General features: G+C 35.4%; 3 protein-coding genes and 1 long non-coding RNA gene across 12 annotated transcripts; all 4 read right to left on the bottom strand.

Moving 5' to 3' along the window:
* Positions 1-8,546: 8,546 nt before the first annotated feature.
* On the bottom strand, positions 8,547-47,914 carry LOC18446704 (putative DUF21 domain-containing protein At3g13070, chloroplastic). Of its 9 annotated transcripts, none has more exons than XM_020675064.2 (15): positions 46,785-47,776; positions 31,082-31,179; positions 29,162-29,197; positions 27,044-27,137; positions 24,645-24,722; positions 24,359-24,462; positions 24,118-24,199; positions 22,642-22,781; positions 22,475-22,550; positions 22,289-22,352; positions 21,885-21,976; positions 21,300-21,365; positions 19,239-19,355; positions 17,622-17,801; positions 8,547-10,010 (listed from the first exon to the last, which is right to left on the bottom strand). In XM_020675064.2, exons 1-15 carry the CDS (start codon positions 47,355-47,357, stop codon positions 9,753-9,755), a joined length of 2,058 nt encoding a protein of 685 aa, XP_020530723.1. In that variant the 5' UTR covers positions 47,358-47,776; the 3' UTR covers positions 8,547-9,752. The 9 variants fall into 9 exon arrangements, 3 of the variants coding, with proteins under 3 accessions (XP_020530723.1, XP_006856876.1, XP_088705872.1); XR_016042797.1 differs by having other exon boundaries at positions 9,590-10,010; positions 21,885-22,018; XM_006856814.4 differs by lacking the exon at positions 29,162-29,197 and having other exon boundaries at positions 46,785-47,914.
* Positions 47,915-59,996: 12,082 nt separating this feature from the next.
* LOC18446702 (uncharacterized) lies at positions 59,997-67,215 on the bottom strand. Its single transcript, XM_088850558.1, has 4 exons — positions 65,183-67,215; positions 63,377-65,088; positions 62,329-62,581; positions 59,997-60,590 (listed from the first exon to the last, which is right to left on the bottom strand). The coding sequence occupies exons 1-2, from the start codon at positions 67,076-67,078 to the stop codon at positions 64,519-64,521; spliced, it is 2,466 nt and encodes an 821-aa protein (XP_088706684.1). The 5' UTR covers positions 67,079-67,215; the 3' UTR covers positions 59,997-60,590; positions 62,329-62,581; positions 63,377-64,518.
* Positions 67,216-79,828: 12,613 nt separating this feature from the next.
* On the bottom strand, positions 79,829-81,888 carry LOC148780156 (uncharacterized). Its single transcript, XR_016042803.1, has 2 exons — positions 81,551-81,888; positions 79,829-80,286 (listed from the first exon to the last, which is right to left on the bottom strand). It is a non-coding gene; the product is annotated as an uncharacterized LOC148780156 (long non-coding RNA).
* Positions 81,889-92,050: 10,162 nt separating this feature from the next.
* On the bottom strand, positions 92,051-110,079 carry LOC18446701 (uncharacterized). Its single transcript, XM_006856811.4, has 9 exons — positions 109,712-110,079; positions 107,801-108,045; positions 106,087-106,171; positions 105,775-105,960; positions 105,136-105,306; positions 104,716-104,931; positions 93,298-93,469; positions 93,036-93,207; positions 92,051-92,558 (listed from the first exon to the last, which is right to left on the bottom strand). The coding sequence occupies exons 1-9, from the start codon at positions 110,000-110,002 to the stop codon at positions 92,462-92,464; spliced, it is 1,635 nt and encodes a 544-aa protein (XP_006856873.1). The 5' UTR covers positions 110,003-110,079; the 3' UTR covers positions 92,051-92,461.
* Between the last annotated feature and the right edge of the window lie 27,671 nt (positions 110,080-137,750).

Raw genomic sequence — 137,750 nt, forward strand, 5'->3', positions numbered from 1 at the left:
AAAAAGTTTATATATCTAGATATAATTGTATGATTATTATTTGAAAGTAAAATACAATATACTCTAGTATATATATGATATAATCTTGGATTCTATTTGGTGGTGGTAGGGTAGAGGACTCTTAACCCAAAATTCTTGGAATGAAAATCCTGCAATGAGTCAGCTTTATGATATCTTATTATTTATAATAAAACTTAAAGTGTCTTCAAGTGTCAACATGCAACATCGGGCCAAGGCTGAAATGTCTAGTTACCAGTGGTTGTACAACTGGAGGTGGGGAGTTTCTGTACTAATTGTCTGGGCTGCTATGGGACCTGCAGCATCAAAATTTTCAAACTTGTAATCAAAGATTTCTCCTCACATAATTACAAAAGTCCAAAGATTGGACAGAGCCTTCCAGTGAGCTGGAAATATTTCAAACACGAAAAGAAAAAAAAAAAACCATCAAATCCCTCCTATTTATTTTCTCTGCCTCAGCTCTAGCAGTAAGAAACCATCCACAGTAGCCCCCCATTACCATTTTACTGCATGGTTTTGAGGAACAGTTCATCGTTGGTAATAGGGGTGGAACTGTCTTAGAATGTATGTAGTTGAAAACTGTTTAGTTATGGTTAACTAGTCCTTTTGGCTAATGCGACTTTAGTTTTTGGATTTGCGACTTTATTTTTTGGATTTGAGTATCATTGACTTTCTTTTATGGAAGTTAAGTGTAGGGAAATATATACGATAAGATTATTATCTTTATCTTTTGTATAAAGAGATCACAATTATTTCTTGTTTTTGGATGTGAAATCAGAAAGCTAAGAATGTGTCATTGATCAAGCTCAAAGTTCAAATTTTTTTTTTGAACTTTGTAATATACTCTTAGCTATCCGATTTGATATTTGATAGTTAGGGTTAGTTGTGATCTCCTTATTTCAAAGATAAATGATCTTATAATATACAATCTCTATGACCATAGAATTGTAGGAGTCGATCACTTTGCAATGAATAAATCCATGGTGATGTAGTGCTATCACATGATGTAGATCGTGTTGTGGTGGGTCCCACTCTCCATTGCTGTCTATCTGTTTTTCACGAAAGACTAGGTTCGTATGTGTGACTAAGGATATGGGTTTGTGTATGCACCACAATATTTAGTTTGGTACATGTATCATCAGCTGTCTATGGCAATGACACATGTACCAAGCTGAAATCGTGGACTTACTCCAAAATTCGTGTGGAGTATTTATCAAATTCAAAAAAAATATTTGAAACAGTTTTATCACTATTAAAAGAGGACCTATTGAGAGGGATGGAGGTAGAGAGAGACAGGGTTTGGGAATGATTTTAGAAACTATCCAAAAGATGAGAGAGAGAAGGCCCTTTGGAGATATCCAATAAATTGGAATTGTTACAGATAAGATTAGTTTTTATTGATGAGACTTGAAAGGGTGTCAACATAAAGTTAGAACTTTAAAAAGATGCTCTAAAATCTAAATGTTTTAAAATTAACTGCACTAAGATCAAGTATGTGGAATACAAATTTAGTGATAATAAAAATAGAGATGAGGAAGTTGTTAAGATTGACGGTGAGAAAATATAAAAAAGAGTACACTTCCGATATCTTGGGTCGATAATCCATGAAAATAAAGAGATGGAGGAAGATGTCACACATAGAATTAGAATTACCTGGACAAAGTGGAAATGTGCAATTGGAATTTTATGTGCTTGCTACATAACAATGAAATTGAAGGGCAAGTTCTTTGGGGCGAAATGTTGGGCAGTAAAAAAACAATATACCCATAGAATGAGTAGTGGAGATGAGGATGTTGAAATGGATAAGTGGCAAAACAAAAAAGGATGAATTTTAAGATGAATACATTTGAAAAATTTTAGGTGTGATACCAATAAGATGAGAGAGAGTAGATTTAGGTGGGTTGGTTATGTATGGCGCAGATCTAAAACAACACCTGTTAGGAGATACAAGTTAACTCAAGTGGCAGGCTAAACAAGGATAAAAGGTAGGACCAAAATGACATGGTTGGACATATTGAGAAAATATATGGGGACTGAATGACCCTTAATAGAGCAGAATGACATACCAAAATTCGTGTAACTCACCCCCAATGATACAGAGAAGATTAGTATGCGTAAGGATGACAATAAATGATCTAAATATTTTAAATTAAATTATGTAATTTTGTCAGAGAGAGAGAGAGAGAGAGAGAGAGAGAGAGAGAGAGAGAGAGAGACTGGAATAATTTTAAAAGGACCCGGTTTTTATGCGGCCAAGCTTGTATTTGTAGAAATGTAAGCCTCTTATTAAATCTATTTTTGAGATGGATTTTAAGATTTAATTTTTAAAGACATGTAATATCTAATATGGAGATCATGAATATGAATACATAAATAAATTTTAAAAACTATAAATAATAATTCTAGCAAGAAAAAATTTGGCTCATTATTTTCATTGTTTTTTAGATGGAATATCTACTTGCATCAAAATAGATGCTTTATACTTTATGGACTGCATAAGTAGAAATGAGGTCCACCGCACATGAAACAATTTTCCATCTAAAGAATTATCCAGAGTATAAAAGAGATTGAAAAAATCTCCCCTCAAATGCAAAAAAGGGGGTCCACTTGAATATTGCGGTGGAACTCCAGCTCTTACAGCCCTAGGATGTGCACGAATGACATTTGACAAGAAAGCGTGTCTGAGCCTATGATTTCCTCTTCTTGGGGCGCAATGCCCTAATGGACCCTACATGCTCTACCCCCCTTTAATCAACAAGAGAGGCCCCTACAAGTCCAAAATATTCTGAACATGCACTTCAAATAAAGGGATCTTAATTGACATTGAACCATCAAATCAGAAAAACCAGAGCTTGAGAAGAGTTTATATAGAAAAGCCCCTTAAAATCACTACAAAAGAATGCTTCTAATCCAAAATCCTTTTGCTCCCTCACTTTGTTTCACTACTGTGTGTTGCTTTTAGCCTTTGGTGGTTGTATTGTTCTGCCTGTTTGCATGCAACTGGACCATTGAATGTCTTGGAATGTGAGAGAGAGAGCACCTCAAGTTAAGGTCAAGGAGAAGAGGGTGGGATCAGGAGCCTCATGCCACTACCAACTACCACCTGATGGCAATCTTGGTTTACTTGATTTATAAGAAATCCCCACATGATCAGAAATGTCTGAACCCCATTGTAACATCTTTAATGTGCAATCCATACTCACCAGTAAAATTACATGCTCCCCCTCAAATGAAAATTACATTTTCTCCCGACCTAGCGAGAAGTATTTTTAGGTTCCTAAATTTTGGAGATGTAGTCTATTAAACGTAATGATCCAAAATAGGAAAGAGGATACCAACACCGTTTTGGATGATCAAATCTTGGCACTTGAGAACCTCCTCTCCTTTGTTCTTGTTTTTTTCTTTTTTTCTACTGAACTACTTATCTGATGATTCTAAAGTGGATCTCAAAATTCCCAATTAAGATAAAAAGTTTCCTGAAGAGATCTTTTGCCTGAGCGAGCAAGTTTACAATTTGGTCCTACATAAGCATACTTGTTTATGTTTCTAGAATTAACAAAGTGAAAAATAAGAAGCCAAATGCTACAATCTTAGCGCACAAGTACTCAAATAGTAAACCATCTGTAAAGGAAAAGTGTACATTGAGATCATTTATCTTTGATACAAAGTGGTCACAATTAATCTTGATTATTGGATGATTGCATTTATTCTGTTGACCAAGCTTAAACTTCAAAATTTTTTTTCTCGAGACACATCTAAGTTATCAAAATTCATATCGAATGGTTATAAGTAATTGTGACCTCAGTGTATTGAAGGTAAACGGTCTCGTTGTATACAATCCCCTCTATAATGGGATAAGTATATACCATCCACAAACTTTATGTGTGGTGTATGGTACATAAATGGATAGTAGATCCTACAATCACCACCCTTGTGCGGGCACACATAAAATGAGGTTCATTAAATAATTCATCTCTTATATGTATTATGCTAAATTTCCTGTTGTTGTTGTTGTTATTACATTGTGCTCCTACAACACATTCTACATTCTCTCCCTTGGCCAAAGGAAAAGAACAAAAAAAAAAAAAATCTTGATATGAGATTTCGTCTTCCACTTTAGAATCACTATATGAGTAATTTCACAAAAAAAAGAAATAAAACGACTATGTATATACCTTGATCTCACCTTTAAAAAATCGGTCAGTGTGATCAATTGTAAGGCTCTATTTTAGGCACTTCTTGAGTCTGCAGTTATTTATTTATTTATTTTATTATTATTCTTATTGTAATTATCATAGTTGGTCTCTTGATAGCTAAAAATACTCATAGGGAAGATTTTATGGTACCTATATATATTTTGGGATTGTCTACAAATAGACTACTTATCTTTTGTACATAGAGGTCATAGTCATTCTCACTCATTATATATCAAAATGGATGGCTTGAGTAAGTCATGAACTTCTGAGAAAATAATTTTTGGAGCTTTATGTCTATTCAATAACACTCTTACAACAACCCATTTTGAAATTGAAGGGACAAGAAAGATTGTGACCGCCACGTACAAAAGATAAACTGACTCTTTGTTGACAATCCTATATATTTTACTCCCCTGTAAGCATAGAATAATATTTTACTCCGCTGTGAGCATAGACTATTTTTAGTTTATTCTTTACCAAAAGAAAAAGTGTTTTATTCCTTATCACTAACTTCATTCCTTCAATAATGTCAAAAGATTCTGATACTGAATGAGCTCCCAGACAATAATTGATGGAGAACACATGTCATCATGAGAGCACAAACATTGGTTTTTCTGCACAATAAGCATCCATCACAACAAATTTCTTTCATTTTTGCAGTGCCTGCTAACCCCCACCAGGATTCCAGCAGTCCCTACTCACCATCTTCCTGAAAATCTCATGATTCCCCCACTTAATTATTCTCATGTTCTTAATTTGGGAAAGGTTGGTGTCTTCTCTGGAGAGGTGCTTTTGGTTCAGAATTTCGTATAAAAACATCTGTTTGGTTTGATGGAATTCAAAATGATCAATGTTATATATATATATATATATATATATATAAAGAGATGATTTATATTTAGTACAAAGAGGTCATAATCACTCTTGTCCATAAGATTTTGGACCGGATAGTTGCAAGCACGTCATTGACTAGACTAAAAGAAAAATTTTCGAACTTCATGACATACCCCAAGCCATCAAATTTAACATCTTATGGCTGAGAGTGATTGTTGCCTTGCTATTCTATAGTACTTCACGTTAATATTGAACATAAAATTTACTACACTAAAACTTAAAAAGATTAAGTTGACTTTTTGAATGGTAAGTGGATCTTTAAAATAATCTAAAATTATAAATATAATCTTCTCAAAAGTTTTAAATAAGTTATTGTTAAAAAACAATTGCCGTAAAAAAAATTGGAGTTGGAAATCTTAAGTTCACCGTTAGTATGTTGTTTGTATATAAATAGAGAGAGAACAATAATCTCCTATTTGAAACATGTAAAAAAATTGAATCACATTGTAGAGCTGTGTACTGGACTCGGTCGAGTTAATCAGTTCGTCCTATCGGTGAAGTTGAGTCCCATAAAAAATTCAAAAATTAGAAAAAATTGTAAAAAATGAAGTTATAGTATACAAATTTTCTTACATAATTTATATATATTTGGAAATGATTGAAGTATGTTTTTTGTTATAAATCTCTATTGTTACTTTCGCCTTTTTTTTAAAAAAAATTGTTAAAATTCCCCAACTATGAATATGTTTTTTCTAAATCCATTTTTCTAGTACTTTTTTAATTTTATTTGATCTAAGGAGGGTGAGCACCTTAAACTTTTCCTTAACCCATCCCATGCCCAAGTAAAGGGGCATGATGGTTGTTAGGTAGGCAGCCAATGTAAAATTTTATCCAATCTCATCATGAATCATGATGAATTATAATATATGTTTATGATAGGGTGTTCCCCAGAAGAGATGTGCTATACCAGACCCCGGGTACAGTGATAAATGAGCAAGGGTTAGCTAGTGCGTTCCCCAGAAGTGACGTGCTGCAGCACCGCCCGGTTGCGATGAAAAATAGACAAGGGTTCCCGTGACACCCTGGACAAAAGCGGGTAAAGAAGCTAGTCCAAGATAATAGAATTCGTTTAACCACATGGAACGTAGGAATGCTTACAGTCTGAAAAGATATGGGGACTTATGACCTCATTGAGGACATGACATCTAATAGAACAGAATGGAGAACCGGGATTTATTTAGCCTACCTCAATTAATTGGAAAAAAACTAAAATGATGATGATGTTGATCTCATTTTTTTTCAATTTATTTAGAGTTTTTAGCCTTGAGGACTCGGCCAAAAAACTCACCTTCGCCAAAGGTGAGTTTTGTTTTGTGGCTCTACTACAGGGGAAAAATATAGTCTACCTACAATCAACATCCAAAAGGTTAAAAAAGCCTTGCAGTGGCACCCAAGAGTACTTTGGTTAAGACTACCTTCCCTCGTTCTAGCTCAATGTTGACAGGCTTAGGCTAAGGCTATCTCCTAGACCTTACTTCCCAAACAATGATTAAAAAAATCATCGGGCTGACTAGGGACTTGCCTGTCAGCCGGGATTGGAACCCTAGGAACTCCGGAGAAAGACCTCAGAATCACCCTGATTGTCCCTCGGCCGGGCAGCCAAGAGAACCATGCACAACTTTAACTATTGTCCCAAAACTGCATTCTAAAAGCCTCAGCTCCAATATCCAAATCAGAGAGATTTACTCGGGCGAGTCAACGTACAATCGGGCCGAGTTACTCAGCCGAGTCCGAGGGACCTCAGCCGAGTTTGAGAACCATGCTATAAGCTAATGGACTCCAGAAATGAAAACATAATACCTTTGGTCATCTCTGTCCAAAAGTAAGGGGCAGTGATTAAGAAAAATTGTAATGGACTGTTTTGGAGATCCAACAGGATGGATCATTGGGAGCCATGTCCCTCCAAGTCCTGCATACTCTCGGTCACCATCCATCACTTCAATGGTGTGCAATGCCCACATGGAGTAGTAGTGCTTTTTCTGGATCCATCAGATAACCGCAGTACTTATAAAAAGCGGCAAGTTGACTAGGACCTGGTAGAGTATTGAGACAGTTTTCGGCCCGACCCTTTTTCACATTAAAAAAAATGCAAACAAAAGATTTTTTTTTTAACCATTTTTTTGTTCTTTTTTCAATCAATAATCCATTTCCAACCCTTGTTTTAATCAATCTGGGCACAAATCAAATCTTCTTAGCTTCAAAGAATCATTATTTTGATCACAAATTGTAATTGCAAGATTTTTTTTTTTTCCCATAAGAACCCCTAATCTTTAGCCCTAAAATCCAATCTGCATTCTTTGCAAATATCTCATATTTTTCACCTAAATAAACTAAAATTTGATTCAAAATACCAGTATCGGAGCTCTCAAACAGAACCCCATAACAAGTTTTTAGATTATAGCCAAAATAGAAGATATCGAGGGCCCAAATTTAAGAGATATTTCAAACTCAAGATCCAAAGTACTTAATTTCTTTCTCATTGTTTCACAAAATACATTCAAATTTGCCCCTGCCCCGAAATGTTTCTATTCGCAAAAGGCTTGACAAATTTTTTGGATCAAAACCAAAAATCTCTTGGGATCAATTTTTGGTTTTTTTGTTATTTTAATTTCCTAATATGTTTTTTCGTTTTAATTTCTTGATTTTGCTTTCGATTTGTACCTTCTATTAGATGATTTGTCCCAAAATATTTTTATCTGCAAAAGCATTAACAAATTTTTTGAATCAGCATTATCATTGCCTTTTTTTAATTATTTGGGATCCACAGCACGACTCTTAATCCATCATTCTGCTCTATTAAAAGACATACCCTTAATGAAGCCGTAATCCTCTTTATCTTTTCGAACTACTTCCAACCAAGCATCTTTTGAAATCAATTTTTGGTTTTTCGATTATTTTTCTTCCAAATGTGCTTTTTTTCAGTTTAATTTCTTAATTTTGATTTATGATTTATCTCCTATTAGATGATTTGTCCCAAAATGTTTCTATTTGCAAAAGCATTAACAGATTTTTTGGACCATCATCACCATTATCATAACCTTTTCCCAGTTAATTGAAATTGGCTGTCATGGTATGTCATTATGCTCTATTAAAAGCTATACCTCAGTGAGATTGTAAATCCCCACATCTTTTCGGACTACTTCTAACCAAAAATCATTTGAGATTGATTTTTGATTTTTTGGTAATTTTTCTTCCCAATGTATTTTTGCGTTTTTATTTGTTGATTTTGATTTCGATTTGTATCTCATATTAGATGAAATCCAATATTTGATTCTCTTTTTTTTTCTTTCAGACTTTTTTTGTCTTTCTTCTTGTTTTTTTTCCATTCTCTTTTTAAGATGCCTGAGTTGGGTTCAGCTGGCTCGGACCAGGCAAATACCCAATTCAGCTACCTAAGCAGGTTTCCAACACTTTGCTTTATAGCATATGCCAAACTGGTTTAAGAGGAAGCGCCAAATTGATATTTTTATCAAAATTCAATTCGAAATCTTCTTTAACTGATTCGCAAGGCACCCAAATGGAAGTAATCTTACAGGAAGCTATAAGCAGTTAACAGGCAGAATTGGGCAGGCTTCAAGAAAGAATAGTGCATAGGACATATGACCATCTACCCACGAAAAAAGCGGGTGCAGCAAAAGAAGCATCTGCAGCTTTGTTGGGGAGAGGCCATGTGAGAACAAGAGCTTAAAGACAAAATAAGAGGATGGTGGGGGCCATAAATTAGTTCACTTGAAGCTCCAAACCCCCAAAATCATTCCCCCCCCCCCCCCCCCTTCCAACTCTTTGTCCACCTTCAAAATTATATTATTCCTCACCACAACCCAACAAAAAGCACATCAACCCAACAGAAGAGCCAACAATTATTCCCATCCAAATGCAACCCTCCAACCCTTTCTCTCTCTAAATTCTCTCTCCCCCAAAAGCCGGATTTTCCTCCCGTGCATCCAACAACCCAACTCCTTGGATAACCCCAAAACCCACACTTTTTCTCCTTGGATTTTGTATCAGCAAAGCGGATTCTCCTTGCCCTATTGCATGTATATATATATCCATCTGCATATATACATGCGGACACATATGCACAAAAGCCTCAAAGAAGACCACGCCTATTAACCCCCTCACAGAATTCAGGAAAATTTCCTCAATGGGTCGGCACACTGAACCGACAGAGGTGCAATCTTCTATAGCTCTCCTGCAAGAAAGATTCAGACAGTTGCAGAGGATCAAAGAGATGAGAGAGGAGAGAGAGTTTCGACGACTCTTAATTGGGGCAAAGATTGGAGGCATTCCTGATCAGTGCAATGACTTTCTTGGCCATATTTGTTCAGAACCAACTTCCCCATGTAGACCTCGAGGTCCTCTTGTTCATTCAGGTTTTCCTCCCGAATTGGAGAGGCAATCCCCAGAATTCCGAACAGTGGAGATACCTTTTTTTACAACATCTTGGACGAATAAAGCAAATGGACGCTTCAGACTCGAACTTGAAGTGAACAAATGGGAGGATACAGAGGTTGATACTTCGCTTCATCTGTAGAATACATAAATTTGTCTTTTTTTCTTTCATGTTTTTCTCCTTTTTTCTTTTCTTTTTTTTAATTTTTTTGGTTTTGTTAATTTAGTGGGGGTAAAAATGCAGGAAGTGCGCTACTGTTTAATGTAATTATCATGGTCATCAGTGTCCCTGGCAATAAGATTGTGATCATCGGTGTAGCCATCTTCAGCCTTATTTTGATATAAACTTTCTGGAGCATCAGTCTTGTCCACGTCCTGGTTACCTCTCCATTTTCTCTTCATGATTCTTGGAACTACTCGAGTCACTGACTCAGCATCCAGTTTGACATCTTCCTCGTTTATACGTTCAAATCTAACTGCACCCACCTTTCTCGCATTTCCCTCCAATATCTGTGTGGCATGTGCAGAATCAGCATAGTGAGAGAGAGAGAGAGAGAGGCATGCATGGATTAGCAAAAATGCTAAGCTAGTAACTGAAATAATTGTGATACGCTTAAGACTTAAGAGGCAGAAAGTAATGGCAGAGGCCCTTTGCTGGTATTTTCTTGCTAAACATGAAATTTCTCTTGCAAGATAAAATAATAGATTTGCACATAAAGAAAGGGATTAAAATATAGCAGCACATGTTGCCTCACTTGTGCTGCAACCGTAACTCTCAAAAAGCATAAGGTATGAATTGAAAATTAAAATATATATATATATATATATATATATATATATATATATATATATATAGCAAAATGCTGAGATTAACCCACTAGCTCATATGAACATATGAGCCCAACGGTCCAGATTGAATCTAGGCCGATCTGACTGTCATGACCTCATTTCGTATTTGAATTTTAATTTTTTTTATACAAATCCAAATAACTTGAAATTTTAGGTGTCCATTCTTCTCATCAAGGAACACCTAATAAAAATATTTAAAAAATAATTCGTAATAAATAAATTGACCAAAATACCCCCAAAACATTTCAGGGGTATTTTGGTCAATTTATTTATTGTAAATTATTTTTTTGATATTTTTATTAGATTATCATATTTTTGAAGAACACACGTCTAAAATTTCAAGTTATTTGGATTTGTAGAAAAATAAATTAAAATTCAAATACAAAATGAGGTGGTGACCGTCAGATCGCCCCAAATTCAATCTGGGCCATTGGGCTCATATGTTCATATAAGTTAGTAGGCTAATCTCAGCATTTTTCATATATATATATATATATATATATATATATATATATATATATATATATATATATATATATATATATATATATATATATATATATATATAAGAAAACCCTTAAAAACGCCATGGGGCGAAAGTGAACAATGATTTCACCCTGAAAAGTCGCAATGGCTCTTGTAGTACGTCTAGTGCGGTCGATTTTTCCATGCCATCCAAAAAAATCACACGGCACCAAGCCTATAGCCGAAACACTGTTCATTTTCGCACATAGGTGTTGCATAGTGGCTTCCATATATATATATATATATATATACCAGTTAGGGAGCAAGATGCAGTAAGACTTCTTTTTATTATATATTAATGTACATTATGTGACACCACTCCCCCCCCCCCCCCTTCCCCCGGTTTGCCAGAAAAGTGTTATAAATTGGGCATTCTTTTTAAGGTCTCATAAAAAAAAATGGACCTTCTGTAACACCCAAAGAAAATGGAAAAATATAGACATTCCATTGTTCTCAAAACATTTTAACTGTCAAGATTCACATCTATAAAAAAAAGAAGTGAATATTTACACATGCATGAGAATTATATAATCCAATTCAAGACACAATAAACATCACATGTTACACCTTTGGCCAATGTAATGCACCGGTTAACTTTCCCAACCAAATATCTACAAGGCATGCATATAATTATTTCTTTTTATGTTTGACACAAGACCAAAGATTTTGGACACGAACTCTAAAACACTACACAAAATTAGCTTCTTTGGTTTCATTAAACCTGAAGTTTGAGAATCAGTACAGTTTTCACTGCACAACCCACATCAAAGAAATCAGATCTACCAGTCTTTTGACCTTCCCAAGCACAGAGTTTGCATGGTGCTAAACATTGAACTCCCAACCATCGGCACCATATCATCCTACCGCCTGTCCCGTTTTACCATCTCTAGGTCCTCCCTGTAGCTGCTCCCTGTACCAGCTGCTATCAAACTCAATTTTGGAGGCAGTTCCTTAGAGCCCTGGTCTGGCCAATGTAGGATGCTTCTCTACAAATCATGCAGGAGAGACCCTCCTCGTTCCTTAACTTCTCTGGCTCCACAGGAAATGGGGTGACCCACTGCATCCCCATGGAGGTTTGAAATCATTTTCGAACAATTCTTCCACCTATGTCGTGATATCATGGTCAAAATTTCAGGAAAGATTGGTGTGAAGGAAACTCCACTTCCGATGCCTTGGAAAGGGAAATTGCGACACTAACTTCTCTCCTAGTGACCCAACACCCAATTCCCCCTTTCCCTAATCAGCATATTTTTCGTGCAGGCTCAGCCGCAATTTTCATAAATCACTGTATTACACTTCCATGCCTTCGGTTTTTATGTACCTTATAGCAACTTGTAAAAATTCTTAATGAACTCAATACAGTAGTTACTCATCCCCCCAAAAAAAAGGAATCAGTACCATCCATGGCAACCTCAGCCAGCAGCCCAGGCCCCAACAACTGGATCCGATAAGTCTGCTGGTCATTTGATGCACTTGTCAGGGCAGGTTGGCACCTATTTCTAAAGGATGGAGCCCTATGATGCTCTTTCAGATATCAAGCCTTACATAGTGTTTGGCATGCTAATATATTGCTTTATACTGCACCCTAAGTGAAATATTGATACAGGCCCCACACTCTACTGTTGCTAAGTCCCAATTTCTAGTCGTTAGCTTTTCTGGGTTGCTCTCATGATATATAAGCCTGCATTTATGGGCCCCAGCAAGCCAATTTTAGAGCGCCATCTAGATGTGTAGCATGTGCAGACCTCCATCTAGATGTGTAGCATATATAGATAAACTAGTAGATGAAGAGGTGTGTATAAACAAATATTCTAATAAATATTTCTAAAAGAAAAAGTAAAAAATTGTGTAAACAACCTGTATTAGACAAAAAATTTAAAATAACAAAAATATAAACATACATTGTCATAAATGTTAAATATTGTAAACGTGTATATGTCCCAATAAATTTATACAAAAAGTCTACATGTATTTGTATGATATACAAGATAATCAACCATATATACATACATATGTATATAGGGTTACTCTAGAATACACCACACTAATGGTAAACTTAGAATTTACTGCTCCAAAATATTTGACCATAAAATGCTCTTATGTGTTAAAAAAATGACCTTTAATTATGAAGAGCTCATGCATGTTTAGGAAGGATACTTTTGTCTTTTTAAAATTCCTCCAAAACTCAATTTTGGAATGAATGATGAGTGGATCTAAGCAATTTAATATTACAAATATGCTCTTCTCAAAATTTTCAAAGAAGCTATTGTTAAATCGCATTTTTATATTTGTAAGAGAATTTTGCTGTCAAAAATTTTGGAGTAGGAAATTCTAAGTTCACCATAATCTATACACACACAAATGCCAAGGACTAGTAAAGAAAGGTTATTAGATAAAGAGGGTCCGATGAGCTATGCAACTTGATGCAGGAGACTCATTTTCGATGCAGACAATAAATATATTTTATTTTTAAAAAATACAATTTATAATAATACGAAGTCTAACATGAAAAAGTGACTTCTTAATATTAGGCACTTTAATTTAGTATTTGTCCCTAATATATATGTTGTTGATAGAGAGTAACAAATTAGGGAAGCCCCTCAATAAAACATTTGGCAATGCTTGATCATGAAACCCCTTCATGTCAATCTTGGCAAATACAACATGAGAAATTGGTAAGGGAAAGTATGGTTTCCAACAAGAAGCTTCATTCTGCCATGGTACATAATTTACTGCTTTGCCTTACCTCTATCAAGCACATAGTTCTTTGTCCAAATAAGGGAAGCCCATTCTAGTGCACGATACCATTCAAGAGATAACTCATCTTGTCCATACATTTCCACTGGTTCTAATCCTGATGTACAAGGCCATGTGTGATAGGAGCTATAAGCAGACTGATTTGCATCTCAACAATATGAACAATACTTAACTGCCATCAACAATAGCGGCTAGATTCTCATGTCTATCATCAATGAGGAATATACTATTTTTCCCAATTTTGACGAGACCCAATTCAATAAAACAAGAGAGAAATGTGTTCCAAATTACTGCATCTCTCATGGAAACTTTATCCATCACGTTCATGTTTTGTCCACAAGAAAAGTTGTAATATTTGTAGCACATATGCATTGTATTCTTGTCCATGAACATACCTGAGGTAGCTCGTTTACAAACTTTAAAATGGGTTAAGATGAATGCATTGCAGCCACGAGCTCTTTCCATTAGGATTTAGTGAGATTTTGTTGGGGTTCTCCACTCAAAACAAAGCAATAGCCCAGTGTAATCACCCCCATCTTCACCATCAGAAACACCGTCACCAACATTATCTTCCTGGCCAATAGCATGTTCTTCATTGAAAATAGGACCAGCTTCTTTCTTTTCAACAAAGGTAGAGTCACCAACTTCTTCATCATAAATAGATTCTTCTACCATACTCGAATCCTCATCAAGGTACAGATTAAAGATTGGTAGTAAGTCCCCATGATCACTATAGGTGACTTCTAGGTCCTCTTCCTAACTGTAATCATCAAAACAGGATCGCAAAATGCTTGCTATCCTCATCATAAAACTTCGCGATCTCAACCTTGAGACCGGTTTCCCATCTCTTGCTATCACTATCCATATGATTAGCTACATCTCTCCTTGGAGCTTGATCATGGAAAGGATTTATGGATTCCTCGTCTACCTCTATCTCATACTCTTGAGGTAGGGCTTCCATTTGTGCCAAATGCAGAGCTAAGGTTTCGACCAATCTCCTCAGATCAACAATCCCTTCTTACGAACTAGCATTAGAGGCTTTTATAGTTCCTCCTTTTCCTCTACATGGAGGTATGACTGTTGATCTATGGCACAAAATCGATGCTAGAGTATCATGCTACAATAACTTGCTACCATGCTATAGTACGTTGCCATAGTACCGTCCTTACTTATAGTCAGGCTCTGATACCAACCAGGTGCAGACCTAGTAGCTTGAGCTTGGGCTTAGTGAAGTAGGAGATAGGGAAGATCCAGAAATAGAGAGATTCAAAAACTAGATGTAACAAAAGGAGCATTTGCTGCTCTAGGGTTTTGAATAAAAGTCCACGACATCATCCATTATGCTTGAGTACATCCCTTATATAATAAAACCCTAAATAAGACTTAATCTTGGCCATCCATCAAATATATTACGACTCTTTATTCTAAAAAACTTTAAGCGAGTAAAAAGACATAAAAGGCTCTATAAATTTCTACTTATGCCCCTAAGTGAATAAAAAGACATAAGAAATAAATAAAAGACAGAAAAGGATAGACTTAATGACTAATTTGCCCTTATGTGGTTCCACCTGTAAACTTTAAGCTTATCTCTCTTGTCGACAATGTTTCAAAAAGCGTTAGGCGGCACGCAGTCGGCCATGGGGGTCCAGACCGCCCAGCGCCTAGGCGGGCGCCCAGAACCTGGGTGGCCCAGGTTCTGACCCTTGATAGAGGGACTCATGGTACGACTGAGGGTATGGCCATGATCCCAGTTTTAAAAAAAAAAAAAAAGACAGAAGTTGAGAAGAAAATTTTGATAATCCATAAGACCATAATCCATATTTTCATGCAATGCTAAAACAGTAAAACCATACAAGCATACACTAATAGTCTGATACATTGTAGCTAGTAGAACTAGAAACTGGGAAGTAGAAATAGAAACTAAAAATAAGAAAAAGAAAATATACATAAATTCAGAAAATATACATAAATTCAGAAAATATACAGTCTAGGACACAATAGGCAACACTCAACAGTCAACACAACAATCAACACTCAACACCAAGAGTCTTCATTCTTCAGTCATCATCATCATCAGAAGGAATATGATAAGCTTCATCATATGCATCAGAATCGAGGCCATCATCATCAGAATCATCTCCCTCTTCAATATAACGCTCGTCCTCCTCTGTTTCTTCTGAATTTGCCTCTTCCTCCTCCTCTTCTACCTCCCTCTTACTAGTATGTGCAGATGAGGCCCTAAGAGTCTTGGCTGCTCTACACTTTTCTATCCTTTTGTGCTTCCCTGAACTCAAATATTGTATAATTTCCTCCCTGGTAGTCTCAAGAACATTTTTACACAGGGCAACATCCCACTTAATACCGGTAAGGTGTTTTTTTAAACCGATAAATGCCCCATTAGTATCATTTTCACAATAATTACATTTAATAGGATTTTTGTCATTTGGGTTCGGGTTACAACCATACTTCCAACCCAGATCACCACTTCTAGAAGAACCTTGAAAAGATATTTCTACAGAACAATGATCATTTTCATCATTTTCTAGTTCTTTTAAATATAGAAGTTGTCTAATCTCATCGCGAATAGCTTCAGGAACCTTTTTACAAGAAGCAACATTCGCTTTAATACCGGCAAGATGTTTCTTGAATTGGTTAATACCCCTATTGGTATCTTTTCACAAAAATTATATCTTATATATTTTTTATCGTTTGGTTTTGGGTTATAACCATACTTCCAACTTGGATCACTTCTTCTAGAAGCAGCAGAAATAGACTTATTCAAATGACAATGATTTTGTTCTTGTTTTTGTTTTACAGAACTCATATATTGCTTAATCTCTTCTCTGATAGCTTCAAGAATATTTTTACAAGGGGCAACATCCCCCTTAATACCGCCAAGATGTTTCTTAAACTGGTTTATGCCCCTTTCGTATCTTTTTTACAAAATTGCATCTAATGCAATTTTTGTCATTTGGATTCGGGTTATATCCATATTTCCAACCCAGATCTCCACTTCGACTAGATCCTGAAGAAGACATCTCAAAATAAAACAAGCATTCTAAAAAATAAATTTTTGCATTTACTTTGATTGCCTGAACTCCAAACTCTCACCTCTCAGATGTTTTTTGGTGCTAAAATAATAAAAAACACCCTCTAATAGGATTATAAAACTCCAAAACTATATCAAATCTACTTGGGTGATGTTTGGATCTATTTTCTGTAACTTTGAGAAACACTTCCATCCAATGAAAGTCACAAAATTTAGTTTTCTTGAGGTTTGTTTCTCTCTATAATGGGTTCTTGTGGGTTTAGGTTTGAAATGAACATAAACAGATCCTTCAAACCCTTTATATTTCAAAAAAATCAATACAACGAAAAATAAATAAAAAATTCCCCCCGTAGGCAGGGCGCAGGCCCTAGGCAGCCGCCCAGGGACTACCGCCCAGTTTGGTAGCCTAGGCTTGGGTGATACGCCCAGGCCTTCTGGACCGCCTAGGCACTAGGTGGTCCGCTTTTTTGAACACTGCTTGTCGAGATACTTGAGAGCAATATTCCGTGCTGCATCAAATACAAACCAGTATCTAATACATACAGATATACAAACACACACAGGTTTCCCACATATTCATGCTTAAGTCTACTACAATAAAATACAAATTTCTTAACCTAATAAGATTTTAAAAAACTAAAAATTTCCTATTCTGACCCTAATAAGAAACAACTTCCAAGACCCTTAAAGATTCCAGAAGGTGCCCTACCAAAGAGCATCGCCAATTCTAGGCATCAGTAAGTGTTGCTTGTGAATCATAGGTAAGATAATCAATGGAGCCATCATATTTCAAGTATAGATATGTTTACTTTCCAAATGCAAAACATAGGCTAACTCCGAGTTTTACAGGTTCATTAGCTTAAGTGCCAACATGAAATAACAAGTCATAAGAATCACTAAAATTGATATTAAATCCAAAAGTTCTTTATCATAAGACATACCTCAAGCTTAAAAGTCTGATTCTTCTCTTGGTGCCCTTGGCGATCATTTTCCTGATCTGGATACTCGTTGTTCTCTTTTGTGTCTGCTTTCTCAAGTATCAATTTGATAGTCTCACCGGTCCTAGGAATACATCCAAATGCCTCACAAATAAAACCAGAAACTGTCTCATATTGATGTCCCTAGTGACCAAAAACAAAAGGTGATAAGGATGTATATTTCCAAAAGGAAGTGAGTGAAGTACAGTGTGACCACTGAATGTCTATAGCTAATAAACTAGCGTACATTTCATCATAAATAAAAAATAAAAAAAATGATAAGTATCATTAAAAATTATGAATCTAAGTTCCAAATGTTCCTAACTCCTACTGTCCCAAAAACAATAAGTAAATGTTTTCCATTAATAAGATGCTTAGTTTCTAATTAACCAGTTTCCTTGGTCATGCAACTAGGTCCAATTTGAATGGACCACTAAACATGACTTCTACTATTTTTTGACATATACTGGTGGGGGAACACTCCTACAACACATTCCATCCTTTCCATATTTTTAACATACTTTTGTAAAAAGCGCCGCAAATTGTCCCAAAACCCTAAATTTGAGAAAACAATTGAATGTCGTTAAAATGCATCAATTATAAGAAGAAAGGCCTGTTTCTCAGAAACCTCATTGGCATTAGTATGATTTGATGCATTGAAGCCCCTTGAGGATAAAAAGGCAAACATGGACATATGCAGACAAATAAAGTATGAGACTTTCTCTTAACATCAATCACAACTGAAATGGCCAAGCAGTGATAGAGCAAACTCGATTAAAACCAAAAAACCACTCAAGGACACCCATGCAAACCAGGAAGCTGAAAGCCCAAAGAATAGAACAGACAGACCCGGCCAACTAAAACCTGAAGAGTGGACCCCAAAGTATACAAGGTGCAAAAAAGGCATTTTGAAAACTATCTTAAACCAGCCCATGGACTTGAAACCCCAATCTAATCACTCCCCAAATGAATTATCTCAATAATATTGACAATAAAAGTCCCTCACCATGAACTCCAGCTCAAATCCATGCAGGGTAGCCATCCAACTGGAAATGACCAAAAATAGATGACAGATGAAATGACACAATAGCTACACATATGACCAAAAACAGCCTAAAGCAATGGCGAACAAAAACTCAGTTTGGACAACATACAATTCATGAATGTGTTTTCATCACATCAGCCCTCAAGTTTATTTGGAACTGAATGCCATAAAGAATATACAAAGGAAATATAAAGAGGCCATTTACCAGAATGATCCTTGGGCATAATCTTGAAAAACAGAAAATATTCCTAATTGTCTGGGGCAATGCAATGTGAAACTGATTTTGGAAAAGCCACAAAAAACTCATCAATATTTTTTCATGACATCAAGTGTGTGCTGATCTATAAAGTTTACTATAGACTGAATATCACAAACATTATTTCATTAATGGCAACACCACAAACATTCTAACTTAGGATTGGCATTTTAAAAACATCCTGATCAATGATCACTCCATAATCCTTGTGTGCCGCGTGCATTATCTTAAAGTAAAGAAAACATCTCATCGTGATTAATAGTTCTCTATAAGTTCCAACCTCAGGAAGTTTGATTGTTAGCTCTTCTGATAGCTGGTCAATGGATGTATTTGCATCAACATCATATACACCATCTGCTCGCATCACAATGTAGCCAGTTTTCCTTTGTATCTCTTCCTGTTACAGACCAAAACATAGTAAGCATATGCTTAATCATGACAGAAAATTTTGGATATCGTAATTTTATTTACAGGGAAGACCATCATTTCATTATCTTGATAAGTAAGAAACAACATACATTATTTCAAAGATGAGAAACATGCAAATAAAACAGACTATTCTTATAAGACATGACACATACATATGAATGCATAACACATTTTATGGAAAAATCAAAAGATCATATGGAAGCTTCAATAAATTGTCAAAGATATGACTAGTTGTGCGCATGCTTTAACCTTAATGTGCTTTCAGGCATAGCATGCATGTGCAGACACACAGACCCACAAGAGAGAAGTTTTAAGGGATTTCACCCAGTGGAAAGGAGGATATCAAATCCATCAACTGAAAGAAACGTAGCTTCGAAGTTTGAATAGTACTAGATGGATAGACAGGAGAAAAGGGTAAGTAGAATCAAAGTTCTCAAAACATTCCAAAGCACATACAGTCCTACTTACGGGCAAAAGCAGTGAAGAACAAAAGCGTGATAATGAAACATTCCAAAGCACAAGCAACATTATATTTAAGGGTAAAATGTGAAGCAAAAGCGTGCTAAGGAAAGTAGAAATATTGTGCTTCTTCTCTGAGGGAACTATGAAAAGGATTTTTGAAATCCTATGGGTTGTTTAATGTTCCTAAATTCTTCGATAGCTAATGGAAAAATCAAGAAGGCAGAAGATATTATAAGAACATAATAATTCCAGCTAAACTCTAAAATGTATGAATCATTTTCGTAAACCACATGGGTAACCGTAAATCAGAAAGAAATGCAACTTTTTAGTGGACATCTAGGGGCTCATGGAAGACCTGAGACGCGCTCCCATAGCAAACATAATTGCATTCAGTGACATGAGCGTAAAAAAATAAGAACTCCTGGTCATTCTCTCCAACAATGAGAATACTACTGGTAGATTAGACACTTGCTGTCACATTACATCTTGCTTATGCATAAAATGTATATGACGTTATGAACATCTTTCAAAATGGCATAGATTAGATTAAATGTGACTCTATTAAGTAATGACAGTCATTATTCTCTTGACCTATGTTTTGCACAAATCAGATCACCATACATCATACTATTTGAAGTTAGGCTATCATTGCATCCATTCAAATTTCCATGAACATTATTGAGAGAATCATGCGGAGTTCTTCTACGATGGCCTGTCTTGACTTCAATCTCATCACTGCTTTTGTTTCATGCACATCAGTAATGCAAGTGAGACTAAATTATCGTGTTACTTTAGGAAAGATTAATTAAAATCTAAACTATCAAGGGAAGCGCAAATTCATAGGAAATCAAGATGTACCAGTTGTGATCTAAAAAAAAAATCCAACAGGATACTAATCCATCCATAAAATGGCCAGCATCCTTTCAAATCCAATTTTTTGCAAGTCTAAATATAGCAGGCCTAAATGTAATAAATATGTTTTTTTTTTTTCTTGGAAAGTTGAGAATTCAAAATAAATATCTCAGCTCACATGTTGATCCTAGATTTCAAGATTGCAATTTGGATGTCGGTGTTTCTATAATTAGAGTCACTCTCACTATTAATCGTGTGATAGCTCATTAATCCTAACTTGAAGTAGATATAAACTAGAAATAACATGAATGCCCATGTTAAGTCATCATGAAGTATCACACATGAGGAGGCATAAAAAAGAAAACAGTTTCCATTAAAAACAACTATAGCATCCGTAACAGATTTGCTCGTACAAAGATGTCTAATCATAGATGTACAAGAGTAGAAACCAAGGCAATCTAGAGGAAAAGAGCACTGCAAAAAAATAAATAACTTCCATAGACCATGCAAGTAGGAAGAAAAACATAAGCATTTCATTTGTCACCTTTGAATCGGTCTATGAAAGTAGGAAGAAAAACATAAGCATTTCATTTGTCACCTTTGAATCATTTTCATCAAATATTTCCCCAACAATTTCTTCCACAACATCCTCCAGTGTTACAATCTGTTTCATACACAACCAATATGGAATAAATATAACCACCGCGCTCATACATGTATATCAAAGGTAATGGTGCCTTAATGAAGTTATCAATCAAGTCTGAATTTAGTGTATTAATATAAATAACAAAATTGCCCAGCACATAGTTTCTGGGATCTCCAAACCTAACTGGCAATGCCACTCCAGAATCTCGCTCTGGCGCTCTGGAAAAGGGATCTTCAAAGGATCCTAAAAGGTTGGGATCAAGGTCCCTAGCATTTAGGGATCTCGATCCCAAAAATGGCCATCCAACAGGACTATTTCCAATAATGCTTTGCTAATTTGGTCCCTTCCATCATAACTATCTCCAATATTATTGTCAAAAGAATTATGGTGGAAAAATATAGTTGCCACTGTTCCTAAAAAAATCCTTTTACTAAAAAATCAAAAGGAAAATTAAATAGATAAAAGAAAAAAATTAAATATCCAAGAACATCAAAGTGCTACAATATCAAAAGAAAAAAATACGTAAGGGAAACATACCCCTATAGTTCCACCGTATTCATTTAAAACAACAGCCATGTGAACCTTCCTGATGCGGAACTCTCTCAGCAAATTCCAGACAGACATCGAATCTGGATTACCAACACAAAGTCATCTCTCATCTTGAAATATACCTGATATAAAATATATTTAATGTAAACCTCTCTATAGCTTGAAAACATATAAGGCACGCATCACGAACAGTTACATCTTGCAACAATTTTATGAGTAGAAACAGGCGTCCATCTAAATGAGGAAACTCTTAATATATATCCGAAATCATGGATTATCCTGGCAAAATAGAGTTTTTTTAATGGTACAAAAAGATTTGAACGTCATAACATTGCAATCATGGATATCAAGAAAATATCACAAAAATAGAGAGGTTTTTGAATCTCAACTACCAGGAACAAAATAGGCAGGCTTGTGAGCAATGTCTCCAACCTTTGCAGAGTCAAGAAGCTCAACCTTTAATGCAGCCAGCAAAAATTATCAGCTAACAGTATAAACTACAGTAAAATCATTAATATGCCACACTTGGAATGACATCAGAAAGCATGCAAGCTTCAATAATCTATGTGGAACCTGACCTTATCGACATCCAACATGTCCATTGCATAAGCTATACCCACAATATTGTCAACGCGTTCCTCAAAAACAGGCGTCCTAAAAGTTTGTCCAGAATGCAAAAACCCGTTAGCAAAACTGCTTATGAATAATAAGCCTCAGTTATGCTTATGCAACACAGGTGAGGTACCTCGTATACTGATGGGTCAACCATAAGTTCCGAAAATCAATAAGGGTAGCACTAGCATCAATTGCAACTACATCAACAAGGGGAGTCATCACCTCACGAACATGTGTATCTTTTATCTCTAAGACATTTTCAATCATGTCCTGAAGAAAAACCCATAAAAGATACCAATGAGTAACGTTTCTAGGGAACTGTCCAAAGCCACATCTAGACAATCTTGAAAGCAATTCATTTGCGTCCACGAATAAAGTAGTATGGGAGTATTAATAAAAGAGGTCCAAGAATTCACAACATAGCATTGAAGGACATGATTTTACTAAAACATGCTGGCCCAAATAACAACAACAACAAATCTAGAGTGCGTAAGTTGAAAGTGGAGATAGTTCATAGTATGAAGGTGCCAAAAAGAATCATTATAGAAAAGGATGGCTAGAATATAAGCTCTAAGAGGTAGATGAAGAGATGTATAGGGAACTTGAGTATCTGTGGAAGATGAGGGCTGCTTCAGCAGTGGAAAGGGAAGAAAGATGTCAAAGTAAAGCAACAAAGGAAGTGGAAGAGTACAAGAGCGTATTTGAGTATCTCTAGTACAAGGGACAAGGGAGGGAGACAAAGATGCATGTCACAAAGACAAGGAAGACCTATATGACGATTGACAAATAAGAAAAAGAAAGACAATGCGGGGAAAACCAAGGCCAGTGAGAATGAGGTGCACAAGATGCCAAGGAAAAACCCCTAAAACCTTCGTAAAACATTCAGATAAAACATTAGAAGCTGACTAAAGTTCCAGTGACTTCCATAAATCAACAGCAGCAAAATGTTTGCATGAGGTAAAATAGGGAAATGGTGCAATATCATTTCAAGCAATCAGAAAACCTAAATACTGTTGGTGTCTAAAGCATGAGCACAACCCTAGCAGGTCTCCGTGAGAAAGGATAAAATTGATTCGTCAGGAGGATCTTTAATGTGCACCTCGGAACCTTAATGACCTAGAAGACCACTACAACAAGACAACTCCATCCAATAAACTATTTAATCTTAGAACCAATGTTTCCACAAGTCTCAGTAAAATGCAGCAGAGAAGAAGTATGACAAACCTGCCACCGAAGTGATTTACTTAAAATTTTATCACAAATCATGATCCGGTTATCAGAGGAAATATGTTATGAAAACAAGTACGACAATCCTGCCAGCACAAAGTGGTTTAATTTTAAATTTTATCACAAATCACACTTTGATTATCATGGAAAAGATGAGCTGAAAACAAACAAACCGGCCACAGTAATTGGTTTCTCTAAACTTTAGCACAAATCATGATTTGCTATCATAGAAGAGATGAACTGAAAATGCAATTAGCTCTCATATCAACAAATAAAGAGATCATATAATAAATCAAGGACCATGAAGAGCAGGCACCAGAAAATAACCAGAGAAAAAAGAAAGAGAAAATCAGGTGCATAACATGAAGCAATGACAAACCTGTTCTTCTTCTTCTATTGCCCCACTTAACTCTGCACCTCGTAGCATCAACTTCAGCTCATCTTCAGTAACATATGGCTCACTGAATTCAAAATTGATCTATGCTCTAAGTAACTAAAGAGACACAACTGGCTACAGAATAGATTGGAAATATGTAAACTTATATTTCGGACTTTCACCAAAATGATTCGAAAGAAAATTGATTACTAGAGATCAAAATAGTCAGGCAATTAATCCATACCTTCTACCCTTCAGACCCAAAATCTTCAGAATCCCCATTGACAAAAAGGTGACGACTCTACCCACAGGATAAAGGATCCAGGAGAGCCACGCAACTGGCCTCACCTGAAATGGTCATATGCAATAGTTTGTCAAACGTAGTTTATCAAAACCTCTACTCAAAGGTATAGGATAGTGTTGTGTTATATGAAAAAGGAAAATAAAAATAAAAATAAAAATTCAACCAAAAAATGTATGACATATTCATAAATCTCACTCGGATTATGAGAAGCTAAGTTCCACCTTACCACAAATCTCGCAACTTCAGTGGCATTATGAACAGCTATACTTTTAGGAGTGATTTCTGTAAGTAGCAAAATGGCAACCTGCAATAGTTCAAAAACAAAAAGTCAGACTACTCTTGCATAACAGCATACAAGTTTGATGACTGTAAACAAATATTTTGAGCTGAACAGAAATTCTGTTCTAGAGTTTGAAAATTACACCACTTGGTTTCACTCATCATAAGAATTGTTTTTTGAAGAAAGTTAACTTTCACTCATCATAAGAATTTTAAATCCACTGTTCAAAAGTAAGAAGCTTTCTACATGAGATGAAAATGCTTTCAAGGAAGGTTCCAATGATGAGATTCTGGTGGTTGGGCTCATCGAATGCATCAAGTATCAAGAATTTCAAGCTACGCCTTGAACAAGCATAACTGGTGGTCATTAACACCAGAATTTCAATAATATAATCTGCACAAATTTCCAGATGTCAAGACTAGATGTCATACTAATAATTCACAATTATTCTGTTACCATTAAAATAACCCAATAGTGCATATGGCATATCGATAGAATACGTGTGGCTGAAATGAGGATGTTGAGATGAACGAGTGGCAAGACAGAAAATATAGGATTTGGAAGAATACATCCAAAGGAACTTACATGTAGCTTCAATAGCGATAAGATGAGGAAAAGTAGACCTAAGTGGTCAGGCCATGTATGGCATCAACCTAGAACAACACCCATTAGGAGGGGGTAATTTGGCTCAAGTGGAAGGCTATAGGGGACAAGGGGGAAGCCCAAAAGGACATAGATGGAAGAGATGTAGTGATTTATGAACTGACTGAAAGTATGACCCTTGATAGAGCAGAATGACAGAACAAGATTTGAGTAACCGATCCCAAATAGTAAAGATAAGGTTTGGAGGATGATGATGAGTGCATAGGACATACTCTCCTCCCAGGGCACGCTCTATAGTTACTCCCTCGAGTAAAAAGCCTAATTAGGAGCATTGTTTTGATACGAAATTCCAGGTATCCAATTTATATTCACCTGATGAGCAGTTTAAAGAAAAATTTTGGTTTTTGAATCTCTAAATTCTTAGATCTGGTCCTCCAAAATCGGATGGTCTCTATTCACTCTGAGACACTATTTTTCTCAGGCACTTATATAGTGCATATTTCAATAAAAATAAAATAAATAGAGGTTGGTCTCTAGGTCAAGGGGGTTGCCATTTCCAAAATTTGGCGTCCTAAAGATACTCATTGACAGGGTCGTTCCTAAGGGAGTGAAGACACAATTTGCTCCTATGGGATCATATAATCTTTTGGCATAACTCAATGCTCTATCTTTCACTAGAATTAGCAAGTATCAGTGAAGAAATCTGAAGTTAATTAGTCCATAGCAATTATTAGTCACTTGCTAGTTTGGTGCTGCTAATAGTTCAGAGAATTCAAAGATAAATACATTATGAGATTCACCCTCATGACTTAATAGTAAAGGCACAAGGGACGCAACTTGGTTCTGGGTTTCAATCCCAGCTTACCCACCCAAAAGAACACAATTAATTTATATTTCTTGGAATGAGGTTCATGAAAAGCTCAAACTAAGTTATAATAAACTATGTATAGGTGCATGCAATTTAATTATTAGATCTAACTGCAATGGCCTGAGTAAAAACCAAAAATCTATCTCCAGCATTTGCATCGAAACATTGGGCAGCCATAGATTACTGGTATCATTTGGTAGTTTAGTACAGGAAAAAAGATCAATTCTCAAAAGAGACAAAAGACTTGAGGGCATAATTTGCCAAAGAACATGTCCAAATTTCATCAAACAGAAAGAGAAAATCTAGGTATTTGGGTCATTGAATGTCGCTACATGGAAGAACAAATTTAAGGTGCCTCACTTTCCTGCAAGAATATAAGACTTTTATAACCATGATAACTGTAGCATGTACGATGACAAGTCTGAAGTTTAATCAAAAGGACTATAAAGTTGAACCATAACTGCTTCAGCATTTTTTAGCATCACTGAAATATATAACAAAAAAGACATTAATAAACTTCACATAGCCATATTATCAAGTTCATCAAATATAGAAGTTCAAACAAATAAACTGTCCATACCTGATGAAAACAGAGGATTTTAAAGATAAATGTGTAATCCTTTAGTTATCACATATGAATAATTTAAACACCACTTTATAAATCCAGCATGATGTGCATTACGATGAACTGTTTCATGTTTACATATCCCAGATGATCTATATCCAACAAGGCAGATGCAAATTCTTCAATTTCACTATTGAGAGCACAGCATGGTATCAGTAACATATGCGAGCCAAATCTTAGCATCTTCTACGTACAATACAAGAATATAGGGTCACAGAAAAAAAATTCATCAATGGATTCAAAACCTACAGTCATAACTCCTGTTGCAGCACTAATTCCAGCTTCACCAAAAATTGTTGTGGCAGCTTCAGTGACCAGTGCAGTTGCTCCAATGTTGACCACACTGAGCATTCATGGAAAAGGAGACCAAATGAGGGTGCGAACTTTAAAAGTACAGTGATTTCAGGAAGCAACTAATTATCATAGTAAGAAACTTCTTTTTTTCATTTTTGTACTTTAATGTAAAAAAGAGGTCCGGTTTGCACCTAGGCAGTCGTATCAAGGCTGGGCAGAATCCAAGCAGCCTGGGCCGATGTGGCCCTCCTAGGCAATCTCGACCCTAGGTGTCAGAGGTGGCACCTAGTCACGCCTCAGCCAAGGTGCCCACCTAAGCGCCTATGGCTATTTTTTAGCCTATTTGAGAGTGAAAACAATCATATTTTGAAAAAAAAACTGAGATCAGAAAATTTTAAGAAATTTGAGATATCATCTCAATATATATATACACACACATATGGAAAGTATAGAATGAGACCATTTACCTTTGGTACAAGGTGGTCACATTAATCTTGACCATTGGATGTGAAATAAGGTGGCTGCAATTATTCTATTGACCAAGCTCAAACTTCAATAGAAATTTTTTTAAAACTTTGTGACACATTCAAGCTATCAAATTTCATATCGAATAGTTGTAAGTAATTGTGACCACCTTGTATCAAAAGTAAGCGGTCTCATTTTATACAATCCCTATATATATATATATATATATATATATATATATATATATATATATATATATATATATATATATATATATATATATATATATATATATATATATATATATACATGGGTTAAGTTAGGGTGCTTACACTATAGAGCATTTTATAATTGTATTCAACAAATTTTGGATACTGATATACCATTGTTTTGTACATGGGGCATTTTTTTAATAAGGGTATGTTTAGTCAATAAAAGAGGTGTGACATCACCTACATGGAACATTAAATACAAAACTGCTTTTAATGTTTCATTTGGACAATTTGAATGGAATGTTATGCTTTTCGGATTAAAAAATGCACCATCAAAATTTCAAAATATCATGAACGAAATTTTTAATGCTTATACCAAATTCATGATTGTTTATATCGATGATGTACTTGTCTTCTCTGAATCAATTGATCAGCATTGGAAGTATTTAAGTACATTTATAAAAGCAATAGAAAATGCTGGCTTCATAGTCTTTGCGAGAAAAATAAATCCATGCCAGACAAAAATAAGGTTTTTAGGACATAATATTTTCCAAGGAAGAATTATTCCCATTGATAGAGCAATAGAATTAGCATCCAAATTTCCGGATATGATTAAAAGAAAAACTGAATTACAAAGATTCTTTGGTTGTTTAAATTATATTTCGGATTTCTATAAAGATTTGGCTTTAGATGCAAAACCTTTATTCTAGAGGTTGAAAAAGAATCATCCAGAATGGACCGAAGAACATACCAAGGCAGTCAAAAAAATCAAAACAAAAGTCCCACAGCGTTTAAAATAGTAGAGACAGATGCCTCAGAACAAGGACTTGGTGTTGTTTTAAAACAAAAGATGAATAATCAAGAGCAATTGGTCTAGTTTACCTCTAGAACCTGAAACCCAGCTCAATAAAGCATTGGGGATATCAACACATATTGTTTTTTCCATATCTCTTAAAAAGAGCTTTAATTTTGTTTTGAATCTCAGGAAGAGATAATTTTTCTTCCATATTTTTGTATTTTGTTTCTTCTTTCAGATAATAAAGAAATTTTTCTTTAGAAGAAATTTTATCTTTCATGTTGTTGATTTCATGAATTCTAGGTTTATCAATAAAGGTGAATTTAACCTTATGCCCTTCATTACTAGCTTTTATTCCTGTATCATCAATTTTAATTGGATAAAGCATGTTTAAGAAGGGAGCCCCTAGAATAACAGGTTGACTTAAACCTTTTATTTTAAGTCCTTACACTTTTACAGTAAAAGAACCAAATGGCTACGAGTACTACTGGATATACAACAGAGAGGGGACTGTAGAGAGGAGAGCAAAGAGAAGACCGTAGAGAAGAGAGCAGAGAGAAGACTGTAGAGAAGAGAGCAGAGAGAGGACTTCAAACTCACCTACAGTATCTCCATGTAGGTGATGTCACACCCCTCCTAATGACAAAAAATACCCTTACTAAAATTGCTATATGTACAAAACAAGGGTATATAAATATCCAAAATTTGTTGAGTATAAATATAAAATACTCTATAGTGTGAGCACCCTCACATAACCCTATATATATATATATATATATATAATCTTATAGGACCCTCTCCCACCCATGTGTGTATGACCCCAAAGGATCACCATTAAATTTGACATGGATCTATAGAAAAGTCAAATCTCACACCCTTGTAATAACTTTTCTAGAGATCCATACCAACTTTAATGGTGATCCTTTGAGGTCCTACACACATGGGTGGGAGAGGGTCCTATAGGATCATTACTCATATATATATATATATATATATGGAAAACTCTTCCCAACACCCTTGGGCAAAAATGAACAGTGATTTTGTCTACCCTCATAGCAAGATCACAGTTGTCCGGTAGTGTTTCAATCTTCATTTTTTTTTCTACAAATCCAAATTACTTGAAATTTGAAACGTGTGTACATCTTAATGAGGAGCATCAAATAAAAATATGAAAAAATAATTGACCAAAATACCCCAAAAAATTTATGGGGGTATTTTGGTCAATTTCTAGTTTACGAATTATTTTTTTCATATTTTTATTAGGTGCGCCTCACTAAGATGTACACACGCTCTAAATTTTAGATCATTTCGATTAGTTAAAAAAAATGAAAATTGAAACACTACCGGACAATCGTGACCGTGCGATGAAGTTTGAATGATGATAAGGGTAGGCGAAATCACTGTTCACTTTCGCCTATAGGGGTTGGGGACTTTTTTCGATATATATATATATATATATATATATATATATAGGAAGATACTACAAAACACCTATGGGCAAAAATGAATAGTGTTATTGTCTACCCTCATCATCTTTCAAAATTCATCGCACGGTCACAGTTGTCCAGTAGTGTTTCATTTTTTTTTTACAAATTGAAATGATCTGAAATTTGGAGCGTGTGTATATCTTAGTGAAGCGCACTTAATAAAAATATTAAAAAAAATTCGTAAATTTTTTTTTTGCCAAAATACCTTTGAAACTTTCAGGGGTATTTTTGTCAATTTATTTCATATAAAATATTTTTTGGACATTTTTCGTAGATTCGCCTATTTTTGATGAACACATCTTTAAATTTCAGATCATTCCGATTTGTAGAAAAAAATGAAAAATAAAACACTACAGGACAATCGTGACCGTTCGAAGAACTTTGGACGGTGATGAGGGTAAGCGAAATCACTGTTCATTTTCGCCTATAGGCATTTTATAGTATCTTCCATATATATATATATATATATATTCACGAATTATTATTTTTATACTTTTATTAAGTGCGCCGCACTAAGATGTATACACGCTCCAAATTTTAGATCATTTCGATTCGTATAGAAAAAAATGAAAAATAAAACACTACCAGAGAACTGTGACCGTGCGATGAATTTTGGACGGTAATGAAAGTAGGCGAAATCACTGTTCATTTTCGCCTATAGGAGTTGGGAAGACTTTTCCATATATATATATATATAATATTCATGATGAACTATCACGAGAGGGTATAGAATTTATGGTATTGGACATGGAGCTACGAGCTTATATACGAGCCTTTTGGAATTGATATCTGCTAGTGTCTTTTATTCTTTGTGGTTACACACACACACGGGCACCCCACACACACACACACATGCACGCATGCACGCACGCACACACAAAATTATACATATACATGTGTGTGTCGAGGTGCCCACATCACACCTAGACTGCCAGCTCCCCTGGCTGCCTAGTCAGCACCCTCACACTTTTTTAATGTTGCAGTTACTGTCATGGTAAGAAAGTAGTAACCAGAATTATATGTAAAATAATACGTTGTGCCAATAAGAATTGTTGTCAAGAATCGTGTAACATCGCTACGAAGCATTCGGAAGACACCATTCTCTGACTCTTTCTCAGCCAACTCACGAACCTGATGCAACAAGAAAATAACAATTTTGTAATCTCACACCATCAGCACAGATATTAATTCTTATAGACCCTAAAAAGCAATCACAAACTTCTTAAAGTTAGTAATGATGCAAAAATAAACTGAGCACCAATTCCAACGCAAATAAGAATTTCAAGCACAATTTCTTTTGGTAAATAATTTCAAGCACAGTTGCCAAACTATACTTACATTTTTGACAGAAAATTCCTCACTACTTATTCTTTAATTGAGTTGCCAAACTACAGTCACTATAACTTAGACAAACAAAATAGGAACTGATTTACCAGATTTGATACAATTATGTTTTTTGAATCTTTTCTCTCTTTTCAGTGGAAATCTTAGCACTCCAAAAGTATGGATAAATAAGTAGATACCTCTGCTCCAAGGCCCAAAATACTACACCTTTAAACCCAATGAGCAACTTCAGCAACGTAAAAGCCTATCCATGAAAAATGACACTCCACGCATTAATCATTTGTACCAACCCATTGCCATATCCATGGATCCTAATTACAATAAAAGAATATCCTTATGTCTTCACATCCTTTGACACATACGAGCCTCTGTCCCCCTTTAACCATTGTCTAGCTTGTCTTCAGCACCCCAACAACCAATACATAGAAAACAGACAATCCACAAACTAAGAGAATATCCTTAAGTACTCACCCTTGATACCTAGGAGCCCATCCCTCTTCTACCCATTATTCCACTTGTTTTCAGCTTTGACCTTATTCTTTATTGATTATTTGAAAACTCCCATTCCTCCAGTGAGCAAATTTTCTCTGACATGACACATGATTATAGATAAAGGGCTATAGCTAACCTCATCCCATGAGCCCCAATTTCAAATTGCTTCAGATTTCCACTCTCATAGTTGTGGGGTCATTTGACTTCACTGTCTTCTAACATAATCTTTGTTCTGTGCGCATCTCTTCCTACTTTATTTGTGATTCAATGACACGAAGGTTGATTCAAGGCTCGGGAATATTTCATTGCTTACACTCTCCAACTGAACATATAATCATGTCAAAACAAGCTGAGGTTGTGATGATGGTGTCAAGGTTGTTGAACCATATCTGAGACCATATTTGTTGGGATGGGGATCAAAACTAGGATCAGGAGATGAGAAGTGAGGGATCTTGATAAGCTAGATGATCCCTAGGGTGGGATCACCATCCCTGTACACTTATATAATATTTAAAAGCAAGGAAAAACATAGTTATTACTTAGCCACACAATGGCACCATCCTTCCTTTGTTGAATGGAACATCAATCTCACCCTCATGTTGATAGAATATCGATCCAACTTACCTATGAACCCTAGGATACGGTGGTATTGAATCTAGATCTCAGGTAACTAAGGATCAAGATCACAACGAAATGGATCAAGCTTCCAAATTTACAAATCGTGATCCCCTAGAGATCCCTTTCATGGAGGGCTAGAGCGATATCTTGGAGCAAATCCCCACCTTAGTTGGGTGATCCTATCAACTATGTCTTGGACCAAGGGGCACACATAACCAAGAAAACATAAAATAGATTTAAGAACCAATCTCAAATCACACATGTGTATGGGCACTGTGTATGGGCACTTTTATAAGCCCTATCTTTGGCATTTGCTTGTAAAATTTTGTAAAGGGGTAATCTTATAACCCAATTTTTTGTACAAGGTCTGCTGACCTAATTTTTACCGAAATCCCGCCTAGAGGGAACTCTTGGATAAACACAATTTTGTACTCCTCTCTATAGCAATACAAATGTCAACATTCCTAAAAAAAAACCAATCTCAAATCACACATGAAATGGAGCAAGTGAGAGGGGGCCTGTTGGGTTTTGTGGCCTTGAAAGGCCTAGTGAGCATGTAAATAAAACTAATTGTAGTGGATCCTGCACTTCAGTGGGAGTTGTATGCATTTAACTTGACCTAGGGTTGGCAATTTATGGCCCAAGTCATGTCCAAAACCATTGCACTTGGGCATAGGCATTACCATTGAGGGTTTATTGTGGGTCATCTATTGTTGAGGTCAGAGAGAATGCCCAGGGACATTGTTTGTAGGCCAGGAGGGTTGTGTGGTCTCTTGTTGCAGAGGAGAGGCCTGTGAGAGCAAGGGCCAAATCCCCTATAAAACTTTTGCATGGCATGTACATATGATAGCCACATATTGGGAAGCAACCCTATATAGAAGGATACTTGTACACGTGCTTAGAGAGAAGCCCCAACGCTAATGTTATATGTGCATTTTGAAAAGCCACTTATGAGCCCCTACTTTTGAGTACAGGTCATGTATCATGTTGGGTTGGTTTGACGAGACGATAAAGGATCATGGATCCTAGCACAAGGGGAGTTGCCTATCATTTACTTGTTTTTGACCTACAAGGTACCAATCCACTTTTATTATGTATTTCTAAGTGTTTTAAATTTTAAGGACTTCAGAAATCATCATAATCATCATTTTAACCTTTTTTCAATTAATTGGGATCAGCTGCATGAATCATGATTCTCCATTTTTCTCTATTAAAGGTCATATCCTCAGTGAGGTCATAAGTCCCCATATCTTTTCGGACTACTTCCATCCACGTCCTTTTAGGCGTACCTCTTGCCCTTTTTAGTCATTCCACTTGAACTAACTCGCATCTCCTAACAGGTGTTGTATTTGCTCGACGCCACACATGACCAGCCCACTTAAATCTATTCTCTCTCATTTTATCGCCTATTGGTGCCATGCCTAAATTCTCTCGAATAGATTCATTTTGAATTCTATCCCTTCTTATCTTGCCACTCATCCATCTCAACATCCTCATCTCCACTACACTAATTCTATGGGTATATTGTTTTTTGTCCACCCAACATTCTGCCCCATGGAGCAAAGTTGATCTCACAGGTGCCCTACAGAACTTGCACTTCAGCCTCATTGGTATGCAGCAGCGATCACATAAAATTCCAATTACACATCTCCACTTTGCCCACCCAGCTCTAATTTTGTGTGCGACATCTTCCTCGATCTCTCCATTTTCTTGGATTATCGACCCAAGATATCGAAAATGTGATATTTTTTGTGCTTCCTGACCGTCAATCTTTACTACTTCCTTGTCTCTTCTCCTATTATTACTAAACTTACACTTCATATACTTTGTCTTAGTCCGACTAATTTCTAAACCTTTGGAATTCTAAAGCATCCCTCCAAAGTTCTAACTTTGTGTTGACGTTGTTTCGAGTCTTATCAATCAAAACTATGTCATCTGCGAACAACATGCAGCACAGTACCTCATCTTGTCGGTGCCTAGTTAAGTCGTCCATAACTAAGACAAAGGTACGGGCTCACTGCTAACCCTTGATGTAGACCTATTGTCACTGAAAACTCGTCTTTCCACTAGTTGTTCATACACTAGTTAGCGCTCCATCGTACATATCTCTCACCAAGTCGATATAGTGTTTAGAGACGCCTTTTGTTTCCAACACACTCTATCATAAGCTTTCTCTAGATCAATAAAGACCATGTGGAGGTCTTTTCCCGTCGCCCTAAACTTCTCAATCAGTTGCCTAAGTAGGAAAATAGCCTTCGTTGTTGACCTTCCTGGGTATCTCATCTTGTAAGTGCCTAATTAAGTCGTCCATAACTAAGAGAAAGAGGTACGGGCTCAATGCTGACCCTTGATGTAGACCTATTGTCACTGAAAACTCACTCGTCTCTCCACTAAGTGTTTGTACACTAGTTAGCGCTCCATCATACATATCTCTCACCAAGTTGATGAAGTGTCTAGAGACGCCTTTCTTTTTCAATACCCGCCAAATGAAACCTCGAGGTACTCTATCATAAACTTTCTTTAGATCAATAAAGACCATGTGGAGGTCTTTTCCCCTCGCACTAAACTTCTTAATAAGTTGCTTAAGTAGGAAAATAGCCTTTGTTGTTGACTTTCCTGGCATAAATCAAATTGATTTTCAGATACACATGTTTCATGCCTTAGTTGTTGCTCAAAGACTCTCTCCTAGAGCTTCATAGTATGGCTCATAAGCTTGAACCCTCAATGGTTTGCACAATTCTGTATGTCTCATTTGTTCTTGTAAATAGGTACCACAATACTTTTCCTCCATTCGTCTGATATTTTCTTTGTTCTCAACACCTTGTTGAACAGCTTCGTCAACCAGTCAATGCTAATCTCCCCCATACACTTCCAAACCTCTCTATCGGGATACCATCAAGTCCTAAAGCCTTTCCTATCTTCATTCTTTCCAAAGCTTCTGTCACTTCCGACATCCTAATCCTACAAATGTTTTATGATATTGTTTTCAATTAAAATTGTGTGTCAACGATTTTTGGGGATTTTTTATAATTTTAAAATGTTTTTTATTTGGTTAAAAGCCCCAAAAGGGTATTTCAAAAATTTTCTAAATGAGAGTATCTTAGAAATATTGTTTTAATAGTGTCCAAACCCCACACATGTGGGGCCTATAGGGGGTGTCATGTGCCACATGGGCTACACGCCCCATTAAGTGGGACACCCCCTTATTTGGGGAGTTTTTTAATCGTGTTCTTTGTTTAAAATTTAATTCTTGTTATTATCCTAAAATATTTCTTAGAGAAAATTCTTTGGATAAGTTTGATCTAAATAATCTTTGACCAATTTAAATTAATGTGAATTCTTAATTATCTCTTTGTGTTAGAAGAGGAATTATAGATTATCCTAAATTATTCCAGATTGTTGTAGAAGATAAGTTTAATTGGTCATAGGTCTAGATAAAGATAGAAGTGGATAATGAATCAAATCTTAGGGGATAAGGTTCCTAAATATGCACTCCAAATCATGATAGCTAATCTTAGAATTGAATGGCTTAGATTAATTCTCTCTCAGCACACAAACTTCTAAATACTTTGGATATTGCTAAACCCATATCTGATGACATCACCCTAGGGCCCTTGAGGCCTATACAAAGGAAGGTCATCCCCTCATTCTCTATACATCTCAGACTTCTCTCTCCTCTCTCTCCACGCCTCGTATCTCTAAGCTCCTCTCTCTCTCTCTCTCCTCTCTCAGGTGGCACACCACCCCCCATAAGTGTTGGGGTGGCACACACCTACCAAGAAGAGAGAAAAGAAAGGGGCACGCCCAGCCTTAGGCTAAGGCCGGGGGAGGAGCCATTATTTTGACATGACCCAAGGTTTAAAAGGGTTCTTTGTGAAGCCCTAATGTTGTCCCATGCTCTCAACCCCATTAGTTTTCAGTATAGTGTAATGCAGAGGTGCTTCCCAGTTTCGGAGTAGTGGATTCAGCAATCTCCAAAATTCAGTGATCCATTGGTCAAGTGATATGGTGTGGGGTGTGCTAAACCCTAAGGGTTAACCGTAGGAAAAACTCAATATGTCTTCACTCAGTTGTTTAGTTTTATCTTCTGTTGTTCCTGTCCTATTTATGCTTCCTGTTGTTCGTGTCTAATTTATGCCTCCCTAAAATTATCAGTTTGCATTCAGTTTGAATAAAGTTTATTTGCTAGTAAGTAATTAAGATCCTAGATTGTAGTAGGCTTATTTTATTGTATTTGTGGCACCCGCAAGTAGAATTTCCATCAACTAATAAAAGAAAATCTCTTTAATTTATAACTTGGAATTCTACATAGCCAATTCTTTCAAGGCCCATAATCTCTCTAGCTTGCCAACGCATGATATGTACTAGGAGGTTACAACCAAAGCATTTGAAGGAAATCTGCAACAAGGATTATCAAGCGGCCAACCAACCAAACATGTGAAATTGAGGCAAGGCTTGAATGCCCCCATATTAAGAATCCTAAGCACAAGATTCCTATTGGGGAAAAGGCTTTCGTATTTCAAAGCCTTTTTCATAAAATAACCAAATTAGAGTTGTTTGATACCATAAAAAAGTGACGAAAAGCTTTTACTGAGAGACTTCAAAGAGTTAGTTACCTCAAATGCTTTCACTAAAACATTTTTTTAGTTTTTACCTCAAATGTTTTCCACAAAAACCTTTTTTTTTTTTCGTTCCACTAAAACATTTTTTTTTCTATCTCTAAAATTCCCTAAACTTGAAAACCTAGATCTCCCTCTAAAATTCCCTATACTTGAAAACCTGGCTCTCCCCCTCTAAACCCTAGCTCCAAAACATCTAACCCATCTCTCTCTCTCTCTCTCTCTCTCTCTCTCTCTCTCAAAAAGACCTAGCTTAGCTTTGCAACAATGGGCAGTTTCAAACCAAGACTCTGAAGAAATCATCTCATGTTGTGATCGAGTGATACTACTATTGCACACCCCTTGACAATCACCAACAAGAAGATCCTTTAGGAGGTCGTTGTTATTCCTTCAAAGCATCTTCACAATATTCTCTCAGCTTTATCATTCTCTTCATCATCATCAGAGCCTTTTCCCAACTAAATGAGTACGGCTACACTTATCCTGGTTTGTCATTCTGCTCTATCAAAGGCTATACCCTCAGTGAGGTTAGTTTGGTTTCGGACCCTAGGAATTTCAGAGGCAAAATTTAGGAATCACTCTAAGACCTGCCCCTTTTCTTTGCATTCTTTGTTGATTTTTCAACAAACTCAGCCAAGTTGGAACTTCTTTCCTGATTTTTTTTAACAAGAGTTTGGCCAGTCTTATTCCAACTTGACTGTATTGGGTAATGAGCCATTTAAAGACCCTAGCTTTTGTTTTTCGATGATTGAGCGCTGAAGTGATCTTTTGAAATATCGCACAACCTGATCTTGAGTGAGAGTTCGAATCATTCTCGCAAGGACCAATGGGCTTTATGAGAACCAGAACTGTTTGGCATGACATTTGTAGTTGATATCTTAGGAGTGAGCTCTATGAGACTTAAAGAGGGCTCGAGCAAGCTTTGTGTGAGCATTCTAGGAGACACATACATTGATTTGTGGACTAGGTATTGGTCAGACTGAGTCAAAACTCTCGCACATTGGGCTCGAGGCTCCGTGTCTGGATGCATCCATCAGAGAGGGTTTTACGGGCATCTTGTCGAGGCCAGGTTTACAACAATGGTGGATTATTGTTTGAAACAGGGAATGAAAGAAGCCTTCATATAAAGGATGGAGGCTTGTATGGGCGAGGACCTAAACTACTCAACATTTTCATCCTTCACAGAATGCACACATCGATAGTTGCATTGACCAAGGATTAATCAGGGACCAAGGATTGATCGGAGACTAGGAATTGAGGTCAATGCGTGCATGTGGCAAGAGAGAACTCCCACAACCGTGAATGGTACCTATAAATGGTAGGTAGTGAGGCATCAGATCTTGACTTGACGTGACTTGCCGTTGGGGTTCCACCTATAATCTATGGCATGAAGTGGCTCCTCTTTGCCTTGGCTAGCTTGAATAGGCCAATCATGAGCCCCTTGCAAAGGTATATCTGTCTCATGGGTAGGTTGGATTGGTTGGAGATTTCGGGTATAATTATAGGATAGTCATGGAGTGCCCAGTTGCCCAGTCAAGTTTTTATCCCATTGCATGCACCCTCTTTGAATAGTACTATCCAATGTTCAAGAAGGCAGGTGCCCAGACACAAAAGCAGCCTACATTGGGGGGAGGGGCAGATCATTGGACCCCAATACCTTCCCCCCCCAAAATGCCCCTTTATTGCATATATAATTGGCATTTTTTTATTTAATAAGTAAGTTTTGTATATAATATATTGTTTACAGGTCAGAAGTACAGAAATCAAAGAATAACATCATAAGACATTGTCAACAACAACAAAAAACACATAACCTAATAAAAAAGATTGAAGTATACCACCAGCCTTCTCGAAATGGAATCGATATCGGCCCAAACCAGAAAGTTTTGGTTTCCAAATCTTCTATTTTACAACCACTATAAGCCTCTAAAAGATTGGGGATGACTATCCTATAATTTCTTGAGCATTTGAGGAGGTTGAAAAAAATTTCGATCTCTCTACAAATCTCCAAATCTATGTTTTCCTCACTCTAAACCTCACTAAAACATTTTGAGGGACAAGAATGGCCCCCAAAACCCTTTTCCCCACTTTTTAGGGGGAAAATAACGAAATTACCCAATTGCCGAGGGGCATTTTCCACCCTCGGTCTCGATTGTTAGATGAGATGCCTAGGAGCCCGCTTGTCATGCCGCCTAGGCGGGCGACTTGATGCACCCGCCTGAGTGTTTTCCAACCTCGGTCTCGATTGTTCGACGAGGTTCCTAGGAGCCCGCCTTTATGCCGCCTAGGCGGCACCTTGATGCATCCGCCTGGAGCATACCACCAAGTCCACGTCTAGGCGGCTTGAGAAAATGGCCGCCTAGGCAGCAGGGCGGCCGAATTTTCCTTCATTGGTACTATGCAAAGGCTTTTCAAGAATTTTTGAGAAAATAAAAATTTTTGTTTTCTCATATTAGTCACCTTAATTTTGTGCAGTAGAATTATTTTTAGAACGAGGGTATTTATGGAAACAATTTGTCATTTAAAATAGGGAATTCTTTTAACTTAAATTCAATAAAGGCGAATGTAAAATTTTGTTTTATATAAGACAATTTCAAGGGGTTTTTTAGGTAAAATCACACGGAGCACAATTGAGCCCATATTTGTGGGCTATTTGTGGCCACATGAAGGGCAAAGAAAGCCCAAATGGCCCCAATGTCCATGATGTCTATGTGTCAAGCAAATCTTCACCAATTTGGATTTGGGGGAAAGGACAAGTTTGCCCTAAGTGGTGCATGGCCGCATGCCCCTATGGATTGGGCTCATAGTTGTATTCTGATTCCAAAAGATTCTCTAAAGTGACTAAGTTTGAAAAAGTCAAATTTTGTTAAGATTTCAATTCTTGAAAGATTTCTGAATGAATTTGGAAATTTCTGGCAAGGTTGTTATGGGATTTGTTATGCAAATACGGAGGGAGTTTGATTGGTCCTATTAGGACTCGAAGAGCATGGGATGAGTCCTGCTAAGGATTAAGGTGATTTTTCACCCTAGATTCATGATGGCTAACCAAGACTAGGATTAACCACTCTCACCCCACAAATCTCCTATTACAGGTAGAAGTCCAAGTTCAACTCAAAACATAACTCAAGGGAGGCCTATATAAGGGGATTAATTCTACTCCTAAGTAGAAAGGGGGAAAAGCTAAGGAAATAGATGGGTATAAACTTTGCTATATAGGAACTAGTAATAGATATACGAAAAGATAATAATAGAAATGATGTAATAAAGATTTAAAAGATAAAGTAGTTAATGTCAAGAGAGAATGTCAAGAGAGTAGGTGATAGGCTCTTATTAATTAAACTTGGATTAGGGGACGGGATAATTAATTACACAAGTAGGACTAGAGAATAGAATTATGAGTTTTGGGAGGACTTGGATGGATTAGTCCAAGACCTACCAAATGAAAAGACGACCTTTTCAGGAGGGGACTTAAATGATCATGTAAGGATATAGAGGATATGAAGGGATACATGGGGATATAGATTTGGTGAAAAAAATGAGATGGTGAGGCGATTCTAGATTTTGCTATGGCCTATGACTTAGCAATAGCAAACACTTACTTTAAAAAGTGAGATAAACATTTACTAATACATGGATCAAATAAAAGCTAGATAGACTTCTTCCTAATTAAGAACGTAGATCGACCGTCACATAAGGACTGCAAAATTATCCTAGGAGAGAGTTTGACTGCGCAACATAGACTCGTGAGTATGGACGTCTGCATAAAGAGATGAAAAAGGAGTGAAATTAACTAATTTAACATCAGTGAGTTTTCAGCAATAAGTCTACATCAGGGGTTAGAGTTAAGCTCATACTTCTTATGGACGACTTAACTAGGCACCTACAAGATGAGGTACCTTGGGGTTTGTTGTTCGTGAATGATATAGTTTTGATTGATGAGACCTGAAGAGCATCAACACAAAGTTGGAGGGATCTCTAGAATCTAAAGGTTTTAAATTAGCCGGACCAAGATAGATTATATCGAATGTAAGTTCAGTAATAATAGGAGTAGAGATGAGGAAGTAGTTAAAATTGAATGCTAAGAAATACTAAAAAGAGTGCACTTTTGATATCTTGGGTAAAATAAAGAGATTGAGGACGATTTCACACAGATTTAGAGCTGGGTAGGCGAAGTGAAGATTTTTTTTATTTATTGTTTTGAGTGAAGTTAACGAGGGCGAAGTGAAGATATGAAACTAGAGTTTTATGTAATCGCCGCATACCTATGAAGCCGACGTGCAAGTTCTATAAGATAGCTGTGAGACTAGCTTTGCTTTATGGGGCGAAATATTGGGAAGTTAATAAACAACATACCCGTAGGATGAGTATAGCTGAGATGAAGATGTTGAGATGGATGAGTGGCAAGACAAGAAGGGATAGCTTCAAAACGAATAAATTCGGAAGAACTTACGTGTGGCTCCAAAGGGGATAAGATGAGAGAAAGTAGACTTCGGTGGACTGACCATGTGCAATGCAGACCCAGTACAGCACCTGTTAGGAGGTGCGAGCTAGTTCAAGTGAAAGGCTCAAAAAGGGTAAGGGGTAGGCCCAAAAGCACATGGTTGGAAGTAGTGAGAAAATATATGGGGACTTATGGCCTCAGCGAGGGTATGGTCCTTAAAAGAGCAAAATGGCAGACCAAGATTCGTGTAGCAGACCCCAAATAGTTAGGAAACGGCTCTGATGATGATGACTGCATAGATACATTATATGATAAGAAAATGCTTGAAGGGCTATTACGTATAAGAAAAGAGTTGGCTTTAAGGTTTCATATGGATGTCAAGATGGGAGTTAGTTGTTATCCCATGGTGACACATGATTGTGGCTTGATAGAAGAAAGATGGTTCTTTAATCAACATGCACATTGAGGATTTTGGGGTTTCATAATACAACAAAATCAAATATTAATATTCTAAGTGCATAAATATACGACTTATAAATTAGCTGAATTATTTATGGATTTGATTTGAGTTATTTGGAAACTGAAACTAGAGATGATTATCTCCCATAGATCATGTGTGCTCTGAACAATAATCCAATGAATGTATTGCCGGAGTTTTTGTTCTATAAATCAACATTCAATTACGAAAGTTTAGAGTTAAGTTCTTAACAGGTTCCTTTCCAATGTCTTTCGCAAGTAACAATGGCAAGCATAACTTCTTTTGCAAGGCCTTGGAGTATTAAAATAAGATAACTTGCCCTTGCAACATTAAAAATTGAATACTCCACGCCTTCACCCCTAGAATCAAAGGCACATATCCCTCAATATTTATTGAAATTCTAGCACTTCGTCTTCTTCTTTTCTTTTCTTTTTTTTTTATTTCTTTTTTCTGAGAAATGATCTTTAGAAGCTTTCAACGCATCAAACTACTCGATCTAGACACTCAATCTCAAACTACAAGGTGTAGTCATCTTTCTTGGCATGAAATAACCAATAGAAACCAAGTGGTGGTCCACATTCTACTTAATTCTTTAAGTATGCATTGTAATTATCCAATATGTAATCTTCTACTAACTTCTAAATCTGTCATTATCTATCCATGTGTTTGCTTGATGCTTGATTATAAGGTGGTTACAAATGTCGATAACCAGATGGGTCAAAACTCGAATCCAAACTGCTATGAATCTCGATTCCAATCTAGGTCGAATCGAGATTCTGAATCTCGATTCCAAACTAGAATGAATCTCGATTCAAATAGCTTAGGAATCAAAATTCCAAAGATGTCGGAATCTCGATTCAAATTGCCTAGGAATCAAAATTCCAAAGATGTCGGAATCTCGATTCCATAAATGAAGGAATCTTGATTCTATATTGGTTGATTCCAAATCGGTTGGAAACTTAATTCCATGTATGTCGGGATCGCGATTCCATTTTGGTCAAATTTCGATCCCTATAAAATAAAAATCTCGTTTCCAATTATTTCTATTGTACGGACGTCGATGCTGAAAACATGAATCTTCTAGTCGACCGCAATTCCTAAAACGATTCGAATTCAAAATTGTTTCCAGCAACTATGAGAGTCCCTCGATGTGCTATTGCACGTGCTTGATAGAGGAAGGTGTCCTCTTGGATCAAGGGCAAATATTTTTAAAGGCTATCACCCGAGATGAAGAGGGGCGAATTATTCAATAGCTTGTGCATGTGCAATAAAAAAAAAACCTTACAGAGTTGAAGAGAAATCCTAGAGAGGAGGGTAAACCCTATGAGTTGTGTCCCTAAATATTCTTGAGTTAGTTTGAGTTGAGTGTATGAATTTCCTTGATTTGGTACACCATTGGACAATGGAGATCCAACCTGTGGCACAGCAAGTCCTGGTGGACCCATGGCAACTCACACTAATATATTGTTTTTGTTGTTATGTATTGTGTTTAGTTAACCCCAAATAGTAGGGATAAGGCTCAGATGATGATGACGATGTACTGTTTTTGCAACTATTCATGAGAACATGGCACCAGTGACGTCTTAGGGCAATATGTTTATTTTTGCTTTGTGCATTTGATGGTGAAAGACATGTATGAAAGTATATGATAGCACGTGTAAAATGGGCTTCTCGGTACTACCAACAAAAGTTACTGGTATTTTTAAAATTTGATACATGGCAAGCACCACTATAGCTACTCACAGGTAATGTTGGACCAAGTGACTTAGGATCGAGAGCCAAACAAGTCCTAACCCGAGTACCAATCTCTAAGCATTCTTTGGAATTATGTTATCACATTGTTGACCAACTTCGAATTTTCTTCTTTTGGGGGAAGTGGCTTGTTCATTATTATTTGATTCTCGCCAACGATGAGAAGAGTTTTAGAGTTGGCAATTCAATATAAGAACCCATTAAAACTAGTTAGTAAATTGGAATAAGCTTGGTTTGGACAAACATTGAACTCTACACCCTTATTGTTTGTAATTTAATGAATGACAAGATGCAACACTCTCCCACCCCTTTACGTTGATCCATGCAATATTTCCATGGAGTTTATTGATCTTCGAGAGGTTTAGAGTGCAAATGACCAAAGAGTCAAGCTTAATTAATCTTGGTATGTTGATGGAGATAAATCGAGTGTTAGATCAAGTTGTATATTAATAGAATAGCCCAACTAATTAACCAAAACATGAAAATATATTAAAATTAAACTTGTGATAGTAATAATAAATCCAGAACTTTAGATCCAAAATGTTCGTCCTACTATGAATAGGCTATCACAAAAAAATTTCCATTGGACAAACATCAATCCCTAATCAAATGAAAGGTTAAAAGAAGCTAAGTCACATATTCCCACATTCAGTTTCCTAGGAAAACAATCGACACTAAAATCATCAAGGAATCTAGACAGGTTACCAAAAAGGGAGAACAAATTCCAGGTTTCTAGTTTCCCATATTTTCAATTTCTTACGGGAAATCTAGATCTCTAATACCAAATTGTGCCAAATGCCTCCCCCCATCTTATCCTTGAGAAGCTGTAACAAAAAATAAACCCACAATAGCAGTCTCTTTGTATGGCTTCCATCTGGAATGCAATATTCTTAAAGGCGCTAGCTCTGCCCTATTTCCTCTCTCTCTACAATCTCAAGCCTCTTCTACCAAATAAATAACATTTCTTAACAAGAAACGGGAATTCAATGCATCATCACCACACCAAAAGTCAAACCAAAGAATGAATTTGCTTGATGAATATCTTAGTACTAAAAGAAACCATAATAGTCATAGGACTGAAAGGAGAACCACATTCCCGATAAAAGAGTCATCCACCAAATTAACTTTTCTAGTCAGCTCATATACTAATTTGTCTGGGGGACAGACAGGCCTAGGCCAGCCCTGAACCTTAGAGACCTAGCCCGGCCACGCCCAAGCTTGACACGCTCAAGGGGCCATGCCCATGGCCCCAGCCCTATCATAAATTGATAAAAGTATTTCTACAGCCCAGGCCATCCTGGCAGAGACCTGTTTGCTTAGACTGGGTGCCCAGCCCTGTGTCAGCCCCTGCCTGTTAAAACTCATGATAAAAGACATTCTTTTAAAAAAACTATTAACTCATATCATTCTTAGTTCACCATTGAGCATAAAGTCACATCAACAATAAACACAAACATCATTCATTCATGACACAAACATCATTCATTAAAGCTTTTGGGACCGGTTTCCAGTCTAAATTAAAGGTCCTCTAACTACAAGAAATGCATGTGTACCTCTATGTTAAATACAGATATAAAAGAAGAACAATAAGAACCAACATAGCAAATTTCATCAAGCTTCTCATCAAACCATTCACTCTCGATGAGCGGGATAGGAGTAACAGTCAATGTGTTGCTCTTACAGACTAGCGGGGTCAAGCCTACCTGATTGGCCAAACATCAAGGTCCGGGCTATGCTGGGCCTACAGGGGCGGCCCAGCCATATTGGCCCAGGCCAAACACAGCCTGATCAGGCCTAGGACTGGGCCTAGTTCTCTGAGTGGGGATTTGCAATTGACGTGTATGTCTGATATGTGCAATAATGTAACAATGTAGGCTTGATTCAATAAGCAACACTTAAGGAGCCACCTCATCCATCTCTGGCCCTTCAAAAGCCATTCACACCCCACAATCCCATCATTCAATTTTCAGCCAGCATTGAGTCATCCATTCTAAAATCCAGCATAACATGTCAAAATCTTGTTTCCTTGTCCCAAATGCAGCCATGAAGTTCCCACGCCTTACTAGAGAATTTAAGAAGTCATTAACCAATATTTCAAGGTTTTCAGGTTTATGAATCTCTTGGATAGGGTTATTCATCCAAACATAAGTTCCTTTCCTTTGTTCTTATTGGTTTATCCAAACCTACCATTACTCAAGTTTCCAAGACATAAGAGCAACATTTATCACTTTGGTGGCTCTTGCATTTCATGAAGGGTGTCTAACACTTGGCTTGACTGGCTAATTGATTAGAAATGAGAATAAGTGAATGGCACCACTCAACGTCAACTCAGATTCATAAAAAAATCCATATAAATGATTCCCACCGTACCATCAGATTTTTCGCACTGGCAGCCAAAGAAACAAATCCACGAGCGAAAAAGAATTTCAGATTTAAGTGAATCGGTACTAACATGTTCGCATATGCTTTAGCTGCTTATGCCTTCTTCAAATCCAAATAACAATCTGAGGCATGGTGGCATTCCTCCACCATAATGAATAACAATCTGAGCAAAGGACTGCCTTTTTCATTAACAATCTGAGCAAAGGACTGCCTTTTTCATAAACAATCTGAGCAAAGGACTGCCTTTTTCATAAACAATTCTAAATTCTCTACCAAAGAAGATGCGCAACCATGTTATATTTCTTCAGGAATATAGGTCGATATCCATGAAAGAATCACAGGTTTTACGTACCCGAATTGCTTTCATTTTCTAGCTATTCTCATATGAGTTGCGGAGTAGATCGATGTAAGTTTTTAAACAGATTTATGTATATATTTGTTGGGCAGAGAAGAAAATGCTTTGAACTAATAGTTAAGGTAGAAACCCCACTCAATAAAGCTATATATAAAATAAAGACCACCCCGAATTCCATTCAATAAGGCTCTATATTTGAAAATATATAGGCAAAATATATGTAATCTTAATAATTGTCTCTGTACATAAACATACCTTCCATGGCCACAAGGTTGTGATCGAGGTCTCAGCCATTGAAAAAAAGGCAGATAAACCCAACAAAATAGCCAAAAGCAACCCTTGTTTTTGGAACACACTGAGAACCTGCATCAATTTTGGCCCAAATCCACTTCTAAAAGACCCCTGGATGCCCCCAAATACTGGAAATCCCATCTCTGAAACAACTTCTGCCGCAAAAACCCTTCTGAAATGACCCACGAAAAGGGTACAAACTATTGCCACCAAAGCAACAATAGCACTCTTCTTGTAAGCAATCCAAAACCCTAGAGTTCCATGCTCTCTCAATTTAATATTTGATGCTGAACCATCTCCATCACCATTAGAACCCAAACAAAACCCTGATTTGGAGTTGTAAGTGCATTGATGAGTTCTACGAGGTTTCCACTTATTAAAGCTGTATCTTAAACTCAACAAAGGAGGATTATGAAATGGGGTAAAACTAGGGCTCCGGCGAAAGAATACTGCTCTGTGATTCCTTTCTAGTATTATGGAGAATTTGCAACTAGTTATAAGTGAAGTTCTTCCGAGGATTACAGAATCAACAGCCATGACAATGAATAGGTGCTTGATGCTTTGTAGCAGAGCTTCGGTTATAAAATAACTCCAAAATTCTGGAGAGAGGGCTTTCTAGCTCACTTCTGCTTCAATGCAGAGCTTCAGGAAACAAATGAATAAAAAAATATAAAACAAAAAAACAAAAAAAAACTGAAATTTACAGCTTTTGGGAGAATTCAGAGCTCATTTAAAATGAAGAGGTCAAATAATTATAGAAACTATCGAAAGAATTGGCTGAAAGTACGTGATAGAGTTTCAGAGCTCATTTTGGAGGTTGAGATTTGGCTTGAGTGACAAGGAGAGAGATATCTGAGTAGGGTGATGAGAGGGGTGAGAGAGAGAGAGTGCGTGAGATGCTCATCCAAAAGTAAATGCCAAAAGCTATTCTTTTACACTCCATGGTCGACTGTTGCAGAATGGACGGTTAAGATCTCTTCTTGTAAAGACTACGTTTCTGATGGAGCTGAATCGGGACCGTCGTCCTTGCAAGTTGCAATCACACTGTATTTACCTCGGAGAAGTAAAACAGCGAGGGCCCCTCTTTCATTCCTGAAAAATTTATTAGGAAAAAGTTTATATAAGGTTGCAACCTTAAAAATGTAGCGTCTCAAAAATCCATGGGAAAATATTATTTTAATATTAAAAATCTTTTAATTGATCATTTCGACATCCAGATTAATAAATACGAAAAAAAAAATTATATAAGTTTTAAAAATAGTGAATCTTGCAACACATTGTCTACAGCGTTCATTTTCAAGCTTTTCATATGTTCATAGATATACTTGATTTTAACCATTTTTAGAGTTTAAAATTTTATAATTAGATATGGAAATAGATTTTCAAATAATCCTAATAATTTTTACATTAGAATTATGTGTTATGATAAAATTTGGAAGTGCGCCTTAATTGGATTGTTTAAGGTTGCAACCTTTTAGAAACCACGCCCAATTTATTAAGATATTTTGGAGAGATGTATAATTTAAGGAACTTTAAGGAAGGGTATGGTTTGTATTATTGTATAAGGCTGAGGCCCGAATCAATCAAAGTAAGGCGCACCTTCACATGGTATTGAAAAGTGTTGTTGTAGGTTAAAAAATCTTTGTGATGGTCTAGAAATTTACTTTCATCTCTAGTTATAAAATTTTAAAATTCAAAAATAGTGTAAATCGAACAGATCTATGAGAGCTTGAAAGTTTTGAAAATTGACGGTCTATATAATACATTACAAGATGTATATAATACATTACATAATGCAATATTACAAAAGCTTGAAATCTATTTTTTTTCATATCCATACATCTTGAGATCGAGATGATTTAATTGAGGACTTTTCAACATTAAAACAACTTATTCTGGTGTATTTTTGAGGCGCGCCTTATTTAACATTTCATAAAATAGTGTCTTTTACAGATTAATCGAGTACTTCTTCTTTTGGATACTTACCAAATAGGTCTCTGTGATTCTGATCTTTTATCACTATAACTTGTCTCATTAGAACTGATATTCATATATAGTTAGGAAATTTGTTTACTTGTCTCATTTGAAGATCTAGGATTTGAGTTGATGTCCTTTCATTGATTCCTCCTAAAGATTTCATTTCAATTGAAGTCTGCTTATTCGTGATGATATTTATTTATGATGATCCTTGTGAAATTAAGCATCCATGCCTGAATGGTTAAAGCGCCCAACTCATAATTGGCAAATTCGTAGGTTCAATTCCTATATATCTTTGCAAATGAGTTGATTAAGTCCAAATTCTGGAAATATGAATGAATAGACTCATATAAAAGACTGGCTATGAATATTCCAAAAAAGGCTATACTGACTGAATAAATTGTATTTTGTCTAAACTCATACTGGGCGACCCCATTGTCTCTACCCCGTAGGAACTACGAGATCATCACAATGACGCCTTCAGTATCTAGGGGTCATAGACCGACCATATACCCTGTTCAATAAGTGAAACACATTAGTTGTCCACTCTCTAGTTGGGCAGTAAGGGTCGGAGAAGGTTAATCACTCATTCTTAAAACCAGCATTCTTAAGACCAAATAGTCAGGCAGAAAAGGCGGAGAGCTCTCTGTTCTCTATTCCAACAGCTTATGGAAAATAGTGAATAGCTGGGATTCTTTTTTGAGTGAAAAAAAAAAAAAAAGTAATTGACAATCCACTCACAGGAGAATCTTTTCCCGCACCATGTACTAAGCCATTTTTAACATCTAATTAGATCAGGTACTCATTCGAATTAAGAGCGGAAGTTCGTTACTTTTTGTTTTCCTATAACTATAGGGCCTCACCCATATATAAAAATTTTCTTTTAACGAATTACGTACTATGAGACTAACTATTTTTAGTACAAGGGGGTCACAATCATTCTTAGTTGTTAGATGTGATAATTAATGAAATGAAGTGTGCTACAATATTCGAGAAATTTTGTTTTGGATATTGTGTCTAGTCCATGATACATTCCCAACCACCCAATTCCATATCTAAAGGTCAATAGTAGTTGTGATCTCCTTATATTAAATAAATGGTCTCATGGTATATATTTTTATAATTTAATAATATGCCCATTGGCATCCCCAACTCATGATTATATGTATGGCAAAAGTTTATATACGGTTGATACCTTAAATTATAGAATGAATATCCCAAAAGGCTACTTTGATTTTAGAAAACTATCTAATTGATCATATTGACATCAAGAAGTATGAATACAAAAAAAAAGAAAAAAGAAAAAAAAGAAGGTAATTTAAGTCCCAAAAATAGCACATCTTGCAATACATTATCAAGACCTTCTATTTTCAAGATTTTGGTAAAGATCACTTACAAGTAGTCTTATTACAATAACTCTTGCTTCAAAGAAAATAAAACTAGCAAATCCAAGATTTTAAAACCTTGATGCCATTAAACCAATTTTCTTTAAACAAATAAAATATTCACAATTCTTTTGCTTGGGAATATAAAGATAATAGAATTAAATATGACAAGAAACAAAAAGAGAGTACCGAAGATTACCTCAACCCGGCTTAGTACACCCTACACCGAGTCTCCTCCTTCCGATGGTGCTCGGGATTTATGACCGGTCTCTTGATTCTCCTTGAAACTCTCTCAATAGCATATGGATCTCGATCTAAAACCAACTACCTAAAGCCTCAATGCTTTAGTCTTGCTCAAGCCCCTTTAGCTTGATCTTTTGAGAGATAAGAGATGAGAGATAGATCAAAAAGAGAGGGAGAGATCTACGGATCCTCCCCTTTGCTACCTAAAAATCAAACCACCACAAGCTATCCTTAGCTTGGATGTGCCATCTAGAAATGAGAGAGAGAGATGACTTGGGTGTGTCCTTAGAAAAACTAGGGAGAGATACATGATAAAACTTCGGGCGTGGCTTACCTTTGGTAATCCAGAGAGAGAACTAAATTTGGGTAGGAAAAAGAGAATTCTTAAAGAGATAAGAGAGAATACGTACGTAATTTTATGAAAGGGAAAACCTCTTTTTATAGATTTTCTATGCATTGGGGTTTGTCTCAATTCGTAGGGTTAAATCTTGAGGAAACTTGTGGGGTGAGAGATTTGAATCATCAATCACTTTGATACACCATCAAGATTCAAAGAGATGAGCTAAAACCTTATTCTTCTATTTCCTAAATCTATTCTCACTAAATCTTTAAATAAAGAAATTATATATCTTGTTTTCTATTTTAGTATATCTAATCTTTATTTATTGGATCAAGCAATTTTTATTCAAAGGTTTGCTAAATATTTTAAATATTCAACCTTATCATGTAAGTTGGCTATCCCTAAAAGATAAGCCAACAAACAAACGATAAACATTCTTCCCGAGAAGAATACGCGATTGGGTAGGGTGTGCCACCCTTTTGGTGGCCACGTGTGGGCCCCACCTAATTCACACGTTTTTAAATTTTGGCCCCATATTTTATGGAGGTCCAATATATTTTTAGAATATATTTTATTTCATATTTAGAATTTTTAAATATTATCTTTTATTTAAAACATTGAAAATTAATTTATCTTAATTTAAAATTTTTAAATATTATATTTTATTTAAAACATTGAAAAATAAATTTTTCTTAATTTATAAATCCAAATGACAAAAATAAAATATCATAAGATTTACAGAAATTCAAATAAACATTTCTAAAAATCATATATCAAAAAATTAATTAAAACTAATTAATTTTGATGAGAATCGGATCCGTTAGATCTAAGAATTATCAATACATGGGAGCATACCACTTTCAACTGCGAATCACGATCTGCCTAGCATTTTCAAACTGACCCAGCAGTTTCCATGACCTACAGTCCACTACAGGGGCTCATGATTGGACTACCAAAATCAGCTAATAGACTAGGGGACGCATTCCCAGTTTATGGATTTCATATTCTCCCCTAGAGACAAAAAACTCATAGTCCTCCAGACCATGATGCAATCATGACTCTATGGTGCATAGGTGTAATTTCTCGCACGTGCACACGCTTCACCTTCATTGGTGAATCTTAAATGATTATCTATGTACATGCCGTGTGATGATATAATGATGAGGTTTTAACCTTGTCTCTAAAGGCTATTCATCACATGCAAGAGCTACACAGTCCCTTGACGCTCATCTGGACATACTCTGATATCATCAAGGGTTAACCCATTAAACCCTTCTTGGTAGATCTTTATGCCCAAGTACATTGGATTTTTCCAAACTTGGCTGACCTAGCATGTCGAGCCTAATCCGAGTATCGGTAAATCGCATTTACCTAGTATGGTACACAAGAGGACCACACTCCCACTGAATTTATGTTTCACTATATAAAATTTTCATACAAGCTAGGCCTTTAAAAGCCACATAAACCCAGCATCTCCTACTTGGCCTTTGGAGGCCTTACAATATCTCTTTCTCACATTTTCATCCCGCCAATTACAATCTCTCTCCCAAGCATTTTTCACTTATTCTCTCTTATTACAGTAATCATAACTTTTGTTATCAATCCTTTCACAAAGGATTTATGGAGGTAACACCTCTTTCTCTTTGATGCTCGAATCTCATTCCAAACGTGGTTATAGTCCATCTTTTATGTCGCATCGTGAATCATGGACATGTTGTCGTAGAAAATTATCACGTACCGTCATCGCATGAGGTCGTATCTTCATTGGCTTAAAGCAGTTCTTCAATTAAGCTTCTCCCTTCTGTAGCCATACAACTATCGCCATGCATCCGCGTTCCATGGGTGAACTACGATATGCCATTCCAACTGGCCGATCAAACACAAGCTAGTGCTTCCACTGGAATATTGAGTTTATCTCGATCTTTTCATAACAGGATACTTGTATTACTGAATATCCAAGCAGCTAAAAATTAATAATGGGATTGTTAATAGCTCTCACTCAAACATAACACATAAGATATTCCCAAAAAAAAAAACATAACACATAAGAAATATTATCTCAGCGTTCTTACGCATGTTTCATGAGATAGTATAGCAAGTCTCATACTAAACAATAACTCAATGCCCATTTGGTTTCGTAAAACCATTTTTCGAACCACAAAGGTTCAACCACACTAGTCTCTTGATTATAAACCTATACAAACCAAGTTGTTTAATCCACACCGCACGTGTCAAGGAGACCTAGCAAGATGACATTCATACAATATTTCCTATGGTTCAAGAACTTAGGTAATTGACGATTTTAAATAACTAAAAACATGGGTTAAGGCATATGGGTATTTGAAAACCAGTGCATGACAGTTTTTTTCCAACTTTTATAAATGCCTTCAAGACACAATGTTTTTCTCTTTAATAAAAAAAAGCTATTGACTATGTGTGTGTGTGTGTATATATATATATATATACACACACACACATTCATAAACAATAGTTAGATAATAGCATAATGGTTTAAAATGCTTTTTCATAAAGACTTAATGGACCTTGCAATACTATGTGGTTTTCTCAAAACCATATTCATAGACTTAGGTTTTTATTAAATCATCCAATTTAATTTTAAAATACATGCTTAGCCTTCATAAATCATTTTACCATATTTACCTTTAATTTCCTACCTAGTCAAGTTCATGGCCATAAAAACAAATCATTAATACCATCTTATAATTTTATCCAAAATAAAGCATGACTAAAAAATAGTTATTAAAGCCTTGACAGAATACTTTATTTTAGCATATATAGAGACTTCATCAAGAGATCATCATCACATGCTACACATCATATTATAGATATTATTGGGAGGATGGTCACTAAGACCAAGTTCCATCAAAACACTCCATTCGTACTTACAGATTTGAATGAGCCACACCCATCTCTCGTGTTTCATCTTTGGGACTCAAAGCCCCTGATCAAATCACATATTCATGTGTATTACTATTTTAAGTAGTTCATATTTAAGTACAAGGAGGCACTAAAACACAAGGTATTTATAAATCGGCTCTTTTAACTTTGTTACCACCCATCACTTAATGTCCATACACTCCATACATATTTATAAAATAATTAGCCAAAATATAGTCAAAGCATATTAAACATAAAATAATAAGTTATTGAATGATCTTCCCTATATGACCTTACCATATAATGTGTGATAGATTTCATACCTCAAAACCATATAGTGTAGTACCTGGTTTTTCTTAATTCATTGCTTTATTTGTTTATTTGACAAGTTTTTGTGATCTTGGAAGAGCACTCAACTGATGGAGAATATATTGGTCATCAGTTTCAAATGTCATGAAATTTCCATCCTTTTGGCACTTTGATTCTCCCTATCTCACACCGTAAAAAAATAATCTTCTTATCATAATTTCGATTCTCCCACTGATATTTAGTTTTTCTATACTACTACTAAATCTTTCTATATATCTTTTCATTTCGAAAAAACCAATATGCTTTTATAGGTATTGTGTTTCTTCTTCTTTCTGCTATTCGCAGATAGAATATTCTTTACATAGAGCATCATATCTTGCCAACTTTGTATTACTTCTCTATGAAGTTTTTATTATAATAAAAATACTCATAGCATACTATAAAACTTTTAAAATGAGCCTTAAAAAGGTCTTCATTATGATGAATCAAAAGATGTGCCTTAACATGTCACATATTTTATTTACTGCAGAATTGAACATGAGCATCCCATGATTAAAATATGATATCTCTCAACTCATAAAGAGTTTATCTCCGAATCCTTTTGAGTGTTGAAATAGACTAAAAAAATATAAAATAGTGATCAGTTCCATATCTACATCATACCATTTAGTGAGTCTTCATTTTAGTGACGTTTACGTCACAATGCAATATTTTTAGCAGAAAATCAAGTTGAGCACCTCTCAATACAAAATTTGTTTTCTCTCAATCCTCAAAGAATTTTTTCTTGAGATATTTTGTATTGAAAACTAGACTCAAAACCAAATCATAACATCACAGTGTGAATCCCAAATAATACTTTTTTTCAGGGAAATAAATAAATGACATAAATAAATGATACTGTAAAATGCTATGATAAACACTATCTAGTAAAATTGTTTTTTCTCTCTACCCTCACGGAGTTTCCCTTTCAAACCAATTTTGTTTGAAAGTAGACACATAATGGTAACACATAAGTTTCCACAAGCCTCATATCACTCTGTTAAGTAGGCTTGATAAATATAGTTATTCATGTATTAATGAAGAACATACCAAATTGTAGGAAAAATCAGGATGACCCCTATTGAATCCAAAAATTTTATTCCTCTTTTCCCATAAATATTTATTTCTCAAATAAATTTTATTAGAAAATAGACTCAGAATGGAAGTCTACAAATTAGGTGTGGGCCATAAAACATTCTGTTAAGAATGATAATAAAATCATGACTTCCAAGTCATTAAAATAATTATAAAAAACAGCACTTGTGCACTCTTCAATAAATAGACCATATCTTTCAAACCACAAAGAATTTCTTGATGAGACTATTTTTGTTTGAAAGTAAACTCAATTTTATGAGTTTAGTCAAATTTTAATTAGAAATAAAATTATATGATTGGTGGGAAAAATCATGGAACTCAATGGACAATTCCTGGATTTTTTAGGGTCAGAACTGACACCTTTCATTGATTAATCCATAACTCTCAATTGCCTTAAGATCTCCCACCGAAATTTTGCAGGTAGATTCTACTCTTAAAGATACACAATATCACTAAGTATGTAATGGAAAAATACGTCATTATCGTCTTCATATCATGCTCTAAAATAACCCATAATACTCATACTACAGAGTGCCTTTTACGGTGTTTGAACGTTTCAATAATTTTTAACTGTAGGTGTACTACGTGACCACAAAAGTCATTAACTTTCTTATATCTCATTCTCAAACTTGATCTAGACTCAATAAAGAGAAAAAATAATTAACGGCATCAAGTATCAATAGCTCTGATACCAATGAAAGAAAGACTAATGTGATCTTACCGGAGAGTACATATTTTTTTATTTTTCTTCTTTTCACTTTTTTTCTTTTCTTTTGGCAAAGATTACTTACAAGTAGTCTTATTACAAATAACTCTTGCTTCAAAGAAAATAAAACTAACAAATCCAAGATCTTAAAACCTTGATGCCATTAAACCAAGTTTCTTTAAACAACGAAAATATCTACAATTCTTTTACTTGGTAATATAAAGATAATATAATTAAATATAACAAGAAACAAAAAGAGATTGCCGGAGATTACTTCAACCAGGCTTAGAACACCCCACACCGAGTCTCCTCCTTTTGATGGTGTTTGGGATCTATGATCGGTCTCTTAATTCTTCTACATATGGCAAAACCCTCTCAATGGCATATGGATCTCGATCTAAAACCAACTACCTAAGGCCTCAATGCATTGGTCTTGCTCAAGTCCCATTTGGCTTGATCTTTTGAGAGATGTGAGATAGAACAAAAAGAGATGGAGAGATCTATGGATCCTCCCTTTTGCTACTCAAAAATCAAACCACCACAAGCTAGATGACTTAGGCGTACCCCCTTAGAGCCCCTTAGAAAAAACTTGGGAGAGATAGATGATAAAACTTGAGGCTTACCTGAAAATTGGAGTGTGTCTCCCCCATAGAGAACTAAATGTGGGTTGGGAGAGAATTCTTAAAGAGAGAGGAGAGAATACGTGCCCCTTAGAAAAACTTGGGAGAGATAGATGATAAAACTTGGGGCGTGCCTCAAAATTGGGGCGGCATGCCTCCCCCAGAGAGAACTAAATTAGGGTAGGGAGAGAGAGAATTCTTAAACAGAGATGAGATAATATGTATATAATTTTATGAAGGAGAGACATTCTTTTATAGATTTTCTATGTCTTGGGGTTTGCTTCAATTCGTAAGGTTACATCTTGACCGTCGATCTAAAGAGACTGGTGGGGTAAGAGATTTGAGCCATCCATCTTTTTGATCCACCCATCTCTTTGATCCACTATCAAGATTCAAAGAGATGCTAGAGCTTCATCCTCCAGATCTACTCCCATCAAATCTTTAAATAAAGAAAGTATATATCTTATTTTCTATTTTAGTATATCTCATCTTTAGTTATTGGATCAAGCAATCTTGATTCAAAGATCTACTAAATATTTTAAATATTCAACGTTATTATGTAAGTTGGCTATTATCAAAAGATAAGCCAACAAATAAGGGATAAACATTTTTCCTACAAAGAATACGTGAATAATAAGGGATAAACATTCTTCCTACGAAGAATACGTGAATGAGTGGCGTGCCACCCTTTTGGTGGCCACGTGTGGGCCCTACTTAATTCACATGTTGTTAAATTTTGGGCCTCATATTTTATGGAGGTCCCATATATTTTTAAAAAATATTTTATTTCATATTTAGAAATTTAAAATATTATATTTTATTTAAAACATTGAAAATTTAATTTCTCTTAATTTATAAATCCAAATGACAAAAATAAAATATAATAAGATTCACAAAAATTCAAGTAAACATTCTAAAAATCATATGTCATAAAATTAATTAAAACTAATTAATTTTGATGGGAGTCAGATCCGTTAGATCTAGGAATTATGAATACATGGGAGCACTCCACCTTCAACTGCGAATCACGATCTGCATAGCTTTCTCAAACTGACCCAGCAGTTCCTATGACACACAGTCTACTACATGGGCTCATGCGTAGACCATTTCAAGTTCTCCCCTAGAGACAAAAAAATCATGGTCATCCAGACCGTGATGCAACCGTAACTCTATGATGCATAGGGGTAATCTCTCACACATATACACGCTTCACCCTCATTGATAAATCTTAAAATAACTATCTATGTACATGTCGTGTGATGAAATAACGATGAGGTTTTAGCCCTGTCTCTAAAAGCTATTCACCACACGCAAGGGCCACACAGTCCTTTGGCTATCATCTGGACATACTTTAATATCATCAAGGGCTAAACCACCAAACCCTTCTTGGTAGATCCCTATGCCCAGGTATATTGAGTTTTTCCAAACTCGATTGGCCTAGCACGTCGAGCATAGTCCGAGTATCGACAAATCGTATTTGCCTAGTATGGTCCACAAGAGGACCACACTCCCACTGAATTTATGTTATACTATATAAAATTATTATACAAGTATTCATAAGGCTTTTAAAGACTACATAAACCCAACAATACAAACCACACCCCATATGTATATTGATTGGTATTTTGAAATTGAATTAGACAATATGGGTAAATTGCTAAATAGTTCTCTCTCAAAGACATTTTTATAATTTTCCCTACTTTCTTTTTGGTGGTTTTTGTATTTGCTGAATGGGAGCATATTATAGCATACTCTTTTGGTCCATGTGAATGTTATACATTATCTTAACAAAGGGAAAATATGAATTTACGGGTTGAAACCCCTTACAACATACTAAAGGTGTCAAATAATCACAAATTACATTTGAGAGCATTCTTTAAAATTTTTATTTCAATTAGGTATATTAAAAAAATTAAGAAGTTCCCAAATTCCCCATGTTTTGTGTTGAGAAGCTTGAATAATTCGAAGCACCTTAGTAATTTTACCTCAAAGAGGCCTTAACAAATTGACAAAAGTACCCCTACGTGTTTAGTACTAGAAATAACAAACACTTTATTTGGAATTTGAAATGAAGAATAATAAAGGTATTTATTTCATTTTACATAGGCAAGGCAAATGCCCTTACTGTTCCTCGTTTCATATTCTAAACAAGTTCTTCGGTATTTCTAACATTGAACATGCGGGGGTACTTCTATCATTCTGTTCAAGGGTTCTTTTATTGAGGCTTCCCAACATTGAATATAGGCAATTTTCTTCCTCTAGTGGTAAATCCAAAGTACACATCAACACTCTATGTGCCGACCCTTATCTAAGCGTGAGTTGATTTGGTATTTGGAGTGTTGACCCTTACTCTATAGCTTAGTGACAAATCCAGAGTGCAGGTTGGCACTTGGTGAGTTGACCCACACTTTGAAGCCATGTGGCAAATACAAGCTTTCAATGCTTCCCCTACTGCATAAAACTGGTATACTTTCCCCCTATCCAACCGTCCATTTTGAATGGACGGCTGAGATGAGCGCAATCACAATGTCACGTTTCATTATTTTATTTTTAATTTTTTCTACAAAATATTTTGATACCAAATTTTGAGTGTCCACTCCTTTTTTAAACTCGCACTTGTAAAAATATATATATATATATATAAAATATTCTCAATAAAATAAAATGACCACAATACTCCTAAAATTTTCAAAGGGTATTTTGATCATTATATTTATCAAAACATTATTTTCAATATTTTTTTTAGGTTCATCCCATTGAGAATATGACACATACTAAATTTCATATTCAAACAATTTGTAGAACAAGAATTAAAAAGAAAATACTTTGAGGCATCATATCTAGATCAACGGTTAGTGGCTCACTTGATCTTAAATTGGACGACTGGATGAGGGGAAGTATATATCTTCTACATGGTAGAGGAAGCATAGATCCTTAAAATATAGTTAGCAAGTCTGCAATTGAAACACGCTTTTTTTTCAAAAGATCTTAATTTTTTAAAAATCCACTCGAATTGCGAAATTTTCATAAGTATCTTCAAAAAATCATTTTTTTCTCTAGTGGAACCAATTTGAATCCGTAGTATTTTCTTAAAAAACTTCTAAAAGGAACTTCTTCCCTGTAATTTTATTGAAACCTCCATTCTCGTCATTAATTTGATATATTTAAAATTTAGTTTTTGAGATAAGAATATCAAAATTGTGATTAAATTAAGAATCTTAATTTAACAAATAATTCCGTGAAAATTTTTACTAGCAAATTCCTTTAAAAAATTGTATTGAAGAAAACACAAGGAATATATTCTTAGGAAAAACTAATATTTCATAACAACAATATCGCTTAAAATAATAAGTCTAGTTAGAAGTATTAATCATTAAAATATTTTTCTCTAAACCAATAGCACCATATAAATATTTTTTTTTTTTCTTTTTTTTTTTCTTTTTTTTTGAGAATGTTAACATTGTATTACTATAAATTGTTGTTCCATATTGTGGCCTTTGAGAAGGGGAATTGTTTATACATGTTGTTTGGTACAAGTATGCATTTTATTGCTCTCTTTCTATATACAGAAATTTGGTGTCGTTTCATTATTCATTCTCAATTAATCCATCATCATCAGAAACATCCATATCCCTACAAATGTGTGCAATTACATAAAAAATGTGAGCAAGTGACCAAGGGCGTGGAGAAAAGCTGGAGGCCCATCGCAGAAACATTCTTAGAGTCCCCATCTACCACTAACAAAAGGCTTCACTGGGGGCTAAACAATCTGATGATCTCAAGGCGAGCAACGGCTTCTACTGAATGGAAGTCCGAGTGTCACAATGCTTTTGGAGGAAGAGGCGAGTCTATGGCCTCCAAAGTCTCTAAGTAAGCCACCAATTCTTGAGGGGCCACAATTGCCCATGGAGTAATGTCAAAGTTCAGTTTGGTCTACCCTGGATTTGGTGGTCTCCAAAAGGAGGCCTGGGGAATGAGGACTTGTCTTGAAAAGAGTAAGGGTTGCCAATCTTGAAAGAAAGTTCCCTCTTCAGCTCCCTCCCCCCTTTTCCCTGGTCCAAAGCTGTTATCCTTTTGTGGGAGGCATTGGTGGCAGCGGTCATATGGACTGAGAGAAACAATAGGATTTTATGTGGAGAAAGGTCTTCGCCAGCTTCCCTGTTTGACAAGATTAGGTCCCTGGTTAGTTTCTGGCGACCAACCACAAACATTTCAAAGGACTCCCCTACAAACTAATATCTCTTGAAAAGGATAAGGCTTTCCAATTTTGAAAGTTTGCTACTGAGTTTCCAACTGTACCTCCTATCTAAAATTTCTTGTTGGGTTGACTTAAAATCTTTTAAAAAGCTGAATTACAAATAACAAAGAAGTTTTGAAAAGCTGATACACCACGGTTTTGCATGTTTTCATCTTGTGGACCCCATTCATGCACACATTTATAGAGACAGAGGGCAAATAAATCTTAATTATATCAACAGAAACTATATTTGAAATCATAACAATTCATATATAGACCAAGAGAAGAGAAGCAGCTTTCAGCCAAATTCGTAACCCACAAACAATCCATAGCAATTCATTCATGCTAACAAATAGCACCTGTCAGCCATGTTTGAACAGTTTCTCCTATTTGGGATGCAATTTCTGGAGTTTACTTAATAAATCATTGCATGAGAAATTAGTTTTCCTCTGGCTAAAGAAAATTTTGAAAGTGAGATATTAGTTTTCCTGGAACCCATTCATTCCCCCTAGAATCAAGTTCTTTTCTTGGCTGGCTTTGTGAGGAAGAATCCTCACAGTAGACCAACTGCAAAGAAGAGGCCTCAATATCCCCAACAGATGTGTGATGTACCTTTCTGTGGAGAATATCGATCACCACTTCATCCATTGTCCTCTGGTTGGAAACATTTGGAGTGACACCCTTTGCCGTTTCGGTTGGCAATGGGTCACCCCTGAATCTGTCCCCAATCTTTTCCAACTTTCAGCCTTCCTCTTCCAACTTTCAACCTTCCTCCCCTGGCCAAAATCCAGAGCTCTACTCTGACCAGCCACTGTTCGGGCAACCATTTGGACAATCTGGAAGGAGCACAATAACAGGATCCTCCAAGGCCCCCACGCAAGGACTCTATTAAGGGTCTGGTTATCTTCTGCGCCACAAACTACATGCACTTCAAATGCCTGCCTGCCCACGCTTTTCATCTCAACTGGGCCAACGTTCTCTCCTTCAGGCCCAGGAAGCCATCCCGGTCAGATCTTTGGAGACCCCCCGACAGGGGGAGCATTAAACTGAACTTCGACAGGTCATCATTGGGAAATCCTGGCACAGCAGGAATTAGTGGCATTTTTGGAAACCACGAGGGCATCTCCCTCCTCTCCTACTCTTCCTCTATTGGCCAAGGCCCATGCTCTGCTCGAAGGCCTGAGGCTGCTCAACCCTTCCTAGGGCTCTTACCTCATCATTGTAGGGGATTCTAAGAATGTCATTCATTGGGCAGCTAACTTAGCCCAACTCCCCTGGAGACTATGGCACATCTGTGATGCAGGCATATACAGGTATCCTGGATTCATACTTGGAGAGAGGCCAACCAGATAACCGACTATCTAGCTAAACTTGGAGCTTCTATGGAGTAACCGCATCTTTCAGTTCGTGTGACCCGTGTGCCTTTGTTTTTTCTGTTTTAGATTTTGCAGTGACAGTTTTTTTGGCTGTTTCTCTTTCTTGTTTTAGGTGGTCACATTGCTCTGTGACTTTTATTTGCCCCCTGGGCTGTTTTGTACCTTTATAATTCTCGTTTCCTTCAATAAAATGTTAACATGAATAAAAAACAAGAAAATTTTGAAAGTGATTGATTCTCTACACTTTGTAAACATACCATCACAAATAAAACAATACAATTACCTCGCCCTTACATGCTATTTGATGGAGCAATGCCATGAACTCTGCCGCCTTAGTTAGATGGCTTCGGCCAAGGACTTTTTATCGCTGTGCTGCAGTTCTCCATGTAGTAATCTCTCGTTGGATTGGTAGGACTAGTCCCCCCTATCACCATTTGCAAATGAGTGCTTCAATAATGATGCATATATCATAGCATCTGGTGAATAACACTTTGCAATCATGCCCTCGAGCAATCCCTAAGCTTCATCCATTAACCCTGTCTTGAAAAACATATTTATTACTACAGAATAGGTTGTCATATTAGGAATGATACCTCTTTGGATCATATCCTTAAGCAATTCCTTTGCTACTTGATGGTTACCGCTTACATGACTGATCAATCAGGATATTGAAGGTCAACACATTAGGTTTGCAAGAACCTTCATTCATCACTTGAAACAAATGTTTTTTCACTCGGCTTGGCCGGGGAACTCAGCCTCTGACCTGGCTGAGTTAATAATGTCAGTTGAAGCTGACTCATCCGAGTCTGAGCCGTGAAAAAAATAGCAAAAAAAAAAAAAAAGAATATTTAAAAAACCTTAAAATTTGTTAAAATCAGAAAAAAAGAAAAGGAAAAATAAACAATAGAAAACGTACGTAAAAGACGAGAACAAGTTTTCAAAAGTAAAAAAGAAAACTGATTAAAGACCATTTTCTAGAAAAATGAGAAAGTGTAGAAAAAATAAGCCAAAAAATAAAAAAGTACAAAAAAAGTATAAAGAAAGCCAATACAAGTCATTTATAACTGATTTAATCAAAGATTAAATTTGACTAAATCAATTATAAAATAATTATAATATACAAATATATAATTTCTTTTTTATTACATACCCCCAAATTTGGGGGTTACTACATCCAGGCAACCAGCCAAGAGTAACACAGTCAAGTTCGAGTCAACTTGCCTAAGTTGTAAAACATTGCTCGAAATAAACTCATAGCATTCTTTGAATCACCATTTTTACGAAATGAATCCAGCAATTTATATAAGCAGCCTGAGGGGAACCAACCTAACCTTTTGAATTTCATATAGACGTCTTTTAGCAGCCTCAGCCTCACAAGTTTTGCTCAGCCCCGTGATCAAGATACCATAAATAATGGAATCAGGCTCAAACTCCAAATGGATCATGTCATGGTAGACACTCATTGTTACATCCACCTTACACATCTTGCAGAACCCATCTATGAGCGTGTTATACATGATAATAACAGGATAGCACCATCTCTTTTGCAGTTCCTTGAAAAAGATCAAGGCTTGTTACGCATTTTTGGATTTGCATGGACATATATCAGAGAGCTATACATGGAAATCACCCTTTCAAAGGCTACCCATGGACACGCTGGACCATCTGGGACGGGTAGAGGCTCGAATAATCCGATTTTGCTCACTCAATCTTGTCTTGTTGGCACGCAAGACACATCGTTACAGTATGGAGGAAACAGATTTTTTGCCTCTCCTACTTTCATACAATGTTGCTTGTGTCCCTCTTGATAGTGTTGTAAAATGTTCTCCATTGTATGATATTTATTCTTTTCTAATAAAACAGGTAGGGGCCCAAATCCACACTGCTTCACCAAAAAAAAAGAACCATATGTGGAAATATTTGGGTTTAAACCATTAGAGTTCATCTTCTCCAAAAAAGACACCGCTTCCTCTATTTGTCCTTGCAAAGATCATCCATGAGAGAGTTATACGTGATAATAATAGGCCGACAACCTCACTTTCTCAGTTCTTGCATAATCTCAAGGCTTCTTCAACACCATTGGTTTTTATATAGCATGCTTATAAGAGAGGTATATGTGCATTCAGGTTGAGTACACTGGTAAATCTATTGCCAGTGTCTCTTCTATTCTCCCATCCTCACAAAGATAATTTCATGGAAGTAAATGTGACATCTGGTAGACACCTATCTTCCCCATTTCTTTGTGCAATGCCAAGGCATCTTCTCATATGTTGGTATTTCAAAGCCATTTACCAAGTCCGAAAATGTAATGACATTTCTGTTTAAGCCATTCTGATACATCTCTTCTAACAAAGAAATTGCCTCCTCAGTTCTCCCACCTTGCAAAGACCATCTATCAGGATATTATACATGACAGACTCAGGTGATACCCTATCTTCCTAATTGACATGTCCAGAGCCAGGGCATCTTGCACCTAGTTTCTTTTGCATAGCACATTTATAGGAGTGTCATACGTTACAACATCAGGCTTCAAGCCATTGTGATACATATCCCCCATTAAAGACACTGCTTCCTCAATTCTTCCACCATCGTAAAGACCATTGATGAGTGTGTTATAAGTGACAACATCTGGTTGACATCCTCTCTTACCCATTTCTTTGTGCAAAGCCAAGGATTCTTCCACCATATTTCTTTGAAATAATGTATTCATAAGAGTGCTATATGTGACAACATTTGGGTTTAGGCCATTGTGGTACACCTCCCCTAACAATGCCCTTGCCTCTTTTATTCTCCCATCCTTGCAAAGACCATCTATCAGAGTATTATACGTGACGACACTTGGTTGACACCCTATCTTCCCCATTTTTTGGTGCAAAGTGACTGCTTCTTCCACCTTATTTCTTTTGCATAGCAGATTCATAAGAGTGCCATACGTAACAACATTTGGGTTCAAGCCATTATCATACATCTCCTCTAACAAAGACATTGCCTCCTCAAAGGCCATCAATGAGTACGCTATATGTGACAACATTTGGTTGATATCCTATCTTCCCCATTTCTTTATGGAAAGCCAAGGTTTCTTCTACCTTATTTCCTTTGCATAGTGCATCTATATGTGACAACATCTGGGTTTAGGCCATTGTGGCGCGCATCTCTTCTAACAATGCCATTGTCTCTTTTGTTCTCCCATCCTTGCGAAGACCACCTATTAAGGTTCTATATGTGACGATATTTGGTTGACAACCCATCTGCCCCATTTCTTTGTGCAAAGCCAAGGCTTCTTGCACTTTATTTGGGTTCAAGCCATTGGGACAGATCTCCTCCAACAAAGACATTGCATCCTTTGTTCTCCCACCCTTGCAAAGACCATCGATGAGTGTGTTATACATGACAACATCTGGTTGACATCCTTTATTCTCCATTTCTTTGTGCAAAGCCAAGGCTTCTTCCACCTTATTTCTATTACATAGCACACTTATAAGAGTGCTATATGTGACAACATTTGGGTTTTGGCCATTGTGGCCCATCTCTTCTAACAATGCCATTGTCTCTTTTGTTCTCCCATCCTTGCAAAGACCATCGATGAGTGCATTATATGTTACAATATTTGGTTGACAGCCATTATTCTTCATTTCTTTGTGCAAAGCCAAGGCTTCTTCCACCTTATTTCTTTTACATAGCACACTTATAAGAGTGCTATATGTGACAACATTTGGGTTTAGGCCATTGTGGCCCATCTCTTCTGACAATGCCATTGCCTCTTTTGTTCTCCCATCCTTGCAAAGACCATCGATGAGTGTGTTATATGTTACAATATTTGGTTGACAGCCATTATTCTTCATTTCTTTGTGCAAAGCCAAGGCTTCTTCCACTTGATTTTTTTTACATAGCGCACTTATAAGAGTGCTATATGTGACAACATTTGGGTTTAGGCCATTGTGGTGCATCTCTTCTAACAATGCCATTGTCTCTTTTGTTCTCCCGTCCTTGCAAAGACCATCTATCAGAGTAGTATATGTGACAACATTTGGTTGACTCCCTATCTTCGCCATTTCTTTGTGCAAAGCCAGGGCTTCTTCCACCTTATTTCTTTTGCACAAAAAATTCATAAGAGTGTTGTAAGTGAACACATTTGGGGTCAAGCCACTGTGATGCATCTCCTCCAACAAAGACATTGCTTCCTCTGCTATCCCACCCTTGCAAATGCCATCAATGAGTGTGTTATACGTGACGACATTTGGTTGACACCCTCTCTTCTCCATTTCTTTGTGCAAAACCAGGGCTTCTTCCACCTTATCAGCTTTGCAGAGCCCATTGATCAAAGTGTTAAATGTAAAGACATCCGGCTTCAAGCCATTGCTATACATCTCCTCTAACAAAGGCATTGCCTCTTCTGTCCTTCCCCCTTTGCAAAGACCATCCATGAGTACTGTATACGTCACGACATTTGGTTGACATCCTTTCTTCCCCACCGCTTTGAGTATAGCCATGGCCTCTTCCACCTTATGGGCTTTGCAGAGCCCATTGATCAGAGTGGTAAATGTAAAGACATTGATTGAAAGCTTGTGGTTTTCCATACCATCGAAGTGCTCCATAGCCCTCCCCACTCGCCCCTCCTTGCAAAGTCCTCCCATTACCATATTCAAGAGGAAGACAGAGAGAGGGTAACCAAGCTTCTGAGTGAGACCAATAACCCCAAACGCAAAATGGGTCATCTGGAATTGGCAAAAATACCTCAACAATGTATGCAAGATTTGAATATCAGGTGAAATTCCAGCTGTCACCATGGTTTTATACAGAGAGGAAGCCTGGTCCGGTCTCTCGAAGGACCCCAACAATAGATTGCAAGTTGAGAGAGAAGGTTTGTGTGAGGATTTGAGCATACCTTCAAAGAGAGAGAGCGCCTCTTCCAACCCACCATCCGTTTTCATTTGGCAGCAACATTGAATGCGCCTCTCTATCTCTCTCTTCGCTCGAATTGGATCTGAATCTCTTCTTCTCTGAACAACATAGGAAGAAGCAGTGCTGAGCATTTGAAGAGAGAGAAAATAGCAGAGTTTTTGAAGAGAGAGAATACAGAGAGGTTGGTGACAAGGAGTTCCAGGAAACAGTGAGCGTGGCCATGCCTTTGCAAGCCTGGGTAGGGATGGGTCAATTCTCCAGACTCGCACTTCATCCCAGAAGATTAATCATCACAAGGAAAAACAGTCGAGAAGAGAGAGAGAAGAGAGAAGAGAAGAGAGGAGAGGAGAGGAGAGGAGAGGAGAGAGAGAGATGTAATGGAGTTTGATCCTATCGATTCATTCTCTGTTTTGGGTCTTTAGATTTTCACGAGAAAGGGGGAGCAATGGATCCATTTTAGAGAGAGCGACAGAGGTGGGTCACATGGTGCTGCTCAGTACAAGGACGGAGAGTAAATGGAATTTAATATTAAATTTTAGGGAATATTTAATCTTTAACTTGTGCATTACTAAGAGTAATGATCCTAAATAAATAAATTTTAAAAAGTAGAAATGATATGTTTCGGAGAAAATATTTGAACAATTGATTATACATTTTCTTTGAAATACTATTATTTATGGTGTAGATCTACGCGTGCTGTCGTGAATGGTGTAGATCTCCAAGCCCGCATAGTAGCTGGTGAAGCCTTGGACACACCAAGTAATTCTTCAAAAGCAGCACAAATCTTGTAAATTAGTGCAAATTTATTTTTAGGGCAAAATACAAGGGCTAGATAACGATATGATATACATTATTTTTAGACTTGAAATCTTCATTTATTTTTTCCAACCATCGCGGTCAAGGCCGAAATAATTGATCTAAAGGTTTCAATTGTTGACATTTTAACTTTGATATGATAAAGCTCCCAACTCTAAATACAAATTATTTTGCAACGTTCAATATTGTGGAATAAAGAAGCAAATAGCGTAATTATTTTATAATTATATTGTATTAAGTTTCATTTATTAGTTATCATCCTTATAATTGAGGATAATAACTAATTAATGCGTGGTACAGTACATAGTATTTATTAGGAGATACAAGTTAATTCAAGTTGAAGACTCAAAAGGGCCTGGGGTAGGCCAAAAAGGATAAGAAGGGAAATAATGAGAAAAGATATTGAGATTTATGTCCTCGCTAAGAACGTATTTGATACTTAGTGCATATAAACAAGTTAATTAAATTTTTAAAGAAAAATACTTTGAGAGGGCACCAACCCTTCAAATAAGTAAAGTTTTAAATTCTTGTGTCGGAACACCTTCAAATCGATCATCTTGGCCTTGAAAATTCTGGCTGAAAAAAAATTTGGACTTGAAACCTTGAAAATGATATATATTATAACCAATTATCTAGGCCACCCTTTTCACGCTAAAAATAAATGTTCACGGATCCGAGTGCTGGTGGAGGATGGCATCTCCTGCAAAGATCAACTGAGAAGAAGACCAAACCATTGCTTTGGGAAAAGGTAAAGCGTTTGTTCAATGGTTCTTAGGGTTTTAAGGAATGTTTGTACTTGAAAGCTCCATAATTTATATAGAGCTCACTTTTCCTTAAGGAAAATGGTTTAATAGGGCTGCATCCCTACCAAAATAAAGATCCTCACTTTATAAATAGTCTAAAGTTGTAATTCAAGTATTAGAAAACATTTAATCGATAATCTCACATTGAACATTATAGTTGTGACAAAATATTAGGATTTTAAATTCTAAAAATAGTGCATATTGTAACAAATCATCTAGACCATCTCCACAAGTCTTGTACCATTTTAAAGATTTAAATTTTTACCTTCGGTATTAAAAATTGATTTTAGAACTATCGTGGAGATTTTCGATACAGAAAGTGCTTTGAGGATGAGGATTTGAGGTGAGTCTTTATTTTATTTTCATAAAGCCTAGACCCTATACAAACTTCATCCTTCCGCTAATGGAAAAAGTTTGTATAAGGTTGCAACCTTAAAATGTAGAGTTAAAGATGCACCTAAAAAATCAATAGGGAAAGGTTGTTTTAATGTTGAAAAACCCTCTAATTGATCATCTCGACATTGAGATGTATGAATACGAAAAAAAATAAAGATTTTTAGTCCTAGAAGCAATACATTATCTAGAACGTCCATTTTCAATATTTTCATATGTTTATAAATCTACTTGATTTTAACCATTTTTGGAGTTTACAATTTTATAATCGAATATGAGAACAATATTTTAGATAATCCTAACTCCTAAGAATTTTTTACACTAAAATTACATGTCATGATAAAATTTGGAGGTGTGCCGTAATTGGATTGTTTAAGGTTGCAACCTTATAGAACGCACACCCTTCTCTAATATAGTGGATATTGAGTCGCCCTCTTTTTTCTGGAGCCATTTTTCAAGTCTCTAGAAAGGGTACTAGAGATAACATTGAAGTTAAACAATGTAATTTTTTTACTAGTTTTAGTGACGTCCAATTTGGGTTCATGCCATTTGCTTCACAATCTTCACAGGATGAAGTTTTTGAAACAGAGCAGGGTCTAGAGAAGAGGACCCTAGATGAAATAGTTATAAAGTCGCAAAAGGTGTTAAAGAGTTAACAAAACAAAGCACGATTCTGCTATTATGGCTAAAAAGCTTTAATTCCTTTTCTCTCATCATCCTCTATGGTACTTTCTCTCTCTTCACATTTTTTTTTCTCTCTCATCATCTTCTATGGTACTTTCTCTCTCTTCACATTTTCTTTCTCTCTCTCATCTTTTTATTTATCTCTATGATACTTCCTCTGACATGATATGTATTTCACTTTATCTCATCATCCTCTATGGTACTTTCTCTCTCTTCACATTCTCTCTCTCACATCTTTTTATTTATCTCTATGATACTTCCTCTCACCTTATATGTATCACTTTATCTCTTATACTGTCTCTCAACGTTTCTTTGCTTCTGTTGCTTTTTGTCTCATGTCCTTACTCTCTGGTAATTTCCTTTCTCTCTCCTTCCTTCTCTATCCTCTCTCTACTCTACTTGTCTATACTTTGCATCGATTCTTGGTTTTTCTTGCACGTCTCTTTTCTCCCTATCCATATAAAACATATCATCTTTATGCACCTCTTTCTCGCTCTCTCAAAAACAATCCCTTCACTTTTCTCCCCTATGCTGCTTCTTCGGTCCATAATGTGCTCTCTCTCTCTCTTATTCTTTTCCATGATTCTTCTCTTTAAATTGAACAAGGAAGATTATGCTTGAATAGTTTCAAAAATTTCTCTTTTTAATTGTGTTGAAACTTGAGGACAAAGTACTAGTAAAATTAAGGATAATAGCTTCCAAAATACAAATAAAACTTCTCAATTTGTTGTAGGGCATTAAATAAGTAGTGAATGATCTCTTTATGTTAAAAAGGGAACATGAGTTGCATATCATTCCGTAAAAGAAAATGTTTGTACGTGACCCCAACAACATATAAATTATATGTAATCCCACTTCTTATATCTCTATTCCATTACTAAACCACTCTATTTTATAAATAAACCATTGTTTAGGAAGGGAACAACTTTGAGAGCAAATGATACTTTATCTCACTATAACGGGAACCAACTGAAAATCTCCATGAGAACTGCTTCTCTATAAGAAATCAACTTCTCACTCTATAGGTGTCTTTAGGAAGCACCATCAATGTTTCTCTTCATAAGAAGCTCTATTCTCTAAAAGGAAATTGGATCTTGTGCACAAGAGGTTCTGCCTCCCTATCTCTTTAAAAAAACCATCATTCCCATATGGTGACCCAAATAGGACACACAAATTCTCTGTACTTTCATCCCATATATATAAAGTTTGGAATCCATACTAAATATGAAACTTTTTATTGATGTTACATATATCTTAAAAGACCAAGAGATTTATCCAAGAGTCCTAATCCCTTCTGATTTCTATTTCTTTTAGTAAATATATCAAATATCAATATCAATATCACATAATAAAGAAATATCCCAATCCCATATAATATGAGAATATTTTAATCCCATATAATATGGGTTTTTCTTATGTGGGTGATTTTGGATAGCATTAAATCCAACAATCACCACCTTGATATCAAAATCACCTGCTTACCATGCTAACATCTATTAGATAGCGTCATAAATTCTTCATCTTTTACCACATAAATTTATTCTTTATTCTTATTGAAAAATAGTGTTTGCCATCAAATTTATGTACCTCGAACTTTGCATTCGAAATCTTTATCGCCATACCGACAATCCCAAACCCGGGCTTTGATGCCACTTGTTGTACGCTGAAGCTCTAAACCCAATGGGTTGATTTTTTGGTAAATAACGTATAAGAAATAAAGCTTGAAACACATATCAGAAAAACATAAAGATTTATGTGGTTCACCCTAGTAGGACACATCCACGGGCACGGCAAACAGAAATCCACTATACCAATGAAAGTTGCATTAAAGATTTTGGAACAAACCTCGACAAAAAAATACTCGAGCAAACCCTTTAAACCTACTCTCCCAAATGACACCATTTTAAACATACTCTCCCAAATGACACCATGCAAAATCTCTCATCTCCATTCCATAATGGCACCATGCTGATCTCTCATCTCTATTCCATAACAGCACCATGTTGATCTTTCATCTCTATTCCATAACTAAACCGCTGTTTAGGAAGCGAATAACTTTGAGATAAAACAAGACTTCATCTCAAGGGAACAACTTTAAGAGAAAACGAGATTTTATCTCATTAAAAGGAGAAACAATTCAAAATCTCCAAGAGAACCGCTTCTCTACAAAAAACAAACCGTGGAGAACCGCTTCTTTACAATAAACCAACCTCTCACTCTATAGTAGTCTTCAAGGGGCACCATCAACGTTTCTCTTCATAGGAAGCTCTCTGCTCTAAGAGAAAATTGCATCATATGCACATGAGGCTTTGTCTCCCTCTCTCTCTAGAGGAACTACCATTCTCATATGGTGACCCAAATAAGGTACACAAATTTTTTATGCTTTCATCCCATATATATAAGGATAGGAATCCATACTAAATATAAAACGTCTATTAATATTACATATATCTCAAAAGACTAAGAGGTATATCTAATAGTCCTAATCCCTTTTCGATTTCTATTTCTTTTAAGAAACTTATCAAATATCAATATCAATATCATGCAATAAAAAAATATCTCAATCTCACATAATATGAGAATATCTCAATCCCACATAATATGAGAATATCTCAATCCTATATAATATGGGATTTCCTTATGTGGGTGATTTTAGATAGCACTAAATCCAGCAATATCAAACAATGTTTTATTTTTTATTTCTTTTCTACAAAACATTTTTGGATGAAATTTTGGGAGTCCCATTAGAGCAAACTTGGAAAAGTAAAAATAAAAATTTTATGTAAAACTAAATGACCAAAATATCCCAACAATTTTTCAGGGTATTATAGTAATTTTTCATCACCAGAAATATTTTTAATATTTTTATCATGTATGCCCCTGTCAGATCTATGCATGCCCCAAATTTTGCTATAAAATTATTTATAGAATAAAATAAAAAATAAAATACTATGAATCATCTGATCAAGATTTGACGGTTAAGTGCTATCTTGTGATACTGTGACTCAAGCCATCTCATCCATCTATTCAGATACGATGACTAGTCTCATATACCATGGTTTGGGTCACATAGAAAGCCCTCCCATATGTAAACCATTCAACGGACTATTAAAGTTATAGTACTCTTCAACCTAGAAATCAATTGGAGCAAAATTTTTTAACAGGTTTTTTTGTAGATCATTGTTCGAAGAGGGGGAGAAGACAAATATGGTGGTAGGGTCATCCATTAGTCGTTGTTATCCCAAATTATTGCCAACTACATAGAGATAGGAATTTCAAAGTCATAATTTAATATTTAAAATTTGAGTTTAGCATCATATATATTTCTCCCAAGGGTTAGGCTTTTATAGGGTGCCCACCTTCTACTACACAAGTAAGGTACACCTCTAAATTTTGTAGGAAGATGTAGTTCTAGTATCGGAAACTAGGGGTAGCAATAGGTTGGGTCCGACTGGACTCGGATGCATACTTGAATAGTATTTGGGTCCAAATTTGGACCCGAACCCAACCCGTTGGGTCCAAAAGTTGGACCTATACCCATACACATCAGGCCCAACAGTTGGACCCAAACCCATACCCATCGGGTCCTAGGTCTATCCCGTCATTTGTGGGTCTCGTCGGGTCCATGGCCACCCTCACTATGAGTTTTTTTTTCTTTTCTTTTTACCCTTTTTTTCTCATCATATACCCATATTATTGCCAACAAGGTCACAATCACCCACCATTAGATTTCAAGTCGTCAGATTTGTCGTTTATTAGCTAAAGATGACTACGAGTTCTTATTGTATACGATCCTTAATACAACAAATAAATAGGCTTGAAGTATTTTATCTCTAACAGTTTTCGAGTACGAGTCGGGTCCAACAGACCTAGACCCTGATTCGAATAGTGGTTTGGTACAAGTTTTGAACCCAAACCCAACCCACGGGGTCCAAATGTTGGACCCATACGCGGACCCGTATTAGGTATACTAGACAAGTCCAGGTCTATTGCCACCCATATCGGAAACTTTACGGTGGCATGAAAAATCCTTTTTCAACCCTAATTATGAAATTTAAAACTTCAAAAGATGGTGCAAATTGAACAAATCTATAAACAATTGAAAATCTTGAAAATAGACGGTCCAAATAACTTGTTATAAGATGTATTATTTTTAAGATTTGAAATTCTTTTGATTCTTTATATATATACATCTTCAAGTCGAGATGATCAATTAGAAGGCTTTTCGACTTCGAAAAACTCTTTTCTACAAGACTTTTAAGGTGCACCTTACTTCTATAGTTGAAGGTTTCAACCTTATAAATTTTTTTTCCTTCACTTAAAAGTTCATATTTTATGTTATACATTGGTATAAAACTATACTTGGACGTCTTTTTTTAAAACAAACATCCATATATGAATTTTGTCTAACTTTAACAAAGGTTCCTCTGGCTAAAATATGTGAAGAAAAGGTTGTAAGATTATTATCGCAATTACTTGAAAGTGGTATGGATGAATATTTTATAATTATGTAATAAAGTATTGAACTTAAAATTCACAATTTTCAAAGTAAAAAATGCAACTTTGAAAATTGTGCTAATTTTGATTCCAAATATTAATAATAGAAAGCGTAAAATTTTTGGAACTATTTCAATATAAAAAGTTCAAACCATAATATTTTTGGTAATTTTTAATTAATCTTTAGAGGCATTTTTAAAGACATAATTAAATATGGAATAAGTTCTTTAAATTAGAAATAAAATTTATGTAAAAAACAAATTATGTAAGGTGTTAGCCTTGTACTATAGAAATAAACATTAAGAAAAGGGCCGTAAGCCGGTGCTAGTCCTGCCTAACCAGAGTCCCGATAACCCGATGCTGGTCCCACCTAACCAGGGCCTTAGGAAGAGTGGACTAAAAACGGTCCTAGCCTTTGGCTGATGCACAAAGTGGCTGCTCTTAGGACTCGAACCCATGCATGCTCTTGACGCTGGCTACTTGAGCCGTTTAATGTCACACCAAGTGATGGCCCCTTATAAAAATAATAAAAATAAACATTATACTATAGAAATAAACCACACCTCAATAGACCAAAACATCCCCCTCACATAAATATCTCATTTTTTTATCTACTCTAATTAGCTCAAACTAGAAATGATCCCTCAATGAGAGTCCTCTTATTTTAATGTCATAGAAAACCCTCCACTCATGTGACAACAAAACAATCTACAATGTGGACCAAACAAGCTCCAGCCACCAATAGGATTGTGTGAACCAACAAAATTTCAACCAACCCATATTCAATTATGAAGTTGATAATCGAAATATACTAAATCGCATTTTTCTCAAGAAAACATTCACATGTCCAAGTACCCCAGAAATGATGATTTGTAATATACTTGAGATTCCTCCCTCTGATAACCTCTAGCCCTAAATCGAAATAAACCTTGCGGATCTCCTATGGAAGTTCTCTTCCCCCGACCCCAAAAAAAAAAGTGATAGGCAACCCTTTCATCTTAGAGATAAATCTCTCGATAGACACCTGATTTCCAAGCAGATTTCCAAACAATACCCACTTGCACATAGCAGAGTAAGCAATATCAGAATATTTGTGCTCAGTGCAAAAGCTTCTCTTTTACTGATTGCTTGGACCTTTTATGGTTAATATTGGTGCAAAACCTCTTTTTTTCTAGATTTCTAGATAGAGTTTATCCTGACCCAAAGTTGAACAAGCTAGAATTAAATGGATTACATATTAATGAACCTAGTTCCTAAGGCCCAGACCATATAATTGAGACACTCCATATTTCTGCCTGACTAATTGAAAACAGTGCAAACGGGATGTTTGATATGCTTCAGCTTATTAGAAGCAAGACCTAATTCACTTCTCAAATTACTCAAAAAGGGTCACTATATCTGCCCTGGCCAGATTGGGAAAAAAGCTATTTTACCAACTCTTTGTTAGGCATAGAAATGGAAATACATCAAATAGTCTTATCCCAACTGGTCTTGATTTTAACCCCTTCAAAAAGTTCATTGCTATTCATTTTTACCCAAAAGAGAAGAACGATTCATTAAAAATGATGCGCAACTAGGTCCTAACTTCATTTCCCCATGCTCTACCAAAAGGGTATAGCTAATGGAAAATGCAATAGCTATGAGAAAATTCAATTTGATCAAAAGACTCGAAGAGAAAAAACACCAATGTGATAGACAAGCCTAAGCTTAACCGCTTCAAATCAGAATCCAGGAAATGATACAAATCAAACGAGATGCAATAAACCCTTTGCAAGAATAAATCTAGTCAAAGTTGTTTTATTGAGAAATGTTGAAGTAAATCTAGTCAAAGTTGTTTTAATGGGAAATGTTGAAGTACTGAAGTATGAAGGTTGCTTGCATACCAGTTTATGTTTGTGTTTGTACAGAACTTCAGCCAAAAAGCCTATGGGCTTACAATGATGTGTCAATAGCAGGGAAATGAGGCGAAAGTTGAGGGGAAATAAAGCAGAAGCTAGCCAATAGCGAAAATCTGAAAATAAAGAACTTCATAACAACTGTCAAATATCAAAATACGAAAAAGCTGCAAAAGAGCATAAGATGTAAGAGTGGCATAAACACCATGACTAGCCTGTAGTGATCAGGTGGATCGCAAGCCATAGATTGTACACATATTCATAAATAATAGTCCTTTGGAATACATAGAGAAGATAAGACATATATGCTAACATGCCTTCTCAAATAGTGTTAGATCTCTATTAATTCCATTCATTTTCTCCTTACCAAAATCATATGGTATAGGTAGATAGATCAACAGATATGATCCATAGATAGTTTACATATCTGCATCAGACATATCTTCACCGTTCGTTACTCTTGCACTTTCAGAGAAGATCATCTCCACATGCAAAGATGCCTTCTCGACTAATATCAGATCTCTTTTAATACTCTCCTTTTCTTTTTTATTAAAATCATATGCATCAAATATGAGTCTCATCTCTCTCACAACATGAGCATTGATCAGTAGAAACTTCACAAACTTGATATCATAAGATTTATAACACACTTCGAACAAGCTACGAAAAGTTGTAAGGTGATGCAATAGGCAGTTGAAAGGCTCTTGTTTATCCCAGTAGTCATCATCATTATAATCTTCAATGATTGCCTTCAGTTCATTCTACAATAGTAATGCTAATCAATGAAAAGGGAAAAGGAAAACAACAGAAAGAGAGGAAGGGTTTAAATTGTCTCTGCTTGTGGACTTAAGATATGTGCATATTTGTGTCTGTGCATAAGAAAGAAAAGAAAAAGGAAAGAGAAGAAAAAAAAACAATCAACATATCCTAACACCCTCTGAAGGCGCTTACACATGCCACACATGCATCATTGCCACAAGGCGGATATGCCACACAGGCATCATCGCCACAAAGGTGGATATGCCACACATGTGTCATCGCCACAAAGGCGGATATGTCACACAGGTGTCATCGCCACAATGGCGGATATGCCACACAGGCGAAGGGTAATCACATAACATTCCACATGCTCAATAGCTGCACCACTTAGGCTCATCATAAGTGTATCATAAGAAACCAGTGGATCTCAATCTCATAGCCCTTACACATTTTTCATGTGTTGACACTTTTAGTCAACGGGTCAGCTATCATGGAATCTATGTGGAGATACATTACCTCTATATCATTTCGTCCCACAAACTCTCTCACGGAATGATACTTTCTATCAATGTGTTTTGCAATATTGTGGTACATAGGATATTTAGAAATGACTATGGCAGCTTGGTTGTCACAAATAAATAACTATTGGAGTGCTCTCAAATGTAGCCAATAGTATCTCACTGAGCAATTTTCTTAAATATATTGCTTCATTGGCCGCCTCATATAAAGCAACATACTCTGCCTCCATTGTTGATTGTGACATACTCTTTTGTATATGGCTGCCCCATGATATAAATGTTCCACCATAAGTAAAAAGACATCCAGATGTAGATCTGAATTCATCCTCTCTATCAGCCCAGTTAGCATCATTGTAGCCTCGTAATTCTAATTTATCATTTCCATAGCATAGGCTATAACTGGTGGTCTATTTTAGATATCTAAATATTCTCTTTTCAAGTTTCCAATAATCTATGCCTAGGTTACTCATATATCGGCTAGCAACCCCCACTGCATATGCTATGTCAGGGCATGTGCAATTCATCAAATAGTTTAATGATCCTAATGCTTATGCATAAGGGATCTTTTCCATAATTTTTTTTTTTTTTATCAGTCTTAAGACACATGTCATTGGACAATTTACACCCTTTCTCAGGAACCATTGGTTTAGATTCATCCATTCTAAACTTTTTCAGTATCTTTACAGTATATAATTCTTGGCTTTAGTAGAGTAATCTTCTCTTCTTATCTCTTGTAATTTACATGCTAAGAACCTACTCTAGTTCTCCTAAGTCTTTCATCTCAAATTGTACAGATAATCACTCTTTGGCATCTTTAATAATTTTAGGATCACTGCATGTAATGATAATGCCATCTACATATAATACTAAAATGAGATGACTACCCCTAATACTTCGGATGTATACACAATATCAGCACTAGTATTAACAAAGCCATAGTTCTTTAGTGCCTAAGCAAACTTTAAATACCATTGTCTTGAGGACTATTTAAGTCTATAAAGATATTTATATAGCTTGCACACTTTGCATTCTTGTTCTTTAGACTCGGAACCGTCGGGTTGCCTCATAAATATCTCTTCCTCTAATTCACTATTGAGGAATGTTGTCTCTACATCCATTTGATGTATGTCATAGTTATAATTGTTTGCTATTACTAATACAATTCTAATAGACTTTCTAGCAACAAGGGAGAAAGTATATTTATAATGTATCCTTTCTGCTCGGGTAAAACCCTAGCAACAAATCTAGCTTTATACCTATCAATTGTTCCATTGGATTCAATTTTTTAGCATAGATCCATTTGCAACTAATGGCTCTACCACCTTCTAGTAGGTCTACTAAGGTCCTTGTCTCATTCTTCATTAGTGAGTTATATTCATCTTGCATTGCCTCCATCCAATTGGATGCCTCTGATGAACTTATGGCTTCTTTAAAGCTTATGGATTTATCATTAAGTTTTACATTATACCTATAGTAGTCATCCAAGTAACTAGGTCTTTTAGTTTCCTTAATACTTTTTCTAGGCTCTACCATAATCGGAATACGATTAATACTACCAGGGTTCTCATAGGAATCACTAGGTTGTCACATTTCTTCTTCTTCTTTCTCTATAATTTCAGTTTGTTTTCCTTTTGGAATTACTTCATCCTCAAAGAAATGAGCATCTCTACTTTCTATGACAGTCTTAGTCTCATGATCATATAATTTATAATCCTTAGAATGACTAGAGTACCCAACAAAAGTACATTTAATTGTTTTAGGTCCTAGTTTTTCTCTATTAGGGTTAAGGACATGAGCTACACAACCCCAAACTCTAATGTGATCTAAATAAGGCTTTCTATTAAACCATAACTCAAAAGGGTTCCATTTATAGATTTGCTAGGAGCTCTATTTAAAATATAAGTTGATGCTAACAAAGCTTCTCCCCAAAATTGGTAAGATATGTTAGCTTCTTGTATCATACAATTAACCATCTCTAATAAAGTTTTATTTTTTCTTTCAGCCATACCATTCTGTTAGGGTGTATAAGGGAGTGCGCATTGTCTGATGATCCCATGTTCCTTACAGAAATTTTCAAATTCAAGTGAAATATATTCTCCTCCTCTATCACTTTTCAAAATTTTAATATTTTTATCTAGTTGATTTTCTACTTCCATCTTATCCTCTTTAAATTTTCCTAAAGCTTCACTTTTATGAGAAATCAAATATGTATATGTATATCGTGAATAATTATCAATGAAAGTGATAAAATATTCATGTCCTTTAAAGGATTTAACATTTAATTTTCCACAAATATCAGTATTGACTATATGTAGAACACTTTCAGCCCTTAATCCCTTTGAGAATGGTTTTCTATGCATCTTTCCTTTTAAACAGTTCTCACATTTAAATTTAACCATTTCTTTATAAGGAATTAATTCTTTTTTCATCATCCTAGATAATTTTTCATAGCCAATATGTCTTAATCTTCTATGCCATACATTGAAGCTTACTTAGAAAGAAGGATCAACAATATAAGATGAAGATGATTTCATTTCATTAATGTCAAGTTTATACAAACTGCCACAAAGAGAAGCCTTGGCCACTTCTACACCATATTTAAGAAAGGTCATATTCCCCTCTTTTACATTCACTTGGACCCCATTTTTATCTACCTTAGATAAGGAAATGAGGTTACGCCTCATATCGGGGGCATAAAGGACATCATTAAGGATACCCCCACTAGGAAGAGGAAACTTCACGGTCGCCTCGCCAAGAATGTGGACCCAATAGGAGTTTCCCATATAGAGCTTTCAATCACCAACTTTCTTCTCTCTGAAGTTCACCACGTGCTCCTTGCTTGTGGTGATGTGCCTTGTTGCACCTGAGTCAATCCACCATCCACCGGAGGCAGTACTGCGAGAGACTCTTCTACTACGAATGCGACATCCTTTGGGTGATTGGCTTCTCCTCTCTCCATCTTTTTTGGTGGGCCCTACAAAATTTGGCAATATGACAAAGTTTGTTATAATTAAAACATCTTTTTGACCTTTTAAAGAATTTTCCCTTTTTCTTGTCTTCTTTCTTTGTTCTCTCATTGTTTTCTTTATTTTCTTTTCTCTTCTTTTGATTGGGTCTAGCATACCTTTTTTTAGTAGCCAAATAAGTCTGCTGGTGGGCTCTTTCATTTTTCTCCTAAGCCCTATCATTCTCTTTCTTCCTAAAATGTCCTATTAAATCATCAAGAGTGTGGATGGTACCATTGTGGCACAAGTTTTTCTTAAGGTCTTTCCATGAAAAAGGGAGATTTTCAATTATCTTCATGATTTGATGACACTCGGATATGAGTTATCTATAACCAGCAAGTTGGTTAGTCATAACAATCATGTCTTCAAAAAATTTCAGCACCAATTGGTTCTCTCTCATTTCATGTTGGTTATATCTTTCATAAAGTTCATGTTTTGCCATATAATTGTCCTCAGTGTGTCTTTTCTCAATAGCCTCCCATAAGTCTTTAGCATTAGTGTAGGGTTTTGAACCTTATGCAATCTATCACTAAGGCAATTCAAAATGGTACATTTACATGTAAAATTATCATTTTTCCATTTCAAGTATCTTTGTCTCTCTCTAATTGTAGAGTCATCATTAGGTTCAGTTATGATTTCTTCTTCAATTACATGCAACAAACGCATAGTATGCAGCAAATAAGATACTTTACTTTTCCAAAGTGAGAAATTATAGCCATCAAGTTTATCATTCTTCACTAAATCAGTCAATACAGCTCTAGGATTAGCCATTTTCAATATAAATTGAAAACCTCTAAGCTCTGATACCAATTGTTAGCTTAAATGCAGTGGATCTTTATGATTTTCAGAAGTAAATAGAGCAATATCAACATGCAAGATGGGGGCTTTGAACTCAATCAGAAATATCAACAAACATATGACATGTTATTCTTATTAAAATACCCACAACAAGTTGCTGTAAATTCTTTGAAACTCAAGAGGATGTACAAATATCCCTAAGCTTGTAATCCACTAAAGAATCTTCAACCAAAACATCAATTGCAGCTATTGATAAACTCTTCTAAGCAATCCAAAAGAAATTTCCAGCAAACATGCATCCATTAAAAATCATTCCAACGATATAAAAAAATAACCAATAATTATTTTCTTTGCTCTTAGAATGCGTCCCAACTTTCTTGTAGTATTTCTAGATGCATAAGATAAAGAAGAAAGTTGGAACAAACTCACCAATACCTATGAATTTACAGGCACAATTTGATAGCTTTCTAAAGAGAGAAAGTGGATGAAAATGGGTTTTCCAGTAAGATATAACCCAAGATGAAGCACAACTTCCTGCAAACAACTGTTAGCAATACTATATATAGAGAGAGAAAGAGCTCATTCGATATACAACACGGTGCTTGGGTTGATCCTGTAATTCTGGAGGGCTCTCACAGAGATGAGAGGCACATCCCTGTACCCAGCTCACCATGAAGCATAAGAGAGGGAAAGATATTTTAGAAGAGAAAGAGAGCTCGTGCAAGGTACCCCAGCCTCCAAGAGAGCTCGTGCAAGGTACCCCAGCCTCCCAAAAACCCTTTCCATAAATATAACTACAAAAGGGAAAATAGAGAGAGACACATGTAGAGAGAAAAATGACAAGTATTGTCGCTCAATGGCCACTTGTCCCTCTCGTCACATGGGTTTTTCTTTTTATCTACACAAAGCACTAGCTTATTTTAAAATACTTTTTGAGTGGGGAAGAAAATAAAAAAAATAAATCAAAATTTGGGCCCTTATTTTGTAAATATTTAAAAACACAATTTTCTCTAACAGTTCCTTCATTGGTACATTACTTACAAAAACTGTCAACTTTCTCTCTCGGTACAGTCGTGACTATCATACGAGTTACAGAGAGAAGTTGGAGAACAAGGTTGAAATGAACTCATGAAGAGGAAAGATAGAAAAAAAAAGGTAAAAAATAAAGGGAAAATATTATATAAGGTTTCAACCTTAAAATGCAGAATCACATATGCTCCTCAAAAATCTACCAGAAATGTTGTTTTAATGTTGAAAAAGCTATCTAATCAATCATCTCGACACCGAGATCTATGAATATGAAAAAAGAAGTTTTTTAATCTCGAAAATAGTGCGTCTTGCAACACATTATCTAGACTTTCCATTTTCAAGATTTTCATATATTCATGGATCTACTTTATTTTAACCATTTTTGGAATTTAAATTTTTTTAATTAGGTATGAAACTAGATTTAAGATATTACTAAGAATATTTTACAACAAAATTACATGTTATGATAAAATTTTAAAGTGTGCCTTAATTGGGTTGTTTAAAGTTGCAACTTTATAGAAACTGCACCCAAAAATAAAAAAATAAAAAAAAGAGAAAAAGAGGCAACTGGGGCTTCTGGTGCCCCAATTCCTTCTGTTGACCACCGGGAGCATTCCGCACCGTACAAATTAATGGACAATGTAAAAGGCTGCAGTCGTATTGTTCTCCTTGGGCTGCAGCCCTACAAAAACATTTTCCCTCATCTTGTAGCGAAAGTGCTCCGGTTAATGAAAATCTATGGTATGAGTATCCTTGTCCGGAAACTAGTTTTGACGACGAAAATATCAATGTTGGATTTAAAATCAATTTTCAACATGCACAATAAAATTCAAAACTTAAAAAATAGTGTCGATCTTGAAGATCTATTAACAGTTATTTTTAAGGTAAAATATATGGTTTAGATAATTTGTTATAATATACACTATTTTTAAAGCTTGAAATCCTTTTTTTTTTTTTTTTTTACGTCTGTAATGTTCAAGTTGAGATGGTCGATATAAAGGTTTTCCAATGTTTGAGTTATAATTTTTGATAAGTTATGTGGTGGCGATTTACTTATTGTGATAGGGCAGAAGTCCTATCAAACCATTTTCCGAATCTATATGAGTTCAACCAATGTTGTCATATTCGCTTTTGAAACTGTTTCAGTTTGATCTAAAAAATTAAGTGCTTCGGTTGATTTGAGGAAGACTTCAAGTTTTTTTATATTTTATACTAAAAAATATATATTTTTAAAATTAATAATATATAAATTTATTAGTACACTCAAAAATAAATAAAATGGTTAAAAATTATTTTAATACTATCAATTTTAGATTTCAATTTTAATGCCGTTAGGACTTAGGAGCATGGTATTAGAAAGTACTTGAATAGTTCTTTTAAATTAAAAAAATATTAATTTTTATTTTTTATTTGAGCCCTTTTTATTTTTTACTTTTGACTTTTTTAGGCCTATAAAGTGGTAGGGCCTCGTTGCACCTCTCTCTACGTATTAACGTAGGTAAAGGCCTCTCTTTTTTGTGCTTTTTTGCATACGTGGCACTACATTACTCACTGATGCATCCTTTTTTTTTTTTTTTTTAACATTATTGCGTACTTCTGGAGACCTTCAACAATGACAAGTAACAAACTAAAAATATTATTTCTTCTTCTTCTGTTCGCTTCATCAGTGTAAGAAAACCTAAAGATTTCGAGTAATATTGAGTTCAACATCAATTATGAAATTTAAAGCTAAAATAATAGTACAAATCTTATAGATTTGTGAACATTTATTTTTGAGATAAAATAAACAGTTTAGATAATATATTATAATATACATTATTTTTAGGTTTGAAATCTTAATTTATTTTCACAACCATAATGGTCAAGGCCGAAATACTCAATTTGAAGGTTTCAATGGTTGATATTTTAACTTAGTTATGGTTTGATAAATCTCCCAATTCTAATAATGGATTATTTTGTGAAGTTCAACTTTGTTGAATAAAAAAGCAAATAGTATAATTATTTTTACATTATACTGGACTAGGTCACATTTATTAATTATCATTCTTAAAATTGAGGATGATAACTAATAAATATGTGGAACAAATCTAGTACTATACATGTAGAGGTACTAGTTAGTTCAAGTAGAAGATTAAACAAGTACAGGAGGTAGGCCCAAAAAGACATGACTAGAAGTAATGAGAAAAGATATGGGGACTTATGGCCTTAACGAGAGTATGGTCCCTAATAAAATAGAATGGCATATTAAAAATCGTATAGCTGACCCCAATTAGTTGGAAAAATCATTTGATGATGATGACGATGATGATCCTTAAAACCGAGGAGGCATACTTCGCTTTTGAAATTTAAAAATGAAAAATTGTTGTACGCATCGGGGGAAATATTCCTACATTTGCGTCCCTTAAGGCAAAAAAAAAAAAAGATGGATGTAAATAGGTAGTCCCTTCCAAAAAAAAGTTAAAACTTAATGGTTAATATTTCCTTCACAAAATTATTATTTCAATTTTTAGATATTCATGATCTCCATGTTAAAATTATATGTTCCTAAAAAATTAGGTTTAAAATTAACCTCAAAAATGGATTTTAAGAAGGGACTCATTTCCACACATAAACTGATAGAAAACGCATCCTTTAAAAATGGACCCATATTTTTTTTAATTTTATACTGAAGTCACTCTTCTATATTCATCACTTTTATAGTGAATATTGTATTTTAGTTTGATTATTTTTCTATATTAGATTAAGCTTAAATTTTGGACATCGATGCTAGTCACTATCTTCCATTTGTAAAAATAATTAAAAGATATTATCAAGTTAAATAAAATACCAAAATACCCCTACTAATTTCAAAAAATTTAGGATATTATGGTGATTCTATTTATTTAAAATTAATTTTGATTTATAAATGTGAGATTGTGAGAAGCATCCACTACCCAAATTCAAGCTTAATCCTAGGCGTAAAATAAATAAAATAAAATATGCACTCTAAAAAAGAGGAACTATTGTTATTCTAAAAGTAAATGAAAGTAGAGGCTATTATTTCTTTTAGAAATCATATTTTAAAATTTACTTAGTGTATATAAATAAGTTAATTAATTTTTAAAGGAAAATATTTTGACAACGTAGCAGCCTTTTAAAATAAGTAAATCCTTACCTCATAACTCACTCAAAATTGTAGTTTTAGAGTCGAAAACCTTCAAATCGATCATCACGACCATGAAAATTATGGTTGAGAAAAAAAATCGCAACCCCTAAAAATAGTATATATTATAACACATTATCTAGACCATCCATTTTGCACAAATTTGTAAGATTTATACTATTTTTTTAGCTTCAAATTTCATAATTGATGTTGATTGGTTTTAGAGCCATCATGGAGATTTTCAATGCTCAAAGTGCTTTTTAGATGAGGCTTCGAGTTGAGACTTTACTTTGTTTTCATAAAGTCTAGGCATTAATAGAAATTACATCCTTCTTTAAATAGTCTCCATTCACTTCTTTGCTTTTTTCCATATTTATGTTACTGTCTTTTTATGTTTTTTTTGAGAAAATATACTTTAAAAGGTCGAAACTCTCTACAAAATCATAAAAGGGCCACATGACCTCTATTAACACGTGAAGAGTTGCTTTTCTACTTTGTACCTGCCTAAATAAAAATTAAAATTTCCAAATTACCCTTATTTGGGATTGGGAAACTTGCAGAACTAAAGGTAATTCAATAATTTGACTCCCGGAAGCTCTTAACTTAATGATGAAATTCCCTTGCTCCCTTAAGGTTCTAAATAAAGAACACAAGTTCAGAGTTTGTAATGAGGAATAATTGAGAGTATTTTTGTCATTTAACGATGCATGTATCAAGCGATGTAAATATTCTTAATTGTTCCTCTTTAGGATCCTTGAACAATGTATTTTCCATTTATAACTTTGAACAACCTCTGGTATTTTTATATTTGGTTTAGACTTTCTGAGGTATCAAATTATTGAAACACCCCTATTTGTTTAGCTGCACAACTTTAAATAAGGGCATTTTGGGAACTTTTTTTAAAAAATTTCTTTTTTTTTTGTTTGTTTTTGTTTTCTTGAGGTACTCGAGTACAATAAAAATAAGAAAAATAACTTCTCAAATGTTAATTAAGATAATTTAACCTATTTAATGATTTTGTAAAGGGATTTAACCATTTCCTCCATAAAGTAAAAATTGACCAAAAGCCCAAGAAGCTCTAATTTTAGAAAAAAAAGGAAAATTCAGGAAAAATACTTTTCTTAGAAATTTGAAGCATTCTAGCATATTCTAGATTTCATGCTCATGTCACACTTTGTCGCATATTTTTCTAATTTTCAAATTGTTTCTAATTCGTATAATGTTTGAACAAGGTATTTTTACTTTCTTTCGAGTAAAAGTGCCAGTTCAAACGATTGACATCCCAACTAATTTATTTAGCTGGATTGGTTAAGACATCCAATGTTTAAACTAGCCCACTTATTGAATGAATAAAAAATATAATGAAAAGTGTTCCTTGTAAAACCACCTTTCTATGGGTTTACAGTTTGGAAATTGAGTGCAGAATATCAGGTTTATTATTCCTTAGGGTGTGCCTTGATGGATAATTTGAGGGTATGTAACAATGAGATATATATCTTGAAAGCTGAACGGTTAGTGGGCATTAGCTTTCATCACAAAAAACATTTCTTAAGGAACAACTTATTCAAATCTATCCTCAAATCACACGAGAGACTCAAGGTTCTATATCAAATCCTATTAATTGAGTCATCCAAAGACAGGAAAATTTGAGAGTTCTCTTTCGATGAATTTCATTAACTCATCCTTTTTAACCCTTCTCTCTTTCTTGATAGGTTAACTCTTTATAAAGAACATATAACTTTGTAACTCTCATAATAATGATCTATAGGAGTTGAGATCTAAGTGTAACTCTTGCCTTAATTCCCTTAGTGCAATTAATTATGAGTAACAAGTTGTTACCAAATTGTTAGTTCTATGTTATGAGCTAAACTTGTCATTAGTCTACTAATGACTCACATAATAGGATGTCACCCAAACATTCCTATAATTTCATAAAATATATTTAGAAATTAAATAAGCTTTGTAAGGAAAAACAATGTAAAATATATTTAAAAACTAAATAAGCTTTGTAAGGAAAAACAATTTTATCAAGGAATCCAAACATACCAATTGGGTCCGGGTCCAAATCTTGAGCCTGAACATTATTTGGGTCCGGATCTGGGTCCGATAATATTTTTGGAGTCTCAATATATTTAACATATTTAATACAGTTAAATACATAGATATTTAATTTTTTGGTCGAATTGGATCAGATTCGGGTCCCAAACTATATTTTCAGGTTTGGGCCAGATCTGGACCCGACCCATTGCCACCCCTACTTTAGGGGGATGGAGATTTCATCCCCCTCTTAGGACTAGCTCAAAATCTGTAGGTTTAGGAAGCTCAGGGTTTGAGTGTTTCTGGTAGTTCCTTGGGATTAGGAGTGTAGAGAATTGGGATTCCTGTACTCTTTAGGTCTCATCTATTCTCATTTTGCATTAGTTATGTCATGAATTGCTTCAGTGCTGCCAATTATGTTCTCCATTATTTGATATCATTCATACTTGTCAACAAGAAGACATGGAATCACATGCTCCTAATTGAGTCGGATTAGACATCCAATATTGAAATTCGCCTTTCACTAAGAAAAGATATTGGTGCAGACAATGAATGTCCGAACCAGTTTTTCACTCAAAAAAATAATTATACTGGTTTGAAAAATCAATATCTAGAGATGGGTAGGAATGTATTTCACATGCTGCTTCTGGGGAGTTGCAAAGACCTTATAAAATTCTCTTAGTTGTTCTTTAATAGTGAGAGTGGTTCAGACGTTGATGTCTACACATGGGAAGATTATGGCTCTACAACATGAGAATCAAGTTTTTTTAATCAGCAAAACGTGATGTATTGGGTTTCATCCCTACCTCATCAACATTCAAGAAAAATAGAACATAATGACTCATACACTTTGGAACTGAAAACTCCCAAGGTTTCCGGGCCTGACTACATTTTCGGTTCAATTCTTACCCCATTTGCATCTAAAAACCACTGGAAAAAAAAATAAAAACGTAACAACTTATAATCCGAAACGGAAAACTCTTTTTATGTGATATATGATATTCTTCTTCTCCTCCTTTATTTTCAAATGAAACCCAAGACATCATGCTATAGTACCCTGACACCTTGATGACCTAGGCCTCAAGTATGTTCCGGTTCATTTTTATGTTTTTTTCTTTTTCCCAGTAGGCCAATTCGGACTTATAATATCCAAGCCACATGCGGGTTTTTTTTAATCAAAGCTCGATTTGGGCATCTAATGTCTAAAGGACCCGGTTTCTATGCGGCCAAGCCATCATATGTAGAAATGCGGGCCTATTAATAAATCTATTTTTGAGATGGATTTTTGGAGTTAATTTTTAAGGACATGTACTCTCTAACATGGAGATCATGAATATGAAAAAATAAGTACATTTTAAAAACTAAAAATGATAATTCTAGTTAGAAATAATTTGGACCATTAGTTTCCATTGTTTTTAGATGGAACACCTACTTGCATCCATCTTTAAGATGGATGCGGATGCTTAACATTTTTCGGACCTTATATATAGTCATGTGGTCCAGCCAGCATGAAACAATTTTCCATGTCTAAATTATCCGTACACCCAAAAAAGTTGACAAGTGGCAATATGACGCATATACACTGGAACTGAAAACTCAAAAGGTCTCTGAATCATACCCGAGTTGTGACCGGAATAGAACCCAAAACTTAATGTTGTGACACCCTACCAACCTGATGACCTAGGCCTTGGGTCCATTTCCATTTGTTTTATGGTTTTGTATTCATTTAATAAGTGGGTCAAATTGAACATCCAATATCAGAATCACATACCCCTTCTTTCTTTTTCTTTTTTTTTTTTGAGTGAGACTAGCTTCCACATCCAATGTCTGAGCTAGCCTTTCACTGGAAAAAGTTGACACATTAACAAATTGAACCATCCAATGTTTGAAGTTTGAACTATACCACTTTATCTTTTATTTTGAGGATAATGTGAAAGACCAGCTTGGGCATTGGATGTCCCAATTAGCCCAATTACAAAAAACAATCAATTTGGACATCTAATGTCTGGAATTCAAAAAAAAAAAAAAAGAACAATAATAAATGTTAATGAGCCATGAGGTAGTCAAACCTGAGTTGGTGACTTAAAGACTCCTAAAAGTTTAGTGTTGGAGTATGTAAGTCATGTGGAGTTGTAAGTCATTATGCTCTCTCTCTCACTTGATGTTAACAGGAGTAGAACCTAAGACGTCGAGCTGTGTCACCGTGCCACCTTGAAGAACTAGGCCTTGGATTCATTCTTATACATTTTCATGTTTTTTAATTCATTCAATAAGTGGTCGCGTTCGGATATCCAATTTTTGAACCAGAAAGTTTCTTTTTGAGTGAAAGATCGCTTCAAACATCCAATATCCAAGCTATTCTTTCACTGAAAAAATGCTTGACACTTCAGCAAGGTTCAGGGATCCAGAGTTTGGACTCGAACACTATTGAAATGACTAATCTCCGAGACCAAAACTAGGTTTCTTAGTCAATTCGACTCAAAAACTTCCCTGAGTTTTTAGTTATAATTATAGGCCATTATGTTCTCCTTTTCTTGTTTTTTAATGTAATCATAGTAGAAATGGAACTCGAAATGTCATGTTGTCGTTGTCCGTCATCCGGGACAGTTTTGGACATCCAATATCTGATCCCTGTTTTTTTTCCTCTTTTTTGAGTTGAAACTAGCTTTCCAAAGTTAAGTTTTGGTTGGTTGAGGTACTTTAAGGTTATCGTCCCAGATATAGTGGCATCTAATTAAAGAGACTCAAGCTTGAGATTGTTCCAAATTGAGGTGACAAATTATAGCATGGTGTATTTACTACTGAGTGCATGTTAGGGACTTGACATCACTTAGTAGATTGTTAGGTATATACCAATAAAAGTTCTTATCAGAAGAAGAAGATTAGAGAACGGATTATGCAATATGGATATCAAATGGGTATTCTCAGTGAAGCTATCAAATGGGTATTCTTAGTGAAGCCATTTTCATTTTACTTGAAGGATAGCAATTACTTATATTTGAGAGACGCTCGAATGAGGTGTTAGTGCCATATAGTTAGGAAGTGGGTTAGAGAGGGCCAAGGCCTAACCATGGGGATGTTACCTTACTTCCTTGGAATCAGTTCAACAAGCATAGCGTCAAAAGGGCCAGTTAGACATGACATAACCATTATGACCATTATTCCACTTTCTTAACCAATGTCAGGCAAAATTATGTAAACATCCGTTATATTTTTTGTTATTACAAAAATACCTAAAACTTTTTGTTATTATACAGATATCCGTTTTTTCAACTTTATAACACTTAGAAAAAAAAAAAATGTCCCTTTTCAGTTTTTGAAAACCCAAAATTTTTCAATTTTTGATTTTTGGAGAAACCGAATTTCAAACTTGAAGTTGAGTTAACCTTTTGGTTATCATGTGTGCCTCTACACTTTCACGTTAAGGGCTCAAATCCCCCCATACGCAATCTAATTTTTTTAATAAAAAATAGATATTTTTTATTTTATTAAAAAACAAAAAAAAACCTCTTCATGGAATGGACATGGATTTTCGGTTATCATGCATGCCTTTACACATTCACTTCAAGAGTTCAATTCCCCCATACGCAATCTAGTTTTTTTCAATAAAAAATAGATGTTTTTTATTTTATTGAAAAGCACAAAAAAAAAACCATCATAGTATGGACAAGATTTGAACCCAAACCTCTTAAAAAAAACCATACACTTTTACCAATACACTATTTGAATAACAATAGTAGATATAAGTATCATATTATATCTATACCTTATATCTTACAAGCAATAAAATTCAATTTTTGAAAAATCAAAAATTAAAAATTCTGTTCTTCAAAAATAGAAAATGAGCAGTTTTATTTTTTTGAAAAAAAAAGTGTTATGAAATTGAAAAAATAGACATCTGGGTAATAATAGAAAGTTTCAGATATTTTTATAAAAACAGAAAATATAACGAATATTTATATAATTTTTCCTAATATTAAAGAGCACCTAGCTATTGGGAACATCATCCTTTGATTTCGTCCAACCTACATAATATCATCCCACTTCATTACATCCAACCTATGGGCAAAGGACTCGATGCATGTACCTTCTTTTGGAGGGCAGTTACGTTGTACGATTCAAGCTTGGGACACTGTTGAAATCAAATCCAAGTCCAAGTCCAAATCTTGTCAAATGTGTGTATCACATGTTACAGAGCTAAACAACATGTGCCCTTTTTGTTCTCCTCACAATCAATAAATACTAGCTACCACATAATGAAAATGCAACTCTAATAATGCTTGTCTGGATAATTACCATCACAAGCCCCTACTTCAGCTTTTGGACATGTGCCAAACAGTAGCATTCTATTTTATGTGTGGGTGTGTGGGCTTCTTGTCTATTTGCCCACATGAGGCCAACATGTTTGCGTGCGGTCCCACATACGCTCAAGCAACCACATATATATATATATATATATATATATATATATATATATAGAGAGAGAGAGAGAGAGAGAAAACACTCCTGTTCAATGCATTGATCCCAGGGCATTTAATCTTTACAGATTGCACCTGGATTGCATGAGGGAAGCCAAGGCTTCATTGTTTGGCGCTACCCTAATATGGTACTAACCAATCTTTTCCTCTCATCATCAGCATCGTGATGATCATGATCATTATCAGTTCCATAAGTTGAGAGGATCATAATCATTATCAGGCTCATATCTGTACAGCCTTCAAACTCAATTTTATTCTCAACTTGATTAGCATTGCTCCACAACTGTTTGAATTCACATGAATATACAAAAATGAACTGATACATGATGAAAATTGTAAAAGTATAGATTATACGGAGACTATGCTTCACTAATCAATTGAAGCAAGTTACAAAACTCTTGCATCATTACCAATATAATCTTCAGTACAGTTTATATTCATTTCCCCTCATGGTCTTAACGCGGACCCAAGTTTCTTTTGGGTAGGAGGACGACTAGAATCCAATTTTTTGTGATGTAAAAATAAAGCAATATTTGAGTGAGCTATAATAACAGCTGGTCAATGATGATAGCACGAACCTACTGCACAACTAAAACATGTGATCGGAAAGGATATGGTCATCAGATTAAGGCTACACACAACATTATAAATACTCAGTCATCACTGCTGCTGCTGCTCATAAATCTGCATATAAGCCTCTGAGAGGGCAACCATTTGAGGAAGAGTTTCTGACACATGCAAGTCTTGCATTTCATACCTGATAGTCGAAAAGCACTCACCAATCAAAAAACAGAAAAATTGAATGGTACCCATCAGAGCAAAAATTTACAAAGTAATATTCAGTTGATGGAACAATAAGATCAATGTCAATCAATCAATCTGAAAATCATGAACAAAGTTTAAAAAGTAAGGAAATTTACAGCTATATACACAGAACTGCATATATCCTCATGAATGAAAATCTAAACTTTGATCATAAGGAACAGGTCAGATGACCTCTTGATTGTTTGAGATATTTTTCTCTTTTTTCAAATAGCCAAATGACTTATTTCGAACTAGAGCAGAAGAATAAACAACAATTAAAGAAAGCAACAGGAAAGGAAACAATAGTCACTTTCACTCTCCACTGCCCTGCAAGTTTGAGATATAAGAGATTAAGTTTCATTAGGAGGATCTATGAGGTTTTACATATATAGCTTTAAATATCATAGGAAATATAAAGCCACCAACATACCATAATTCTTCTGATTTTCTTTGCACAAACACCCTGTAAGATCCTTCTCCAGGCTTTCCATCATGTACAATGTTTGCGATCAGATCATATTTTGACCTCAATCTCTCGTTATCATTAGGTGTTGGTAATGGAATATAATCTTTAAGCTCAAGGTTTTTCACAGGAAAGTTCACTGTTTGAGAGGAATGGAATTAAGTGAGTATATAATTCTCAATAATTAAGAGAAGAGAGAATATTAAATGTTGCTGGATATGTGACTCACCAATAGTTGGATTCTTTTCCATAAAGAAATTGTTCTTTGTAAATCTCCTCATATGGAGAATCAAATACTGGGGTAACCTGATTACACGATATCTCATCCTGGCAAGATGAGGTCTCACAACTTCAGTGACTGATTCACCATCAAACTTCTTTAGTATGTTGAAAAGGGGAACCTGAAAACACAAAACCCTGTTTAAGATCCAAAAGCAAAAAATACAGCAAATCTGATATAGAATTATAGATTATAATCAGGGAAGGAATGATCAGATAATTCCACTATCGCAAACAAAGCCTTCAACAAAGCGGAAATATAGTATAACCCATCAAGGTAATCACTGTCCATTAGAGTGAAGATGATGGAGAAAGTGAGAACCACCACTCTGATCACAAGGCCAATTTATAATATAGCCAACCCGTGTGACACCATACTAGAGTTGAACCTGGACTAAGGCAAAACCACCAATCCAGAGGCACACACAAGAGAAATGGAGAGAGATACAAACACAAGGTATAGAAAGGGGCCTCAGCCCAACTCTTTATCAGATCTATAGGTTTCTGTGTACAGCTATGGATGCCACTAAAGGCTCTAGGCAAAGGGGTTTATAGCCCAAGGTATGCACCCACACACTCATCCGCCAGTTGCATGACCATTAACGCTTGCACAACTATTGCTGCAGCGCGACAGTTGCTAGTGTTCTAAAAAGCAGAAGGAACTGCCTAAACCATGCCTTGGCCACCTAGGCAGGAACCTCATGGTTGAGGCACCACAGAAACAATGTATGTCACTTGGGGGTTGGGGCGAGAGGGTGTGAGTTGTTTGGCTGTGAAACCAAACCCCCCTAATTATGTACTTAGTCAAAAAAATAATAATTATATATATATATATATATATATATATATATATATATATATATGATTTTTAGCATGTTTAGTATGCTTTTGAAGAGTTATGCATATATACATGAATTTGAAACCTGAATTATAGAAATCTAGAAGGTTAAAAACTGAATTATTAGATACAAGAAGATTGAAACCAGTGTTCTGAAATACGACTCAGCCAAGTCAGAGTAACTCGCCCGAGTTCAGTCCTATTTAAAAAAAGACAAATTGTAGAATAGATGTAGTATAACCTGCCTCTTTTTAACATTAATTGTCGAATGGTGTAGTGACTAGGTTAGCCGCCTTTGGGCGCCTCCTTTACGAGGGATCTTGGGTTCAATTCCCACGAACCCTTTTTTTTAAGCTCCTGTATACGCCTCCTTTATGAGATGATAATGAGGACAGCATTAAATCAGGGGGATTCGAACCCCAGCTGTGACATGGAATATGCGTGAGCACCATCCAAAACGCCATTTATGCTACTTTTGACTTGAAATTGACCTAGTTATTTATATAAACTATAAAAATACAGCATACACTTTACTTGACGGAAACTCGCCTCGCCCTTACCTCGGCAGATTCCGAGTGACCTTGGCCGAGTCTCGAAACATTGATTGACACTTGAACACATTTGAAATGAAACAACAATCATCTGAGTCATATGGCATTGTGAATATGGACTATGGACCACAGGCCCCATATGACTTATGAATTAAATAGTTACATGTCATATGAACAAAGGTCCCAAAAGACTAGTGAGTCAACTCCCAAGTTCCAAAACAACAAAACCAGAAATTAAACGTCAAATTGCAAACTAAGATTCATTGCCAAGGTCTATCCCGTCAAAAGCCACCACCAGCTACATCATCACAATCCCTACATCTGATACCAAGCTACTATTGTCAGTCAACCTCTCCTGAACAGCTCTTCTTCCTATGTCTCCTCTGTGTCAGCCTCCCCCTCCTCCTCCTCCTCCTCCTCTATTGTCCTGAAGCTCATCTTTAAAGATTGTGCATAGGACTCAATGAGCTTACAGGAACCTCAAGAACTTGGCCCTACCTCAAAACTCCAGAAGGAAATGCTTGATTGTCGCCGGCATCGATTAGCCACTCACTAAACTGATCCATATTTCTCAAAGCAATGGGTTCAATATAAAAGCACTCCGACAACCTATGATTATATTTAAAATATGCAAGATTGTTCAGTCTCTTTTGCTCGAGTTTGTTTCTCTTTTCCATATGGACCTGTTGGATAATGTATGAATGCATAATTTTGAAAAAATAATGCAAGTTAGGGAAGCTGTAATACGGCATACATGGATTGACAACAGTAGGACAATGTGACTTAAAAAATTACCAACTCAGATGACCAAAAGTTGTGTTGCAACCAGATGAGTACAAGTTAGGTTCAAGATGTGAAGGGTCATCCTTGGCAAGAGCCTGGCTTTTCCTCCTTATGTGGCTCACAATAGAAGTACATGACACTGATATTTACTAAAAACAGAATATAGAATATACTAGTTTTGTACTATACCGCATCTATATTTCTAATTTACTATTACATAAATCAAGTAATCAAATCACAAATTCACAATGAAAAAGCAAGTACAAAGACTGCCTAGATGGATTTTAGTCCTCTACCTTATGTCTATAATTGTCCTAAGTAGCTCCATCAAGAACTTGTACATATTCATCACCTTTTTTATGAGGTTTTGGAGTTCTACATCAGGGCTGAGTGTCTTGCTGCGCATACAGAATCCATCCATGATTCAACCTTAGGAATCAATCATTCAATCTCATAATTAGTATAAAAAACATGCACAGCTTAGAAAATAGGCTCAACGCGTGCAAGGACCTATGCATCTGGCTGGTCCACTTATCATCTACTAATGTCATAATACATGAATACTTTTTCTCATTATACCCGTAGTTCTTCCATATCTACTCCCTGGCAACCTCCATTGCCTGATAAATATAACTAATGGGTGGTTCCTTCTCACCATCTACTATATGGAACACATTTACCAAAGAATCGAATGCTTGGAGGGAGTAGCCATCCCAGTCCACAACTACGGTCGCAGAACAAGTTCAAACACCCTTTGTGTGCTTGGACCACTTGTTATTGGTCCATTGTTCAAAGACAAACATAGCACTGAGCATGTCTTTTTGCGCAGGCCAATATAGACTAAACAGACAAATAAGAAGTGGCACCCCTGGTTTCACCAACCTCCTCTTCTCTGTGAACTTCCTCATCATAGCCAAGACATGTGGGTGGTAGTATATGAGAACAATGATGGCTTTTGCTTTCTTTATTGTCGAGTCCATAATTTTCCACTTGCTAATTGTCTTGCAATGAGCCACAAATGGCAGCAAAAAAATATGCCACCTCTTATCCCTTAGTAGTGTGGTGACAGGCATATTGGCAGCAACCATACTTGTGACCACTTGAATGACTACCACTCACCCATGTCCTCTACATGGTCCGCTATGCTGTGACCTGTGCACTGTGTGCTTCCTCAGATGCATCAATGAACTTCAAAAACATTATCCCCATTTAACAATTCACCATTGAGTTCATGATACTTCTCCAACTCCTACCAGTCTATGAATCAGTTAGTATTGAGACCCCTTACTTCCCCCATGCATTTTCAAATGCTTATTTATGAACTCACCTCCTTACACAAGGGATCCCCTGAGCATACGAGGTGCAGAGACCTTCAACCCAGGCCCCAACGGCAACCCTGCTTTCAACATAGCTTGAAAGCTCTTCAAGCCAAAAGCATTGAATGCAATGCCTGTTGTTTCATCCATTAGAGAAATATATTGACATACCCGAGCCCTATCTTCTTCTTGAAGTGGTTCTCTATAGAAGTCTGTTTATTGTCTCTAACCACAGCCTGGGGATCAGGAATAACATAAGAAACCATAGGCCACTTTGTGCAAGGTTTCTTCAGCCCAAACCCCCAGTGCCTACTAATTCTAGTTGAGCCCACTTGTCATCTTCTTCATTATCACCAAACATACTCATTAACCTGAAAATTTCCTTATATTTCTTTTGTTTATCTTCTGTCTTCCTTTGCCCACCTCCAAATGTGCCAAGATTTTAATCCTAACATTGACCTGGGGCTATATCACCTCTGTTACTGGACAAATATCTCTTTACTTGATATATGCCCGCATTTGCATCTATTGGATCAAGCAAAAACGCATATTTCCAATGCGGATCTTGTTAATTTGAAAAGAATATGACATTGCCACCTACTCATCAAAAGAAGCAAACTAACACCCAAACTTGAAAGAATCACAAAACCAAAAACCAATCTTGATTAGACACAAAATGCACCAAATCAAAATCCAATTCAGCCTTTCCGACTCCAACACCACAGAGGCCACAGCCTCCTCTTCGGCCTCGGGAATTTTAACCACACTTGGGGACCCTCCTTGATCATTGAAGGAGATTCCAAGAATGTTATTGCATGGACCTCTAGATCTTCCCCTTGTCCATGGAGGATGGACCACATTTTGGATGAGATATTCCACATTTGCAGAGATATGCACATTGTATGGAGAATACTTGGAGGGAAGCATGCTGTAGCCGACACCCTCGCTATGGAGGGAGCCACCCAACACAACTCGCAAGGGACCCTTTCGGGAATTTTTTAAGTTCTCAAGTCCCGTATTTTGGATATTCTTTTCTTGTTATTTTTTGCTATACGGGTTGCATAGCATTTTTTGGGCCCCAAAGAGAGCTTTTGGACTCGAGCACCCAACTTGAGGTTTGCTGAATTGTTTGTAGCACTTCTTTACCCAATACAACAGCTAACACTTTCAAAAAAAAAAAAAAATCCAATCTTTAAAATGAATTAAAAAAACTAGAACCCATATATTGTAAAAAGGTACCACACATAAACCCAATCTCGAAAAAAGTCACCAAGAAACCCATAAACCCATACTAGAAAGAAATTTACAAATTCAAAATTGGAATTAGAAACTAGAAAAAAAAAATTAACATCACCAGAACCTAATTATTGGAAAAAGCAACTAAACCAAAACCTAATCCCGAGAAAAGTCATCAAGAAACCCAAAGCTATACTAGAGAAACTTTACAAAACCATACAGTTCAAAATCAAAATCTGAAACTAGAAAAAAATCACAACACTAAATTGCAGATAACGGAAAAAACCTCCAAACCAAAACCACATGATAGATGAAGTCATCAAGAAACTCAGCTCATACTAGAAAAAATTACAAAATAAAAAACTTCTCTACCAAAAAAAGATACAAATACCCTATGATAACTAAAAAAAAAAACCCAAACTAAATTTCAATCTCCTAAAAGTAATAACAATATAGAAACCGCAGTTGCATCATTCTCCCAAGGTTGCGAGAAGCTTGACCTCGAGCTTGTAGATTTAACACATACTTCAAAGGCCTTTTGAATAGCTACTGATGGAGTCCCACCATTTTAGTTTCTCCACTTTTTCCACTTCAATAAAATAATTAATAAAACACAATAGGCACCTTGTGTAAAATCTTTGAGATATCAAGCATAATTTTGATTTCTCTCGAGTTCCACCCTCAATTCATTCCATTCAAAGAACGTGTCTACCAAACTGAACAAGTCAATAAAGCCCTCATAGTGGAGCTTACCATGAAATTCGCTGAGATCAACCTTGATAATGACATCTTGAGGATACTAAACAACCATGGTTCTTGCCTCAAAATTTGGTCAGTAAGTACAGGATTAGCCCTTGGAGTCAGTCGCGGAGCTCAATTGATCCCTAAGCTGAGATTTAGTATTGGATTTATGGAATTACGAGCACCTACTTGCTAATCGCATTTGCAGTTTATTTCAACCACTGATTTATTTTATTGATCTCTCCTCAAAGTTCACAAATCTAAAAGTTCACCAATCTAGACTCGAAAGTATTCCATAGCTTGATTTACACTCTCTTTGATTTGCTGATCCAAAACCTCCATGATCCTCGATCTCAAGAGCAGGTTTTGGCAGCATTGTGATGGATGGATCTTCTGAAGCTATGATACCATTTCATGTAGGAAAGAGGAGAAGAAAAACAAAACAAACCAAAAAATAAAAATAAGAATAAGAATATACCCTCTAAGTCTACAAGGGAGTCCACCTAAAAAGATTGTTTCATATGACCCAAAAATCAATTCTTCCCTCTATCTCTTTTAGCATGTCTAACACTTACATATTTATAAAAAAAAACCTAAAAACTCTAAGTTACCCCATAATAAATCTGAATCATTATTAAATCCTAGCCCTTCATCATCACAAAATTAAATTTCCATTTTTATCCCCAGTTCCACAAAAAAAAAGGATATAAATACTCTATGACAACTAAAAAAAAATAACCCCAAACTTAATTTCAGTTTCCTAGAAAATATAAAAAAGTAGAAAGTTGAAGTTGTATCACATGGCCTATGGCTGTTACGCAAGCCTGTGTCTTGGGCAACTAAATTCAAATCCTACTCTTGATCATTAATGGCTAATACGGCTGCACTACCCCAGGTGTATGGTGAGCCACACCTTTTGCACATTGATCATACCCATGTCCTGTTAGGTCGTGCTGGCCATGGGTCGGCAATCCAAGCCTCAGAATGTTGGTATTGGTAGTCCCCCAAGTCCCAACATCAAGTCATCCATCTGCACCATCTTGCCTAAGGTCTGGGACCATGGGTCTTTGCCACTAGCCCACATGCAAGTGCATCTCGAAGCTTCATTTCATACCAAACCCACCTCCCACCAATGGTTGGTAAAGGCTAAAAATACTCCCTCATAAAGGTTTATCAGTCTATAGAATTGGCATTCTATGCGAGATAGCTAAATCCCCCAAAGTAGCACATATCTATATATGATGATCCTTTGCAGCATTGATCCATCACTGAGAGAGGTTCCTCATGCCTCACTTAGCCCATCCACGCAAAGCTAAGAAGGGAACAAGCCTCCCCCACCTTAAGTCCAACAGTACTCATGCATTGAGGTCCCCAAAAACCTCAGCGTGGTCCAAGTTTCGACAAAGCCTCAAACTAAATCATTCTCTTCATCACACCAATGGTCAAGCAACCATTGCCACCAAGTACTATCTCTTGTACACATGAACAGGTCTTTTGTTGCCCCCATGTGCCCAGCTAGGTGCATGGTTAGATCTGTTGTTGCCATCATGGTCAATGCCACCTCACACAATAAGAGGAAGGACTAACTCTAGCGTTACCACAGGTTGAGTGATACCTGAGGTAAACATGTGGGTTATTGCATCTCTTCTTGTTTGCCTCATTAGACAAGGTGGATGTCCCCTCCATCACAACTCTAGTAGGTTGACAATGCATCATTCGTCATGGAGCAGAGCAACCTTGGCCACTTGCCAACCTCACCACTAACAGCTTTCTCATCATGACCCCACCAGGGTCTTTACTTGAATCCTTCGTCTATGCTGCCTCAATGGTCTTTAGCTCAGGCTCTTCCCACACCTGCACCTACATCTAACAGCTGTAGTGCACTCAATAGCTACAAGGAACATGACCACATCGCGGCCTCCTCCATCATCTCTAACTTCTTGAACCATGATGAGGAGTTGCTTTTATGAGCAGTTCCTTGCTCAATGGTCAGCTTTGCAAATGCAGCAGCGGAGCAACCAGAGGCCTTCAGTCTCTCTCTCTCTCTCTCTCTCTCTCTCTCTCTCTCTCTCTCTCTCCTCTCTCTCTCTCTCTCCCCTCTCTCTCTCTCTCTCTCCCCCCCCTCTCTCTCTCTCTCAGTTACCGTGCTTCCTCATCTCGGCCATAGGCCCAACCTTGCAGCCCACGTAAGAAATTGAACAGCCGGTCCTCTTCAATCAAAATTCGGATATCCAACCTGAGGGATGCAAAGTTCTTCAGATACTCCCTCATTAGGTTTTGCAAAGCCTCACAAGCCCTTCAGGCCACATTGCCTGGCAAGAATTGATCCTCTAGCACTTGTTTCAAGACCTCCCAAGTGCTCTGATTTAAAGTGCAACAAATCCCCCCCCCCCCCCCAATCCTTAAACAGAGTTCTGCACCAACCTAATCTTCCTCATGGGCACAAGCAACCTAAACCTTGGTCCCATAGAAAGTTCCCCAACACTTTAGAGCCCCTTACTCCATTAAATACCTTGATGCCTAGCACTCTCAGGCATTGAGATCCAGCCCACCCGTGGTGTTGCACAAGGCCTTCTTGACAAGGATCATGTCTTCTTGCAGGCCACAAGAATCATCATGAAAGAGGCAATGAAAGCTTTCAAGTCATCCATAAGGACTCCCATACAAGCACACCATGTGCACCCAACTCTCTACGTTTGTCTTCAAGACACAGATCCAAGCCTTAAAACATAGTTATGATTTGCCCCAAACTGCCATCTTGGATCCCATATGTGACCCTCAAAGTACGAGAAACATTCCCAAATTTTGGCCAAGACACCACCAACTATGGCCACTGACCACGTTTTGATACTATGCTCTAATACCAACTGACACAAGGCACCATAGTGGTTGGAAACTTGTAGGAAAGGTCATGGACCCGCTCCGGAACCTCGATCCCACAATTCCAACTAGGGATCTTGGATGGAACGTGGATCCCTATATTGTAATCCTCGATGTCAGTGGGTTTGAACCGCGGCTCTCAAGTGTATGATTCAGTGCATATAATATTTTCTCTATTCAGCACTGATTCATATGCACTGATTCAAGTTTGTGCCCGATGGTACTGTGAACCCACACATCATTTGTGATCCCTTAAAACTTACTACTGCGATTCCTTCCTCATGGAATCGCGCTTCCCTATGACAAGGATCCCGCTCCCTTGATATACGATTGTACGAACAACAATCCTAACCACAAGGAGCTTCCAGCAATCCACAGTTCTAGAGACTTGAGCCAGCTCCTACTCCAAGGAACGCACCCGCACTCGCACCGAAAACTATGATTTCCACTATAGCCACCCTCGTCAAACCAAGCAAAAGTTGAACCCGGACAAAGGCAAGGCTATTATTCCACAAGGACACACACGAGCAATGGAGCAAGATAAGCACACAAGGCATGCATAAAAAGTAGAAAAGGCCCTCAACCCACTATTAGCTTTATACAGTTACTTGTACATCCACGAATGCCCTTCAAGGGTCCGAACTAGAAGTTTTTAGCCCAACTATGCACGTGCACACTCATCGGTTGGTCGCATAGCCATTAAGGCCTGCACCATCATTACCAACCATCACTCGATGTGGTAATTACAAGCCCACACCGACCATCAATGACTTACCCATCATAGTTCATTAAGGAGGGGCATTGATTTAGTCAACCCATTCCATAGGTCATTATTGCCCCATGCATACCAAGCCAAACATGTATAAGCATTACACGGCAAGTAATGACCACACAGCTACATTACAAGTCCCTTTCTCACATGGATTATGGACATTAAACAAGCCCACATTCGTGTACTTACACAATTCAAATCCTTCATTGGTCAACCCACTTGCCCAAAGCAGGTGCATAGTTCACTACCTGCTTACACATGGATCATGCCCATTTCCCATCAAGTCATGCTTCATAGGTCGACCATCCAAGCCTCGACATGTTGGTCACAACAGTCCGCCAAGTCCAACTATTGAACTATCCCTCCACACCATCTGGACCAAGGTCTTGCAATAAGGGTTTTTGCTGCTAGCCAACATGTGTGCCCATGCCTAAGCTTCACATGACACTAACTCCCTATCAACTGAATGTCAGTCAAGGCTCGAGGTACTCCAGATAGATTCTGCAGTTCAAAAAAACTGGCGATCTAGGAAGAGAGCCAAATCCTCGTAAGTAGCACAAGCATGTACATGATTTGATGATCCTATGTGTTCTACTTCATTGCTATGGGAGGTACTGCATGCCTCGCTTAGCCTACACGCATGATTCTAAGAAGGGTTTCTCATTGGAGGGAGATGACCTCTGTGGACTACGAGAATGCAATAGACCATTAGATTATAATACAATATCCCTTTTCAAGCCCACACTTGGTTCAAAGTTCATATAATTCATAGGATATCTTTCCTTTTTGAGATAATATAACAACGGATAAGGCCAACAAAGAAAATTGGGTGTACTTTTTTCCCATATCAAAGTACACTTCCTATGCTTCATAAGGGAGCCTGAAAGTGCACTAGATTTGCAAATAGATTAAATTAATAACCAAGTGATCAATAGCAATGAATTGGAGGAAGCCTAACAATTAACAGCAGCAATAGTGCGTTGGACCAATCCAACCATTGGTCAAACCATTTGGACTAGATTCTAGAAAACATAAAAAAAAAAAGTGGATTTGATGCTGTCGACAGTTATTGATCAACAGGCTTAATGTTATTAACTATTATTGGTCTCTGGTCTAGCCAAAACCAGTCCAACCATTCGTCAAACCGGTTGGACCAGATTCTAGAAAACATGAAATAAAAAATAGACGTAATAGTCCAAAAATATAAAATGCACTAAAAAAATTACCCAATTTCATTTAAATGGTCGAGCTTATTAAAACCGGCTAGTCCAACTAACCCAACCAGTCAAACATTAGTTTTGACCAGTTCTTGACCAAACCCAATTTTTACATTGGACCTGAACGGCCAAGGTACTGGTCGGTAGTCCAACCGATCGAACCATCGGTTTGGTCCGGTCATGATAACTATACTTGCAACAAGCACTCTAAATAAAATAAATAAATATCCAAAGAAGGTCTTTTCCTCCTCTTGTTTAGCTTCCCTTTATCCTATAATTAATATCTCCCTCTTCCTCTGTCACTCATGCATTTTCCCATAAACCCATCATTCCAAGACTCTACTTCCAAGTCACATACTTCTCTTTCTAACTCCTAAACTTTGGACCTCCCACATGATCCCCATCTAATTTCGAAAAACTAACTAAAGCAAGAAGATGAGAAAAGGAAGATCCTATCTTTTAACACTCCAACCATGTTAACTAACTAAATCAAGAAAGATCTCATGCCAATCCTACGAGGTGTTCTGCTCAACTACTAGCCCAGCCCACAACATTAAATAAAAATTCCCTTTCTAACCCCCATGCTCATCATCATCAGAGCCTTATCCCAACTATTTGGGGTAGGCTATTTCACCCCCATGCTACAATTCCTAAAAATAACACTTAAAACTGAAGACAGAAAATCCATAGAGAAAAACTAAAAACATAAGCTCCTAAAATTTCACAATACATCCATTAATCACAACAACTAAAACCCATAAAAACACCCAAATCTGGTCATCCAGCACCTGTAGCATGAACAGTGTCCAGATGGTTTGGGAGTCAAGTCTCTACCCCAAACATCCAAAGTTTTGGCTAATTTAAGTAGTGGTTTATGATGTAAAATTTTGAATTTAGGAAAATGATAGAACCTATCAGACAATTTTAGAGAATGAATACTGTAATATAAAAAGTATCAAAAAGTTACTGCAATATAAACAGAAATACTACTGCCATTTATTTTCTTTCTGGATATTGTATAGTATATAACCGACCTGTGGAATTATATTTTTCTCCATGACATCTTTGAAAAGTGGAGGAGGGGGTAAATCAAGCCCGAGCATTAAGAATGGCATTCGGTTAGTCTCTCTGAGAACATTCTCCACCACTGTTCCCTCTTGTGAAACAGAAGCTTTATTCTGCTGATCACCATTTTCTTTCTTCTCAGAACACTGTTTATTTTGAATTTCCTTCACAACTTCCAACTCCCCCTGTAAAACATGGTCACCAAAATATGAACAACGGCTTAAAAGGACATAATGAAATATAAAATGTAACGGGATTTATGCCTAGGGTTATCTTTTTAGCTGTGAAAGGAACACAACAATACATTGCAAGTTTGAATCCTACAGCTTAAACTACCCCAACAAAAAAAACAAAAAAGTGAAAAGAATTCTTGGTTGTGAAAGTAGAACCTGAAAGCACCGGTATATAATGCTGCCGTTGGGCCTCTTAGAACCCCCAAGATCTGTATGCAGTGTATTCAGAAGCCAGGACATAAACTCAACTGGATCTGACTGCACCCCAATTCTAAACCGCTTTTTACTGGCTTTCATAACTGCCTGGAGGAATTCATGGGGACTCACCTGCACACAAATGAAGGTTGAGGAAACACACTCTCAATTAACAAAAACACCTCTTTTTAATGTTGAAAATGACTGCCAAGAGTCTCTCTCTCTCTCTCTCTCTCTCTCTCTCTCTCTCTCTCTCTCTCTCACACACACACACACACACACACACACACACAAACTAAAAAGAGAGCTCTTTGTCATGTCAAAAATAAATGGTTACTCTCTTATCCACACACACACAATGAAAGACAGCTCTTTGTCATGTTGAAATCAATGTTCTCTCTCTCTTCTCATATACACACACTGAAAGAGAGCTCTTTGTCATGTTGAAAATGAATGTTCTCTTTTATCTCTCTCTCTCTCTCTCTCTCTCTCTCTCTCTCTCTCTCTCACACACACACACACACAAAAAAAAAAAAAACAGAAAATGGTCTCCTTTATGCTGGAACATAAGTATTAGACAGTGGCTTCATGAATACAAACCTGTCCCTTAAAGTTGCGAGCATGCCATATCTTCCGTGTAAGTTCTCCGAATCGATGAACAAGAGGAGATCTGCAATTCTGATAGTTTTCAGGAATGAGAAAGAAGTTCCTTAATGGGGTTACACGCATCAGTGATTGAATAGTAACATTAACGAAATCTGTTTCCTTGATGTTATTGAGTCCAACCTGAAACAAACAGCCAAATTAAAACTCTTGATTTGCACACCGAAATAAATCCAAATACTGGACTTACACAGAAGATATGGCATGCCCACATGCCTATTAGAAAGGGAAAAAGAATATATCAATCACCATTCCAGGAAGATAGTCTGAACCATCAAGAGCCCTTGACCATTGTTTATTTGTATCAATATGGTCGACCTGCTCTCTATTAAATCTGTAATAGAAAACTAGACAAATTAGCTTGCAGTAAATGATGGGTCATAAAGGAAAGACATTCAACAAGCAATGACCTTGCTTAATAGAGATTTAATCCAAAAAGAAGCAACAAGAAAAGAGGTGGGGGGGATAAGGGAATACCTTGTAAGGTGCAGGAACAATTGAAATAAATTTTTATAGAACCAACCACTTAAGAAATTCCTATTCTAGAAATATTGAATACATAAAGGATCAACTAGTCAGCATTTCTACCTCAACAACCACTACATACTGTCCAATTGTGGAAGCGAACAGCAATAGGCAAGTTTAATTGAACCTTAAGTGCGATCAGTAGGAAAAGCTCACAAATAACTACCTTCCATATTGTTTTTCATCCACAAATATTGGGCATATTGAAGTAGACCGTGTTATACATCAAGGAATTATTCTATTCTACTGAGTCCTGTATGCACTTTGTAGAACTTGATAATCAATTTGCACATATATTTACCAACTTTCTCATGTAAACTGTCATTTTCCTTTAGTGTGCAGACACTGAAATCATTTTGTAGGTTAATGTTGACATACCTCACTACAGTACTAAATTGCACTTATATAATTGGAAAAATTGTTTCATGTGGGCTAGACCACATTTCTACATATGCAGTCCAGAAAGAGTGAAACATCCATCTTAGAAATGGAGGCAAGTAGGTGTTCCATTTAAAAACAATAGAAACTAACGGTCCAAATGTTTTCTTACTAGAATTATTATTTTTAGTTTTTAAAACTTATTTATTTTTTCATATTGATGATCTCCATGTTAGAGATTACATGTCCTTAAAAATTAAGTTTTAAAATCTATCTCAAAAATAGATTTATTAAGAAGCCCGCATTTCTACATATGCGGGCTTGGCCGCATAGAAACCGCGTCCTATATAATTTATGTCATAATTTGCATTTATGCATGATTTAAGACCGACTTTCTCACTATTTGCAAATTAAATTATGAAAAGAGGACTTTGCAATTATTCAAAGGCAATCTTATGTATCTATAGGCATTAGGCAATACCTAGCCTCTGTACTGTTGAAATCCCATGTATTTAGAGGCATTAGGCATGCGCAAGGTGGAAGGCAGAACTCACCAAGACAATCTTGGTGCTGGACCAGCCTGGTACTCTAGTCTAGTTTGTGTAAGAATGTATAAGGATACTTTATATTGTGTTCAATACTTCAAAGCAAGTCCTGCACTTTGTATGCTATTTATAACATTCTTATAATAAAAAATATTCATAATGTTTTCAGCAACTTATTTCCATTCCTTGGTCATCTACTACTAGCTTGAGGCCTCCAAATTCTCTTTTCGCTTCTATATATGTTTATCACATAGCTGAGCATATGTCCAATAGTGATTCTCTCTGTTCTTTTACAATAAGAAGTCCAACTACTGATCAGAATCAAAAAAACTTTTACAGGCATGTCAACAAGCAAATATGTGATAATAGAAGATGCTTGTGATTTATTATTTTTTTCGATAGTTAAAAAGATGCAATTGCATTATATCAAAATGAAGTTGCACTACACTAAAATTTTAAAAGCACTACACGAAATTCAATTCACTCCTTGGCAATACACAAATAGCAATTCACACCTTGGGTTTAGGACATGGCGAATATCATCTAGTGATGGATCATTAACTTCATATCCATCAGGAAGACAGTAGACCCTCTCGGTTCGTAGATTGATATAGACATGGTGACCTGCTTCAAGACTATGTGTATATGCATGTGACTTTTTGCCCCTTCCTTGGTAGTATTTCCCACAAACCAAGCAAGCATATACATTTAAGTTTGACAGAGAAACAGAGCAGAACTTCTCAAAATCAAAGTCCAAGACCTGCACATTTGCAAGATACAATAAATTCATCAAATTCTCCTATTATTTCCATCACATAAAAGATACCAACAAAAATGCAACTGTTCCTAGCATGAGGAGGGTAAGAGCTAGCAAGTTAAGAAGGACATTTGTAAATTTGACAAACAAGCAACATATTTGACACAAGATTGGAACAAGAACAGGAATATAGCAACTTATAATAATATTTTCTACACTTATTCTGTTAACCATGATTTCTCAATCTAAGCTCGCTAAGAGTTAAAATACAAAAAATGCTTTCAATCATTCTACAAATTATTCATTCTGATGCGATTATTATATTCAAGATCATTTCTAACTCAGAATCCCCTGGAAATCAGTGGCTTTATAACAGCCCAAGGAAAGAGATGATGGTGAAATTTTTATCTTTTGATGAGTGCATACAAAATGACTTTGGTTCAATGAATGTTCTTGTACAAGATGGTGATGAATATTGTCAGGCTACTAACTCCCAAAATTCAAACAAACCAACATTGAAGAAGGTGGAATTTAAAAGAGGCTAATTTACCCTAATCCTGCAATTCTTGCAACAATTCAAGAGTTTAGTTCCGATGCAACCAGGTACTTAAACCACAATTCCTTCTAAATTTTCAACAAATCCACTCCCCAATATTGAGGACTAACTGGCAACTTGAACCACAAGTTATTTATCAATATATACAAGGAAGACATACGCAATTAAATGCTATGGGATTATATTCGATTAAAACTTTGATTTTTGCTATCCAGAGTAATTCACATTATTAAGTTGAAAGAAGATTTTTGGACCTTACAGACCTAAAGGGGTTTGCAAAGAATCCTCAAAACTTCCCATAAGAACATGCCCCCCTTCTAAAATCCCCTCCAACATAGTGAATAGATATTGACCACACCATGCATTTCTAGAACATTTCACATTTTCTTTTTACTAAGGGCCTCAGCATGTCAGCCAGTTGACTGGGATATGGTGTTTAAATTACCTAGCCAAGACAACCAAGCAATCATTTGACTTCTAGAGCACAGTGCAGAGCATCCCTATGACACAAGTTCTTATTCCGCATAAATAATAGAGATAAAAGCGAATCAATATCCGTCCAAATCTTTTGTATACAAGTGAATGATGAATCCTCAAGGATCAATAATCAAATTTCATTTAAAACACCCAAAGGTTACTTGAGTTATTGAAGAAGATAAATAATCACATTAATAATACAATTTTTCTCAAACTGAGCACTGCAACAAGTGCCCATGGCCCCATACCAGAATTGGGGATAGAGCTTCATTTTTTAAGAGATATCTGTTGCTTTGATATTCTTTTTTGGGTAGTACAGTGGGGATGGGTCCCCAACCTTAGGTAGGAATGGAACTAAAGAAGCCATGTTGAACACCTAGCTTGAGCCCATTCGTAAACAATAATCATCTCTAAAAACGATACACGGGTTGTTCGTACCTTTTATGAAATAATCAAATCGGTTCTTTCCCACTTCTATGAAATAAGTCAAACTCGGTTCCATAAATTATCGGTATCTGTCCTCTCAAAAAGTAAAAGAACGAAAATGAAAAGCGAAATTTGCAGAAACCCAGTTAAGTAAGAACCCCAACAGGCCATTAACAAAGTTCTCCCAAAAAAGGATCATGAATAAAGTACCTGGCGATTGACTGTATCCAAATAAGGGCAATCCCTTCGAACCTCAACTTGCTTTTGTCGCTGCCCGTGAAATAAACTCCCATTCTCTCTGTTCCCCTCTTCTTCTCTTCCTTCTCTGTCATCATCGTCCTCTTCCTCTTCTTCAGAGTAATAAGAAGCCAAAGGTAGGAGACTTGAATGGGTGTTCTCAGTTGTTGGATTCATCTCGTGGTGACCTACTTTCTGCCTCTTCAACTCTGGGGAGGATGATAAATCTCCATTAACATCTGCTTCTTCTATCTTCCCTCCCATTCTTTTGTTATCTCAGATCATCTTCGTTCGCGAGCTGCCCGCTTTCTACTGGGCTTCCCCTTCCAGAAATCCCTCTCTCGAGTCGTGACCTCTCTCTCTTGCTTTTGTAGTTAGGGGGGCGCGTTTGATTTGTCGGTAAACACTTTTGTTGGATAACTGTTTAAATTTTCGTTAGTAATGGTCATATGTGACCCTATTTAAATTTTCGATAGTAATGGTCATATGTGACTTTCTCACAACAACATACGCAGGATTTCAAATGATTACCATTAAATTTAAGATATATATATATAAAAAAATCAAATTTATAATTTTTTTAAAGATTTATATTAAATTTATTAATAATTTTTTATATCGTACGTGTGGAAAGGTCTCATAGGATTATTACATTTTTTTTCTCTATTTTTATTAACACATTTAAGAAATATTGTGTAATGAATTTCATATGTTGGATAACTTTATTTAAAGAGAAATTATCACTAATATATCTTAAATTTAACAAAATTGGTAAAAAAACCTCAAACTTTCAAAAACCTTGTCCATACTTTTTTTCTTAATTTTTGTGACTTTTTGGATAAAATGCCCTTTTACGATAGTCTTTCTACTATAATGGCATGATAGAATTACGGTACTAAGAGTACTGTAATGCTCATTAAGATCATTACGGTCATAAAAAGACTATAATGCTCCAAAATCCACTGGAATTCCAATGGACTTTGGAGCATTACGGTCTTTTTATGACTGTAAAGAAGTTTAAGAGCATTACGGTACTAAGAGTACCGTAAGTACCATAGTGCTCTTAAACTTCTTTCAAAATTGGAACGGTATCAATTTGCAGAGTTAAAAGCATTTGCACAATTCACTTATGATCTCGGTAAAGCTACTCAGAATCAATTAGCGAGAGGTCAACAATTGCTCGAGTTGCTCAAACAATCCCAAGTAGCCGCTCTCGCGGTGGAAGAAAAGATAGTTACTATTTATACAGGAGCGAATGGATATCTTGATCCATTAGAAATTGGACAAGTGAAGAAATTTCTTGTTCAGTTATGTACTTATTTAAGAACAAATAAGCCTTAGTTCCAAGAAATCATATCTTCTACCCGGACATTCACCAAGGAAGCAGAAGTTTGGACCATTACGGTCTTTTTATGACCGTAAATAAATTTAAGAGCATTACGGTACTAAGAATACCATAATGCTCATTACAGTAAAAAGACTACCATAAAGGGTATTTTCATCCAAAAAATCGTGAAAATTGGAAAAAAGGGTGGGCTAGGTTTTGGAAAGTTTGGATTTTTTTTCCAATTTTGTTAAAATTAAGGTATATTAGAGGTAATTTCCCTTATTTAAAAATGTTTTAAATATTTTAAATAAATTTAAGGGAAATTATTGTTAATATACTCATATTTTCAAGAAATTGGAAAAAAAATCCCAACTTCCCACCCACACCCTTTTACCCCATTTTCATGAAATTTCAGACGAAAATACACTTTACGGTAGGCGTAGTACTGTAAAAACAATTACGGTATTTTTAATACTGTAATATAGATTACGGTAATATGCTTACCGTATTTTTCTTTCAAAAAATTACGGTACTTTTAGTACCGTCATACGTCCAAAAGATATTAAGGTACTACGTGTACCTTAATATTATATAGGGGTTGTGTTTACAAGAAACTACGGTACTGTGGAGTACCGTAATAGTTTAAAAACATATTACGGTACACGTTGTACCGTAATACAACAAAATGTATTATCGTACTCGTAGTACCATAATACTTCCTACTTATTTTCAACCGTATAAACCCTAACCCAAAAGAACCAAATAAGCCCCATTTTGTTGGAAGAAATTACGGTCTTCATTCTACCATTAGAAGGTTGTTGCGGTGTTCTCAATCTTGATCGATCTCTCCCTCATCATATATTTCAGGTAAGAAATAGTTGTTGTTGGATTTATAAACCCAAATCGTACAATATTAATTTCATAGCACCTAGAATTGCAACATTTTTGTTCTCTCATTTCAATTCAACAAATTTGTGATTTGTTCCAATATCTGTGATTTATTCCTAGATTTGTGATTAATTTCTTGGATCGAAATGGTGTAGTATTTAGGCTTTTGATAATTTCCGCCATTCTTTCAAGAATTTCTTCACCCCCTAATGTTTCTTGAAGAAATTTGGTGGGTTTGATAGATAATCAAAGTAGTTATCATATTCATGTTTCAATTTGTTCAAAAAACGAAATATTATGGGTTGATACTCAACCAAAAGGCTGTTGCTCAAAAAACCTGTGCTCGATCCAAAAACAAAGATTTTGATCGATTTATTGGTCGTTTTTTATCGAATTAAGTTATGGATTTTGATAACCAAGGCTTAATCTCTAGTGGTATTTGAAGCTGGAAACTGAGAAACACGCACATTAATCTGAATATGGTTGGATGGATTGGTTAATCTTTTGTGGGTTGGCTTTTCTCTCTCTTTTTTTTTTTTTTTCTTTGTCTTTCTCTAGTTTGAGAGGGTATTTGAAGCCTGATGCTCACTACAAAATGGTTGGGTGTCTCCTCCATTGATGATTTTCTTATTCTTTTATTTATCTCATTCATTGTATTGAAGCTAAGGACTTCTTATTCTTAATGAAATTCTTTAGTTTGAGCCACTTAATTGAAGCTAAAGACTTCTTATTCTTAATGAAATTGTATGTGTACATTTCAGTTTTCTTGAGACAGTATTTGAAGCTGGAAACTGAGAAACACACACATATATCTAAATATTGTTGGATGGATTGGTTAATCCTTTGTGGGTTGGCTTTTCTCTCATCTTTTACATTGTTTGTTTTTTTCTTTCTTTAGACTGAGAGGGTATTTAAAGCCTGATACTCACTGCAAAATGGTTGGGTGTCTCCTCCATTGATGATTTTCTTATTCTTTTATTTCTCTCATTCATGTCTCCTCCATTGATGATTTTCTTATTCTTTTATTTCTCTCATTCATGTCTCCTCCATTGATGATTTTCTTATTCTTTTATTTCTCTCATTCATGTCTCCTCCATTGATGATTTTCTTATTCTTTTATTTCTCTCATTCATTGTATTGAAGCTAAGGACTTCTTATTCTTAACGAAATTCTTTAGTTTGAGCCACTTAATTGAAGCTAAAGACTTCTTATTCTTAATGAAATTGTATGTGTACATTTCAGTTTTTTTGAGATGGTATTTGAAGCTGGAAACTGAGAAACACACACATATATCTGAATATTGTTGGATGGATTGGTTAATCCTTTGTAGGTTGGCTTTTCTCTCATCTTTTACATTGTTTGTTTTTTTCTTTCTTTAGACTGAGAGGATATTTAAAGCCTGATACTTACTGCAAAATGGTTGGGTGTCTCCTCCATTAATGATTTTCTTATTCTTTTATTTCTCTCATTCATGTCTCCTCCATTGATGATTTTCTTATCCTTTTATTTCTCTCATTCATTGTATTGAAGCTAAGGACTTCTTATTCTTAATGAAAATCTTTAGTTTGAGCCACTTAATTGAAACTAAGGATTTCTTATTCTTAATGAAATTTTATGTGTACATTTCAATTTTTTTAGATGGCATTTGAAGCAGGAAACTGAGAAATATGCATTAATCTGAATATGGTTGGATGGATTGGTTATGGCTTTTTTAGCAGTGATCATGGCAGAAGATGCACATTTTCCTGGAGGTCTTGAGATTCCTACATTGCTCACTAGACAAAGAGAACATATATCACAGAAGATCTGGCAAGGAGATATATATACAAGTATTTAAAATTATAATATTTGTCTATCATAATAGTTAATCAATTTATTTATTTTAGTATCTGAAATGACAAATTCTATATCAGGATCTGAAAAATACCATCAGGATTGATGAGAAGCTCAATGCAAATTCGTCATGGTCATTAAAAAACAACGATCAAATTGATTTGGCCAGGAGATCATGATTGTATCCTATGACTATAGTATCGATGAGTCAGCATGATTGTGGCACATTATCTACAATTATCGGGAGGTGGCGCGCTGAGGGAAACACGGGGCACTTCAATGTAGACATCGGAGAGATGATGCCTACACTTGAAGATACATGGAAAATTCTTCGGTTAAAGGTGACTAATGTAGCTGTAACCGTGAGGAGAGTAGAGAACTACGAGGATCATATAGTTCGCATGATATGATAGCTACCACCTAATCGTAGCCATTCCTTTATCCGTCTGACATGGCTGAGGAACAAGTTTAAGCAATTACCACAGAACTATAACTGCACCACTCTTCCATGATATACCCGTGCCTACCTATTATATCTAGTCGGGTGCACAATATTTACGAATTCCACATATGTTACAGTTCCTACAATCTATTTACAACTTTTTGGGGATATAGACGTAGTTGGTCAATATGCATGGGGTGCAACTGTGTTAGCATATTTGTTTTGAGCCTTGTCAAAGGTTGTTCATGCTGATCATCAATACTTAAGTGGATCAGCCACTCTTTTGCTGGTAATTGTAGTATATTAGTGTTTTTATACTTTTTATAAAGTTCGATAGATATTTCTTGTTGTGATTCTTATTTTTTTATACATGTATTTCAGTGTTGGGAGTACCAGCATTTCAAATTGTTGCGCCCAATTCCAAAAGAAATAAGAACAGGGCAACCTAGATCTCTCAGGTGGGCTCCTCTTAGAGAATGGGATAACATTCACAACTTCGATCTAGTGGGGTGACAGGAACTTGATAATGTGCAGATAAATGATGTTAGTATAATTTGTTTTGTTTATTTGTAATTTAATTAATTTTAGGTACAGTTATTTATCTTTAAATTTGTCTTATTTATGTCATAGGTCATATGGGCCCCATACAATGTTAATCCTGACATAGGAGAGGAAATTACAGAGGATAAAGATTATGGGCTTCGTGTCCGTGAGACTGCTTTGTGTCGCACATACCTCATATGTAGACACATCTGTGAGGGGTATATGCCAGATCGTGTGCTCCGGTAAATTGGACATCACCAAGGGATACCAGTAGATCCCTTGCAGTGGGAGAAGAGGGAGAGACGGGGGGAAAATATGACAACTGGGGAGATGAGCTTAGAGATGAAATCGATATGTGGACAAACCGCTTAGATTATTTTTGTCAGGAAATGAAGATATGTATAATGGGAAGCCGACACAATAATACATCGAGTGGTACAAACTAAGGACTAGGCCCCTAATCCATAATCCATTTAGAAAACATCCCTCCAAATATGCACCTTAAGGATGTAATGATGAAGATATAATGGTAATAATTTATTTTCATATTTCATATAACTTGATGTAATTTAGAAATATCAATAATCGAATTTCATATTTGATATGACTTGATGCAGCCTAAGAACATTGGCGATGCAACTGAACTTCTACATGAATGTTGCAATTCAAGAAATTGGGACCTAGCTGAGGAAGCATTATATATACTTAAAATAAATGACCCAGAAGTTGCAGGGGAAGAAGTATCTGAAGAATTTGAATTAGATGATGAGATGGATGACAACGTGCCAGTATGACATCCTTCTTGACCAGATGAGGAGCCAAGTAATACACAACCCATCCCCACTCCGATTCAACCAGAGGAGCCCATATGACAATTGTGTTCTCATGTTGCAAGACGGGAGAAGAGCAGCTCACAATAGCAGAGCATTTCTAAATACAAAGAACATGATTCCACAGTGGGCTGAGAAACTGTCAGTACGACGAAAGCATTTATGATGTGTACTTAGCTGGATGCTTTGTAGAATGCATGGTTGTAAAATAAAGCAGTTGTGATTAAACTGTATAAAGAAGCCATTAGTACTTATACTGTTTTATATACATGGCCCAGTATGTGAATTGCTTTTGTATGTGAATTGGTTTGTATGTGAATTGGTTTGTATGTGAATTGCTTTGTATGTCAATTGGTTTGAAGCTATGGGAAAGGTTACTTACAACCTACAATTCACATTTTGTAACTACAAAACTCATTTTACCAGCAATTCACATATCGTAATGGTCTTAAAGAAAAAACCATTACGCTACTAAAAAAAAAAAACCATTACGGTACTTTTAATACCAAAATGGTCTTAAAGAACATTTCGATACTAAGAGTATCGTAATGCTCCAAGATTAAGAATCAATATAATTAAGAAAAAAAAAAACTATTATGGTACTTTTAGTACTGTAATGGTCTTAAAGAACATTACGGTACTAAGAGTACCGTAATGGTCCTAAAGAACATTACGGTACCAAGAGTACCATAATGAGCATTACGGTACTCTTAGTACAATAATATTCTTTAAGAACATTACGGTCATAAAAGGACCGCAATGGTCCAAAGTCCATTGAAATTCCATTGGATTTTGGTCCATTGCGGTCCTTTTATGACCGTAATGAGCTTAAAATACATTACGGTACTAAGAGTGCTCTAAGATTAACAATCAGTATAATTAAGAAAAAAAAAAACTATTACGGTACTTTTAGTACCATAATAGTCTTAGAGAACATTACGGTACTAAGAGTACCGTAATGCTCCAAGATTAAAAATCAATATAATTAAGAAAAAAATAATATTACGGTAGTACCGTAATGGTCTTAAAGAACATTACGGTACTAAGAGTATCATAAGAACATTACAGTCATAAAAGGACCTTAATGGTCCAAAGTCCACTGGAATTGGAATTCCAGTGGACTTTGGACCATTACGGTTCTTTTATGATCCTAAGAACATTACAGTACTAAGAGTATCGTAAAGCTCATTACGGTACTCTTAGTACCATAATTCTCATTACGGTACTCTTAGTACCACAATGTTCTTTCAGACCATTGCGATACTAAAAGCATCGTAATGTTTTTTTTTTTCTTCTTAATTATATTGATATTCATCTTAATATTATGTTGCATTTACTGTAGAAGGGTGTGGTTTGTAAAAATAGTGAACATAGTGTCTTAATTATAGAAAGTTTAAAAAATAGTATATTTGTAAAAATAGTGAACATGAATTACTGTCTTAAAAAGACCGTAATAGTCAAAAAGTTTCTATAGAAGGGTGTGGTTCATTTATCTTTTTTTTTCCTTCCTCTTTTTGTTAAACTTCCATCACTGAAGATGAATAAGCTAATGGTGTGGTTTGTATATGGCTAAGGCCCTAAACAATCAAAGTAAGGTGCACCTTCATTAATATTAGTATGCACTGGCCTCTTTACGAAATGACACATCAAGAAAAGATCAACTGGCATTAATGGCCTATTTATATCATTTTATATACTCGATTTACATGTCTTTCGGTTATGACCCACAACCTCGCATCGACTACACTTAAGAGGCCTAATCTCTTTGTAATATGTTTGCCTGCGATGTTTCTTTGGTTGATCTGTGGTTCACCTTGAAGCTAGCTACATTATAATTGTATAGACAATCTCTGGCAACTCTAGTACATCCGGCATTGGGTTGAAGAGAAGGGAATATGCTCTACGGTCATTTGAGCTATGAAATAAACATCGCAATAATTTGTAACATCTTCATACCTATGATTATAGCGGCGATTGCATGACTGCATGGCAACCTACTAACCTGCCATACCCTACAACTACATGTATGAGCCGTCAGATTAAGAGCATATTTCTTATCCGCATTGATCTCATTCACACCATCATGTGCCCATGTGACTGTATGAAAGAAGCTGGATTTATCCCTCCTCAGGTTTATTACCTTTTGGGCCTTTGGTGTAAGCACGCCGCTCCATTCGAAGGATATGGCCAACTTCTTTGAAACTTCTCCCATGAGCTTAACCCTTAGGCATTTAAGGAGTTTAATAAGGGGCTTCTCCCCAGCCTATAATATCCACCGGTTAAATGATTCAGAGATGTTTAATGTCAATTATTGTATCTACACCCCTTAAAATATGTGTTTGCCCAATATTTCGGATGTTGTAACATGATCCAGTCATAGGTCTCAGCATTTGCACTCTTAATCTTTGTCATGTACTCATCGAAGTCTGATATATACAATGCACGTGCGGCTTTCTAATAAAGCTTTGTGAATGCCAAATTTCTATAGGCCTTTTTGAAGTTATCGGCAAGGTGTTTTATACAATAGTCTTGTTCACTGGTTGAAAATATTGTTTCAACGGCGGCTTGTAACCCTTTTTGACGATCTGAAACAATAGTCAATGCTGACAAATCAGACCTCTCAAAAAACTGCTCATTCATAGCTCTAGGAACCAAGTCCAACTTACTGTATTTTTACTCTCAACCATTGCATATGCTATAGGAAAAATATGTTCGTTTGCATCTAACCCAACTGCAGCCAATAATATCCCTTTGTATTTTCTCTTAAAAAATGTCTCATCTAGTCCTATTAGCGGCCTACAATCAAACATAAATCCATACAAACATGGACGATTGCCTATAAATACATACTCAAACCTATCATGATCATCTGTTTGAATGATGGTTAAGGTTCTAAAGTTAGTGACTCGGATCTTATGAAGATATTTAGCGAGATCCTCATATGACTTCACATGTGAACCCTCGTTTATTTGTTGTGCAACCTCTTTGCCCCACCATGCTTGTTGGTACGATAACATGACACCGTGATCACATTGTATGTCATTAACCACCATTCTAAGTGTAAGATTGAACATATCACTCAACCGGTCTTTGAACTTGTTTGCCACCCAATGGCTCCGAGCAAGTGGCTAACGAACCCTACCCATTCCCCGGGCACATGAGTGTATGTTTACCAACTTCTTCACTCTAAAGAAGTTTGTAGCATTAACCTTCCAACAATGCACTTGCCATAAACAACCATCTACAGTACACCTTACCCATACACATCTCCCCTCGCTTTTAATGAATTTCCTATTAAAGTTTTGTGATATGACATAATAAAAAAGATGATTACGGCATGCCTGTACATTATCAAAATCCTGACCATCTTGAAGTACAACTTCGTAACGGTTAATCCTCAGGGAGCTTTCTATCGGATTAATGTTGTCCATAAGCCGCTCGATTTCTGATTCATGCTCATCTTTACGCCTATACCAGCAGCACATTCACTGTGACCTACTTGCTCTGCTCGGGATGTGTTGTAGAAAAAAAGAAAAATCAATATAAGTCAGATTTATCCTAACCCATAACAAAAAATTGACAAATAAGAAAATTAATGATTTCTATTGCAAACTTCTTACATGACCAATATTGATGGATCATTATAGGGCATTGTTGGTGGTCGATATTCAGTACAGTCAGATGGACCAATATCAGGCATTGTTGGTGGTTGATATTCAAACTCAATAGGTCTATTTGATACGTATATAGTAATGGGAGAAGCCCCTTCTATCATATTGGCAATGTCGTCATCATTGTCAATACATATCATATTACTTGATAACCCTAGGTCAATATATCTAATAGTCATGGTACTTGGGGCATAATTTGATACTTTTAACAAGTGATCATTGATTTGTTCAAATGATGGGATCCCCTTAAAAAATATAACCTTTACGTCCCCACTGTCATAAAAAATATTTCCATCATTAGGTTTCCTATTGAAAAATCCATTAAAATGTAAAACGATTATCACTTTGTTCTCACCTATTATCGACGCGGACAAGTTGAATAACTGCATAGAAATTTCAGATGGAAACATAAAAAAAATATACTTATAAGAAGTTCAAAATACTTACAAATAGTGAGGTGGTTGCATGAGGGACATTAGATTGCAATACAATTGTCATCATATAAAAAAAAATTAAAATGGCTATCCAAACTATATCAAGTATTTTTTTCATGGCCAACCATTAAATAAATTGTCAAAATATAAAAAAAATTGTCATCCAAACTACAATTGTCATAATATAAAAATAATTGGAAAACATTATTTTGATGGCCAACGATTAAATAAAGCTAATCATTATTATCATTATTTAGGCAACATAAATATCAAACTTATTTATGCAACATAATATATATTTTTTTGATAAAAATATCATAATATTTTGATGAGATACCTAAAAATCAGTTGGTGTGTAAATTTGATCCTTTGATAGACCTCCTTCAAAGATTGATAGAAAATAGATGAGAGAATGGACGAGAGAGATAAAAAAATGATGAAAGTGCTAAAAAATTCGTCGAAATAGGGTTTTATAAAAAAATTAGGGAAAAAAAAAGGGGAAACAATTACGGTAAATTTATTACCGTATAGTATTTCGTATTTATTACGGTACTACGGGTACCGTAGTTTCTTGTAAACACAACACTATATAATAGTACGATACACGTAGTACGGTAATATATTTTGGACGTATGAAGATACTAAAAGTACCATAATTTTTTGTAAGAAAAATACGGTAAGCATATTTCCGTAAGCTAGATTATGGTATTAAAAATACCATAATTATTTTTATGATACAATGACTACCTTAAAGGGCATTTTCGTCTGAAATTTCATGAAAATGGGGCAAAAGGGTGTGGGTGAGGTTTTGGGAAGTTGTGGTTTTTTTTTCCAATTTCTTGAAAATATGGGCATATTAGCGCTAATTTCCCTAAATTTAAAAATAATTTATAAATATATTAAATTTTGTAAATATCAATTTGAAGATATTTGGGTATCAAAACAACATCTTCTAGTGAAGTTTTTGATGTAGGTTCAAATTTGATTGTTTAGAGCCTCGGCTCTATATAAACTTTTCCGTTATTAAAATATTGTATATTAAATAAAAAAATATGGGAAAAGTTTATATAGAATTGAAGCTCTAAACAATCAAATTTGAACCTACCTCAAAAATTTCACTAGAAGAGGTTGTTTTGATGCCCGAATATCTTCAAATTGATCATCTCGACATCAAGATGCATGGACATGAGAAAAAAATAGATTTCAAGTTTCAGAAATAGTGTATTTTGTAACACATTTTGAACCGTCAATTTTCAAGTTTTCATAGATATGTCGATCTACATTAATTTTTAAGCTTTAAACTTTATAAATAATGATGAAAATATATTTTAAGGCTAACACAAAAATTTCCAGTATTGAAACCACATTTCTTGACACCATTTGAAGGTAGGCTCTAATTTGATTGTTTAGACCCTAGGCTCTATACAAAATGCACCCTAAAAATATTAAATATAAAATAGTATATCTTGGGTGCAGTTTGTATAGGGCCTAGGCTCTAAACAATCAAATTAGAGCCTACCTTCAAATGGTATCAAGAAATATAGTTTCAATACTAAAAATATTTGTGATAACCTTAAAATATATTTTCATATTTATTTATAAAGTTTAAAGCTTCAAAAATAGTGTAGATCGACAGATCTATAAAAACTTGAAAATCTTGAAAATTTACGGTCCAAAAATGCGTTCCAAAAGTTATTGTTTCCAAAACTTAAAATCCATTTTTTTTCATGTCTATGCATCTTGATGTCGAGATGATCAATTTGAAGATATTTAGGCATCAAAACAACCTCTTCTAGTGAATTTTTTTATTTAGGCTTAAATTTGATTTTTTAGAACCTTGGCTCTATATAAACTTTTCCCTTATATAATATATGTTATATTATTAATATTTATTATATAAACAAAATTTTATTATATAATAAAATATAAATACTAAATAGAAAATATATAATATAGAAAATATTATACAATATATATTAAATTATAAATATTTATTATATAAATAAAATTTAATATGTAATAAAATATATATTATATTATACAAAAAATATATATTATATAATCATATACTCTAGGGAAATGATCGAATGCAACGGTTGTATAGTAGTATAATGCAACCACACATCTAGAAAACCATATTTTTGGCATTTGCATGACCTCAAATTTTGCACACACATTCTCTTCATCCTCATAATCAATCCTATGAAAAACAAAATTTAGTTTGCACCCTAGATATGGTCAAAATTAGTACCCATCCAACAATGAATCTCGACCATCCATTTGGTGAATTTCAAGATCTAGGCCTTAACAAATTCAATATCACTTTTTTCTTTTTTAGCATTATTAATCTAATAATGATAATGCTATATACAAATTTTGGGAATAAAAAAAATCCTTCTGATGCTTATATCTAACCATCTCAATAAAATGGATGGCTTATATTAATTGGGCTAGAATGAAAACTTTCTATAGCATTTTTTCAAAATTTTTGTTTTTGTGATTGTTCTTTAGAATGAAAAAAGTGTACATTTAAAAATTTGTGTCAAACAATTATCTCTAACATGGTTTTTGAAGATGGTCGCATTATACTGCTATAAAATCGTGGCATGAAATCATTCCCATGTACTATATTTTATAAATATATATAGGGTGCAGTTTGTATAGAGGCGAGGCTCTAAACAATCAAAGTAAAGCACACCTTCAAATAGGATCGAGAAATGTGGTTTCAATACTAGAAATCTTTGCGATAGCCTTAAAATATATTTTCATATTTAACTATAAAATTTAAAGCTTAAAAAATAGTGTAGATTGAGCTGATCTATGAAAACTTGAAAATATTGAAAATTGGCAGTCGAAAAATGCGTTACAAGATGCACTATTTCTAAACTTTGAAATCCATTTTTTTCTCATGCCCATGCATCTTGATGTAAAGTTGATCAATGTAAAGGGTATTTGGGTATCAAAACAACCTCTTCTAGTGAATTTTTTTAGGTAGGCTCGAATTTGATTGTAGCCTTGGCTATATATATATATATATATGTGTGCGTGTGTGTGTGTGTGTATTGTATTGTGTTATAAAGTAATATAATATTTATATTATTCTAATATTATATATTATTCAAATATATGAAAAATTAAACAATATAAATATAAATATATAATATAGATAATATATTATAATGCAATATAATATAAGGGTTATGTTCGCGTACGCATACATATGGAGGAGTAAGCTAAAATCCTTGATAGAAAGAAGAGTTTTTATCACTTATAGTGTGGAGGATGACATTAACGTGACATCACCCACGAAAAGCGATGATCATTTTATTCTTAACCACTGATAAATGTCATTACTTTCTTATAGAAATATATATTCAACTCCTCCTAATTATGAAAAGTGCCTTTACTAAAAATAGTGCCCCATGTACAAAACAAGGGTATATAAGTATCCAAAATTTGTTGAGTACAATTATAAAATGCTTTATAGTGTGAGCACCTTAACATAACTATATATATATATATATATATATATATATATATATATATATATATATATATATATATATATATATATATAAGATTTTGAAAACAAGATTAAGGAACTAAGAGGAGAGATATGGTAAGCGAATTAGCAATTGCGACGGTTGAATAATCCGTTTCACATGGAAGATGATCTAGCAATCACATAGATCTATGACAACTTTCACTTTAGAAACAAATTTTCCTCCACACTCTATCATGTATGTTTATCCTATATGTAATGAGCAAATCATGGTGCAAGAACCACGACCTATAGAACGTCCATCTAATCTCAATATCAAGGTTGATTTTCTAGAGTTTCATGAGGAGCTCGAATGATAAATCAGAATTACGTTTGCCATCTTAATATTTACCTATAAGTTGCACATAAAGTATTCGATTAATACATTTATTGAAGAAGATTAAGTATTGCCGGCTACTCAAATTGCGTTTGAATGATAAATGATCACAATAAACTTGAGGTCGAGCTTCTTCCAACCCCAAGACATTGATGTACTTCGGGTTTTTAATTACATTAATATCCGTTTTATTTTATGTTATTACCAAAATACGTAATACTTTCCTTTATTACACATATATCTGTTTTTTTCTCACTTTGTAACACTTTTTTGTTTAAAAAAAAGACCAAAATGCCCAATTTTGGTTATTTAAAAACCAAAATCAGCCCCATTTCGGTTTTTGAAAAACGAAATTGGGCAGTGTCTATTTAACTACTTTGAACCTTGCTGCTCTCTCACCACGAACTTTTGGGGCTCCTCTCTCTGCAATTTTTTTTTCTCTCTCTCTGTCTCTCTTATCTCTCTCTCTCAAAAAATCTCATTATATAGCTTTGGATTATATTTGAAGTGAAGGTTTTGAATGGATTTTAATGGCATTTGATAGATTTTGAAGGCATTTTACGAATTTTAGATTTGTAATGAACGTATGTGTATAAGATTTAGATTGTATAAGATTTTGATTTGGAGTTTCAAAATTGAGTATATAATGTCGATTTAAGATATATTTGATGGATTTCATAGTTGTATAAGCATGACAATTTGTTTGAGTGATATTTGGGATTTGTAAGAACTATAAATTTGGGGGTTTTTTTATAACTATAAATTTATACATGAGGTCCTATTGAGTTAATTTTGATTTTTAGCTGCAAATTTTAGTGTTTTTGGATTTTGTACTTAAAACTACCTAAGAGTACCAATTTATGAGCTGATCACTGGTGCTGTTTACATAAGGGAAGAACACATATTGCCATATAGAGCAATCGGTGGAAAGTGAAAACCGTTTTTTTTTGTTAAAAAAGGCCACTTATGATTGCGGGTTTGCTTTTGAGAATTAAGTTGTTGGTTTATGAAAAGGGTATTGAGAAGATGGGATTTTTGGATGTGCATACGTTTAATAAGGAAATCCACTTATGTGGATTCATAAAATCACAATTTTTTTTGCTGTTTTGTTTCTTATGAAATTCACTTATGTGGATTCATAAAATCACATTATTATTATGCTTAGAATGATTTATTATCATTACATTTTAGTGGGTGAATTTGGGAAATCATGAGCCGTCTTTTTTAAGGCTGATTAGAATTCGGGTATCCTTACTATTATTTATTTTTTATTGCTTTTTCTTGTCATTCTTTTCTTCTTTCTTGCAGGAACTTAGTATTAATGTGTAGCATTTAGATTTCTCAAAAAATGTGTAGCACTTCGATTTGCTAAAATCCAATTATTTTTAATACATGAGATCTTATTAGAACTTCTTAATGAAAGATTATAGGTATAGTAGTTACGGACTGATCTATATGAGATCCTTAAACAAAATTTGGAGAAGTTCAGCTCTTTGTTAAGTTTGATTTAGTGCACAATGCTAGTATTTATTGTGTTAACTTTGATACTCTTAGGTGGTTCTAAGTACATATTCTTGGTAGATATAGTAATCTTAGTAAAGGGTTGATTTTTCTTGTTGATAGATTGAATAGCTTAAAAGTGTAAATTTGCATATGAATTATGATGCATGTATTGAACATTTTGTAAATGCTTGTAGTTTTAGGAGTACATAAGAACCTCTAGGTTGAATTGAAGAGCTCCATAACAATAGGTTATGGTCTAAAACTTAGCATCTTTTTCCATTTAATAGCATGACCTTATTGTTTATCAGTTATTAAGTTAAGTTTTGTATATGTAACATTATAATTAACATGGAGACTATATGAGGTTGAAACTTTTTATCAGTTAATTAGTTAAGTTTTGTATATGTGGCCTTGTGATTAACATAGTGACCATAGGAGGTTTCAGTGATCATGGATCGTATCCATCCAGATGGGGGATACTCGGGAGGTCCTGAAAACCCAAATTTGCTATAGTTGCATGAGGATCATTCATCCTATTATACTTGGGAAGGACATGTATACATATATATTCATCTTCTCTTTCCATTAGTTTATTATTTTTTAATAAATTGTTGTTTGTAACATCATACAGGAAGTATATGTATATGTATTGTGACCTATATATTATTCATTTGTTGTATTTTCGGAGAAATTAGAAATAAGAATTGATGAGAAAACACATCAATTGGGTGATTCACATCTAATCAATGAGCAAGTTCAACTAGTGAATACATATGGACTTGGTGCTCTATCTATTATCTAGCCAAGTTAAATAGATCATCCCCTGATTGCGGCCAATGTAGAGAGGTGACCTTCTGAGACCAATTCATTTCATTACAATATTCAAATTGGTGAGATGACATCTCTATTATTTGATACTCACAAGATGTTGGGTCTAGTTGTGGATGGCGAGCCTGTTACCTGTCATCCAATTAGTGACTATTGGAAGTTTATAGAAAAACAATTGGATGAAGTCCCCACTGGGGGTAACCTCAAAATCATCAAGCACTCATGGTTGAATGTCAAATTTCGACAATTGCCACCTGATGCAGGTCCTCTGGATGTTCTTAGATACGCTCTTACCTATCTGCTCTTCCTCATCAGCGTCACCATTTTCTTAGATACATCACAAGCGGCAATGCCAACTAGGTATTTACAATTCTTTGAGGATATTGAGGAAGCTGGTAAATTTGATTGGGGTACTGCAGCCCTCGCTTATTTATATCGTTCCCTCGGAAATGCTATTACTTTTTAGCAAAGACATTTTAATGGTTCAACCACTCTTATGTAAGTAAATCATATTTTTTCATATCTTATATTAGCATAATAGCTTAGACTAGTTTCCAAAAAGAATTATAGCTTATATATCTTGATATAATGCAATGCTGGTTCTATGAGCATATTATGCATATGAAGCCCATACCACACAGTATTCCTCCAAATTTGCCTAAAGCAAAAGATGGGAGCCGCCAAAGAATTATTATGGCAATCCACATAACCTGATGCCTATCATGCGACACGAATTCGATAACTTCCAACCTAATGAGATTAGACTAAATTCTAATGTTTTTAAATCTTTTGTTATTTGGATTGATTTTGATTGTTTTGAAGTATTTGTAGTTGTTTGCTGCCATATGTGGGATTACTAACCATATAACAAGTAACATGGAATCCTTATTTCAAGCCTAATTAAGAGATGTCAGATGATAGGGCATAGGTATTTCAAACTACGATGTACATAAGGACCCTAATATTTGATGATATCGCCGAGTTACATATGTCGGACCGTGTGCACCGACAGTTTAGAGCAAAACATATCATACCAAGGAATCCCATCTATGTTGGTAAGATGACTAGTAGACAAGGTGAGCAGTGAGATTGGAGGGCAGTTAATGTAGACAAAATGCAACATAGGGTGACTCGACATGAACACATCATGCTGGACATTGAAGTGGATGCGAACAATGGGTTGCCTTCAGAGGAATACAAGGCCTGGTATCGCTGAGTCACCCATCTGATAATAAACAATGTCGCTAACCCACCAAAAGATATAACATGACTTGATAACCAACAAGAAGGGTGGATCTTGCACATGAGCCACTGTATATAATGAGACCTCGAAGTTATGATGACAAGATGATATGTTTATATTGACCTCGAAATTGTTTTAATTTTATACTTACCTAGCATTCCCTCGAAATTGTTTTAATATTATAATTACCTATCTTAATTTTGCAGGTTAATGGAGTTCAAGTTAATACAACCCTATTACAAAAGCACTGACTTTGTGACATAAGTGGTATCCAGAAGTTTTGGATCGTGTTACTAAGGCATTTGAAATTCTGTCCAAGTATATGCTTGTGGATCTCAATGAACTAGAAGTCAGGATGGCAAATATACATTGCCAAATAAATGAAGGGGTGCATGAGGAAACCAATGCTGAAGAGGCGCATGACGAGCTCAAAAGTGGTGTAGTGGGTGAATGTAATCGGGCAGTAGAAGACATGGCCCCGTCCACACAGTCAGTGGCTGAGGAGTGCAAAAGCTATAATACCCGAAAGAAGTAGTATCAGCCTAAGAGAAAGTGATGACTCCTACTTTTGATTTATCTTCTTATACACAGTTGACATTATGTATTGTTCCATGCAATGTAATTTTCCCCCTAGACTTTTGGAATCACGACAATTTTGTACTTTATACCTCCTATGTGAATGAAATCTATGCCTTGTTGTTGGCTCCATCTATTTCTTGTGAAGTGATACTTTTGTTTGTCTTGTTTGATTAGTATTTCCAAATTTGAAATGGTCAAGCACTCTTGCTTAATGCCTGTCATTCCACTTGAAATATGTAGGTTCTAATAGTTGCTTTTGATATCCTAAACAGACATTTGCAACAAGAATGTTGGATTAGGTGGAGTTGATATATGTTATATGGTTCTTAAAGAGGGCATTGTATTATGGTGATCTTGTCAGCCATCGCAAAGTGGCTAATTGGGAGTTTCAATACAAATGGAAAGATGAATGCCTGTAATGGTTTGGTGATCCCGCCATCACCTTAGAGGCCCAAACACCCCAACCATTAAACCATTGGTTTCTATATCAACACATTTCTACACAAATTTCAATGGAAGATGATACTTAGTTTTCGATTTTTCAAAAACCGAAAACTTGACATTTTTTGTTTTTGTAAAACTGAAAATGCAGTTTGAATTTCCAATAAGTTACTGAAATTGAAAAGCCAAAATTGCGGTTTGAATTTCCAGTAACTTACTAGAATTCAAACTAAGTTTTCGATCTTTCAAAAACTGAAAGTGCAATTTCCATTCCCAGTAAGTTTTGGAATTCAAACTAAGTTTTCGGTTTTTCAAAAACTGAAAAATTTGAAAAATCGAAAATATTGCATTTTCTATTTTTGAAACACCGAAAACGCACTTTGAATTTTCAGTAAGTTATTGGAATTCAAACCAACTTTTCGGTTTTCAAAAATCGAAACATTTTCGGTTTTTCAAAAACCAAAACATTTTTACCAAAAATGTCAAGTTTTTTATTTTTGAAAAACCAAAAAATAAGTATCAATTTGTATTGAAATTTGTGATTGGGGGTCCTCCTACATGGTATGATCTTGCATTGACATTTGTGTAGAGATGCTTTGATATGGAAGGGAGTTCTTTGAAAGTTTGGGGGTATAGAGGTAAGGAGACCCTTTCTCAACCTTCCGATGTACAACATAGCTAAATTTATCAATGCTAAATATATGATATAAGGCAAAAGATATTGGTTAAGGGCTTTAAACTAACATATGATATAATGCTAAATATATGATGTAATCCAAATAAAACCATCATGGACCAAAATTCGCTCCATTATTTCAAAGTTTGCAATGACATTAATTCGCCAAAAATCATATAAATGACGTTCATTCTATAAGACCATGACATTAATTCCCCAAAGATTTTTTATGAAATGAGATTCCCCAAAATGATAATTACATACATCATTAAGAACCTATGATGCCCTAATGGTCTATCGATTCTCTGCAGGTCCTCCTATTATGACCTACTATGTTGCGTCGCTTGCACTTCAAAGCCCTAGTGGAGTGTTCAGTCTCTGATATTTTTTGTTGTTTTTCCGGCCTGCCAGGAAGGCGTATCGTCCTTAATGGCAGAATGGTCATGTTAAACATACTAGTCAACTCAATATCATATGGACATGCCCAAATGGAGTTTGGAAGGCCCTTCTAAAGTATTCCACAGTGAAATACCAATTTCAGTCCGCAGTGACTTCTAAATGCATATGGTTGATATCCGCAATGACATGACTACACAGTATGCTACAAATTTGCCATTTCCTATTGCTGCACGTCCATTGAGTTAAATAAACAACGTATTTTTTTCTTGCACAATTGATCTCAAACTGCATATCCATGGCAGATATAACTGTGTAAATATATTGCCTTCCTCTTTCGCAAGTCGAGTAATTCTTAGGCTTTTAGTACTAGCACGTCGCTCCAACTATTAACTAACTCCCTCATCTCGTTAGATCTGCACATCAACTGTACTTTGAATTGTTTACACATTGTAGTGCTTGGCTTGTCTCAACCAGATAAAATTCATGTGTTGAATGACTATGTCATGTTTGAGGTAAAATGATTGTATCGAAATATTTTGCTATTGGTTTTGGCAGGCTTTTCTGTTAATCTAATACAATTGTCAAGGCAGACAGATTGACATGCATATTTAATAGTTCACTCAGTATACTCAAGAACCAATGTCAACTCTAGTAGTTATCCTTCTCGACCACTGCAAATGTCATTGGAAAGAGCATATTATTTGCATCTACAACAATGACTCACAATTATATGCATTGATCTTTTCCTTTTAAGAATGTCTCATGAATACCCATTAGTGGTCTGCATCCATTAACAAAACCTATGATGCAGGGATAAAAAACAATAAATAGTCGTTTAAACATGCATTCATCTGTGTAGATGTGAACTTCGGTTCTAGGGTTGGTTCTTTAGAGCTTCTCCATATATAAGAGGAGGTCATTGAATTGTTGGACATGTGACCCATCTACCATCCCCTAGCAACCTCTTTGCCACGTCAAGCTTGCATATAGGAAAGCTTGACATCGTAATCGCGTTAAACAACCTTTATAATGTCTTTTGCTTTAATCTTAGGTTAGACATGAACGCTTGCTTTAATCTCTTTTGCCACTCAATCACTACGAGCTATTGGCTGATGGACCCTTCCCATTGGACCACTACATATATACTCCTTAACCATAGACTTCACTTTGAAGTATGTCGTACTGCCAACTCTTAAACATTGCACTTGCCATGTACATCCCTCTGCCTTGCAACTTATCCACACTCACCCGCCTTTACCTTTGTCAAACTTCAAAATGAAATTATTGTGAACAACAAACTCAACAAGATAATGCCGACATTCATTAACATTTTAAAAAAATTGGTCAATTTTGAATACAACCTCGTTACCAATTCCTTTACATGGGCTCTCAATCAATTCAATATCCTCCATATCACGCTCTAGTACAAGCTCACCATGGTATGGTTTTCTAATTGGATGGGCACTACTTGGATGTTCTCTAAATGATCAGGTAAATGTGCATTACGCCGACTATTAACAAAATATAGAGTATAAGTTGAAACAATAGTTTGTGCACATGGATGATTTAATTAAAAAAAATTGGAGATAAAATATAATTATAGATATACATATTCCTTGCAGATGGGCCATCGCCAACAGGTTTTGCCGTTCAAAATTCTATTGATCTCCGCTCCGACTCTATTACAGATGCAACGTATATAACAATACTTGAAGACTCCCCTCCCAACATAAAATATACATCTATATCATTACTTATGTCAATCAACTCAAAGCCACTAGATAGACTCGTGTTGTGGTACATAATAGTCAACTTGTTTGAATCACACTATATGAAATTCCCAAAATGACTTTTTAGTTCCTCTAATGGATTATTTTCATTGTATTTCATAACCTTCAATTTCCCCTTTTATAAAAAAGACGTATGTCATCTGGGTTCGTCTCAAAAGAACCCCCGTATCGAAATACCAGTTGCCATCCCTTAGTAACCATCGTCAATGCTACTATATTAAATGAATACCAAAATTTGTGTTACAGACAATCAATAAAATAAGGTATTAAAAAATTGGGATATAAGTAACTAATTTAAGGCTTATAAAATGTGAGTTTTATGTAATAGATCAATACATTGTACTATTAAATAAATCAATTGTTCAAGCCAATATTTACCCAAACAAAAATCCACTTCAAAGATAAATAATAAATATTAATACAAACACAAAATATTGCATTGATTTAGTCAAATTTTATTAACAGTATAAGATAAGAGTAAGAAATGTACCAATCACGACGAGACAGAGAGCAAATACATTCAAGTTCGCGGGATATTGTTATATTGGGGAGAGATAAATTTTTTGGAGCCCTAAAATATTGAGAAAAATAGTTGTATATGCTGGTAGGATATGGTTATATGGCTGATTTTCCCACGAAAATTTGCAGTTCATATTTCAATTTTATTTTTATGATTTAGTTTTCATATTTATTTTTAGGTTTTTTATTTTTTTGGGGGATTCTAGAGTTATTTTATAATTTTATTTGCTATTCATAGGTACTGATCATGAGTTACTATTTTTATAGGGGTAAATTTGTTATTATAAAGTTTTTGTTTCAGTAGGTTTTTTTTGGGTTGCATTTAATAATTGTACAGACATTTAATGTCTTTGATTATTAAATTATGATATATAAGAAGTGTGTGGAGCAATGATGAGCTTATTCCAAGTGATTTTAAAATTGAAAGATAAAAAAGCTTAGGCTTTTGAAACCCTAATTGTGTTAGCAAGGAAATCCTAGGTTTTCCTAGTAATGGCTAGTATTGAGCTTGATTTCTTGCTGATTTTATTGGTTTCTCAAATTTTCCCATGTTATTATGCATGGTATACTGTGTACTTCTATTTCTTGTTTAGCATATTGTTGTAAAATGCCCACTTCAGTATAGCACGAGCCGTGCACATATATGGAGCTACTTGTCAGACAACTAAATAAAGGAGGAGAAAGTATCAAATAATACCATTTATTTGTTACATAAAAATATCGCAATCATTTATAGCTATCAAATGTAAAACTAGATGACTAAGGAGGTCTTGTGCTCAATGTCAATATAAATTTCTCTTAAACTTCATCCCACATCCTTGTTTGTTAGATCTCATATGTGCTTAGAGATGATTATTGCATCATTGGTAAATGATTTCTATAATATACAATGGAAGCATCTTCGCAATGCCTATGGGCGAAATACTATAGTGATGTCGCTGATAAGCCAATCGCCGTTCGAAAAAATCGGATTATAATATATAATGGAAGCATCTTCGCAATACCTATGGGAGAAAAGCTACAGTGATTTCACTGATAGGCCAATCGCCGTCTGAAAAAATCGAACGGCGTGTGTTTTTCTATCGCTACAAACCTAGCATGTCTGTGGCGGGTACCGTAACGGACATACTAGGTCCGTAGCGGTCCAAAAATTCATGCGGAATCACAACAGATGGCGTCATCTGTTGCGAGTCCGTTCAATAAACCGCCATGGACATAGCAAGTCCGTAACGGAGGGGAAACACTGTAGCATTTCGCCTATTGGCATTTTTTAGGTTTTTTCCATATATAATTCTATATAAAACAAATGGCACACATTGCAAAGCTATTGACATGAGCCATTTGCATTAAAAAGATAACTGAGTGGGCTCATAAATTGTCATGTCTTATAAACTAGGGTATTGTATATAATGAGACTATCAATTATTCTGACAAGGATATCACAATTGTTACCGGCCATTATATGTCAAATTAGATGGCTGGAGTGTATCACCAAGTTTGAAAATATTTTTTTAATCTTTGAGTCTAGTCAATTACACACTTACAACCACCCGATTTGAAATTTAAATGACAATAGTGATTGTGACACACTTGTATTAAAATTAAAAGCTCTCTTTGTATACTTTCTCAAAAAACAAATTTTAGACATCTTAAGTTTTCTTATTTTAAAAAATTTAAGGTAGATGTATCATGCACTTACTCACGTTGGATTATTATTTCTAGGAGCACTTTAATTTTAAGATAGTGTTTTGATTGGGTTGCATCCTTATCAAAATAAGTAAAGCCTCACTTCAAGACTAATGGATAATTGCAATTTTAGCATTGATAATCCTTCGAATCATCAACTCGGACTTGACCATTATGTTTGTAGAAAAAAAAAAGATTTCAAGCCTTAAGAGTAGTGTATAATGTAATACATTATATAGACTATCTATTTTATCCTAAAAATAAAAGTTAACAAATTCACAAGATCTGTACCATCTTTTGAGCTTAAATTTTTAAATGAGGTGGTGGAAATTGATTCTAGAGCTACCATGGAGATTATAGATGCTCAAAGTACTTGCCAAAAAGAGATACGAGGTGATGTTTTACTTTGTTTTTAAAAAACCTAAGCCCTATAGAAACTCCATCCTTAATTTTAGGTTTCGATAGCCACCCCTGACTCCATATTATTTGAATCAAGAGCCTGGAGGACCATCGTGCACTCAAAACTTCCTATAAAAAGTTTATTTTCCCATTACTAATAGAAAAGGAACATAGAAGAAACAAAAGCCTAAGACTGCACCATAGGGAAGAGAGAGAGAGAGGAGTTTGGAGTTAGAGAGAGAGAGAGAGGGGTATGGAGTTAGAGAGAGAGAGAGGTATGGGCAGCGGGTTTGCGGTTTGGACAAGAAGCGCCAGCTGCGCACCGGGACGACGCGAGAAGGCAACACGTTTTTTACTCGGATTCTCACCAAATATGTGCACTACACCTTATCTTTAATAAAAATGACCAAAACATCCAAATATCTTTGAACTTGCAAAAAAAAGTACCTCAAAACAATATTCGTGATGAGACAACATTTTAATTTCATGATAATGTGTATGGACTCATCCTTAGTTCAAGTTATGGGTAATGAAATTCACGTAAAAAACAGTTATGGGTAACGAAGCATGAGTGCCTTAAGAGAGAATTTGTTAGCTTTATTCAATCATACAAGGCAGAGTTTGAACCAGGTGATTGCAGGGTTAGGTTTAACTAGTCAGATTGCCTATCAATATTTTGGCTCATCGAGTCTAAAATAAAAATAAAATTTATTTGAAAAATTGATTAAAATCAATATTTGACTAGTTTTAACAATTTGAATGGCTTAATTTTATAACTAGTCAGACCTAGTAAATAAATATTTTTAATACGTTTTATGTTTTTAAAACTACTACTACGATTTTTTTATTTTTTATTTAAATATAGTTCAACTGGTTCTATTTGAAACATATTTTGATTAGACTAGACTGCTTATTGGTTTGACACCCGACCCAATCCTAATAACATACTGTTGGCCCACATCTTAGCCTCATTAATTATCTTTATAAATTAAGGAAAATTGTTTCATGCTAGCTAAAGCATCCATGTTAAAGATAGATGCAAATAGGTGGTTCATCTAAAAACAATTGTAACTAACGGTCCAAATGTTTTTTTAATATAATTATTATTTATAGTTTTCAACTTTTCTTCTTTTTTTTTATATTCATGATCTCCATGTTAACAACTATATATTTTCTGAAAGTCAGGATCAAATTATATTTAAAAAATATATTTATTACCAAGCTTGTATTTCTACAATATGTGGGCTGGCCGCATAGAAACCGTGCCCATAAATTACGGACCTAAAAACATTTTAAAACACCAGTAAAACTGAATGGATCTCTATTACATTAAAACTAAATTGAAGTCCTTAAAAATATTCAAATCGTTCATTGGGATGGATGATTTAGATTACGTTTTGATAGAGAATGGATTTGGATCAATTTTGGCACTCAAACCATTCCAAACGAATGTGTGAATGAGGTGCAGTCCATGGTTCGGAGTGTAGCTGAGGCCACACCAAACCATTTGCCCCTTTTTTTGGTGGATCAGTTGGGATAGCATGCCTCAACCCGTTTGTAGGACTAATTAGACGTTTTCAAATGCGTCAATGGTAATGGAAACCTTGACCGATAGGTAAAGTTCAAGTGGTGCTATCACCACGATCTCAACTATATTTCTATTTGCTATTTTTTTTTTTAACGAAAGCACCTTTTGGTTTTGACCATAATTCCGAAAGGAATTGGATTTACTATGAGCCTGTGTTTGACTATGTTAACAAAAAACAAAAAAAGGTCATTTTAGCATGACTAGTAGATTCACTTGCATTCGCACGTATAAATGCAAGGAGAGATGTATAACAAACGTACTTATAAGATAAAAGAAATCGTTGATACATTTTAAATAAGGGTGCGGTTTCAATAAGGTTGCAACCTTAAACAATCCAATTGAGGTGCAACTCCAAATTTTATTATAACATGTAAGTTTGGTGTAAAAAATTCTTAGGATTATCTATAAATGTATTTTCATATCTAATTATAAAATTTTAAACTTAAAAAATAGTTAAAATCATTTAGATCTATAAACATGTGAAAATCTTGAAAATGGACGGTCTAGATAATGTGTTGCAAGATGCACTATTTCTGGGAATCAAAATCTTTTTTTTTACACATTTTAAGGTTGCAACCTAATATAAACTTTTCCCTTTAAATAAAAACATAGGGACATACGTTAAATACATATATATATATATATATATATATATATATATATATAATTTCATTGGATAAATGAAATGTTATGGTTATTTATTTTGGGTTAAGACAACTTATATTTTCAAACATTGGATAGTGGTAATAAATAATTAATCATTAATTATTAAAATATTAACCAATAAATATTGAAAACATGAGCATTTCAAATAAACAATGACTATTTTTAGAATTTAAATCACAAAGAAAGTGGAAAATGCTAGTTGTTTAAGATGTTGAGGTTAATAAATTCATAAAAAGATGTTTGAATTACATGTATAAAAGTTTCACAATGAATTGAATACGTATTCAAAAGAAATCCAATCTACAACTTCCTAATAATGAAATTTTTAAAAATAAAATCCATACAATAAAATTGAAAAGGTTGGATGTATACATTATTTAAATATTGACTTCGGAGAGAATGAGAGATTGCTATAATTACTTAAATATCTAAATTTATAACCTACATGATATAATAAACTATAAGCAAAAAAAAAAGAAGAAGAGCAAATAATCATGTTAAATTCAAAAATAAAATAAAATAAAATAAAATATATATATATATATATATCTATATATATATATATATATATATATAGGGGCTCTTGGTAGGCTTTGACTCTTGCTTGGGATTTGCAAAACCTCTTAGCTGCCTTCCTAGCTATCGCCTAATCCACACCACACGCCAAGCTCTCACGAGACCGAAAAAGCAGCCAACATTCACATAGGAGCGCAATGGTTTAAACCGCTGCTTGAGTATCAAATGGAGATCACGAATATATATATATATATATATATATATATATAATCAAATACAAATTGGATCTACTTTAACTATAAAAAGTATAATATTAAGAAGAGGTTTAACTATAGACATGATTTTAAACAAATAAAAAAATTATAAAGCAATATACCATTAAAATAAATCTTAATCTAATCGCACTTCATATAAGTGAGAAAATGTATGGGTAAGCGTAATGCATTAATAACAATTTGATCTTAACACATAAAATTAATAAAAAAAAATTCAAAAAAAATATTATAATACAAACAATTCTCTCCTCAAATCTCTTTCTTACCTCTCATGACAGCCCTTCTCCCTCTCATGCCCTTCTCTCTCTCATGCTTCCCTTATGACCTCTCTCTCTCATGCGTTGTGCCACTTTCTCCTCTCCTACGCCCTCTCTCTCTCTTTGTGTGGTGCCCTCGTCATTCCCCCTTCTCATGCTCTCATTGATCCCTCCATCCTCTCCTCTCTCTTTCACCTCTCTCTCTCATTCACCTATTTTCTCCCAAGTGAGTTTATTTTAAAATTTCTTTTTTTCTACTCTCATCTTTTAAAATTTGATATCTCTCTCTTCCCTTTTGTGTACCCTTTCTCTCACTCTCTTACTATGCACTAAATTTACGTGATTGCTCTATTTCATTTTTTCTCTCTTCTTTTAAAAGTGGAAATGTCTCTTACAATTTATATAGAATTAGATTTCTTTTTATTTTCACGACACGTGTCCACCCTGGGTTAATAATGCAACATCTAGCAACCCCTTTCATAAACTCCTTTTTGATGGATTGAGGAGTCAATAATAATTTTAAATATTTGAAAATCTATTTTTGCAATGAAAATGGATTTTGAACTCTTAGAATTGACACAAATCTGAGCAGTCAGATGTCCATGGAAATGCATGATCCGAAATGCATGTTGAGATGACATTTAAAATAATTTCTTAAGGTTCAATATTTTTTGCTTTCATACTAAACTGGTGTTTCAAACAAGGATTGGTCGGGTAGATGATTTGCACACATATCCGTCTCAGATTGCAGGATCAAATCAGTGCAGATCAACAATCTAAAAAAAAAAAAAGAACTAACGT

The sequence above is a fragment of the Amborella trichopoda genome, chromosome 10, assembly GCF_054954075.1.
Source record: "Amborella trichopoda isolate Santa Cruz 75 chromosome 10, AtrichopodaSantaCruz75HAP2 v2.0, whole genome shotgun sequence".
In the NCBI taxonomy this organism is placed as follows: domain Eukaryota; kingdom Viridiplantae; phylum Streptophyta; class Magnoliopsida; order Amborellales; family Amborellaceae; genus Amborella; species Amborella trichopoda.

What these genes read in the sequence shown, in the direction of transcription:
- LOC18446704 (XM_020675064.2), bottom strand. Translation starts at nt 47,357, where the DNA reads ATGGCTGTTGATTCTGTAATCCTCGGAAGAACTTCACTTATAACTAGT. An exon ending in AATACGGTGGAACTATAGGG is followed by an intron (nt 21,366 to 21,884) that starts GTATGTTTCCCT and finishes TGTATGAAACAG; the next exon opens with ATTGTAACACTGGAGGATGT. An exon ending in TAACAATCAAACTTCCTGAG is followed by an intron (nt 17,802 to 19,238) that starts GTTGGAACTTAT and finishes TTTGGTCACTAG; the next exon opens with GGACATCAATATGAGACAGT.
- LOC18446702 (XM_088850558.1), bottom strand. Translation starts at nt 67,078, where the DNA reads ATGCTCAGCACTGCTTCTTCCTATGTTGTTCAGAGAAGAAGAGATTCA. An exon ending in AAGAGATGCGCGCCACAATG is followed by an intron (nt 65,089 to 65,182) that starts GCCTAAACCCAG and finishes TGGGGAAGATAG; the next exon opens with GATATCAACCAAATGTTGTC.
- LOC18446701 (XM_006856811.4), bottom strand. Translation starts at nt 110,002, where the DNA reads ATGGGAGGGAAGATAGAAGAAGCAGATGTTAATGGAGATTTATCATCC. An exon ending in TGGATACAGTCAATCGCCAG is followed by an intron (nt 108,046 to 109,711) that starts GTACTTTATTCA and finishes GCAAATGTGCAG; the next exon opens with GTCTTGGACTTTGATTTTGA. An exon ending in CAGACTATCTTCCTGGAATG is followed by an intron (nt 105,961 to 106,086) that starts GTGATTGATATA and finishes TGTTTGTTTCAG; the next exon opens with GTTGGACTCAATAACATCAA.